The 113,383-nt window shown below is 45.6% G+C and overlaps 4 protein-coding genes and 1 non-coding gene across 5 annotated transcripts; 4 read left to right on the top strand and 1 right to left on the bottom strand.

The window, feature by feature from the left end:
- The first annotated feature begins 8,184 nt into the window (after positions 1–8,184).
- LOC132583181 (vomeronasal type-2 receptor 26-like) lies at positions 8,185–20,710 on the top strand. The gene is made up of 6 exons (XM_060254850.1): positions 8,185–8,330; positions 9,138–9,315; positions 9,532–10,395; positions 11,100–11,327; positions 13,383–13,509; positions 19,803–20,710. The coding sequence occupies exons 1-6, from the start codon at positions 8,188–8,190 to the stop codon at positions 20,708–20,710; spliced, it is 2,448 nt and encodes an 815-aa protein (XP_060110833.1). The 5' UTR covers positions 8,185–8,187.
- An 8,074-nt stretch (positions 20,711–28,784) lies between these two features.
- On the top strand, positions 28,785–44,745 carry LOC132583179 (vomeronasal type-2 receptor 26-like). Its single transcript, XM_060254848.1, has 5 exons — positions 28,785–28,943; positions 29,183–30,046; positions 34,013–34,240; positions 38,668–38,794; positions 43,838–44,745. The coding sequence occupies exons 1-5, from the start codon at positions 28,800–28,802 to the stop codon at positions 44,743–44,745; spliced, it is 2,271 nt and encodes a 756-aa protein (XP_060110831.1). The 5' UTR covers positions 28,785–28,799.
- Positions 44,746–54,708: 9,963 nt separating this feature from the next.
- LOC132583178 (vomeronasal type-2 receptor 26-like) lies at positions 54,709–68,610 on the top strand. Its single transcript, XM_060254847.1, has 8 exons — positions 54,709–55,199; positions 56,038–56,320; positions 57,793–57,956; positions 60,164–60,341; positions 61,542–62,405; positions 66,163–66,390; positions 67,336–67,462; positions 67,705–68,610. Exons 1-8 carry the CDS (start codon positions 54,709–54,711, stop codon positions 68,604–68,606), a joined length of 3,237 nt encoding a protein of 1,078 aa, XP_060110830.1. The 3' UTR covers positions 68,607–68,610.
- LOC132584910 (small nucleolar RNA SNORA64/SNORA10 family) lies at positions 65,096–65,219 on the top strand. The gene has a single exon (XR_009556285.1). It is a non-coding gene; the product is annotated as a small nucleolar RNA SNORA64/SNORA10 family (small nucleolar RNA).
- A 16,938-nt stretch (positions 68,611–85,548) lies between the features above and the next one.
- LOC132583177 (extracellular calcium-sensing receptor-like) lies at positions 85,549–107,940 on the bottom strand. Its single transcript, XM_060254846.1, is given in 6 exon segments — positions 85,549–85,698; positions 89,103–89,749; positions 90,179–90,250; positions 90,253–90,301; positions 91,905–92,387; positions 107,773–107,940. Coding segments are annotated over 6 exon segments (1,569 nt in total).
- Between the last annotated feature and the right edge of the window lie 5,443 nt (positions 107,941–113,383).

The following is a 113,383-nucleotide window of genomic DNA, read 5'->3' as shown; positions in this document are numbered from 1 at the left end:
GATAGCAAATGCCAAGCCCAAGAGGTGCTGGTAAAACTTGGTCACAAAGCTGGGGGGTGGGAAGACACCAGTTAAACTAGATTCTGCAATGGATGTAGAAGCATAAACAGCCATGGAAGAGGAGACTGAAGCAGCTTCTTTTACCTACCTGCATAGTCACAAGGAGTGAATTCCGCACTAGGCCTTTAATCCTGGTTCAGTCCTATCCACAAACTGATCTTCTACTCTGAAATCATAGAATCATAAACTAATAGAGTTGGTGTCTATGATTCCATGATTCAAGTGTAGAATGTCGGTTTGGGGACTGGGCTGAACCAGGATTAAAAGTCTAGTGCGGAATTCAAAATCCACTAACAAACCTGAGAACATGTGAAGTGGGCTGTTGCTAATAATGTCTCTGTGTAAATAACCACTCCCACATTCCATCTCAATAACTTTAAAAATGCATCAAGACCCTGACATTTTTTGTTCTGCACATTATTTGATATATGCAAAAGAAGGCTTTTGATTTTCTTTAGGGTGTTATTGCTGCTACTGTAGGAAAGCAAGTAACCTACCAAGGAGAAGGTTTTCTGATTCTCCCATTTTTGGTCATCAGCTGTTCCTTCCCCACTTTGAAACTGGGAAACTTTGATTCAGAATGACCCAAGCTCACAGCCAGGATACATTCTGTGTACATTATTACTAACCCATTGTGTTCCACAATATTAGGCTACAAGTCAGGGAACTATTGTCATTTCCCACTGCCCTTGAAAGTGCATATATTTCAAATCTTCTGCTAAGTATTAGGGTGTGTACATCCATAACTATATCTCATGTTGGATTGGAGATATGTTAAGAACAGTTATGTATACTAGGTAATGCAAGGTTTTCTTTAGAAAGCATTTTATGGCATTGATTAATCAATGCAATAAGATCACTTTTATGACTCTCTATGTAGAGACTAAAACACATATGTAGGGAGGTAATATGCACTTTTCAGTGAATTGAACAACTGTAAACACAGAATTATTCATAACGAGTTGGATCCTGACTAAATTATCTACTGGCAGAATTGCACTCTAACCACTGTACATCACTTGCATTAAAATTGGATCTCATGTAAAATTTCCAGTAATGGGAGAAAGGCCAATTTTAATAGATTCCATTCTCCTTCTGTGGACTGGTAACTCCCCCATTATATTATTGCTTGGAGTCCTGTGTCCTCCACAAAGAACCTTTCCAGCTTCAGGAATCCTTTGGGGTTGCAATGGGATTGAGGAAGTCCTGTTCTAAGGATCTCTTCCATCAGTTGAGATTTATTGTGAGATCCACGCCATGGTCTAATAACAATTATGCTTAGCATTTCTTTCTCTTTTCTCTCCCCAGCCTTGTCTCTAAAGCACTTACAAATGAAGTAAGCCTTGCTTATTATCCCCAAAAGGATATCCCCAATTAATTTTAAATGGAGGCTGAGACTGAATGGAAATAGTTTGTGCATAGTTGTCAGGTACATTCCTGTTAACGAGATTTGATCTTGCAACCCAATCTGAATGCATGCTTACTCTGATCAGAGATTTTTAAAAGGGCCTAATTTCGAGGGGGCGGGGGGGGAGACTCCTCTGTGTTAATGAGAGATCCTTGTAACATAGAAGCAACATGGTGTCATTTCATGGCTTGCCAACACAGATGATTCTCCAAGACATAGCAGATGGCTAAAAGGTGGTAGCCTGGGCGTGAAGGCAGAGGCTAGATGTATTTTCTTTGAGCATCCGATGAACACCTGCTGTGATCTGCGATTCAGTCAAGGTTACATAAAGCAGGGGGATTCACATCACATCGCACAAACTTTATTGGCACTGCTTGAGTCCTTCCCACCCTGAGTCCACCTCCAGAGGGGGCAGGATATAAATATAAGGTAAATAAAGGTAAATAAAAATGAATAAAAATAACAGCATAAATCCAGACGGATTGCAATAGAATCTATGGACAAAAAAAGGAAGAACTCCTCCTAGAAGCATGGTAAAGGAATTTTGGTACTGATTCAATGATTTTGCACTTATTTGACACCAAAAGTAAGAAGATCTTATGATCTTCAGATCGACCCTCTAAGGGTTGCAGAAAAGGCTTTAAAGAAACCACGAATATTGTCATAAAATTTATAATGCAGGAGAACATGATTGTTATCTTCAATCTCCCTCTTCCCACATGGACACAACTTGTCGGAATATGACATTTTCTTAAATCTCCCATACAGCACCATAGATGGGAGGACATTAAAACAGGCCAGTATAAACACCCTGCAAAGTTGAGGATCACACAGACAAGATAAATATTCAGGCAGGGTAACACCAGAGGAAAGCACCCAATGTACTGGGGAACAATGACCAGAGGCAAGCTGTTTCAATTCTTCTAACTCAATATCGATAAATTTTATAAAGCAGGGGATTTTTTAAAAAAACACCTCTTTACCTTGTAATATCAAACAGCTCATGAGAAGGGTGTTTATCAAAGGACTGTATCTGAAAATGATAAATGATATGAGACATGATGCCGCCTATCAGAAAGTCTCCTGACTGGTACCACTCATGTGGAACAGGGAGGGGATAGTTCTCAGAACACCTCATATGATGTCCTGGGGAAGGCATTGTAGGTAGAACCAGCTGCCACAACTCCAACCTCAGCATCCTGGCATCATCTGCCCTCTGTGACTGTCAACACTGTTTGCTAAAAGCAGGCTACGCTGGGCTGCTCCCAACAGTCCTTCCCAATACAATTATGTCTTTAGTGAATAATCAGCCTTATAGATAGCCTTAGCAGGACCGCAGATGCATGTTAGGATGGCCAGCTCTCCACTTTAACAGCCTTGCGTCCCAAAAGGAAAGAAGAAAATGTCAAAGACTGAACCGGTTCATTCTGCCAGCTCCGAACAGAATGAAGGTTTTATAACTCACTGTTGGGTTTGTCGATTGCTGCTTGTTTCTTCTGAAAAGCCACTAGAGTTGGAGCTGAATGGACAAATTATAGTGGTTTCAATAACTGCACCAGTGGATAATTACCTCTTCAGGCTTTGAGCTTTGAATGGATCTGCAAACACGCATTCTGCCAGACATGATCACAAGTCACAAGTGCTTTCTGGTTAGATAACTAAATCTAGATGACCAGCCTCCAGGTTGGGGATGCAGTTCTCCTGGCATTACAACTGTTCTCCAGAGATCAGTTCCCATGGAGGAATAGGAAACTTCAGCTAGCAGGCTCTATGGTGAGGTCCCCAATGTGGTGTCTGTGAGCACCATGGCAGCCACTGAAATCTTTCCTGGCACCCACTAAGTGTTTTTAGAAAGTGGATAGTGCCAAGTAGGGCTTTTTCTCAGCAGGGATTCTGATTGGTCATTGGAGATCTGATTCGCTGTGAAGATTTAAAACAAACAAACAAACCCATAGCTTTGCCAGCAGCTGCCACCACAGCACAAGGATTCTTCACCTTGTGCCTGAAGGCGAGTTGCAGCAGCCATTTTGTAGCAGCTGTTCTGTGTCAAAATCCATCATGCTCTAGAAAATTTCACCAGGACTTCAACAACTTCTACCCCACAATCAACCTCAGCCTGTACACAACAGGTACACTTCCTGGACACCATTGTACAACTACATGATGGACAGTTAAACACCACTTCATACTGGAAACCCACTGACCAATACTCATATCTACATGCCTCCAGCTATCACCCAAAATATATCACTCAGTCCATTGTCTACAGCAGAGCTTTACGTTACAATTTTATCTGTGCCAGTGTTCATGATTGGGACTCTCACTTAAGGGATTTACAACACGCATTCTTGGGACTACAGTATTACAGATGAGGTGAGGAAACAAATTGACAGCTCCAGACTAGTACCCAGAAACAGCCTACTCCAGGATAAACCAAACAGAACCAACAACAGAACACCACTGGCTGTCACTATAGTTCCCAGCTCAAACCAATCTAACGTATCAGCAGTGATCTACAGCCCATCCTAGAAAATGCCCTGAGTCTGCTTGCGGAGAGGGCGGGATAGAAATTTAAAGTAATAAATAAATAAATAAGAAAATGGTTCCTCTCTCTCACAAGCCCCTTGCCTACAGAGAGCCCCCTAGTCTTAAATAACTTCTCGCTAACAACCATGGCCCATCTAACAGAATCACCAACACAGGCACCAGACCCTGCAACAGACCCAGATTCCAACTCTGCCCACGTATCTACACAGAAAATGTGATTACAGGACCCAATGGCATCAATTACACAATTTCTAGCTCTTACAGCTGCTCATCCTCCAATATGATATATATATTCTCATGTGCCACCAATTCTATGCAAAAGAATACACAAATCTGACATAAAAAATGGCAATATCCTGAAACCAGTAGGAGAACACTTCAATCTACTAGGAAATTCCATAGAGAACTTAAGGGTCACCATAGTTCAATAGAAACATTCAAGAAGAAGAAGAAGATAAGACAATATTGGATTTACACACCGCCCTACAATCTGAATATCAGAGTCTCAGAGCAGTTTATAATCTCCTTTACCTTCCCACCCCACAGCAGACACCCTACAAGGTCGGTGGGGCTGAGAGAGCTCTCACAGAAGCTGCCCATTCAAGGCTGACCCAAGGCTATTCCAGCAGGTGCAAGTGGAGGAGTGGGGAATCAAACTTGGTTCTTCCAGATAAGAGTCAGCACACTTAACCATTACACCAAACTGGCTTTCAAAAACATATCTAATGAGAAACAGTTTTTAAAATCAATGAACACTAGCTAATGCCACCCCCCCCCTCGAAATGAAGATTGTTAATAGAGAGAGAGAGTTAGTTTGAACAGGACAGAAGGCTCTCTTAAAGTACAGGAAAGCTTGTGGTATTCACCAGAAAGTGCCAAAACCATAATGGGACTTTGCTTTTGGCTTTCAATATGAAAATGAATCTTCCAAGAAAGCATATAGATTTTCATGAAACTTTTATTAAATTAAGAAGTAATTCTCAAACATTTTCTAGGCCTGTTACTTTTCAATATTTTTATCAATGATCTGGATGAGGGTGTGGATAGAGATAGAATTCAATGAGATCAGAACACACTGGAAAAGCGGGTGGATCTGAACAAGATGCAATTTAATAAAGATAAGTGATGAGTTCTACATCTGTGTAACAAACGTTAGGAACACTTATACACCCTTCTGAGTAGCAGTATGTTTGAAAGATATCTAGGAGTAGGGATGGACCTTAATTATGAGCAGCCAATGTGATGCAGCAACAAAACGGCTAATGTGATATTGGGGTGTGTCAACAGAGGCATAACATCCAAATTGCTAGTTGTCATTGTCCTGCTGTACACTGCATTGATCAGGCCACACCTGGAGTATTGTGTGCCTCTCTGGATGTGGACAGAATGGAGCAGGTATAGAGGAGGGCAACAAGGATGATCAGGAACCCAGAGACCAAGCCCTAGAAGAAAAGTCTGAGGGACTTGGAAAAATGTAGTCTGGAGAAGACTGAGGGGGCACATGATTGCTATCTTGAAGTATATGGAGGGCTCTCACTGAGAGGAGGGCAGGGAGCTGTTGCTGTTGGCAGCAGAGAATAGGACTCACAATAATGGATTTAAATTAAGGGTGAGAAGGTACCTGGAATCAACTGTAGATGTAGGTGGTGAGCTCCCTCTCACTGGCAGTCTTTAAGGAATGGCTAGAGAAACACCCCCCATGGTGCAGAGCGGTAAAGCTGCAGTACTGCAGTCCTAAGCTCTGTTCATGACCTGAGTTCGATCCCAGCGAAAGCTGGGTTTTCAGGGAGCCGGCTCCAGGTTGACTCAGCCTTCCATCCTTCCGAGGTCGGTAAAATGCTGACCAAGGGGTCAAAGGATTACTGAAGGAGAATAGGGAAATGGCTGAGAAGCTAAATGAATTTTTTGTCTCCATCTTCACTGTGGAAGATGATAAGTGTTTGCCTGCTCCAGAACCACTTCTATTGGAAGGAATTGAAAACAAATCAGCCAGTATCATAATGCCCCTGTATAAATCAATGGTGCGGTCTCATTTGGAATACTGTGTGCAATTCTGGTCACCGTACCTCAAAAAGGATATTGTAGCATTGGAAAAAGTGCAGAAAAGGGCAACTAGAATGATTACAGGTTTGGAACACTTTCCCTATGAAGAAAGGTTAAAACGCTTGAGGCTCTTTAGCTTGGAGAAACGTCGACTGCGGGGTGACATGATAGAGGTTTACAAGATTATGCATGGGATGGAGAAGGTAGAGAAAGAAGTACTTTTCTCCCTTTCTCACAATACAAGAACTCGTGGGCATTCAATGAAATTGCTGAGCAGTTGGGTTAGAACGGATAAAAGGAGGTACTTCTTCACCAAAAGGGTGATTAACATGTGGAATTCACTCCCACAGGAGGTGGTGGTGGCTACAAGCATAGCCAGCTTCAAGACGGGGTTAGATAAAAATATGGAGCAGAGGTCCATCAGTGGCTATTAGCCACAGTGTGTATATATATATGTACATATATATATATATTTGGCTACTGTGTGATACAGAGTGTTGGACTGGATGGGCCATTGGCCTGATCCAACATGGCTTCTCTTATGTTAATAATAATAATAATAATAATAATAATAATAATAATAATAATAATAATACTTTTTATTTATATCCCGCCCTCCCCACTGAAGCAGGCTCAGGGCAGCTCACAGCACATAAATACAATGTACAATATGCAATAAAATCATACACAATAATTACAATTACAATTATATAAAATCATCCTTAAATCGTTAAAACAACTTGTATTAAAATTAACATTATGGTGCTATAACTAAGGTCTTCTATAAATTCAGTGGCTAAAACATATCCAGCGAGACTTCCTTGGCTCGGTATTAAGTGAAGGCTATTTTAAAGAGGTAGGTCTTGCAGGCCCTGCGGAATTGGTCTAAACATCGCAGGGCCCGCACCTCCTCCGGGAGTTGGTTCCACAGAAGAGGAGCTGCTATGGAGAAGGCCCGATCCCAGGTGGTCTGGCCTCCCTTGGCCCAGGGATAGTCAGCTGGTTCTTTCCAGCTGACTTCAGCGCTCTCTGGGGTTCATATGGGGAGAGACGGTCCCTCAAGTAGGCAGGTCCTCGGCCATATGTTCTTATGTAGATGACTGGGGAAGGCAATGGCAAACCACCCCATAAAAAGTCTTCTGTGAAAACCTGAAAGCAATGTCACCCCAGAGTCAGAAATGACTGGTGCTTGCACAGGGGACTACCTTTTTTTTTTTTTTTTAGAGAAACACCTGTCAGGGATACAGGGGGTTGGACTAGACAACCTGTATGACACCCTTCCAACTCTATGATTTTATTACTCTCCTTGGACCATATGCTGACCACCATAGGACCTGTATGGACAGAAATTATGTGGGAAGGGGCCGCAATAAGGAGGGGAACTGGGTAAGACTTAGTGAAAAAACTTCTTAGGATCCAACCCTGTGTGCTAGTGCTATGAAACTATGGCTTTCGGTCTCCTGTTTTCTTCTTGAAAATCTTTGAATCTCTGTGTCCTTCAAGAAACCTGTTAAGGTATTTACTCTCAATAGCCAAGGGAGAAATCATAATGAAACAAAGTAGGCTGCTATTTGTAGCCCTAATGTTTTGGAAGGCCTTTTTCTAACTGTGGGTCAGTAAACAAACTAAAAAAGTCTCTGCCCTTTTCATCAAGGAGGATTAAGAAACACTCCTGCTGGGATCTGATGAATAATCTTATGCAATTTTGAAAAGGATGTATTTCTCTGGGTAATAATTATGTCCCTTCTAATTATAGGATTAACCGAGATGGCTTTTGTTTCTTCCCCCAAAGTCCAAAGGGATTTCCAGTGGGCACTAGCAAAGTTACAAACCAAAATGGACAGATACTATTCATTTCCCCTTCATCATTGAGAGATAGTGCTATAGAGGTAGATACAAGAACCATGAAGTCAAATTAGCGATGCTGCCCTTGCGACGCCCCAATTTCAATAAACCAAGAGATCGCCACACCATTAATGCTATGCAGCTCAGATATACTGATATGAGATTATGGGATGAGTTGAACCAGCAACCCAGAAAGATTTTAAAGAATGATGGTGTTATTGGCTATGACAGTACTGGTGTTCTTGCCTCAACTGGCATGCAAGGTTTCTGCTGACAAATGTTCCATGGGTGATCCTGTTCCCATTTTTCACAAGTCCTTTCAGTCAGGGGATCTTATCATTGCTGGCATTATTTCTCAGTTTTACATCTTTTCTGAGCACATAACATTTAGAAGACACCCCTCTCAGGAGCTCTTCAATGAGATTGAGTAAGAAGTTTGTGGTTTTAACCTTTTCATTGAGCTTTCATATATGTTGTGAACCGCCCTGAGCCTGCTACGGCGGGGAGGGCGGGATATAAATAAAATGTATTATTATAGGTAATATTCACAAACATATCTCTTTCCACTTACATCCAGATTTGATTATGTGAAAGGGCAGATAACTCCCGGGAACCCAACCATAGCATATGTAATTGTGCCTGTCTAGTGATTCAGAAGTGCTCCTTACACGAAGAAAATAATGTTTTGAATTGTGAGTGTCAGTATAGTTATCAAAATCAAGGAGCCTTAGGCTATGTAAGCAGCCAACTTCACTTTTCTAATCCATAGAAATGCCCTCTTCATGTCGATGTTGTAATGAGTGGATGAAATCAGGTACCTTTTCATATAATATTCTTATTCATCTTTCAAATACACTGAAATAGAAAGTTCCAAATTCATCATATAAAACAATCTGATTTCTGCATTCATGAGTGCAGGTGCTAAAAATTCCCACAATTCAGGGTTTATATTCAGAGATGTCAAAAAGACATTTTTCGGTTCACATGATAGTTGACTCTTCTGTGGGCTGGGACAAAAACTTCTGTTACAGTTATATGAAAGATAAATGAAGTTAAAATGTAATTAACATCATGTTTGGAAGCAGAATGGTTGAAACCTCACATGTGAATTTCTTTGCAGACTCATGACTCACAACTACCAGCATATCCTGGCCTTGGAATTTGCTGTAAAAGAGATCAATGACAATCCACAGATCTTGCCCAACATCTCACTGGGTTTTCATATCTATAACAGCTATTTCAGTCCAAGCAGGATCTATCAAGCAGTAATAGATGTTCTATCTACAAGGAACAGGATCACCCCTAACTACAAGTGTGATGGAAAGAGAAAACTGGCAGCAGTCATAGGAGGCCCAACTTCTGACATAGATCTCCACATGGCCAATGTTTTGAACATCTACAAGATTTCACAGGTAAGATGTATTCATAGAGCAATGGAGATCAACAGAACATCCTTATTCCTCTTTTGTTTTATGTTTTGTTTGATGCCATTTTTCGTTTGGTATTAAATTTCCTCATTGTCACTGATATTCTTTAGATACATGTCCTGATACATTCCCAGTATTGTCAGAATTGAATATATATTGACACATGGACAAAACAACAATTAATTTACTTGTTTCCTTCAGCTGACATATGGAACTGCTTCAGTGGTGACTGAGAAAAGGCTCTCTCCTTTCTCTCACTGGATGTTCCCAAATGTGGCCCATCAGTATAAGGGAATTCTTCGTTTACTTCTGTATTTTAGTTGGATGTGGATTGGGTTATTTTATCTGGCTGTTGAAAGTGTAGAACAATACATACAGAACGTCATTCTTTCTTTTACCCAAAGTGGTGTCTGCTTTGATTTCATACAGATATTACAAGCAATAAGTTTTTCTGATGGGTTCAATGAATTTGTAGAAAAGGGACTAGAAATGTACAAAAGTGCTATGGTAAGCTCTGCTACAGTATTGGTTATACATGGTGAAATTCAGACAATTATAAGCTTGAGGACAGCGCACCAGTTTGCAGAATGTGAGGATCAACCAATTAAAACCAAAGGCAAAGTCTGGATTATGACAGCTCAGATGGATTTCACATCACTTCCCTTCCAAAGAAACTGGGACATAGACATCATCATTCATGGGGCTTTATCCGTTGCTGTTCACTCAGAGGAGGTGTTTGGATTCTATAGATTTCTTCAGATGAGGAATCCTACTTTGGCAATAGAAGATGGTTTTATTAAACCCTTTTGGCAAAAGGCATTCCAGTGTTCATTCCCCAGTTCCAGATCTGTAAGCAAAAATGGGGAAATTTGCACTGGAGAGGAGAAGTTGGAGACTCTGCCTGCATCTGTCTTTGAAATGAGGATGACTGGGCACAGCTACAGTATCTACAATGCTGTCTCTTCTGTGGCACAGGCCTTGCATGACATGCACACATCCCAATTGAGACACAAATGGATGTCTTTTGGAAGACCAAGTCAGGTCCTGAACCAACACTTGTGGCAGGTAATATAATCAGTGTAGACAACACTGTATCAATGGTGCAATAACCTGTTGTAGACCAAGGAGAGTGTGGATCTTCTGTGGACCAACTAGAATGCTGTCTCCCCTCAAAGAATGGAGTTTTCCTTCTGCATGTGTATGTGTGTGTACAGTGCCTTTGTGTCACACCTGACATATGGCAATCCCAGCAAGGTGCTCTCAAGGCAAATGAGATGCGGAAGTGGTCTGCCATTGCCTTCTTCTGCATAGTCTTCCTCAGTCTTCCATACAAATACCAACCCTGCTTAGCTTCCAAGGTCTGATGAGATCAAGCTATACTGTGCCACTTACCCTCCCAGTTTTCATTATATCTCATAGTAAAGTCTCCCATCAGCATGCCCTTCCATTGCATTTTCATTGACAAAGATATGCAATTGCCTTCCATTGCTATGTATTAGGCTTTATTAGGATTTTTTTTCTGTTTTTATCTTGAACTTTTAATCTTACTTGAACTTTTAATCTTACTTGAATTTTTAATCTTACTTTGTATGGACTCTCCTAATCTGTATCTTGGTTTACGTTCTATTATATATATATATCTATACATGCCAAGAAAGGCTTGGCTGATGATAAAATAAAAAACTAATATCAAATATTTTCATTTCCAATACAAGCAGTGCATATTTGCCTCATTGGAATAATCTTATGCACTTTGTTTTGTCCTGTAGCTTAATAAATTTCTGAGAGATGTCTCCTTCAACAACAGTGCTTGGGAGCACATTGCCTTTGATCAAAATGAGGAAATAATGGGTGGATTTGATGTTCTGAACTGGGTGACATTCTCCAATCAGTCCTTCATTAGAGTGAAAGTTGGAAAGATAGACGCAAACATTCACTCAGAGAACCTGCTCACCATTCATGAGGATGTAATTGTATGGCCCCGCCAGTTCAACCAGGTAGAGTCCATGCGTGTTAGTGTCATTCATGTACTCATTTCTGGAGTAAATAAAGAATGGATCTGAATATGGATGCTGTAATACCTCTATATTCTATGAACTAGGTGAGGGCCAAAATCTCATGTTCCAGATTTTTTATCTGACATGTATAAGACTTTCCAGCATTCTTCTGGTGTTTCCATATAGAACCGTTTGTGTATGTGTGTGGGCAATTCTTTCATAATCCTCTTTTAGTTCTTTTTGATATTCCTAGGTGGGATTGGAGGATAATCATTAGTAGAAAATGGTATTGGATAGTTGTCTTTCATCTTTCCAAATGTAGTCTGATGTGTCCACAATGACAACTGCTTCTCCTTTTTCAGCTTATTTAAGAATTAGGGTTTGTAGAATCTTTTGGGATCAAGTGCCGTGTTCTACTGGAGAAAGTTTTCCTTCCAAACGTTTCGTTCTCAGCTGCGGAGAACATCCTCAGTGGCGTTGCAGCCGGAGCAGGCACTCAGACCTTCTTGGCTGCTGTGCATTGAGTGGGGCCAGGGCTGCTGGAGAGCTGCTATTTCTAGGCTGGAGGGGGTGTGATGAAAGGGCAATTGGTTTGTGGATGTGCCCATTGTTTGGTGGGGCTTCCTGGAAGGGTAGTGATAAGGAAACTGGCTGTTGAATGTGACCATTGTTCTGTGTCCATGTGGAAGATCCGCCACATGTTGCGCTCGGCACTTGATCCCAAAAGATTCTACAAACCCTAATGATGTTACCAGCCGTGAAAACCTGAAATCTTTGATATTTAAGAATTGTTTCTCAAGCAATTTATTGTATTTCTTTTTGGTATAAGTAAGGTTTTGTTGTGAGGCATTATGGTTTTTTATCATGTCAGTTTGGATTCAGTGGCAAAAACACTGTAGACATTTACCATGCCATTGTTACTACCATCAGAAGGGTCAAGATACAGTCCTTTTTGTGTGGGTGGCAATTGGTGGTATTGGCAAGTTGGACAGATGGCAGCCATTCAGCGGTAGATTGTAAACTGTTATGTTGTGAAGACGCTGCCTGTCCACCTTTCTTCTGTTCTTTTTCTTTTTAAGCTTCAATACTTTTATTAATAGAAAAATCAAATGAACAATCAACTAAAACATAATGATGAACAAAATATATATCAGACAGAGGAAAAACAATGTCTCAAATGATAGATTAAATTTTTAGAATCCCATGTTCTGTTCTGAGGCTTGATTAAAGTCCTCCTTGCAGTGCAGATGGTGAAAAGGGCCACCATTTCACCACAGAACAGTATCATCTGTATGGATTTAGTGAGCTAGTAGTATAGTCCTCATGAAAAGAATAAATTCCTCTGCCAGGCTGAGAGTGTGATTTTTGGGGTTGACAAAACTGCTGGAGGAGAAGTTAATTTTGAGTGGATTGCCATGTTAGCCTCCAGCAGAAAAACAAGATCATTGTCTAGTAGCGCATTATAGACCCACAAGATTTCCATCACATAAGCTTTTTGAGAATCAGAGCTTTCTTCATCAGAGAACCTGATGAAGAATAAGAAACATAAGAATGATTAGCACCGACAGTTGTATCAAACAACAGAAAATTGTTGGGACATCATGCTTTGCAGACTATGGTGCCATCCTATTTATTATCATCATCATTTCGTTTTGGGCTGAAAGCTGCTGTATCCTGTGAAATGCGCCCTTCCGCCTGACGATGCACCTAGTTTGTTTTATTGTTTTGATTGCTAATTTTATTGTATTGTTTTGAAATTTTAATGGTAGGGTTTATATTGTTGTTCATTTCATGTTGTGATCCGCCCCGAGCCCGTTATGAGAAAGGGTGGAATATAAGCCTACTAAATAAATAAATGATGTGCAAACCTTCCTTGAATATGTTGCAGTAGAGGAATATAAGGCATTGGATTCAATCTTGACACAATATGTTTACCTGCCTGAAAACCCTGTTGTATGGGGAAAGGATTTCAGGAGTGGTCAAAGTTCCCAGGAATTCCCCAGAACATTTTTAAGCCGCTATCATACAACATTCTCGTCTTTCTTTCCTGGATAGACAAGACCACGTTCTCAGTGTAATGAAAACTGTCAGGCCGGTTATAGTAGGAGAATGAAGGAAGGGAAGCCATTTTGCTGTTATGATTGCCTTCCATGTCCAAAAAGGAAGATTTCAAATAAGAAGGGTAAGATATGTGGTGAAAGAATTTCTCAAGAATACTTTTTGTGATCCAGGACTTCATGGTTGGACATCAATGGATAGAGGCACTAATTTTGTCACTGTCTGAAGAGTAATTTATGGGGTGGCAGCTGATTTAGAATGCTTGGAAGCTTGCCAGTAATTTGTAACAAATCCTGCTTTTCATTTCTGCCATGCACCAGAGCAAAACAAACAGGTTGCACCAGTATTTTTGCAGGACTTTCAGGTGTTTTTTTTTTATTCGAAACACGTGTAATACAAAGGTAAGGAGAGCAGGGATGAGAGAGGAGAAATTAGCACTGATATGGTGGGAGATTTTTTTAGAATTGTTTTTTAATAAAAAAAATGGCAAGGAAAGTTGTCCTGAGAGCTTGGGAAAATTGGAACTGAGCTAGGATCTATTTTATGGAGTCGTATATTTATTTTCAATAAAGAAAATAAATGATTTTTAACTTCCTCTCTAGGAAGTAATCTCCTGTGCAAATAGATCATCATGGCTAACTTCCTTAGATTTAAACCAAGAAAAATATCCTCCTTAGCAAATGAGGAAAGAAAATTGCACCCCCATACGGAATAAAAAGGCAGACAACGTACTTGGGAAAAACGGGCCACTTTATTAACTTTAACACAACCTGGCAAGGTAAACTGAAATAGGATGAGCCCCGGGGTCACGCCTGACCCCGACAAGTTCTACAAGGGTGCGGCACCCTACCCCCGGTCACAGCCATCCGAATGTGGCTAGAACCGGGCCGGCAGACCAAACATGCCCTCCCTTTACTCCTGCCCCGATGCCCAGAAGGGAGGCATGAAACCTGATCCATATTTCAGGATATTGAGCCATGAAGCCCATCTGCCATTCCTACGGATCGCATGCACAACACAGGTGCCTAGGCCTGGGTGCTCACCGGCAAGGTCTAAACCCCTTGCAAATTCCACCACTGCAAATGCCAAGCCTCTGCTTAGGCGTTCACGACCCCCGGGAGGCCTAGAGCCTCCTGAAGACCTTGCCACAACTCCAACAAAAAGGCCCGATTCCCCGCATCGGACAGATGCACACCATCTGGCCGATATAACTCAGCCCGGTCAACCCTAATATGAAGGTGTGGAAGGAATGTGCCCAGACCTTCCTCCAGGGCCAACCGCAGGGTCAGATTAGCCTTCCTCCTGGCCCGCTCGATCCTGGCTGGGTTCCAAGCAGTGCGCCAGACTCGGCGAGGCAGAATAGCAGACGAAATGATCCGGACCCCGGGCCACCTCCTCACGATGACCCGCAGGTCCGCGATCGCCTGCAAAGACACCCTGTTAAAAACCTCCAAAAACTTTCTCCAAACTTTGAGGTCCTTGCGCATGCTTTCAGTTATGCGCGCCCTATGGTGTGGCAAACGGAGGTTCACCATGGCATCGCAAAGGCGCCGTATAAATGGCCTGCCTGGAGCAACAGCTCTACAGGCGAAGTTTAGATACCCCACCAGCTGCTGCAGCTCCAGGAGTGAAACATTCCGTTTCGCCTTCAACGCCGCTAGCCGTGCCCTGAGCTGTTGGACCTTTTCATTCGGCAACCGAGAGGTCTGCTGCACCGTGTCCAGTTCAATACCTAAAAACGTGATGCAGGTTGCAGGACCCTCCGTCTTCTCATGAGCCAGAGGTACCCCCAGCTCGCCGGCTAGCCATGTAAACAGCTCCAGCAGCCGCGCACAGCGCCCTGAACCCGGCGCACCAGCAAACAAGAAGTCGTCCAAATAATGCATGACCTCGCTGCATCCCGACCTGTCCGTCACCAGCCACTCTAAAAATGAACTAAAGCGCTCAAAAGCGGCGCACGACACCGAGCATCCCATTGGCAAAGCTCAATCCAAGTAATAATAGCCCTCAAACTGAAAACCTAACAACTCGAAGTCAGTGGGATGGACCGGCAACTGCCGAAATGCAGACTTGATATCGCATTTCGCCATTTCCGCACCCCGCCCGCAACCCCGTATAACTCTGACCGCCTGGTCGAACGATGTGTAATGAACAGAACAGAGGTGATCGGGAATGCTATCGTTCACCGACCCCCTGGAGGGATAAGACAAATGATGGATCAACCTAAACTCCCCCATGGCCTTTTTGGGAACGACACCCAATGGGGAGACCTTCAAATTGGGCACTGGCGGGGCTCTGAAAAGACCAAGGACCCGCCCTTCTGTGCATTTCTTAGGCCACGGAGGGGGCCCGAGGCCCCCCGAATGGGATCCGAAAACCACATGTGAATCTCTCCAACAAATAAATCCTGTCCGCAACCCTAGGATAATTCTCCAGGAACTGCTCAAGAACCCTCAGCCGAATGTGGCTGGGACCCTTTTCCCAGAGGTTGTGAACCGCCGCCGCCCCCGGGCCGCCTGGACCCGCCTTTCGGCTTTGACTTATTGCATGCTGAGAAAGCGTGAGAGCCCCCGCAGAGCGGGCACTCGTGCTTAAATTTACATGCCTTCCTGGAACAGACCCCCTGCAAGGTATACTCCCAACATAACAGCCGGGGTTGAACCGACTGACCCTCCGTGGAGCGGGCTGCTGGGGTACTTGCCTGTGGACCAAATGCCCACTATCCGCCCTATCCCCGAGGTTGGGCTTAGCCGGGGCCATCAGTTGTAACCACAACTCTTGGTTAATTTGGTCCCATGGCAACAATGGGTTAATGGCCGCCCTCATACGAAATGTTTCATCATACTGTAACCAGGCCGGCCCTGCAAAATCGGTGTAGGCCCGGTGTATGATGTCACAGTATTGAAACAAGGGGGCGGCCCTGCTCGGCTGAGCCCTAGCGATAACCCCCCGCATAAATGAGAAAACCTGGAAGCCAATTGGCCCAGTTTCTCTCAACCTTACGACGCCTCAGCTTTTCCTTCTCCTTCTCGTCTAGTTCATCTTTACTTTTCTTTTCCAGCTCTCTGTACAAGAGACTAAAGACGTCCACGTATTCCCCTCTCAATATCTTTTCTCTTGTAGCTGGAGTGAGGTGGTCTCCCAACGGCATTGCTGGGTCTCCAAACGGGATGGATAACAAGGGGACAAACCCATAAGGGTTATGAGTATAACCCCAAGGGGTGCAAGCCGCCGCGGGCCATGCCAATGGAGGAGTAACTGGCATTTGGCGCCCCCCCATGGCAAAACTCCTGCTAACGCCGCCGGTGGTGTATGCCCATGAGCAGCCACCACCCCTCCCACGGCTAAAGGCACCTGGCCCCAACCCACTTGCATACCCTGTGTATGCCCCATCAGGAAACTGACCGACGCCCAAGATGGTCCTGGCTGTGCCGGGGGCAACCACTGCGCGCCTTCCAACGACAAGGGAGCTTGATCAACCCCTCTGGTATGCTGTAATGTGTTTGGGCCCCAAACCCCCCAAGGCCAGTTCCCTTGTTGAGGGGTCAGCGCTGCCCTACCTTCCTCAACTGCTGGTGCCACTGCAACCGCCACAGGTTGCGCTGACTGCTGTTGGTCCTCTGCCTCTTCTTGGTCACCGCCGTCATTCCCAGGTGCCGCTTCCCTGGCCGGATCGACCTCCTGACTGCGCTCAGCCCTTGACTTGGAAACCATGTTGTCCTGTAAGACAGAAAGCCTGGCCAGCAACTTGAGCTTAAAGGTAAGTGTCCCCGACCGCCCAGAAGCGCTATGGTGTCCAGGCCAAACCGCCTGCAACCCTGACGCTCCTTGGTTATCCTCCATCACTCGCACCTATCCAATATAGCCTGTCTCATGACAGTGCTATCTAGGTCGTCGCCGGGGGGCTCCACATTTTTCCTTTTCGAAGCCGCCTTGGCAGGCTGCTTGCCCTTAGAAGGGCCCTGTCCCTTCTTGGGGCCCATAGCAACCTAGGCTACCCACCAGCTGCACACTATTAATAATCACTCTATGCAGGGGGGGGGGCTGCTGCAGACCACTCCAAAGAAACTGGGGGGGGTGTTTGAGTGCAGGGGGGGGTGTAGGCGAACCCCCTGATGAAGGTTTGCCCCACCTGTTGCTCCCACCTCGTAACCTGCACTACAAGCCCGCTTCTTTACTGAGGCCTCCACTTTTCCCAAAGCCCCCACCCACTCTGCTGCTCACGGCAGTGAAGAGCGTTGCCTCCGGTCCCCAGGCCACGATAATAGTAATATAATGGGGGGGGGGGAATGCCGCTCTGCAAACAATGGCCCGCAAACCCACACCCACTGGCCGTCCTGGCCTGGAAGAGACGCGCTGCCGAAGATCCCCCGACGCCCAGCTCGGGACACGGCCGACAGCCTCGCAGTCCCAGCCGAGAAGAGACGTGCTGCCGCAAGCACCCCGACGCCCGCCTCAGGACGTGGCCAACCGCCTCGCCATCCCTGCATGCCGGCTGGAGAAGCCTCCTCGACGCTGGGGCTAGCACGATCCACGCCGCCTGGCAGGCCACCTCCTGGCCTGTAGCCAATGACGCAGCTTCGATCGGACAGCCGACATGCTGCCGATCACACCCAATGACTCCACAAAACTGTGTTGAGAGGGGTGGGGCTGAGGCTACTTATAGCCCCAGTCCGAGCCCGCACAACATCTCCGGATGCCCGGGAAGGCAGCCCTTTGATCCTGCCGGGGCTGCAAAAGGCGGCCGCATTGCGGCGCGGCCGGAGCGGGGCCGAATAAGTTAAATATACCCCAGTTGTCTTAAATTGTTTAAACTTTTCCAAATATCTCACCAGAAAATGAATGGATAAGATGTTTAAATAGAGTGATGGAGTTGTATTTGGATGAAATGTTAATAGTTATAAATTTATGGAATATTATAATGTATCTATGGCCTGGGACTCTCACAGGGGTGGAGTGGTGTTGGAATATATAACAATAAAATTTTTAAAAAATTTAAAAAAATAAAGAAAAAAATATACCCCAGTTTACAAAGGCGGCAGACTTCTGAACACCAGTTCCAGGAGCCATTATTAGGGGAAGGTCCTGGCCTATATGTCCTGTTTGTTGACCTCCAGAGCAACCATTTGTTGTTTCTGCTGAAAAATGCACTGTACAAGATGGACCACTGGACTGATCCATCAGGCTCTGCTTATATTCCTATGTTCTTGTGAGCATCATCTCAGCTATTGGGATGCACAGCTTGGATTCGGGCAGGCCTTCATATCTGCATCTGTGTGCAGCTGGTAACATGCATCAGGCTCTGGGAATTTTTACAATGAAAACATGATGCTTTTGTAATCGTGATATTTAATGTTAAACTGATGGACCTGCGTGGATGAGAAAAGCCACCAAAATGAGCCGCCTGCAGATAAGGCAGAGTTGTCTTTCTACACTGCATATTTACCAAGTCTACAAGAGAGTATGGCTTTGTATATTTATCAACTAACAGCCTGATGAAGACTGAATATGCTGTAAATGTATAGAATGGTGACAGCAGGGCAAAAGAAAAAGCAGCCAAATAGAGATATTCACCTGCCCAGGAAGTCCTTCATTTTTGTAGAGGGGAAGATTTGGGGAGGATAAGATTTCAAAATGCGCACACAAACACTGATTCCTCACGGCATAATACTTAAGTTGGCTGGCTGCAATTTTAATGAAAACAGAAAAAGAAAGAAAGAAAGAAAGAAAGAAAGAAAGAAAGAAAGAAAGAAAGAAAGAAAGAAAGAAAGAAAGAAAGAAAGAAAGAAAGAAAGAAAGAAAGAAAGAAAGAAAGAAAGAAAGAAAGAAAGAAAGAAAGAAAGAAAGAAAGAAAGAAAGAAAGAAAGAAAGATGATAGGTAGGTAGGTAGGTAGATAGATAGATGATAGATAGATGATAGATAGATAGATAGATAGATAGATAGATAGATAGATAGATAGATAGATAGATAGATAGATAGATAGATAGATAGATAGATAGATAGATAGATAGATAGATAGATAGATAGATAGATCAAGGGCATACAGAGAAATGCGATTTTTCTACCATCACCAGAAGAGAAAATAAGTTGGAGTTCCATAAACACAGACTAGTCTGAGTAGGACTGAATGTGTTCCACAAGGAACAGAATGCTGAGACCAAATGGGAGTTGTTTGAATGGGAAACTGGGGGAAAGAACTACTAGCTGACCTAGACAAAAGGCTGACTATGCCTTCAGTTATTACCTTCCTTTAGCCATTAAGGCTTTGTTAGCTCTTGGCAAATATAATTGCAAGACAAAGTAATACGCATGTCTTTGTTCTAGCCTCATTGAGGGTTTTGCAAAATTTGTGGTTACCAGCTGATGCACACCGTACATAGAGTTGAAATGGATGAAAAGTGTGTTTTCTTTTTCAGATGTGGATGACTGTTTTCCATGTGCAGAAGATCATTATCCAAACAATGAGAAGAATCAATGCCTTCCAAAAGATATAAGCTACTTATCTTATGGAGAACCTTTGGGGATCAGTTTAGCCACTTTTGCCCTTGCCTTCTCGTTCATCACAGCTGTGGTGCTCAGGGTCTTCATTAAGCATCAGGATACTCCCATAGTCAGAGCCAACAACCGGAATCTGACCTACTCTCTCCTCATCTCTCTCCTGCTCTCCTTCCTTTGTACTTTGCTATTCATTGATCACCCTGGGAAGGTGACCTGTCTCCTTCGACAAATAACTTTTGGTATCATCTTCTCAGTGGCTGTTTCTTGTGTGTTGGCCAAAACTATCATTGTGGTTCTGGCTTTCATGACCACCAAGCCAGGGTCCAGAATGAGAAAATGGATGGGGAATCAGCTGGCTATCTTCATTGTTCTGTTCAGCTCTCTTATACAAGCCACGATATGCACTGTCTGGCTGGCAACATGTCCACCATTCCCAGATCTTGATATGCACTCAATGACTGAAACAATTGTATTGGAATGCAATGAGGGGTCAGTCACCATGTTTTACTGTGTTTTGGGGTTTCTGGGCTTCCTGGCCTTTGGAAGCTTTGTTGTGGCTTTCCTAGCTCGGAAGTTACCTGACAGTTTTAATGAGGCCAAATTCATAACTTTCAGCATGTTTGTCTTTTGCAGTGTTTGGTTGTCCTTTGTCCCAACCTATTTGAGCACCAAGGGAAAGTACATGGTGACGGTGGAGATCTTCTCTATTTTGGCCTCCAGTGCTGGGTTACTAGGCTGCATCTTTTTTCCTAAATGCTATATAATTTTGCTGAGGCCAGATTTAAATAGCAGGGAAAAGATTATACGCAATAAGCATTGCAAATAAACCCTTAAAGAACAAGGTATGCCAACTGGGACAGTGGACTGGATACAACCAATTATTCTACTGATGCTAAGGAAAGGAGAGGTCCACTTTGATCATTCAGAAAGGCTGTACCGGAGATCCTGGGACTGCAGTGGAGAAAGTCCACTGTAGTGTGTCCTATCTTAAAGCACATTAGATAACTGGCATTAATAAATGAAGTAACTTGAAATACATTTTAAGCAAGAATAAATGTATCAAAATTTTGAATGCAATAGATACGTGAGATAAATATATAATGAAAGGAAGGCAAAACAAACCTGATCTTATCATACATTCAATTTATTATATCCCCAGTCTTACAGGAACAAAATCATGGTTGATTCCTTGAGACTGGTATCCCTTAAAGACAAGATTATAAGGCTAGTGTACTGTCTACTCAAACAGGTGGCAGTTCTCTGGGATATCAGATTGAGGTCTTTCACATCACCTACTGCCAGGTCCTTTTAAGTGAAGATGTCATCGATTGAGCTTGGAACCATTTGCATGCAGAGCAGAGGTTCTTCCATTGTGTGGGTGTTTTTGTGAAGGTTGACCTGTGTAAAGTGCATTACAGGAGTCTAGTCTTGATATTTCTGTGACATGGATGAAAGGGGTCTGATCAGCCAAGGTACAAGGTCATCTTCCAGCTAAGATAAGCAGGTAACTTTTTCCTAGCTGCACTAATTTGCTTCTCTAGCACTAATGTTGGTTTCAATGCATTCCTTAGGATGTTCATCGAGTCAGTGAAGGTCAGTTGAATCCCATAGAATGTAGAAAGCCCAGTCAAGATCTCTGTCTTCCCTACCAATATTACCTCTGTCTTGTTGGGAATCCATTTCAGAGTGTTCATTCTTAGCAATATAACTACAGTGGGCAGACAGGACATCTACTGTACCGCTGAGAGATTTTCACAAGAAGATATACAGCTGGATGTCATCAGCATATTGCTGACAGCCAGCCACAAAAACTATGAATAATTTGTCCTCAGTGCTTGAACAGAGATTGAATAGAATGGATGATAGTGCTATGCCCTTTGAGTCTGGTCTGTGAGGAATGAATTGAATGAGTCAAGAGCTGTCTCCAAATGACTCAATGAGATGGCATGGTACAATGTATAAAATGCTGCTATGTCCAGTAAGAACAAGAATGAAACTAGATCTTGGTCTACATTTATATGGCGGTCATCAATCAAACCCCTAAGGTCTATTTGTGTCCCTTAGCATTTTCTGAATGCAGTTTGAAAATATTCACATATTCAGGCATTATCTGCATAATCTAGGTTGTCATGAACACATTGAACTTGCTATTTACCAGGCCTCATTTTGGGCAGGAGCTCACAGGAGCAGAGTTCCAGAATATCAAAATTTTATTGTGCTCTTTCTTTCATTTCCCCTCTCCCAAAAAGTATTTGAATTTGGGTTCCATTGTTGAACCCCGCCCCCCCCCGTGAGAATTTTGCTGAACTCTAAGATTTGACAAACTTTCTAATATTTCCCCCACACACAAAAAAATGGGGAAATAACCAAAACATATAAAGCAGACATTTGGAAATCTTCACCATGCCACATAGGAGAAAGTAATTTAAAAAGTATGATGGGAGCAGTGTTTCCTCTAAGCTGAGTTAGTGTGAGTTAGCTCACAGATTTTTAGCCTCCAGCTCACACATTTTTGTCTTAGCTCAGGAGCACAATAATTTATGCAGTAGCTCACAACTTTAATACTAGTAGCTCACAAAGTAGAATGTTTGCTCACAAGACTCTGCAGCTTAGACTGAGGGAACATTGGATGGGAGTAAGGTTTTATGATGACAATTATAACTGAAGAAGCATTTTAAGGTAGATGCTGAGCTGATATAATTTAGTACACCTTCCAGTGATGTCAGGGGTGTATGGCATGTGCAAATGAGTTATGTAAATGAGTTGCGCTAATGAGCTCTGGCACCTCTTTGTTAACGAAATGACCCGTTATTTACACTGCAATATGAAGAGAGTTGTAAGCCCTTTGTCTTCAAGGGACTTACAAGGGTGTAACCCCTCTTAGGATGGCACAGGCAGTTTGTGGCAGGCGTAAGAGAAAAGAGACAACATTTGCATGATGTTCACAGAACCCCGCACCCTGTGGCAAAATAAGAATTTTCTGTATCATTCACATGAAAAGACTGATGAGGCAGAACTTGCATATCCATTGAACCTCAGCAATTGAAGAAGATCTGCAATTGAAGAAGATCTGCCGTAGTTCTGAAGTTTTGCTACCTTCCAAAGCTCTTATGCCAGTCAGTCAATCAGTCAGAGGTTGGTCAGTCAGTTAGTCAATCAGTCAGTCAGTCAATACCTTTATAGGTATAAAAACTCTTTAGCAGTGTTAGGCCAGTAGATGGAAATATTGGAAACCCAATCATGCATCCGTGTTTATTCCCTGCTTTAGAGACATATGTTCCATTTTAGATCAACACATTTTTTAAAAAAAACACATTGTAAATTTAAACTGAGCAATGATTATGGATACTTCTGAATGTTTTCCCCCGCTTATAGAATTTCAATCAGAGATGTGTTGTTGGAAAAGTGAAACTGTGTGTGTCTTTCATTTCCCTCCTGTGCCCTCAGCGTGGGGGGGCAGGATATACATCTAAATATCAGTAATCTGTATGTAACTTCCATGGTTGTATAAACTGCTGTAAAATATGGCATACATATAAATATGTAATGAGATGCATGCCACATGCATATCAACATTAAAGTTCAGAGAAATTCATAGCAGATCACCACAAAGAATGAGACATTTGATGTACCTCAAGTGTGTGTGTGTGTGGGGGGGGTGCATTTAGAATTGGATAAGCATCATTCACGCAAACCTTGCAATGTGGTTACTACATATGAGCCACAGCTCATTATGATACAAGATCACCCTGTTGTTTGAGGTCTCTTTACCCATATTTTTTTCCTCCCATCTGATCAATCAAGTGGGACTTCCTTGCCTATAGTAGGTGGGGAGAAGAAGCAACATGAACTGGGAAATTTGGGACATGACCTGGGATGTTTGGGAAGTTGCAACGGTGAAAGCATTGCTTGTTACATTGGTACCCTAACAATTCAGAAAATGGTACCAGTTGCAAACAAGCAATTATATGTAGAAGCTATATGCAGAAACAGGTACAGTTGGACACAGGATGTAACTCTCAGTACAGGGTTCTCCATGTCCTGACGTCAGTTCTCCTTAAAAGAGCGCAATAAAACACCTTGATCTTTAATATCACTTGGAGGCTCTACATTTGTAATAGCCAGGGGTGGAATTCTAGCAGGAGCTCCTTTGCATATTAGGTCACATACCCCTGATGTAACCAGTCCTCCAAGAGCTTACAAAAAAAAAGCCTTGTAAGCTCTCGGAGGATTGGCTATATCAGAGGGTGTGGCCTAATATGCAAAGGAGCTCCTGCTAGAATTCCACCCCTGGTAATAGCTATTTAAATATTGCAATTATGAAGTAAAAAAAAAATCAGGTTCCAGTGCTAAGGTTGTATGGGTAATTTTGTTTATGTGTCTATTTACCTGTTAAATGCATAATTTCATCATGCTAACCTGGTGATGAATTGCAACCTGGTTGTAATATCTGAGACATGGTTCACTGATAAAGCAGGACAGAACGCACCTTTTCCAGCTCATCTCCCTCTTGTTTAGGGTCCCATTACTCATCTTCCCCCCCTTCCCATCTGCAAAATCAAGTAGGACTTCATTGCCTTATCCAGAAGGCAGTCCCAGTTGCAAAGAAGCAATCTTATGCATATGTTATATTCTGAAGAATATACATTTGGAGGAACATACAACAAGCCCTAAGTCATGGGCGAGACTGTGCCCCTGTCAGTAACTGTGTAGCTTAGAAGTTACTGCAGCTTAGATCATCTACTGTCATCTACTGTCAAAGTGATGAGGTCATGTGACTGTGATCACAGGACTGGCTGATGCAATGCCCGGTAATTGCCTGTAGTCACAGTGAGTCCGCATATTTGCTGATTGGTGGACTGAGCTATAAAAGTGCTAACTAGCAAGGTTACTTTCTCTCTCTGAATTGATGATTGTCTGGAGTAGCACTTTGGAACTCTGGATTGTATTTATACTGCACTTATTTGTAAATATTGTAAATACAATGATGGTTTTAGTAGAACCAGTGTGAAGTCTCTTCTTATCTGCGTTACCATTCTTATCAGCCTAATAGCACGCTACTCTGCTACCACGCACTGTCTGTCAGCCCCTCCATCCCCTCCACATACTCATGTGCAGGCCATGAGGAGCAAGGTTTGGAAGGATTCTGGACCTGGTTCTATGCCAAAGTGGTTTTCCCTGTTAGGAAGCATTAGCTTTGCAAGCTCTATACAACCCATGCTTTGATGTATTGACTAAATCATGCAGGTTAGCTTGTGTGTAAATAAAGTTCCCAGTTTAACCCGTAACTTGTATCATGTTTCATTTGAGCGGTCAGTGATTAAAAAAATAAAGTTCATCTGCACATTCCCTTGTATGTATTCAGAGTTCTCACTTTTCAAAGCTCCTTAGAGGCTGGAGGATAGACAAATCAAAAGCCCAGTTGCATATCCATATTTCTTCCCTGATTTAGAAATGTTCCTTTTATGCATTTCAGAAGAAAAGTATGTTTAAAGGAAATTGATCAGTACATATACTTTGAATTATGAATATACCTTTGAAATTTTCCTCTACTATGAATTCTCTGCATAATGTACCATCCCAATCTAGGGCTGCCAAGCCCCTGGTCTGGGCAGGGATTCCCCCACCCAGGAGGTTCCCAACCTGCCGGCCCACATTGGACCAGCAGGGGGCACCTCCCCTTATGTAACCGGCGTGATGACGTCACCCGGAAGTGATGTCATTGTGCCGGTGACATCGTGTGGTGACCACTCTAGATGGTTCAGGGGAAACTCTATGGTTTTCCCAGATGCTTTAGCCATTTGGGAGGGAAAACTCTATGGTACTCTATGGAATGCAGGGGACGTGGCAACCCTATCCCGATCTGAGCTGTCTTAGGGGCAAAGTGAAAATCTGTGCATCACTGCAAGGACATGGACCAGGATGTTTGATGCATCACAGCTAGGGGGATAGAACATCGTTGCAACTCCCGGAAGAAGTGGAAATGTATCCTCTTCTGCTGTATCACAATGAGTCACGTTGCATATAATGCAACTAGGGTGGCTACCTTGCACCCTAGTTGCATTATCTGCTGCATGACTCATTGTGATACAGCAGAAGAGGATACACTTCTTCCTCTTCCAGGGGTCGCAAAGATGCTATAGTCCAAAGCAGGTACATTTGGACACTGAACGTAACTCTCCTCGCAGGGTTCAGACACAACTTCTACCACTTCTTGACCTTCATTTTCCTTGAAGGAGTTCAGTAAAACTTTTCTTCTTCTTTAATGTCTTCTTGGAGGCTCTGCATGTATAACAGCTAGTTCAATACTGCCTAAATTTGCTGGAAATGTCAAGACATAGATGGAACCTTCTTCCATATGGGTTGGACATCTGAAAAACAAAGAGAAAAAAAGTATTAGAAGGAAATATATGAAGAAATGCAGAATATATTAAAGTTTGCACTCCCCACGGGGATCAAAAACATGCTGCTATGTATACTGCTTAACCAATATTCCCTCTAAGCTGCAGAGACTTGTGAGCAAAAATTCTACTTTGTGAGCTGCTGGCATTCAAGTTGTGAGCTACTGCATAAATTATTGTGCCTTGGGGCCATCCTTCCTGAGCTAAAACAAAAATATGTGAGCTGGAGGCTAAAAATTGGTGAGCTAGCTCATCCTAACTCAACTTAGAGGGAACACCGTGCCTAATGTATATGTAGTAATGATGCTGTGCAACTAATAATTTTGCTGCAAAACAGATTAGTTATGGAATTTGAAATATAAAGTGTTGACTATAAATGTACCCCAACAGAAATAAGTATCGTATTTTATAGACAGTTTCCCAAAAACTTTTCAATGTAATGAAGGGCATGTTGGGGATATATACAACTATGAGATGTAAACCTTTATTCCCCTTTTCTGTACTCCCTACACACACACACCAAACCTGCTTAAATCTGTTAAGTCATTAAAACTTCTCTCCAAATGGGCATGGTCTCTCCTTAACAATGTACTTCCCAAGAGAGGGTTTGTTGGTCCATGTGTATGAATGTGTGAAACTATGTTCACTGCCACATTTATAGTTGTGATCTATGGTACAGTTTTCAGTCTGATTCCTCCTATCCTGTTTGTCGGCTGAATCCCACTAAGATTTTCATTAGGAAAAAGATAAGAGGAAGGAATCTTGTTTCACCAGCAAAAGGGCTGTGCTGGGCATCATGTGACGTGCACGGGCAAAATATTATATGCAAAGGGGTTGGAGGAAGGAGAGAAACAGGATGAGACTGAGTATTAAAAAAGAGAAAGAGAAAAACAAACAAACTGATTTTCAGTCTCCAATTCTGATCTTGGGTGATCCATAAATTAATAAAATAAAAATAAATAAATGATCTGTTAAATTATTTACTTTTAACAAAATGTATTGATGGTCTCTATTTGCAGGCCTAATATTTGGGTGGTCTTCTCTAAGAGATGGTCATATTAAAAAAAAAAACATGAACTCATGTCTTGCTGTTGTGTTAAGGAGAAGGGGGGGGACTCATGCTGAGATGTGATAACATATTTTCTTGTGCGATCAAGTAGAGGTCTATTGCCCTCAGTAATGACTATCTCCCTTGTAATTATTACATTAAGCAGTATTACTTCTGGTTTCCACACACCCCCTTCCTCAAAGTCTATAGGGGTTTCCAGGGGACATTATCAAAACTGCAAATCAAGACTGACAGTATTAATTTCCTCTGTGCTGTTCACAAATCATGTGGAAGGTTAATATTACATAGGGAGTTAAATTACTGATGCTTGCCACTGTGCTGTCATTATTTCAGTGATCCAAGAGGTTTCTCTGCTACTTTGGGGGCTAAAACTCTGCTATTTAGGGGATATCAATGTGAAATTGTGAGTACAATTGAATTGGCACCCAGAAAGATTTTAAAGAATGATGGTGTTATTGGCTGTGACAGTACTGGTGTTCTTGCCTCAACTGGCATGCAAGGTTTCTGCTGACCAATGTTCCACGAGTGATCCTGTCCCCATTTTTCACAAGTCCTTTCAGTCAGGGGATCTCATCATTGCTGCCATTATTTCTCAGATTTATATCTTTTCTGAGCACATAACATTTAGAAGACACCCCTCTCGGGAGTTCTTTGATGAGATTGAGTAAGAATTTTGGGCTTTTAACCTTATCATTGAGCTGACTAGATAATATTCACAAATGTATCTCTTTCCACTCAGAACCTGACTTGATTATTTGAAAGGACAGATGACTCCTAAGAACTCAAACATAGCATACATAGCTGTGCATGTCCAGTGATTCAGAAGTGCCCCTTGCATGAATAAAATGATTATTTGAGGTTGGAATGCCAGTATATTTATAAAAAAGCAAGGAGTCTTGGGCCACATAAGTAGCCAACTTCATTTCTCTAATCCATAGAGAAACACCCTATTGATGTTGAAAGTGAATGAAATGGGGCACCTTTTCTTAGAATAATATTGTTATTTATCTTTTCCATACATAGGAAAGGGAAAGTTCCAAATTCATCATATAAAACAATCTGATTTACACAGATATGACTGCAGGTGCTAAGTAATAATTCCCATAATTTAAGGTTTATATTCAGAGAAGTCAAAAAGTGCAAATTTCAGTTCCCAAGTTAGTTGACTCTTCTGTAGACTGGAACAGAAATTTCTATTATAGTGCAACATATCTATGAAAGATAGATTAAACTAAAAATGAATTAAAATCGTTAATATGCAGGGCTGTTGAAATATCACATGTAAATGTTTTTGCAGATTAATAACTCACAACTACCAGCACAACCTGGCCTTGGAGTTTGCTGTAAAAGAGATCAATGATAATCCACAGATCTTGCCCAATGTCTCCTTGGGCTTCCATATATATAATAGCTATATCAGTCCAAGCAGGATCTATCAAGTAGCAATGGTTGTCCTATCTACAAGGGACAGGATCACCCCTAACTTCAAGTGTAATGGAACGAGAAATCTGGTAGCAGTCATCGGAGGCCCGACTTCTGACATAGATCTCCACATGGCCAAGGTCTTGAACATTTACAAGATTCCACAGGTAAGATGTATTCATAGAACAAGGGAGATCAGCAGGACATTCTTATTCCTTTTTTTCTTAAAAAAATAAAACATGCTTTGTTTAATGCAAAAAAAAAAAATTGTTTGGTAGTAAATATTCTCATTTTCACTGATATTCTTTAGATGTCCTGATACATTCCCCATCCAATCAGAATTATATATATATATATATTGATAAAGGGACAGAATGACCTTTTTTACTTTTCCTGTTTCCTTTAGCTAATATATGGATCTACTTCAGTGGTGACTGAAAAAAGCTACTCTCCTTTTTCCCACTGGATGTTCCCAAATGTGGCCCATCAGTATAAGGGAATTCTCCACTTACTGCTGTATTTCAGATGGATGTGGATCGGGTTGTTTTATCTGCCTGTTGAAAGTGTAGAACAATACATACAGAATGTCATCTATTCTTATTCCCAATGTGGTGTCTGCTTTGATTTCATACAAACATTACAGACAATAAATTTTTCTGATGGGTTCAATGAACTTTTGGAAAAGGGACTTCAAATGTACAAAACTGCTATGGTAAGCTCTGCTAAAGTATTGGTTGTACATGGTGAAATTCAGACAATTATGAGCTTGAGGACAATGCACCAGGTTGCAGAATGTGAAGACGAACCAATTAAAGCCAAAGGTAAAGTCTGGATTATGACAGCTCAGATGGATTTCACATCACTTCCCTTCCAAAGAAACTGGGACATAGGCACTGTCATTCATGGAGCTTTATCCGTTGCTGTTCACTCAGAGGAGGTGTTTGGATTCTACAGATTTCTGCAGATGAGAAATCCTACTTTGGCAATAGAAGATGGTTTTATTAAAACCTTCTGGCAAAAGGCATTCCAGTGTTCATTCCCCAGTTCCAGATCTGTAAGCAAATATGGGCAGATTTGCACTGGAGAGGAGAAGTTAGAGACTCTTCCGGCATCTGTCTTTGAAATGAAGATGACTGGCCACAGCTATAGTGTCTACAATGCTGTCTATTCTGTATCACATGCTTTGCATAAAATGCACATATCCCAGTTCAGACATAGATGGGTGCCTGATGGAGGAAGAAGGCAGGTTCTGAACCGACAATTGTGGCAGGTAATGTAATCAGTGAAGACCTCACCATATCTGGGGTGCAACAAGCTGCTGTATACCAAGCAGAGTGTAGACTCTATGGACCAACTAGAATGCTGTCTCCCTTCCAATAATGGAGTTTTTGTTTTCTCTCTTTTTCTTTCATTTCTGCAATACACTCAAGTTCACTGATTTTTATCTTGTATTTTTTTTTTTATTTCCATATTACTCTGAGTTTACTCCAGTTATTCTCGGGATATATGAATGTTGTTTTGACCATGGTTTTCCTGCAAGGTAAGTGAATACTAGTCAAATTCAGAGCAAATCTAGGTGGAGTTCCCAGTGTGGAAACAGTTTAAAGGTTTCCACACTTTACTGATAGAATATCTTGTCTCCTGATTCACTTTTTCAGGGTGCTGCTCTGCCTAGTTTCTCTTCTAAATAAGTTATAATAGCCATTAACCTTTGCAATTACTTCTACTTTATCGAACAAGATATTGTGGTTTTCTCCTATGGTGTGCTGGGCTACTGCTGATGTTTCTGGTTGTTTCAATCATTTATAGAGTTTCTGTTCAGTCTCCCTTATAGTTACTGAATGATCTGTCATCCCATTATAAACCTTGTCACACTCAGTGGACTTCCATTCAAGTACTAGCCCTTTTTAGACTCATGATCTGATGAGATCAGCCTATATCATGCCACCTTCATAGTAAAGTCTCCTACCAGTATGCCCATCCACTGACATGATTTGTGCACATTGCATTTCATTTCTATGAACAAATGAATCCGCCTTTGACAATTGAGAACACAAGCTGATGTGTATATCTGGAATTCTCTTAATGGCACTGACCACGATTGCTCCTTAATGAACAAATGGAAATAACATTTGGTCTGGATACCATTTGCGTGGGAAACCAATAAAACAGTAACATGTCAGAATGGGAGAATGATGGTGACAGTGTTAGAAGGCAATGATTGCTGTCTGTTAATTGCTCTATTGCTTGCAAGTCTGGGTTAAACTGAAAACATGTCTTTCCCAGAGGTGTTCCTGTCCACCTAATTTACTTTTTAACATGTAACATACATTATAAACATCATTCTAGTTTGCCAATAGGAAAAAAAAAAAAGAATACATTAAAATATAATGGAAGATGAGTTAGTATATGTAAAGAGATAAACAGCCAATATCCCTTATTTGGGTACGTCAATACAAGAAACATTGTTCTGATACACTATTCTAAAAGAGAAATACATTGGAATATTGTGGATATATAGCTATACTAGGTGAGAATCGGTTCAGTATATGTAATGAGATTAAAAACCCAATATCCCTATTCAGTCCTGGGGAGGTGTTTGTTCTAAGTTTCATAATAATTCCCCCCCCCCCCATGTCAGAATAAAGAGGCTGACACAGTATGTTGGGGTAAAACGGGCCACTTTATTAAACATAACTAAATAAATTATCATGGCAAGGGCAACCTACATTGGACAAGCCCTGGGGTTGTACCCCCGACCCCTCCTTGTCCAATAAGGGCGAGCCTCCCTGCCCCCTGCGAGAGCCATACATTAATATTGCTAACGTTGGGTCGCCTAGGGCAATACTACCCCTGATCCCCCCCCCCCAACTCAGGCCTTGATTACTAGAAGGAGGTGCTTTGGGGAGGGGCAGCTTACATACGATTCGCAATATGCGGCATTGAGCTGTACAGTCTATCTGTCACTCCTGCAGATCACTTGCACTCAACAGGTGCATAGCCCCGGGTGCTCACCAGAATTTGATTAAACAAATCAGCCAGTATCATAATGCCCCTGTATAAATCGATGGTGCGGTCTCATTTGGAATACTGTTTGCAATTCTGGTCACCGCACCTCAAAAAGGATATTATAGCATTGGAAAAAGTGCAGAAAAGGGCAACTAGAATGATTACAGGTTTGGAACACTTTCCCTATGAAGAAAGGTTAAAACTCTTGGGGCTCTATAGCTTGGAGAAACGTCGACTGTGGGGTGACATGGAAAAAGTGCAGAAAAGGGCAACTAGAATGATTACAGGTTTGGAACACTTTCCCTATGAAGAAAGGTTAAAACTCTTGGGGCTCTTTAGCTTGGAGAAACGTCGACTGTGGGGTGACATGATAGAGGTTTACAAGATTATGCATGGTCAACCAGGAAGGTAGAGAAAGAAGTATTTTTCTCCCTTTCTCACAATACAAGAACTTGTGGGCATTCAATGAAATTGCTGAGCAGTCGGGTTAGAACGGATAAAAGGAGGTACTTTTTCACCCAAAGGGTGATTAACATGTGGAATTCACTGCCACAGGAGGTGGTGGTGACTACAAGCATAGCCAGCTTCAAGAGGGGGTTAGATAAAAATATGGAGCAGAGGTCCATCAGTGGCTATTAGCCACAGTGTGTGTGTGATACAGAGTGTTGGACTGGATGGGCCATTGGCCTGATCCAACATGGCTTCTCTTATGTTCTTAACCCCTTAAACTTCCACCAACGCCAATGCCAAGCCTCTGCTCAGGTATTCGCGGCCACCAGGCTGCCCAGAGCGGCCCAAAGCCCTTGCCGCAGATCGTGCAAAAAGGCCCGATTACCCCAATCCAACAGATGGACCCCATCTGGTTGGTACAGCTCGCTAAACTCCACTCTAATGTCAGGATGAAGGAAGAAAAGTGCCCATGCCACCCTCCATGGCCTTCTGCAGAGCACAATTAGCTTTGCACCTGACCCACTTGATACCAGCTGGATCCAGGCCACATGCCAGACTCTGCATGGAAGAATGGCTGACCAGACTAAGCAGACCCCCGGCCACCTCCGCACGATGGTCCGGAGATCTGCCACAGCCTGCAAGGAAAGGGCTTTCCCCTTCATCAGCCCCAAGTCATTCCCAATGAGGTGGATGACCAATAAGAGGGGCGGAGGAGCGTTCCTCTCTTGAAACAGCAGTGTCAGGAGCCCAGGCCACCTCAGATCCCACTGACCCTCCCACTCAACTACAGTCCACTCGCTCAGTCCCAACTGAGAACCAAACACGGACCTCCTGGCATAGTTGGCAGCCCAGAACACCATACTGTGCCCACAGATAATCCTCAGCTTCTCCTGTCGAGCCACAGCACTTGAAACAGAGAAAATGGTCAACCAGGAATAAACTTGCCCAACAGGCTTAACTGCTTGTAACTCCCCCCAAACTCCCTCATGGCCCAACCAGGGGGTGAACATAAGACCAATAAGCTGCAGAACGCCAAGGGCCCATCCATTGAATAACTGGGCCTGGATAACTCTTTGCTGCTGCCATGGACACAGCCCCAATCCGAAAGGAGTGGGTCCCGAACTTAAGCCCCCCTAATCCCAGTTTAACAAGTGCCCGCAAGGTGACAGTCCAAAATTGATATTTTGTAAATGGGGCCCCATCCCTGTGACAAAATAATGGTCACTCTGCCTCCCCCCTAACCACCATGTAGCGGCGTAAGGCCTGTGCCGGGCATAGTCCAGTCTCCCCACAGGGACCCAGTGTGACTGTGGTACCCTTGTGACCCTGATCAGTCTTGGATCGACGAACCATCAACATGACAGCTAGTTGCTTGGGGACCTGATAGGAGCTCTCCAGCCTGATTCAGTCCCCGGGCTGCATGTTAGACACCCCTGTGTTAGCATATTGTGGGGCCATGCGGGTTTCCATGGCTGTACCATTGATCTGTAGGAACAGTTCATTGCCCAATCTGAAGTAGTTATGGGTGAGAACGAAATAGCATATTTGGTGGCTAAATCAGTTGTGTTTTTGTCAGAGATTATATTACTTATGGCTTGTAATCCATTTTGGTGTGGGATGCTGGAATACAGAGATTCCACATGCCAAGATAACAGATTTTCATGAAACTTTTATTGCATTAAGAAGCAACTCTCAAGCATTCTCAATTCTGATACAAGCAATGTGTATTTGCCTCTTTGGACTAATCTTATGGACTTTGTTTGGTTTTCTCATGTAGCTTCATACATTTCTGAGAGATGTCTCCTTCAACAACAGTTCTTGGGAACACATCGCCTTTGATCAAAATGGGGAATTAATGAGTGGGTTTGATATTCTGAACTGGATGACATTCTCCAATCAGTCCTTTGTTAGAGTCAAAATTGGAAAGATAGATCCAAACATTCACTCAGAAAATCTGTTCACCATTCGCGAGGATGCCATTGTATGGCCCCAGCAGTTCAACCAGGTAGAGTCCATGCATGTTAGTATCATTAATGTACTCATTTCTGGAGTAAATAAAGAATGGGTCTGAGTATGGATGCTGTAATACCTCTATATTCTATGAATTAGCTGAGGGCCAAGATCTCCAGATTTTTATCTGACATGTATAAGACTTCCCAGCATTCTTCTTGTGTGTCCATATAGATTTGTTTGTGTATGAGTGTGGGGAATTCTTTCATAATCCTATTTTAATTCCTTTTGGTATTCCTAGCTGGGGCTGGAGGATAATCATTTGTAGAAAATGGTATTGGAGAGTTGTCTTTCAGTTTCCCAAATGTAGCCTGATTTGTTCACAAGAAAAACTGCTCCTCCTTTGTTGGCTTATTTAAGAACAGAGCTTGGATTGTTTCTCAAGCAGTTTATTGTATGTCCTTTGGTATAAGTCAGGTTTAGTTATGAGGCATGATGTTTTTTGATCATGTCAGTTTGGACTCAGTGGCAAAAATATTGTAGAGATCAGGGGTCATTTTGTAGAAAAATAGGTGGTGGAGCTCATCCAGGGATTGTTATGCAGCTGCACCCACTATTCAAAGGACAAGGTGGCAAGGAGAAGGTGGAACTCTCAGAAAGGTTCAGGAGCTGCGCTCCTGTGAGCTCCCACTGAATTCAAGGCCTGGTAGAGATGTACCATGACATTGTTGTTATCACCAGAAGTTTCACGATACAGTCCTTTGTGTGGGTGGCAATTGGTGGTCATTGTGCCCTCTGTTGGTGAGTTGGACAGATGGCAGCCATTCAGCAGTAGATTGTAAATTGTTATGTTGTGAATGTAACGTACTCAAACAGGAGACGCAAGTCGGGCAACATTCTTTATTGAGAGCACGTTGCAAGAGAGAGAACATGCGGGCCGGGCCCCGCTTATATACATAACCCCGGTTCAGCCTACTGGACTGGTCAGGCCAATAGTGGCCTGTTGAACTTCCCGCCGCTGCTGGTGATGGGCGGGGCTCATCGTGCCTTGCGCTGGGCGTCCAGCCCCCTGGTCGCCGTCGCGCAAGGCCTGACGCGCTGCCGATACACTACAGTGAAGATGATGCCTGTCCATCCAAGTTCTGTTCTGAGGCTTGATTAAAGTACTCCTTGAGATGCAGATGGTGTAAAGGGCCACCGTTTCCACATAGAATAGTATCACCTGAGTGCATTTAGTGGGACAGTAGGATATTCCCATGAAAGGATAGATTTCTCTGCGAGGCTGAGAGTGTGATGTCAGAGGCTGACCAAACTGCTGGAGGAGAAGTTAATTTCAAGTGAATTGCTGGCAGTAGAAAAGCAAGATTTGAGTCTAGTAGCACTTAAAGACTGACAGGATTTCCAGCATATAAGCTTTTGAGAATCACAGCTTTCTTCATCGGATAACCTGATGGAGAATTAAAAACATAAGAACAATAACTAGCAACAATTATATCAAACAACAGAAAATGTTGTGCAGACTTTCCTTGAATATGTTAGAAGAAGAAGACGATATGAATATGTTACAGTAGATAAGGCATTGGATTGACACCAAATACGCTTATTTGCCTGAGAACCCCATTGCATGAAAACACAACTGAATCTTACTTCTACTGGAAATTGATGGCCAGAAGGCTGGAGAGGCAAGAAAGATGCAGCCACTCAAATGGCAGTGGGAGATGAGATGGATGAAGGATGGAGTTGGGGAGGAGAGGGCTCACCGATTTAGCTGTGAACGATAGGCTGGGGTGGGACCAGAGCTGGAGGAGAGGTCTTTTGATCTCTTCCCTTTCTGGACTCCGTCCTCTTTTGTCTCTGGCAGTGACTTGCCTACCTCTTCCCTTTGTATTTTGCTAGTAGTTAACATTGCCAGTATTAACGTTTAGTTATCACTACCATTTTGTTGCAAGTTCTGGTTCCGGGAGTGGTCGGGGCGGACGGCTTCTTTATCACCGCTCAGTGAGACTGTATATTTTATCTTGTTATTTTATTTATCCTTTCATTTAACTTCATACATTTGCTCTTAGTCTGATAAGGAAACCTCAAGGAGTTTGTGTTAGATTTTTAAGCTGTCGCCTTGATGCTTTGGTGTTGATAGTTACTATCTTCTCTAAACAGCTGCTATCTGTTACCGTATCCACTCCCTCAAGAGTGAAAAACTAGAGTGATTTATGGAACCAAGAACAGGAGCACTTAAAAGGAGGAGAGAAAGAGAGGATGAAGGAGAGGTGACAGAAAGAGGAGGGGATGATTTACAACTTCCTGCAAATAAACAGACAAAAATTTGCGACTTTTTTGAAAAAGAAAACACAGTTATTTATAACGTGCCAGTCGCAAATTATTTTGCTCCTCTGGCTGAATGTCATGAGGATTTGGGGTCTGAGCCTGAAATGCCTGATGCAGTTTGTTTTGAAACGCAGTGGGAAAAACTACTGGAACCGCAAATCGTTAGAGAAGAAAAGGCTAGAGAGTCAGACATAACAATTGATAAGCATGCAGACCTTACAGCGAAAACAGTGACTTTGATTTTGGAAAGAGTTTCTGAAATACAAAATAACATCAACAAACTCTCCTCGAAAATTGAACTGTTAATTAAAGACAGGAATCTCCCAGCTGCTGCATATTTTCATGAGAGACGGAGCTCCCCTGTAAAGGGAGCTAATGAAGTTAAAGGACAAATGCAGTCTCACTGGGTTGATAGACCCATAAAACAAATCCTTGGTACTTCAAAAGAATAAGATATGTTTAACATTTTGTTGCTTGGTGGTTTGCCACTATTGTCCCAACTTGGCTGTTTTGGGCATTGGGACAGGTTCCTTTGGGGGAGAGGTGGGCTTACGTGCATGCCTCCCCCATCTGGGAGGCCCCCATAAGGGGACTTGGGGCAGGGGGCCACCCAGCCACAGGCCAGGCAGGGTCTGTTGGCTGGCTCCCTCCCAGGTGGCAGAGGGACCAGGAAGAAGCCAGTGCCTCTGTGTCCTGGGACCCTGCCACTACTTGGACAAGCCCTCGGCAGGTATGCTGGGGGACGGCAGGCTCTGGGCAGCAGATGTTGCCTGATATGGAAACCGTCCCTATACTGAGCCACTGCTCCTTCATCTGTAAAACAGATTTATTTATTTGATTTGTATCCTGTCCTCCCCACCGAAGCAGGCTCAGGGCGGCTTACACTAGGAGGCCACAAGGCCAGCATTAAAACAAGATAAAACATAACTGCATCATATCAAAACAAATGAAACAGTTACATAAAATAGTAATAGGTGCTATTGATCTCAGATTAAAATATAATGGTGTGATAAAAATGGCGGATACTTCCAACTATGTTGATATTAAAATGTTGTTATTCAGTTACTTCTGCTGGATGTCCTGTGAAAAGAGTTCCCCAGTCACACTGTGATGTTTGAGGCGGGCCAGTGGATTTGTTCCGCTGTCCTGTTATAGATTTTGATTCGAAAATGCCTGGCGGAAAAGCGCCGTTTTACAGGCCCTCCGGAACTGTGTGAGCTCTCACAGGGCCCTAACCTCCTCCAGTCGCTCATTCCACCAGGCAGGAGCGGCAGCAGAAAAGGCCCTGGCTCTGGTCACCTTGAGTCTGGCCTCTTTGATGCTGGGGATCGAGAGTAGATTCTGCGACCCCAACTGAAGTGCTTTCTGGGGTATATGCGGGAAAATGCGGTCCCTAAGGTATGCAGGTCCCTGGCCATATAGGGCTTTAAAAGTAATAACCTTTAAATAAATAAACTGTGGCTATATTTCCTCCATATTAGAAGTGTGTATGTGATCTTTGGTGTAGCGGTTAAGTGTGCAAACTCTTATCTGGGAGAACCGGGTTTGATTCCCCACTCCTCCACTTGAACCTGCTGGAGTGGCCTTGGGTCAGCCATAGCTCTGGCAGAGGTTGTCCTTGAAAGGGCAGCTGCTGTGACAGTCCTCTCAGCCCCACCCACCTCACAGGGTGTCTGTTGTGGGGGGAGAAGATAGAGGAGATTGTGAGTCACTCTGAGACTCTGAGTGGAGGGCGGGATATAAATCCAATGTCTTCCTCTTCATCTTTACCCCTTACACCCTCCTTGAATCTGCAAACAAGAATTCTGCAGTAGTGAAAGTTCCCAAGAAATCCCATAAGTTAAACAGTTACATATACTTGGAGCAGCTATCCATTACTTGCCTATGCACATATTCGGGGTGTTGGGGTGTTGAGCAGGAACACTCAGGAACACAGTTCCAGCTGGCTTGGCCTCAGGGGTGTGTGGCCTAATATGCAAATGAGTTCCTGCTGGGCTTTTTCTGCAAAAAAGTCATTTGTGAAACAATGGTGACATCAGGGGGTGTGACCTAATATGCAAATGAGTTCTTGCTGGGCTTTTTCTACTAAAAAAAGCCCTTGCCATGCTAAACCTGAAAACATTTCTGAGAGCATTCTCTTCTTTCTTTTCTGGATAGATGAGACCACTTTCTCATTGTAATGAAAACTGTCATGCCGGTTATGTTAGGAGGATGAAGGAAGGGAAGCCATTTTGCTGTTATGATTGCCTTCCATGTCCAGAGGGGAAGATTTCCAACAAGAAGGGTAAGATGTGTGGTGAAATAATTTCGCAAAAATACTTTTTGTATTTCATACTTGGTCATCTGTGGATACAGGCACGGGCAGCCCAATCCTAACCTCCGTGGCGCCCAACCATGGGCATAACTGTAGCGGCACAAGTAGACTTCCTACAGACATTGGCACATTCAGGAATGGGGGCAGGGGGAGGGAAACAGCATAGCTCATCAAGAGGGAGACTGTCACCATGGCAACTCTGCTGGCGTGGGACTCCTGGTGCACAGGAGTGGGGCAGCACTCCGAAGGGGCCCCGCCCGCATAAGTTGCCTCTGCCACGGCACAACTGGGCTTCCACTGGCGCAAATGTGACTTGCACCAATTTATCGGCTAGCCTGATTCCAAAACACCTTTGCTTCCCACCACCCTTAGGACTGAGCTGTAATTCTGCTACTGTCTGAAGAATAATTTATGTGATGGGAGTTGATTTTAAATGCTTGGAAACTTGTAGGTGATCTGATAACAAATCCCTCTTTTCATTTCTGCCATGCACCAGAACAAAATGATCATTTTGGACTGGTATTTATGTAGGACTTCCAGTCCCTTTAATTAAAAAAAAAAAAAGTATGTTAAACTGATGAATCTTCAAAAGACATCACCAGAAATTGTGAGTAAAAGTAAGGTAAGGAGAGCAGGGATGGGAGAGAGAAAATTAAAGTTGGTATTGGGGGAGTGCAATTTAAAAAAAAAATGAAAAGAAAAATTGTCCTAAAAGCTCAGGGACATTTGAACAGAGGTAGGATTGATTTTATGTTTGTCCAATAGAGAAAATAAATGTTTTTAAACTCCCAGTCTAGGCAATTATCTCTGGGGGATAGATCATTATGGCCAGGACTTTTTTTTTTTTTGTAGCAGAAACTCCTTTGCATATTAGGCCACATGTCCCTGATGTTGCCAATCCTCTGAGAGCTTACAGTAGGCCCTGTACTAAGAGCCCTGTAAGCTCTTGGAGGATTGGCTACATCAGGGGTGTGTGGCCTAATATGCAAAGGAGTTCCTGCTACAAAAGAAGCCCTGATTATGGCTAACTTCCTTAGATTTAAATGAAGACAAATATGCCTCATAGCAAATAAGGGAAGAGAATAAGTAAAAGATACCTCCATTTACAGAGGCAGCAAACTTCTGAATGCTAGTAATTGTAGCAGAAACTCCTTTGCATATTAGGCCACATGTCCCTGATGTTGCCAATCCTCTGAGAGCTTACAGTAGGCCCTGTACTGAGAGCCCTGTAAGCTCTTGGAGGATTGGCTACATCAGGGGTGTGTGGCCTAATATGCAAAGGAGTTCCTGCTACAAAAGAAGACCTGATTATGGCTAACTTCCTTAGATTTAAATGAAGACAAATATGCCTCATAGCAAATAAGGGAAGAGAATAAGTAAAAGATACCTCCATTTACAGAGGCAGCAAACTTCTGAATGCTAGTGCCAGGAGGCATAATTAGGTCAAGGCCTTGGCCCATATGTTCTGTTTGTTGGCATCAAGAGCAACAACTTGGAGTTCATGTCAAAATATGCACCGGACTAGGTGGACCACTGGACTGATCCATAAAGCTCTACTTATATTCCTATGTTTTTGTGAGCATCATCTCAGCTAGTGGGATGTACAGCCTGGAAGGGGGCAGATCTTCATATCTGCATCCCTGTACCACCATTTGTAACAGTCAGCAGGCTCTGGGAATTTTTACAATAAGTCATTATTTAACGGTAAACATTATTTAATGGTGTTTTTTTTTACAATAAAAATATTATGTAACGATAAACTGGATGGACCTGTGTGGGTGAGGAACGCCACCCAAATGTCACCCACAGAGAAGATAGAGGTGTCTTTCTACACTGTACATTTATCAAGTCTAAGAGAGAGATTGGTTTTGTATATTTATTGAATTTATTTATTTATTTAATTTATATCCCACCCTCCTCACCAAAGGCAGGCTCAGGATGGCTCACAAATCAAGGGTCGACACTAACACATTAGTGCGACCGATCCAATAAACAACAAGAAAAACACAGAACATAAAAACAATTTAAAACAATTTAAAACATTTGCATGTGCTACTATCATAATTTCAGGCAGAAATTTAAATTCTGGTGATCAGCTATACTCAAAGGTCTCAGGATCGCCATAGTGTAGTACAGTAGGCCATTGGTGGTGTTCTTATAGGTCAGTCCCATTGCTGCAGATGTTACTATTCATATAAATACCTGGCGGAAGAGTGCTGTTTTGCAGGCCTCGTGGAACTGTAGAGGCTCTCTCAGGGCCCTAACCTCCTCTGGCAACTCATTCCACCAGCTAGGGGCAGCAACGGAAAAGGCCCTGGCTCTCATTGTTTTGAGCCTCGCTTCTCTGATGCTGGGGACTGTCAATAGGTTTTGAAACCCTGACTAAAGTTCTCGCTGGGGCATGTGCAGGGAAAGACGGTCCCTAAGGTATGCAGGACCCTGGCCATATAGGGCTTTAAAGGTAATGACCAGCACCTTGAAGCAAATCCGGTACACTATCGGTAGCCAGTGCAGCGCTTTCAGCACAAGCTGGATGTGTTCCCATAACGAAACTCCCATTAACAGCCTGGCTGCAGTGTTCTGCACTAGCTGAAGTTGCTGGATTTGGGAAAAGGGCAGCCCCATGTAGAAAGCATTACAGTAATTCCGTCTCGAGGTGACTGTTGCATGCCATCACGTTCAAGAAAGGGGACCAACTGCTTTGCCATCCACAGATGGTAAAAAGTTGACTTGGCAGTGGTTGTCACGGGCTGGGGCCAGGCCAGGCGAAGTCCAGGGGCAGTCCAAGGTCTGTAGCTGGGTAGCAAGGAGGGTCCAAAGCGCCAAAACCGAATCACCGTCCAGGTATCATAGGTCAGAGGTTCAGAAGCCGAAGTCAGGGGGTCCAGAAGTCAATGCCAGAGTCAGGGGGTCCAGAAGCCGAAGTCAGAAGCCGAAGTGGATGCTAGAACGTCAGGTAAGTGACTAGTTGCTTCCACAAAGCCTTCTCTCAAAGCCCACAGCTATATAGCCCTCTGCTGTCTGTTGCCCATTTGGACTAATTGCTGACTCAGAGGGCAGCCAGGATCCTGCTGAGACTCAAGCACCCTCACTCCTAGAAGGGCCAGAATCCTTTCAAAACTCAGGGCTCAGGGAGCATCTTGCTCGTGAGCGTGCCGCCCTCCTCCGATCCCTGAGGTCCTGACGAAGGCGGTCACGCACACGAGCCACCCGAGAGGGCAAGGCAGGGGGGCTTGGATCTTCTCCAGCAGGAGGCAGGGGCACTGGTGCAGGTGGCAGGGGCACAGTTTCTTCTGCAGGCTCGGCTTCTTCTGCAGGGCCCCCAGCACCCATGACAGTGGTAGCTACTTGGGCCTCCATTGTTAAAGAGGGATCCAAGAGCACCCCTAAGCTTTTAACCTTGGGTGCCTGCGTGAGCTGGGCTCCGCCGAAGGTTGGTAAATAGACCTCCAGTCCCGGACAGTGGTGACTCAGATACAGGACCTCTGTCTTCGTCAGATTTAATTTCAGTCTACTCAGTCTGAGCCACCCCGTCACAGCTTGCAATGCTGTGGACAGATCTTCCGGGGTGGAGTCAAACTGGCCGCCCCTCAACAGATAGAGCTGGGTGTCATCCAAATACTGGTGACAACCCAGCCCATACATCTGGGCAACCTGGGAGAGGGGGAGCATGTAGATGTTGAATGACATCAGAGAAAGAACTGCTCCCTGCGGCACATTACATATAAGTGGGTGTAGTCAAGATAGTTTGTCTCCTAGCGTCACCCTCTGTCTCCAACCCTGGAGGAAGGAGGAAAGCCAGTTCAAGGCCAACCCCTGAATCCCAGCATCGGTGAGGTGACAGGTCAGTAGCTGATGGTCGACCATGTCGAATGCCACTGACAGGTCTAGCAATATCAGCACTGCTGAGCCACCTCTGTCCAAGTGCCTCTGGAGGTCATCTGTGAGGGCAACCAGAACCGTCTCCATCCCTTAACCCGGACAAAAACCAGATTGATGTGGGTTAAGCACAGAAGCATCGTCCAGAAAACTCTGAAGCTGCACTGCCACAGCCCTTTCAATAATCTTGCCTAAGAATGGCAAGTTAGACACCAGCTGGTAATTAGCCAATTCAGCTGGGTCCAAAGATGTTTTTTTTTTCAAAGGGGACGAACTACTGCCTCTTTTAGAGGCTGGGGGAAGGTTCCTTCAAGAAGGGACCTGTTGACAATTTCCCTTAGCGGAACCCGTAGCTCCTCTCGGCCAGCTTCCCAGTTGGGAAATATTTACCCAACAGGGAAGGTCTTCATTTTTGTACAGATGAAGTTTTGGGGAGAATAAGATTTCAAAATCCACCCCACCCACCAGTGATTCCTCACAAAACCCATCCTGTCTATCTGCATAACACTTTAAGTGGCTGGCTGCAATTATACTAATGAAAACAGGACAAAAAACACCAAGCATTTTTTAATGAAGGGATATACATACACTTCAGTGTCTTCATGGGTATACAGAGAAATATAATTTTGTACCTTTATCAGAAGAGAATATGTGGGGGTTCCATAAACACAGACTAATCTGAGTAGGATTGAATGAATGTATTCCACAAGGAACAGAATGATGAGACCAAATGGGAGTAGGTCAGGGGTGGCCAACAGTAGCTCTCCAGGTGTTTTTTGTCTACAACTCCCATCACCCCCAGTTATCAACCATGCTGGCTGGGGCTGATGGGAATTATAGGCAAAAAACCTCTGGAGAGCTACCATTGGCCATCCCTGGAGTAGGTTGAATGGGAAAACGAGGGAAGGAATTACCAGCTGACCAAGCCTAAAGACTGAATATACCTTCAGTTATTACATACCTTTTGCCATTGAGGGTTTGTTAGCTCTTGGCAAATATAATGGCAAGAGAAAATAACATGTCTTTGTTGTTTTAGCCTGTCTCATTAAAGGTTTTGCAGAATTTTACTGGTTATCAGCTGATGCACTCCATGCGTAGAGTTGGCATGGATGAAAATTGTATTTTCTTTTTCAGATATGGATGACTGTTTTCCATGTCCAGAAGATCACTATCCAAACAATGAGCAAAATCAATGCCTTCCAAAAGATATAAGTTTCCTGTCTTATGGAGAACCTTTGGGGATCAGCTTAGCCATTTTTGCCCTTGCCTTCACGTTCATCACAGCTTTGGTGCTCAGGGTCTTCATTAAGTACTGGGACACTCCCATAGTCAAAGCCAACAACCGGAATCTGACCTACTCTCTCCTCATCTCACTTCTGCTCTCCTTCCTTTGTATTTTGCTATTCATTGATCACCCTGGGAAGGTGACATGTCTCCTTCGACAAATAACTTTTGGTATCATCTTCTCAGTGGCTGTTTCTTGTGTGTTGGCCAAAACTATCATTGTGGTTCTGGCTTTCATGGCCACCAAGCCAGGATCCAGAATGAGAAAATGGATGGGGAATCAACTGGCTATCTTCATTGTCCTGTTCAGCTCTCTTATACAAGCCACAATATGCACTGTCTGGCTGGCAACATGCCCACCATTCCCAGATCTTGATATGCACTCAATGACAGAAGCAATTGTACTGGAATGCAATGAGGGGTCAGTCACCATGTTTTACTGTGTCTTGGGCTTCTTGGGCTTCCTAGCCATTGTAAGCTTTGCTGTGGCTTTCATAGCCCGGAAGTTACCTGACACTTTTAATGAAGCCAAATTCATAACTTTCAGTATGTTCATCTTTTGCAGTGTTTGGTTGTCCTTTGTCCCAATGTATTTGAGCACCAAGGGAAAGTACATAGTGGCTGTGGAGATCTTCTCTATTTTGGCCTCCAGTGCTGGGTTACTAGGTTGTATCTTTTCCCCCAAATGCTATATAATTTTGCTGAGGCCAGATTTAAATAGCAGGGATAAAATTATACGAAATAAGTATTGCAAATAAACCCTTAAAGAACAATGTGTGCCAACTGGGGCAATGGACTGGATACAATGAATTATTCCACTGTTGCTAAGGAGAGGTCAACTTTGATAATCCAGAAAGGGTGTACCAGGGATCCCGGGACTACAATGGAGAAAGTCCACTGTAGTGTGTCCTATCTTAAAGCACATAAGATAACTGGCATTAATAAATGAAGTAACTTGAAATAAATTTTAAGTAAGAATAAATGTAACAAAACTCTGTGGGAAATTTTGAATGCAACAGATACTTGAGATAAATATATTATGAAAGGAAGGTGAAACAAATGTGATCTTATCATACATTCAATTTATTATATCCCCAAGCTTACAGGAACAAAATCAAGATTGATACCTTGAGGCTGATATAATTCCTTAAAGACAACATAACAGGATTATAAGGCAGCAGTTCTCTGGGGTAACAGGTTGAGGTCTTTCACATCACCTACTGCCAGGTCCTTTTAAGTGGCAATGTCAGGGTTTGAGCCTGGGACCTTCTTCATGCAGAGCAGAGGTTTTTCCCCTGGTTGGGTGGTTTTGAGGGCTGATTTGTGTAAAGTGGATTATAGGAGTCTAGTCTTGATATTTCTGTGACATGGATGAAAGGGGTCTGATCAGCCAAGTCAAGGTACAGGGTCATCTTCCAGGCTAAGCTAAATTGGTAATTTTCCCCCGCAGCTGAACTAATTCGCTTCTCCATCAGTAATGTTGGATTCAGTGCATTCCTTAGGCTGTTCATCAAATCAGTGAAAGTCTTTTGAAACTCATAGAATGTAGCAAGCCCAATCAAGATCTCCGCCTTCCCAACCAGTGTTACCTCTGTCTTGCTGGGATTCCATTTCAGGTCAGTTCCATACTAGACCTTTAATCCTGTTTCAGCCCTGCCCCAAAACTGATTTTCTACACTAAAATCATAAACTCATAGAGTTGGTTTCTATGATTCCATGATTCAAGTGTAGAATGTCAGTTTGGAGACAGGGCTAAACTAGGATTAAAGGTCTAGTGTGGAATTGGAATTAGCATGGAATTGGCAGAATTGGAAATGTGTTCACTCTTAGCAATTTAACTACAGTGGGCAGACAGGACATCTACTGTACCGCTGAGAGATTTTCACAAGAAGATATACAGCTGGATGTCATCAGCATAATGATGACAGCCAGTCACAAAAACTATGAATAATTTGTCCTCAGTACTTGAACAGAGATTGAATAGAATGGATGATAGGTCTATGCCCTGGGGAATCCTACAGGACAACTGGTCTCCGATGGCAGCCATTTGAGACTGGTCTGTGAGGAATGAGTCAATGCGGTGGCATGGTGCAATGTAGAAAATGCTGCCATGTTCAGTAAGAAAAAGAAAGAAACTAGGTCTTGGTTTACATTTATATGGTGGTCATCAACCAAAGCTCTAAGGTCTGTTTGTGTCCCATAGTGCGTCTTGAATGCAAACTGAAAATGCTCACATATCCAAGCATTATCTACATCAACTGGGCTGTCATGAAGACATTGAACTTGCTATTTACACTGCATTATAAAGAGAGTTGTAAGCTCTTTGTTTTCAGTAGATTTATAAAGGTATAACCCCTTTTAGGATGGCACGGGCAGTTTGTGGCAGGCATAAGAGAAAAGAGGCAACATGTGCATGGTGTTCACAGCACCCGAAACCCTGTGGCAAAATAAGAATGTTCTATATCACACACTTGAAAAAGACTGATGAGGCAGAACTATAGCAATTGAAGATAAATAAATAAATAAATAAAATGTGCAGATCTACTTTATGTATACAGACCTGTTACCTTCTGAAAAAGAAAACTGCAGATCTATACCCCGCCCTCCTCTCTGAATCAGAGACTCAGAGAAGCTTACAATCTCCTATATCTTCTCCCCTCACAACAGACACTCTGTGAGGTGGGTGGGGCTGAGAGGGCTCTCCCAGCAGCTGCCCTTTAAAGGACAACTCTTGCGAGAGCTATGGCTGACCCAAGGCCATTCCAGCAGCTGCAAGTGGAGGAGTGGGGAATCAAACCCGGTTCTCCCAGATAAGAGTCCACACACTTAACCACTACACCAAATTGGCTCCTTATCTTTACCAATGTTAGTCTTGTGGATGGAAATATCATGCATTGGTATTTGTTCCCTGCTTTAGAAATGTACTTTCCATTTTAGTTCAGTGCATTTCAAAAATGCATTGCAAATGTAAACTGATTATGGATGGTTCTGATTATTTCCCCTCTTATAGAATTTGTATCTGAGCTGCATTTGAGGAAAAGTGAAACCGTGTGCATCTTTCATTTTTCTAGTGTGCCCTCAGCGTGGGAGGCAGGATATGCATCTAAATATAAAGTATCATATTCTGTGGCTGTATGAATTGCTGTCAAATATGGTATACACATAAGTATGTAATGTGATGAATGCCAAAGGTTTATCCACATTAACGTTCAGAGAAATTCATAGTGGATCACCACAAGGAATGAAACACTTGATGCACCCCAGTCAGGAAGCAAACATTTAGAATAGGATAAGTAACATTCATGCAAACCTTGTGATGCATTGAGGGTGATCACCTAGCAATGTGGTTGCCACAGCTGAGCCACAGCTCATTTTGATACAGGAGGAAAGGAGACACTTCATTCATCACATCTCCCTTTGGTTTGGGGTCCCGTCACCTGCCTTCCCCCTCTCCATCTGATCAATCAAGTGGGAGTTCCTTGCCCATGGTTGAGGGGAAGCAAGAAAAACACCGCACACCAAGGCCCTGTTCAGATGCACAGTATAATCAGTTGTCGCTGCTGTTTCATACCGGATTAAAAGTGGCTGATCAGACAGCAACATCTGCCTCCCAATATTAACTCGTGGTAGCCCCCCCCCCACACACAATCCTTCTCAGAACCAGAGAATTTTGTTACCTGCTCCTTTGCTGTGTTTTTTGAGTTCTCCAGTTTCACCTTGTAGTTTCCCCATCTGGATAGTTCTCGACCAACTTCTGGATGTCTGAAGGCTGTCCCAGAGCAAAAGGAGCCTCAGACATCTGGTTTACGGTCACCATTTTTTTTTGTTTTTACTACTTAGCGATATGCGCATAACCACATAATGTTTTAACCTATGCACACAATATGCGCATAGTGCGTGCATGTGCATAATAGTGGAGAAAAAAAATAACTGCATGGTGCCATCATGTAGATGGCAGAAGACGGTTTCACCCCAGAGTGATTGGAATTGCAGTATGCCAGTCTGATTGATAATATCCGGAACAAAGAGATTTGGAACAGAACCGGGTCAATTTAACACGGACTCAACACATTGTGTGAACAGGTATGAAAGTCTGCTGTCTTTTCTTTTGAGAGACGCAGATAGCCCGGTTGTTCCTCTTTGAAGAGTAAATCAGCTGTGTTGACTTTCAGCACCCCTGTGAGAGATACAATGTACTGTGGTGTATGCCTTTAAGGGCCATCGTTACAATGTTGAAAACGTATCTGAAATTTTATTACAAAAAGAAGCTTTCTGTATTCACAAATTCCAAACCATGTCCCCGTGGGGTTTGAATGATTCCTTAGATTTTTCTATGTTTGTGTAATAACTAAGTTGTACCACATGAATCAGAATGTAATTGACATCAGCTGGGATAGCCTGTATAACACATGCTTGGATTGCTCTATGGCAAGAACCGTTCGTGCATACTGATAAGATATGACTGTGGACTGTTGCCTAAGCACGAGGTGAGTTAGATGCTGTGTGACTACATGCACTGAAAATGTTGAAGGTTAACTTCTGTAAAAAAAAACATATTCTACATATTTATTTTATTTATATTTTGCATGTTAAGTTCCGGAGTGTAAAAATAGCGGCCAGAGGAAGTGTAAAGGAAACACAAACTTGAACCTAGGACTTGTGTTGCTGCTGCTACACCTGTTGAATTACTCTTCAAAGAGGAACAGCTGGGCTATCTGCATCTCTCAACAGAAAGACAAGAAGACGGCAGACTTTCATACCTGGCAACGTTTAAAGTTTGAGTTTCTACTAAGGACTGTTGACTTGCTTTGAAGGACATTTAAGAACTACAGTGATAAAGTGGTTGAGTAAAAGAGTGTTTTGCACTTATAGTGCAACATTTGGTGTGCGGTGTTTTTCTTGCTTTGCCTAAATTCCACACCACAAGTTTCCTTATTTACCGCATGGCTGAGGGGAAGCAATATGAACTGGGAAGTTTGGGACAGGAGTTGCAACAGTGAAAGCTTTGCTTGTTGCATTGGTACCCTAACAGTTCAGAAAATAGTCCCAGTTGCAACCAACAAGCAATCCTCTGTGGATGCTGTATGTTTAAACAAGAACTTTCATTGTAGGGTTCACCGTGTCCTGACCAGTGTTCCCTCTAAGATGTGTTGGTGTGAGCTTGGCTCACAATTTTTTAGCCTCCAGCTCACACATTTTTGTCTCAGCTCAGGAAAAACGGCCCTAGAGCAGACTAATTTAAGCAGTAGCTCACAGCTTTAAAGCCAGTAGCTCACATAGTGGAATTTTTGCTCACAAGACTCCACAGCTTAGAGGGAACATTGGTCCTGACTTCAATTATCCTTAAAGAAGTTCAATAGAACACATTGATCTTTAATATCACTTGGAGGCTCTACATTCATAATAGCTATTTAAATATTGCCTGGATTTGCTAAGTCACAATTGGACTTTTCTCCACATGGACATGACAATTCTTTGATAACATACTTCTCAAGAGAGGTGTGTGTGTGGGGGAGTCTTTTGTGCTCTGTGGGTGTTTTCGCACTCACCTTCAGCTGGCGCGACCCCCCTCTTCACCGCGCAGGATCTGCGCGGATTTCGCACTAAACGCCACGGAGCAGCCGGAAGAGCCGGAAACTCCCGGCGCTTTTGCGGCACAAACGGAAACCGCCAAAAAGCAGTTTCCATTTGCGTGGCTTTTGCGCCGGGAGTTTCCGGCTCTTCCGGCTGCTCCGCGGCGTTTAGTGCGAAATCCGCGCAGATCCTGCGCGGTGAAGAGGGGGGTCGTGCCGGCTGAAGGTGAGTGCGAAAATGCCCTGTGTTTTTACATAGTTCTCTTCACTACCACTTTCAAACTTGTGGTCTGCGGTGCACTAATCCATGCATATCCTACTGTCCTGCTGGTCAGTTAGATCCGACCAGCTTTTCCACTGGGAAAAAACAGAAAAAGAAGGACTTTCCTTTGACCACTCAAAAGGATATGCTGACCATCAGCTCCATGAAAGTAACTCATACTGTTGCTCTTCGTATATGACATTTAAAGTTTTTCAGAAGCATTTCGTCTCTGCTAGAGAACCATCGTTGGAAATTGCTCCATGACTCTGAAGATGACTGTTATGTGCTGGCATTCATGGAACTTTAAAGGGAACCTTAGGTGATCAAGTTAAATTCCCAATCAAGAATAGCTAGCGTATGTGGAGCTTGACAGCCTTTATGAAACATTTGTTGCCAGTTGTGTAATTTGAACCAAGGCTGTATATTTTTTTTTTGTCTTAATGAATTGCATGGAGAAATAATTAACAAGCTGACTATAGTGTGTTGAATGGTTCTTTTGTATAGTATACACCAGGGGTGTCAAACTCATTTGCCCCCCCAGTCGGAATGAAGAGGCAGACACAAGTGTTGGGTTTTAAACCGGGCCGCTTTATTAACAATTAACAACTGTAACTGGCAGGGGGTGAAGAACAGAACCAGACAAGCCCTGGGGTCAACACCTGGACCCCGCCTTGTCCAAAGGGCGAACCACCCTGCCCCCAGCACAAGCCCGCCGTATTCGGGTTGTAGCTGAGCGGCCAGGCCTCCAGCCATCACCATCTGGGCTGGCATCAATCCCCATGGAAAGATCCACCCAGGTGAGGCTCCCTGTGATCTGCATTCCCCGCACTGAGCCGTGTAGCCCATCTACGGTTCCTGCAGACCACTGCACCAACGGTGCTAGGCCATAGGTGCTCCCCTGGAAAACCCTGTGGCCAAACCTCCTCCAGCCACCGCCAATGCCAAGCCTCTGCTTAGGCATTAGCGCCCCAACAGGTGGCCCAGAGCCAACCGCACCCCCTGCCAAATTTCGTCCAAGAAGGCCCGGTTACCCAAATCTGAAAGATGGACGCCATCCGGCCGATACAGGTCGGCTTGCTCGACCCGTATGGCCGGATGTGGGAGAAAAATTCCCAATCCCCCTTCCATGGCTTTCTGAATGGCCCTATTGGCCTTACGCCTGGCACGTTCAACGCCACCGGGTGAAATGGCATGCCTCCACACCCTCCGCGGCAAAATTGCCGACCACACCAAGGTAACACCAGGCCACCTCCGTTGAATCATGTGGAGGTCGGCCAGCGCCTGCTGGGAGAGGGCCTTCCCACGGATCAGGCCCAAGTCATTCCCGCCCAAATGGACGACAAGAATGTGTGGAGGTGGGGCCTTCCGCTCCCTGAACAAGAGGGGCAAGAGCCCAGGCCACCGCAGCCCCCGACGACCCAGCCATTATACAGTAGCCCACGCGCTGAGGCCAAGCTGGGTGCCCACTGGAGACCATCTGGCGAAATGGGCAGCCCAGAAAACCATGCTGTGCCCGCAGATGAGAACCCGCCGTCTCTCACCACGAGCCACAGCACCTGAAAAAACAAACAACTGTCAGCAACAATAACAATGCAACCCAACAAGCCCCCCACCAGCCCATTAGGTGACCAAGGGGCGAATGTAGGTTCTATAAGCCGCTGACCGCCATCGGCCAATGTGCTGGATGGCAGAGGGCGTATAGCCCAGAGAAGCGGCTGTGGAGGCCGCCCCAATCCGGAAGGAATGCGTCCCAAATTTGATGCCCTTCAGGCCTAATCTGTCTAGGGCCTTACTTGTGACCGACCAGAACTGATATTTGGTGAGATGGGAACCGTCATCATGCAGAAGGAAGGGGCCCTGAGCGTCACCCCTAAGCTGAACGTAGCGGCGAACAGCCCTGACTGGGCATAATTCCTGCAAGGAGCACATGCCAACCGTGATGACGGATCCCCTCTGCCTCTGATCAGTCTTGGAACAGTGAATCATCAGAACAAGCTGACTATTAGAAATTTTTACATCCCCCGACTGGAGTGGCCTCCCAGAAGTGTCTGTCTTCGACTGCACCACCAGCTCGCTTACCCGCAAGGCCCCAAAAAAGGCCAAGAGCGAGGCAGCGTGAAACAATGCTGCCTCAAAAGGGGAAGAGCAAACACTGGGCCAGCCCCCAAACAATCCACGAAGGACCGATGGGGAGATAGGTTGCCTGTCATCCCGACACAGGGCCCGCTCCCGGGCCCATCCCTCGAGCATTTTCTTTACTCTAAAATTACCCGTGTATTCCGGAAGACCATGGGCCTTGCTGTCGAAGGCCAGAGCCGCGAGTTGCCCCCTGATGGTTTTTAAACCCAAGCCTCTCTCCTTTTGGCGCACGCAAAATTGCATAATGTGCGCCGCAGGAATCGGCCAACAATCAGGAAGTGCGGAGGCCCTTCTAAACTCCCGAAATTGAGCGGAGGCTCTGACATACGCCCTCCTCGTGCTAGGAGCTAGTGCCAACTGGATGGCCCTACCGGCTTCCTGCTCCCAAGATTCCAAAGTTCCGCGGGCATTTCCGCCGGCCGTGGATCCGCCTCCGGGGCCAGTTGCCGGAAACGCTCCATCTGTTGGCGAGACAGAGCATCCGCCACACCGTTGCATACACCCGGTACGTGCCTTGCCAGGAATAAAATATTCAACCGGAGGCAGCGCAAGGTGAAAGCCCGGACCAAATTCATGACCAACACAGATTTGGAAGTCAAAGAGTTGATAACATGTACTACAGCCATGTTATCGCACCAAAAAAGGACCGAATGGTTGGCGAGCTGCTCTCCCCAAAGCCACACGGCCACCAAAATGGGGAAAAATTCAAGGAACGTCAGGTCTCTGCAGAGCCCGCTGACCAACCATTCCGTGGGCCATTGCTCAGCACACCAGTGGCCCCTAAAATATACCCCAAAACCGCTGGCGCTGGCCGCGTCTGAAGAAATCTGAAGCTCAGCTTCAATCTTCAGGTCCTCCCTCCAAAAGGAAACCCCGTTGAAAGATTCCAAAAAATACTCCCAAACCTCAAGGTCTGCCCGCATTCCAGCCGTGACACGAGCCCGGTGGTGAGGGAGGCGCAACCCGCCCATAGCGTCACACAAACGGCGTAAAAAGGCCCTGCCCGGGGCCACCACTTTGCAAGCAAAGTTAAGGTGGCCCACCACCTGCTGCAATTCCAGCAGCGAAACCTTCCGCTGTCCCTTCAAGGTGGCGAACCGGACCTTAAGGTAAGCGACCTTGCTCTCCGGCAAACGTGACGTCTGCTGCAGAGTGTCCAGCTCAATGCCTAAAAAGGTGAGGACCGTGCTGGGACCTTCAGTTTTCTCGTGCACCAACGGCACACCTAGCTCGAGGGCTAGCTCCTGGAAGGAGTTTAACAACCCGGCGCACTGCTCAGATCCCGCTGGACCGACGAAAAGGTAGTCATCCAGATAGTGCGCCGTGTCGCCAACCCCAGTCCTGTCCCTGAGCGCCCACTCCAAAAAGGAACTGAAGCGCTCAAAGGCAGCACAGGATATAGAGCAGCCCATCGGCAATGCCCGATCCATATAGAATTTCCCCTCGAAGGAAAAACCCAGCAGCTCAAAATCCTCGGGGTGAACAGGCAATAGGCAAAATGCTGACTTGATGTCGCATTTGGCCATCTCTGCCCCAACCCCGCAACCCCGGACAACTTTGACCGCCTGGTCAAAGGAAGTATACCGCACTGAGCACAGCTCCTCAGGGATGGCGTCGTTCACCGATGCTCTCCTAGGGTAAGACAGGTGGTGAATAATACGATATTCACCCGCAGCCTTCTTAGGTACAACCCCCAAAGGGGATACCCTCAACGTGGGAACCGGCGGTGCATCAAAAGGTCCAAGGACCCTACCTTCCAAACATTCCTTGGCAATTTTTGCCCGGACGACATGCTCGAGCCCAACTACCGACCGCAAATTGGGAGCTGAAAAGGGGGCCCTAGGCCCCCTGTATGGAATCCGAAACCCCAGTGTGAACCCATCCTGTAGGTATCTGGCGTCTGCCTTGGACGGGTAAGAGGACAACAACCTATTGAGAGCCGGCAGGCGGATGGGACTGGGCCCCTTTTCCAGGGGGCTGCTGACTGCCCCCGCCGCCCCCGGGGCGCTTACCACCCGCTCCGGGCTTCGATCGACTGCAAGCCGAGAACGCATGGGGGCCGCTGCAGAGTGGGCACTCATGCCGGAACTTACAGGGTTTCCTGGGACATACACCTTTCGATGCGAACACCCAACATACCAACCGGGTTTGAACCGGCTGGCCCACAGAAACGCGGGCCCCTGTAGTAGATTGGTGTTGCTGCAACCGCTGCACCAGATGGCCACTGTCAGACCTATCTCCAGCATTTGGTTTTGCCGGGGACATCAATTGCAACCACAGTTGCTGATTTATTTGGTTCCACGGCATCCCAGGATTGACAGCGGCCCTCATGCGGAAGGCTTCGTCGTATTGCAGCCACGCTGCACCGACAAAGTCCGTATAGGCCCTATAGACAATATCTATGTACTGAAAAAGGGCTGCCGCCCGTGCCGGCTGCGCTCTTGCAATGACTCCAGCGTAGATCAGGAAACCGGGCAACCAGTTTGCCCAGGACTGATCGACCTTCCTGCGTTTCAGTTTTTCCTTCTCCTTGTCATCAAGCTCGTCCTTATTTTTCTTTTTGAGCTCTCTGAAAAGAAGGCTGAACACGTCCACATACTCCCCGCGGAGAATTTTCTCACGCGTGGCAGCTGTCAAGTGATCACCCAGAGGCAAGGAGGTATCACCGTAGGGGAGGATGTGGAAAGGGATGTTAGCGTAAGGGTTGGGGGGGGGGTAAAACCACCCACTGCCCTGGACCGCTGGCCATGCCCCCTGAATTTGTCCAAACTGCTGACCCCCCCAAGGCAAAATGCCAGGGGTGGGCAGGGGGGCAGGGGCAGCAGGCGGCGCCACCGCGCCCACCTGCTGACCGACTGGGGAAAAAACTGAACTGGACAGCGGGCTTGGTGTATGAAAACCCCAAGCCCACGGCTGAACAGGGCCCGACTGCTCCCCAACTCCAATCTGTCCAGCCCCCCACGCTACTCCGCCCGCCGCCGGCGGTGGAGGAGGAAGTTGAATGGGACCCCAAGGCCACCCCTGAACTGGTGGAAAAGTTGGCTTACCACCATCGCCCGACAAGACACCCGCACCTCCAGGGGTCTGCTGCCCACCGTTGCCAGATGCGCCGCCGCCCGATGGCACGCCCAATGGGCCTTCCTCCGGGTCCTCCTCCTGATTGGGTTCCAACGGTGCTTCGGGCTCAGACGGCCCACCCTGCAATGCAGATAGCCGTGCGAGCAACTCTGATTCGAAAGTAAGCCGCGCCGACCGGCCGGTAGCACGGCGACGCCCCCCCCAAATGGGAGCGCCCCTGGCAACTCTGTCCTGTTCCAGGGCATCCAGCTGACTCATAATAGCCAGCCTAACCCGTTCACTTTGCCCCGCTTCGTCAGCTGGAGTTCCCTGCTGGCCCCGCCCACGGGGTGGGCGGGCTGCTTGCCTTTTGACTTGCCCTGCCCTTTTTTGGTGCCATCCTGTAAACTTCTATCAGCACAAGCTGCAAAACAACAGGGGATGGTACACCCAAGCACTCCAAGATTCCCTCTCTGCCCCTCCCACCAAGAAATAGTATGATGGTGGGGCTGTGTAGTTAATGGGGGCGTCCTAAACTCCCAGTCAGAAGGCCAGGAACCACAGCACAGCCCCAAAACAGCAGCCTGTGTCCACAGGCTCCCTGCCCCCAAGGGAAGAGAAGGGGTGGGGTGGGGGGGGAGTAACCAAAGAACGAACCCCAGCCCAAGCAACAACCAGCACTCCAAATAGGCGGGCCCAGGCTATCCAGCTGGAGGAAAAAGAAGTGGGGGAGAGGGGTACTGGCTCACCCCCCCACTAGGCAACCACAAGGCCAGATCCCTTGCGAAGAGGACGGCTACAAATGTAACGGGGCCCGGGATGGCAGGAAGCACCACAAACCCGCGAGACCCCCACACCCCAGAAAAGGCTACTGCCTTGAAAACAGCCGGCCGCACGCGCTCCCCCTAATGAGGGGCCGCTGCGCGTTGCCTCCCAAGGAAAAGGCTACTGCCCTGTAAAAGGCCGACCGCCCGCGCTCCCCCCCCCAACGAGGGGCCGCTGCGCGTTGTCCTCTCTAGGGGAAGAGTGAGCGACAATGGCCCCAGCCGACAAAATGCCGCCTCGAATCAGCCGCCCAAGGGCTGCGCAGTAATGAAGCTGCCGCGCTGGCCCTGCCCGACCCGGCCGCCCCGCCGATACCGCCCAAATACAAATCCGGAGCTTCGGCCTCGCCAGCGCCTCACAGCCGCCGCACGCGCCTTCGCACAGCGCCGAACCAACGCCGCGCTGCTCGACAGTTCCCGCCGCCAAGGTCCCTCGCCGCCCAGGCCTCGCCGCGCCGTGCTGCGCCGCACCGCAACAGCACGTGGCTCTCTAACAGAGAGCCAAAGGAACTGCGTGCTGAGGGGCGGGGAGCCGGGGCTTATAAAGCCCCGGCTCCGCGCCCACGACAAGCACACGTATGTCGGGTGATGTCGCCCCTCCCTCCTTCTGGGGAGGCAAAGACGGCCCCCAGCCTAAGTGCCGGCAAGCCGGCTTGGCTGGGAAAGGGCCGAACCTTGTTATGAGGGCCGAATCTGACATAAATGAGACTTTGTCAGGCCAGGCCGGCCTGTGTTGGGCCGGGCCTTATGTGTACCTATTTAAGATTAGGTAGCAGAGATATAAACTTTTAAAAGGGCACAGACAAACACAACTAAAGATTTTTTTTAAAAAAACCCCCTTAAAATAAAACATGCTTAAAAAATTAGCACTTGTTGGTCTGAAAGGTGCTTTCTTTGTATTTCTCCCAAGGGATCCAGGGAACTGGGCAAAAGAAGCTCTGGCTCTTTCCCTCCCTCCCTAGAGGATCAGGAGGGAGAGGAGCCTCAACCAATGGAGAAAATAAAGATTTTGCTCTGTAGCTCCTGTGCAATTGAGCAAGCCTTGCAAAGCAAGTTGAGATGCAGAAGGAAGCAAGAGAAAGGGAAAAGGAAGCAGACAAAAGCCAGTTGCTTGGGGGCTTGATAAGAGCCCTCCGGGGGCCTGATTTGGCCACCGGGCTGCATGTTTAACACCCCTGGTATAGACCATCATATGACCTTCATGGACAGAAATTAGGTGGGAAGTTGCTGCAATAGGAAAACCAACAAGGTGACAAATTAGTGAAAAGGTTCTCAGGATCCAACTATGGCTTTCAGTCTCCTGTTTTCATCTTGAAAATCTTCGAATCTCTCTGACCTTCAAAAAAAAAAAACAGTTAAGGTATTCACTCTTAATAGACAAGGGAGGAATCAAACCAAGTAGGCCTCTATTTGTAGCCCTAATATTTTTTTTTTGGGGGGGGGGGAAACGTTCCTAACTCTGAGTCAGTAAACAAAACAAAAAAAAAATCAAAATGTCTCTGGCTATTTTAGCAAAGAGAATAAGAAGCACTTCTGCTGGGATCTGATAAATAACCTCATGCCATTTTGAAGCAGATGTATTGCTCTGAGTAATAATCATCTCCCTTCTAATTATTGAATTAACCAAGATTACTTTTGTTTCTTTCCCCAAAGTCCATTGGGATTTCCAGTGGGCACTAGCAAAGTTACAATCCAGAACTGACAGATAGCATTAATATCCCCTTAATCATGAAGTGATGGGTAAGTAGATATCGGAGCCAGTGATGCTGCCCCTGTGCCGCCACAGTTTCACTAAACCAAGAGATTGGCACACCAGTAATGCCGTGTGACTCAGTTATATTGATGTGAAATTGTGGGAAGAGTTGAAGTGGTACCCAGAAGTTTCTTTCAGGAATAATGCTATCATTGGCTGTGATGGCACTGGTGTTGCTGCCTCAATTGGCATGCAAGGATCCTGTTGCCAGATGTTCCGTGGGTGATCCTGTTCCTATTTTTCACAAGTCCTTTCAGTCAGGGGACCTCATCATTGCTGGCATTATTTCTCAGATTTATATCTTTTCTGAGCGCATAACATTTGGAAGACATCCCTCTCAGGAACTCTTTGATGATACCATGTAAGAACTTGGGTTAAAACCCAAACCTTATCATCTAGCTTTCTAAATGATAGATCAAGGTGGGCAGCTGTGTTGTCAAACGGTTGATAACCAGATACCGAGCTTGTTATTCTTATCTGCTTTAAAAAAAGCTTCACAATTTTGCAGGCTAATTTACTACCTGGCCTCTACTGGCATGACTGCTGTTCCTAATTCCATTTAATTGTCCAAAGAAGTGTGCTTGCACATGAAAGCTCACGACTTGAATAAAAGGTTGTTGGTCTTAAAGGTGCCACTGGATTCTTTTTAAATAATATTTATCTATGGCCCCTCTTGCCCCACTTCTGTCCCAAGCCTCATTTGAGTATGTGAAAAGGGCAGATGAACTCCCGACATTCTACCCATGGCAGAGTTAAGTGTTCCTGCTTTGGGATCCAGAGGTGCTCCTTGCACAAAGAAAATTACCACTTCATTTCGACGTTCCAGAAAACTTATGAAAAATCCTGAAAAAAGTCAAGTAATTTATTCATTTAAACATGTACATCCTGTCTTTTCTTGTGGTTCAGGGTGGCTTACAACAATAGTTAGAAATATTTTTAGTTAAAACCCAAAGCAAAATAGGACATCCCAAATCTCTTTCTCCTTATATTTTATACTTAAAGAATTTTGTTAGGTTATCAAACACGGAAGTAGGGTCTAGGGAGGTAGGGGGAAGTAAGTAAGAAGGGGGGGAGTATACATACAGTGAGTCAATATTTCCGCCAATAAAATTGCTTACTCCTATTACAATTTATCTATTTATTTATTTAAATGGATTTATATTCCTCTCTTTCCCATAATGGATTCAGGGCAGATTACAGACATAACAAAAACAGTTAAAATCCAACAATAAAATAATAATATACAATCAAAAAGAAATACAGCTAAATAAAATGTAACATAGGTGAAGCAGGCACATTTTGCAGATTAAAACACAAATATTGGCCTGAATATAATAGTCCAGTTGGTGAATCATTGTAGGGGAGGACAAAAGATGGTATAGACAGTAGGGTATAATCTATACTATTGTCATGTAAAGTATAATTTGTATGCAACTCTAATATCACCTACAAATCTTCTTCCTCTTAACTTATGACTTAACTGTGGCTTTCCATCTACCAACAATGCTCATCATTACAATGAATTCCTTTCATAGGTATGTCTAGCTTCTCCAATATAATCATATTCAGCTTTCAATATCATCCCAGTTTAGCCATACCAGTGAACATGAGTGCCATCTCATCACCTATTGCTTGTATTTCCCACCTCCCTCTATAAAGCTGTTCTAATTCAACCATTTCTTAATCTATCCAAAATCTCTAAAGGTTACGTATATGTATCCTAATATATATTATGATATCTAATACATATCATTCCATCATGCTAACATTTGGAACCGTGTTATCTCTTCTAATATAAACAAGAATAACAGACAATTATTCATCTCTTATAACAACTGGATCATTCATTAGTTTCTAAAAATTAGTATTACAGATATTTTCCTCCATTCTTTAAACCCCTTCTCACCATCTTAACTTTTTGCTCTATTGACAATCAAAACCCAAAACTAGTCACTTATTAAATGGAATTACCAGATTAATTTAAATTTCCCATTATATTTCCATGACTCATAACATTTCAGTCTTGCTGGCCACAATTAGCAAAAAAAATTAACCACTCGTTTTAACTATTCCATCTTCATTTAGTATCCCCCCTTACATTTTAAATGAATTATTTAAGAGCAACTAAGTTTAAATTTCTTTAACCATTATTATTTATAATTCTCACATTAATTTAGTCTTCTAAATATAACAATAAATCATAAAGTTTCAAAGTCACAAAAACTAGCCACCAGCTGTTGCCATTCCATATTTATCTAATTTTATCTAATTTATCTAATTTTCCTCAGTGTTTTTATTTACTTGCATTACTTAAAATCACATGTTTTAATTCAATTGAGCCATGAGGTCCTATTAGATGGTCTTCTTCTATATATATTTCCAGCATAACCCATGTAGGTAATATCCATTTCTTTCTGTGCTTCTTCCAACTGCTGTGTTTTGGTTTCATTGCAGATTAATGACTCACTACTACCAGCACATCCTGGCTTTTGTTTTTGCTGTAAAGGAGATAAATGACAATCCAGAGATCTTGACCAACATCACCCTGGGATTCCACATCTATAACAGCTATTTCAGTCCAAGCAGGATCTACCAAGCATCAATGGATGCTCTATCTACAAGGGACATGTTCTTCCCTAACTACAAGTGTGATGGAAAGAGAAATCTGGTAGCAGTCATTGGAGGCCCAACTTCTCATGTAGATCTTCACATGGCCAATGTCTTGAACATTTACAAGATCCCACAGGTGAGATGCATTCAGCAAGGTATCTTTTTTTCCCTCCGGATGTTTTGTTTGGCACATTTGGAGGTAGTGGTTGGCAGTAAATCTCCTCATTTTTTCACTGATATTCTTTAGATGTCCTGTAGTTGGTGTAGTAGTTAAGAGCACAGATTCTAATCTGGGAAAATTGGGCTTGATTCTCCACTCCTCCACATGCAGCTGATGGTGTGACCTTGGGTCAGTCACAAGTTCTCTAAGAGCTATTCTCTCAAGAGCAGTTCTCTCAAGAGTAGGGTTGCCATATCTAGCTGGGACCTCGTTGGGACACCCCACCCCAACTCCGCGCCGCGTTGCCCAGAAAGTAACGGGAAGGCAGTTGGGGTGACCGTTAATTTGTCTACCTGAGGTGCACGCCGTGGCTGCTCCCCCGCGACATTCTAAAGGGGGTCTCGCGCCTCCTCTCAAACTGCCTGAAGAGCACGTGCCACTACTGCCACTGCAGCTGCAGCTCCCACCGCCGCCACTGCTGCTGCTGCTACCTCAAATGCCGGTTTCTAAGTGGGAGGGGCGGGGGGAGAAAATGAGCCGAACTCTCCTTAGTTGTCCTCATCCTCCCCCTCCTCCTTGCTTTGGCACATGCGTAGAAGAAGCAAGCTTTTCCCCGGCTGCTGTTGCCGGGCTTTCTGCTCCTCCAAAAAAGCCGCTGAACGGGGTGGAGGGGCGGGGCTGTGTCGAGAAGGCCAAGAGCGGTGCGAAAAGGCTGCTGGGGGCTGTAGTTTAGCATTTCAGTCAGTGTTCAAAGCGCTTTGCACGGTGAAAATCGGGACAAAATTGGGTCTTGTCGGGACAAGAAGGTCCATAACGGTGACCGTCCCGATATATCGGGATGGATGGCAACCCTGCTCAAGAGCCCTCTCAGCCTCACCTACCTCATAGGCAGTGTTCCCCTAAGCTGAGTTAGTGTGAGCAAGCTCACAGTTTTTTAGCCTCTGGCTCACACATTTTTGCCTTACCTCGGGAAAAATGGCCCCAAAGCAAACTAATTCATGCAGTAGCTCTCAGCTGTAATGCCAGTAGCTCATGAAGTAGACTTTTTGCTCACAAGACTCCACAGCTTAGAGGGAGTATTGCTCACAAGGGGGAGGGGGGAGAGATTGTAAAATGCTCTGAGATCCCAAATGAAGGGCAGGGTATAAATCCAATCTCTTCTCATTATTATTTTAGCTGACATATGGATCTGCATCACTGGTGACTGATAAAAAACAATCTCCATTCTCCTACTGGATGTTCCCAAATGCAGCCCATCAATTTAAGGGGATTCTCCATTTGCTGCTGTATTTCAGATGGGGGTGGATTGGGATGGTTTATCTAGCTGTTGAAGGTGTAGAACAGTTCATACAGAGCATCCTTCCCTCTTTCTTGCAAAGCGGAGTCTGCTTTGATTTCATATATATATTACCAGCAATAACTTTTGCTGAAGATATCACCGATGCTGTGGCCAAGGGATTAGAGATGTTCAAGACTGGTTTGAGAAGCTCAGCTACCGCATTGGTTGTACTTGGTGAAATTCAGACAATTATCACTTTGCGGACCATATACCGATTTGTAGAATGTGAGGAGGTGCCAATTAAAATCCAAGGCAAAATCTTGATTATGACAGCTCAGATGGATTTCACATCACTTCCCTTCCAAAGAAACTGGGACATTGGCATTGTCATCCATGGGGCCTTATCCATTGCAATTCATGCAGAAGAGGTGTTTGGGTTCTATACATTTCTTCAGATGAGAAATCACACTTCGGAGAGAAGAGATGGTTTCATTAAGGCCTTCTGGCAAAAGGCATTTGGCTGTACATTCCCCAGCTCCACAGCAGAAAGCAAGGATGAGCAACTCTGCACTGGAGAGGAGAAGTTGGAGACTCTTCCTGCATCGGTCTTTGAAATAAGGTGGACTGGCCACAGCTACAGCATCTACAATGCTGTCTATTGTGTTGCACATGCCTTGAATGACATGCACGCATCCCAGTTCAGACACAAAGCAGTGGGAGACAGAGGAAGAACACAGCTTCTGAATCAACATTTGTGGCAGGTAACGTAATCTGAGAAGAGCTTACCAGGACAGTGGCACAACGAGGACTTCTTTTTTGTAGCAGGAACTCCTTTGCATATTACGCCACACACACACCTGATGTAACCAATCCTCCTGGAGCTTACAGTAGGCCTTGTACTAAAAGCCCTGTAAGGTCTTGGAGGATTGGCTACATCAGGGGTGTGTGGCCTAAGATGCAAAGGAGTTCCTGCTACGAAAAAAAAAGTCCTGGGCAGAACAACCTGCTGTAGAAAAAGTAGAATGCTTTCTCCTTTCAAAATTGGTTTTCATTATAACTCACCATGCAGATTTTTTTTTTTTAAATGACAGACAGAAACCGTTTTCACACACAGCTTACCTCACAGTCACAATCCTGTTCCCTCCGCAGCGTCCGGTCTGATTTCCCACCATCTGCGCCAGAGTTACAGGAAGTGCTGCGGCTTCTGCGTAGCAGACGTAAACCAGTTTTTAACGGATCTTGCTTGCTGCATGAAAGAGGTGGAGCTAGTTGCAGCCATAGGGCAGATAGTATGAAATATGACAGAAGCCCCGCGGAGAAGAGGAGAGCGAGAGCAGCATAAGGATAGTGGGGAATCGCTCTGAGTCTAAAAAGCACACCTGGTCTGTCATGACCAAAGTAAATTCTAACAGGGAGGCAGGAATGCATATAGATTTACATTCTCCCAGCTCCAAGCCATGCCTTATACAGTCATATCCCTTGCTTTGAGAGATACTTAATTTGGCAATATGAGCCATTTCCAACTATTGGACAACCCTTAAGCATCACTAATCCCGCCCAACCATTGATAAAGGCAGCCTAACATCTGATTCAACCAGGATGAGCCATCAGACTCATTGAGGCATGGTGGCTCAGTGGTAGAGCATCTGCTCAGTAAGCAGAAGATCCCAGGTTCAATCCCCAGCATTGCCAACTAAAAAGGGTCCAGGCAAATAGGTGTGAAAAACCAGTTTGAGACCCTGGAGAGCCGCTGCCAGTCTGAGTAGAAAAGACTGACTTTGATGGACCGATTCATTACTGACTTTGATGGACCGAGGGTCTGATTCAGTATAAGGCAGCTTCTTATGTTCATATTGTTCATTCCCAGTCCTTTATCAATATGCTAAAACTGTCCAACAATTGCACTACCTTAGAATGTTAGATTAAAAAGGTAAAGAGAGTCCCCTGTGCAAGCACCAGTCATTTCTGACTCTGGGGTGGCAACATTTTCACAGCAGACTTTTTATGGGGTGGTTTGCCATTGCCTTCCCCAGTCATCTACACTTCCCCCCACAGCAAGCTGGGTACTCATTTTACCAACCTTCGAAGGATGGAAGGCTAAGTCAACCTGGAGCCGGCTACCTGAACCCAGCTTCCGCCGGGATCAAACTCAGGTCGTGAGCAGAGTTTGGACTGCAGTACTACAGCTTTACCACTCTGCACCACGAGGCTGTTGGAATGTTAGATACTTCCCTTGTAATCTTCCTACCAGATCTTAAAAAGCCAGCAAACAGGACCAGGATGTCATAGCTGTTGCTTACTCTGCTTTGCCTTCTCTGGGCCCCTAGTGGTTGCAGTGAAAAACAGCACAAAAATAAAAGAAATCTAAAAAAAAATATGCCGAAGGCAGGATGATCCCAGCTTCTCAAGTGCTCAAGCTGACTCGGCAACTCCCTATGAATTTTGTAACCCCAAGTATCCACCTTTTGACAGCCCTACAAAAAAAAATTGCCTTGTGGCACCCTGTCGTTCTCTCACCATGGCAACAAGCCAGGAACTTGTTCCTTGAGCTGCTTCTACCAAGGATCAAGCTCATGGTGAGCAAACAGGAGGGGGGCTGCCGGGAAAGCCTGGCCTGGCCTACAGTAGACAGAGAGAAGTGAAATAGGTGTTATGCGTTCTGGCAGCCTGTATAGGTTTAGTGCCCGTGCTCTTTAGATTTCAGCAGGCAAATAAAAGTTTGTGAAAAGAAAGCAAGTTTTACTTAGTACAAGGTGAAACTAATTCAACAGCAAAAATGTACTTCTCAAGAGGGACTTGTCCCTTTTGCTTGGGAGGTTCCTCTGGAGAGCCAGTCTGGTGTAGTGGTTTAGTGCGTGGACTCTTATCTGGGAGAGCCGGGTTTGATTCCCCCCTCCTCCACTTGCAGCTGCTGGAATGGCCTTGGGTCAGCCATAGCTTTCATAGGAGCTGTCCTTGAAAGGGCAGCTGCTGGGAGAGCCCTCTCCAGCCCCACCCACCTCACAGGGTGTCTGTTGTGGGGGAGGAAGGTAAAGGAGATTGTGAGCCGCTCTGAGACTCTTCGGAGTGGAGGGCGGGATATAAATCCAATATCTTCATCTACCTCACAGGGTGTCTGTTGTGGGGGAGGAAGGTAAAGGAGATTGTGAGCCGCTCTGAGACTCTTCGGAGTGGAGGGCGGGATATAAATCCAATATCTTCTTCTTCTTCTTCATTTTCTTTCTCTTAGCAACCATCCGTTCATCAAGCAGTCTGTCACTTGTCAGGCAGCGGTTCCCTCAGCTGCTCCACAGAAAGCGAAATTAGTTTGGTGTAATTGGTTAAGCGCACAGACTCTTGCCTTGGAGAACCAAGTTTGATTCCCCATTCCTTCACTTGCAGCTTCTGGAATGGCCCTGGGTCAGCCATAGCTCTTGTAGGCATTATCCTTGAAAGGGCAGCTACTGTAAGAGCTCTCTTAGCCCCACATACCTCACAAGGTGTCTGTTGTGTGTGTGTGTGTTGGGGGGAGAGGTAAAGGAGATTGTGACCACTCTGAGATTCACAGTATAGAGTGGGTTATAAATCCAATAGCAGCAGCTTCTAAAAACCTCCCTCAAAACCTAGCCCACTTAGAATCCATTTATCACAAACCTACCTCACTGAATAATCAGCTTCAGCTGGAACGGGTTTATCTGTGAGGTTTCACAGCATCATCAGCTAAAGCAAACACAACTCTAAGCAAGGGCAATTAACCCTTTACAGCTCGGTGCTGTCACATGGAGATACTCAGGTCAGAATGAGGGAATCACCACTCCTATCTCCTCAATATACAGAGGTCTTCTGCATTTCCCACTACAGTAGGAGAGTGATCTTGGAGACCTGCAGAGGCAAAGGTGGGGGAAGACTTGCTGCCATATTCATTTAGGTGAGCCAGGGGTTGGTAATCCTCCATGCACAGAAATGGGTTGATGGATGGGAATGGCGGAGTAAGGGGGAGGACATCTTGAATCCTGACCGCTGGCTCAGAAGGAGAGCTGTGCTTACAACTAAAAGGGAACATGGCTAGGGAGAGCTCATTGCAGGCTGGCAGAAGTACTGGGGCTTTTGCAGCTTTTCCTACTTACCTGAGAGTACCAAACCCTGAAAATGACTGCTCCTGGCTTTCAATATAAAAGCGCACTTCCCAACCTACTATGATGAATTTCCTGGATCTTCTACTAAAATAAGATGCAGACATATGAACATATGAAGCTGCCTTATACTGAATCAGACCCTTGGTCCATCAAAGTCAGTATTGTCTTCTCAGACTGGCAGCGGCTCTCCACGGTCTCAAGCTGAGGTTTTTCACACCTATTTGCCTGGACCCTTTTTTGGAGATGCCAGAGATTGAACCTGGGACCTTCTGCTTCCCAAGCAGATGCTCTACCACTGAGCCACCGTCCCTCAAGCATTTTGGGTTCAAATAAAAGCAACACGTATGTGCCTCTCTGTAATAATCTTATGGACTTTTGGTTTGTTTGTTTATTTTGAATGCAGATACATAAATTTCTGAGAGCTGTCTCCTTTAACAACAGTGCTGAGGAACATATTTCCTTTAATCAAAATGGGGAATTAATTGGTGGATTTGATATTCTAAACTGGGTGACATTCCCAAATCAGTCCTTCATTAGAGCGAAAGTTGGAAGGATAGACCCAAATTTTCACTCCGAGAAACTGTTCACCATTCATGAGGATGTCATCGTATGGCCCAATGAGTTCAACCAGGTAGAGTCCACGTGCATTAATGTGGTCTATGTTGTTATTTCTCCAATGTACAAGCAACAGGTTTGAGTTCAGATGCTGTAATACATATGTGTTCTGTTAGTCAGTTAACAGCCATGATTTCAATATCTAGATCTTTATCTGGTATCTATAACACCTTCCAAAGTTAGATTCTAAAGCTATATTGTTCTGTGGACCTGGTTTAGAAGGATTTTGTGTCATTGGGAAAGGGAGTGAACATGTATAGTATATGTTGATCACTCAGATTTTCTGGGAATTCTCACAATATCATATAAATACAACTGAGAAGATCCTAGACAGAAAAAAAAAAATCCAGCCTTGTGAAACATAATACGACAAAGACTAAGGGTGTTTTCGCACTGACCTTAATCGGCAGCGACGTCCCTCTTCACCGCGCAGGATCTGCGCGGATTTCGCACCAATTGCCGTGGAGCACCCGGAAGAGCTGCAAAGTCCCTGGCGTTTGCGGCGCAAATGTAAACTGCCAAAAACCAGTTTACATTTGCGCCGCAAAAGCCGCGGGACTTTGCGGCTCTTCCGGGTGCTCCGCAGCAATTGGTGCGAAATCCGTGCAGATCCTGCACGGTGAAGAGGGACGTCGCTGCTGATTAAGGTCAGTGCGAAAACGCCCTAAGAAATGTAAGAAGACTTAATACATCAAACAACTGCATCCAATTGCATCAAACAACTGACAATTTTGTACAAACTGTCCTTGAATATGTTGCGGTAGGACAACTTTAGATAAAACCTCATTATATGAAAAATAGATTTCAGCAGCAGTGAAAGTTCAATCACATCACTGCATCTCAAGTATTCCCAAATGTCAAAATGTACTTTTTAAGAAGCTACATACATGTTGCTTGCCTGCTGCCCTAATTATTCCCAAGACAAAGTTTCTGAACATTATCTCCTTTTATTTGCCCGCAGACAAGACCACTTTCTCAGTGCAATGACAACTGCCATTCTGGTTACAGCAGGAAAAAGAAGGAAGGGAAGCCATTTTGCTGCTATGATTGCCTTCCATGTCCAGAAGGGAAGATTTCAAATAAGAAGGGTAAGATGTGTGGTGAAAAGTATTTCTCAAAAATAATTTCTGTGATCCAGACCAGCATAGCTGGATATCAGTGGATTTGCTACTGTCTGATTTGCTACTGTCTGAAAAGCCCTTAGGTGGCAGCAACTGATTTAGAAAGTTAGAAGCACTTCTTCATTCTCCCTGAACTTCTATTGAGGGCTAGTTCTGAAATACGCTATACATAGAAGTTTCACATAATATAATCACATTTTCTCTTTCAGATATGGATGACTGTTTTCCATGTGCAGAAGATCATTATCCAAACAATGAGCAGAATCAATGCCTTCCAAAAGGTATAAGTTTCTTGTCTTATGAAGAACCTTTGGGGATCAGTTTAGCCATTTTTGCCCTTGCCTTCATGTTCATCACAGCTTTGGTGCTCAGGGTCTTCATTAAGCATCAGGGTACTCCCATAGTCAAAGCCAACAACCGGAATCTGACCTACTCTCTCCTCATCTCTCTCCTGCTCTCCTTCCTTTGTGTTTTACTTTTCATTGGCCACCCTGGGAAGGTGACCTGTCTCCTTCGACAAATAACTTTTGGTATCATCTTTTCAGTGGCAGTCTCTTGTGTGTTGGGCAAAACTATCATTGTGGTTCTGGCTTTCATGACCACCAAGCCAGGGTCCAGAATGAGAAAATGGATGGGGAATCAACTGGCTATCTTCATTGTCCTCTTCAGCTCTCTTATACAAGCCGTTATATGCACTGTTTGGCTGGCAACAGGTCCCCCATTCCCAGATCTTGATATGCACTCAATGACAGATGCAATTGTACTGGAATGCAATGAGGGGTCAGTCACCATGTTTTACTGTGTCTTTGGCTTCTTGGGCTTCCTAGCCTTTGTAAGTTTTGCTGTGGCTTTCATAGCCCGGAAGTTACCTGACACTTTTAATGAAGCCAAATTCATAACTTTCAGCATGTTTGTCTTTTGCAGTGTTTGGTTGTCCTTTGTCCCAACATATTTGAGCACCAAGGGAAAATACATGGTGGCTTTGGAAATCTTCTCTATTTTGGCCTCCAGTGCTGGGTTACTAAGTTGTATCTTTTCCCCAAAATGTTATATCATTTTGCTGAGGCCAGATTTGAATAACAGGGCACAGATGACATGGAGAAAGCACTGAAAAATGCCTTAAAGGCTAACCTGCACCAAATGGAAGGGGAAAGTAAGAGGTTACTATAATCCATCATGAGGTTCTCAGCAGGGCTATTTTTTATATATAAAAAACTCCTTTGCGTATTAGGCCACACACCCCTGATGTAGCCAGTCCTCCTGGAGCTTACAGTAGGCCCTGTGTTAAGAGCCCTGTAAACACTTTGAGGATTGGCTACATCACAGGGTGTGGCCTAATATGCAAAGGAGTTTCTGCTACAAAAAAAGCCCTGGTTCTCAATAAGAATGGCACAGAAGTAACATCATGCCATTGCCTGAGGGCCTTTTAACAGTTTCCCCCCACCACCACCTGCTAGCCACATCACTAGTGGTGGGATATGAGAACCAGGGCCCTCTAGTGGAGATCAGGGGTATGCAAAAAAATCAGAATTAATCGGATTTGGAAATATACGGGGCCAAAATATTCGGAATACCATATATTTCCAAATACTGGTATTTGGAATAGCCATATATACGGGAGATACATGGCTATTTCCGAATATATGGCCCAATTATACCCTATGGGCCATTGCAATCAATGGCAAAATAGGGTATATTGGAAGCTGCCTGGAGGGAAGGGGCTTTGAGGGGGAGCCCCCAAATTTGCAGGGGACCTGCAGGGGACTCTCCTTTACGAACCCTCCAAGTCCCAAAAAGATTGGGCCAGGGGTTCTCATTCCAGGGGAATCCAAAGAAGGTGCCCTATCTCACCATTGTAACCTATGGGCCATTGAACTCAATGGCAACATAGAGCATAATAAGAGGCTACTGGGGGGCAGGGGGTTTGAGGGAGAGACTGAAAACTGCAGGGAACCCTCAGACTCCAGAAACAGCTCTATAAAAACATGAAAGAGACTCACCCCCCACAGTCCACACATCAACCCCCTCACAACAACCAGAGGTAATAAAAAACCCCAAAATGTGACAGAAAGAAACTTAACTTTTAACCCCCCCCCCAAAAAAAAAAACAGAACCAGGAAAAGGGACAACAGGACAGGATGCAAAACCAACAGCAACAGATCCAAACAAATCTGAGAAAAGGCCAACAAGCTCAACTATTAACTGAACTTTTTAACAATAAAAAACCTCAGGCCAAATCAGTCAGCATCCCCCCCCCCCCACACACACACATGCAAAAATCAGAACCAGGAAAAGGGACAACAGGACAGGATGCAAAACCAACAACAACAGATCCAAACAAATCCAATAGAGAAAAGGCCAACAAACTCAATTGTTAAAAACTGAACTTTTTAACAATAAAAATTAGGCCAAACAGCCCTGCCCCCCCCAAGAACCAAAATTAGAAGAGAAAAGGAACAACAGCAGCACAACACATCAGCAACAAATCAAACGCAGAATCCTTTTAAAACGGTAAAAAAACCCTTGACTTTTAACAATACAGGAACTTAACCAACCCCTCCCCCCAAAAAAACCTTCACCCTAACCCTAAGAAATCCAAGCCACCCAAATCAGGAAAAGCAAAAGGACACTGCACTTTTAAAAGTCCTCTCACTAAAGTTAGAAATAGGCAAATTGGCAACACCCCCACCCAAGGCACCCACCCCCAACAGAACCCCCTAACCCTATCCCCAAATAAGCTACCCACCCATTCAAATCTGGATAAGTAAAGGGACTCTGAGTCTTAAAAAGTCATTTTATCCTAACTAAAATAAAAACTAGAACCCCAAGACTGTCTTACCTTAGATGTCTTCTCTTCTCCAGGCAGGTCAGGCAAGGCTGAGAGAGAGCAGCAGCAGCTGAAGCCAAGGGCCAGCGCAGCACCATCTCTCTCTCACACCAACACAGCAGCAATGGAATGGAGTCCAGCCAGGCAGACTCCTTAAAAAGGTTCTCTGACCCTACACAGAGCAGTTTAAAAAAATACCACTGCTCTGTGAACAGTGTTTACTTAGATACCCTAGTAAACAAAAGAAAAACAATGTTGCTGATGGCTGGGGAATTATCCCAGCCATTAGCTAGACAACAGCCCTGCAAAGCATGCATTTGCAATGCATTTTGCAAATGCATGCTTTGGATTGGCTGCTGGGGCTCCTCTTCCCCTCCCTCCCTGAAAGGTGGGAAAGGAGGCAAGCAGCTTCCCTGAGGCTGCAGAAGCTCATTTCCCACCTTTTACACTGATTTCCGTATACTTCCAAATATTGATTCGAAAGTATATAGGGAGCCGTATATGGCTCCCGTGTAATGCCTTCTAATTGGATTCGGAAGTATACGACGGCATATACTTTCGAATCAGGGGGTATTCGGTGGTCTATTTGGTTTGGCCGAACCGAATGCACATCCCTTGTGGAGATCTGGCATCCTTATTTCCTGAGGTCCCTTGCTTTTTTAGCCTACACTCTCTCATGCTCCACCATGAAATCCAGGAATTTCACAGTTGGCAACCCTATATTTTACCTTGCTCCATTTCTGTAGATTTGGGTTTAAAAAGTGGAAGTAGGGGGAAGTATTTACAAAATGTAAGAAGTATGACATCTCTTATTTTTGTATTTTTGAAAACAGTTTTGGATTGACCGTAGAAGAAGTGGTTCCCTATGTTCTACTACTCTGGTCTTTGACTTTGAAACAATGCAGGGTGGATACTGTGACTGTGAGGAGGTGTGATCTTTCACAACACTCTCTGTTCGATAATGCAGTGTGTTTTATTGAATGTACATTTATGTTTCACTTAGCAAATGCTTGTATCGAATCTGCTTAATCTGTTACATCTACTAATTATTCTTACCACGTAGATACGTTGCATCACAAACTTAGCATTGGGCGAGTCTTTCTGAGATATATGATTAATAGCAAACATCTTGTACTTCCTTTCTTTTGTTTGGGCCTTAAAGACAATAAACACTGAGAATGAATGCAATCTTTCATACACCCCTCTCCCTCATCCTCCCCAGTTGTCTCTGTTAGCACAAACACATGAAAGTGGGATGTAGTCCGCAAATCCTTCAAGACAGTCTGCAGGACTTTCAAATACTACCTAAACCCAGAAAACCAGCTTGTTAACAGAGAGCAAACAATTTCCCTAAATTACGCTGAGCACACACCCAAGCTTTTCCCATCTTTCTTCAAGTGTCAACTATTTCTCAACTTTGACATTTATTCAGCGTTAACATTATTTTATCACCGATGGCGTAATAAAGAAATGTAATGTGTAAATATCATAAAAGAAACAACAAATTGGAAACATCTAAAGTGAGAACCCAATGCTTAGGCATGAAAACAAAATGAAAGAAAAAGGGCATTTCATATTGTAATAATTATAAAACACTTTCCCCAAAAATATGAAAATAGATCATCATGGTTGTAGAACTGTGAAAAGGAAACTTTGTTTGCCATGTACATTTTGTTTTTAGTGGGACATGTGAAGTGACTTCAGTAGAGATAAAACACCTTAATGTAGAATCACTCCAAAAGTCTATCTACAGTTTTCACATTTATTTATCTGTTTATGTCTACCTCAGAAAAAGATCATTCCAAAATGGCTGAGCACCATACAGCAGTGACCCCACTGTTATGTACTGGAACTGGAACTGGAACTTGCCTTTAGGGTCCATCAGAAACTTTGCTGTGCTTGAGACTCCAAAACAATAGCCACCTGGATTTGTGGAGGAGGCCAATCAGGAGTCATCGGGGCAGGCCGTGCACCTATAGTTATGTGTGCTGGGGTTTGGATTGGGGTTATTTTTATGTATATAAGCAGGGCCCTTGGCCCTGCAAGCCAATTCAGTTTCTACCTTGCTATGGTGTAATCATGAAATTAAGAGTTGAATTCACCCTCTCATGAGTGTCCTCATGCATCAAACCTAGTACTTTTCACTGGTGATGAAGAAGAAGATATTGGATTTATATCCCGCCCTCCACTTCAAAGAGTCTCAGAGCGGCTCACAATCTCCTTTACCTTCCTCCCCCACAACAGACACCCTGTGAGGTGGGTGGGGCTGGAGAGGGCTCTCACAGCAGCTGCCCTTTCAAGGACAACCTCTGCCAGAGCTATGGCTGACCTAAGGCCATGCTAGCAGGTGCAAGTGGAGGAGTGGGGAATCAAACCCGGTTCTCCCAGATAAGAGTCCGCACACTTAACCACTACACCAAACTGGCTTTCCGTGGGATCCTGGTGAGTAGAGCCGAGTGTCCATCTGCTAGGGTTGCCATAATATCTGTAGGCCAGCCAGGGACACCTTGAGGGGGGGGATGAATGTGTGTGTGCGCGCGCGAAGCGCGTGTCCGCCGGAAACAGGAAGTGACGTCACTTCCAGTGACGTCATGCCACTGCCGGAAACAGGAAGTGACATCACTTCCCGTGACATCGTTTTCCCTGTGCCACCTGCCGGAAGCAGGAAGTGACATCACTTCCTGTGACATCATTTCCCCCAAATGCCACTGCCGGAAACAGGAAGTAAAATGAGTACCCAGCTTGCTGGGGGGAAAGTGTAGATGACCGGGGAAGGCAATGACAAACCACCACCTAAAAAGGTCTGCCGTGAAAACGTGAAAGCAGCGTCACCCCAGGGTCAAAAACGACTGGTGCTTGCACAGGGGACCTTTCCTTTCCATTGGTAATAACGGCTAGGAGCACCTTCATTGGAGGCTCATAGAATAAGACCCCCTGGTCCAATCTTTTTGAAACTTGAAGGGTGTTTTGAGGAGAGACACCAGATGGTATGCTGAAAATGTGGTGCCTCTATCTCAAAAAACAGCCCCCCAGAGCCCCAGACACCCGACAATTCTCCATTATACCCTATATCAATTCTCCATTACACCCTATGGGAATCAATCTCCATAGGGAATCATGGAGAGCCCAGCAGACATTTCCCTCTTCCCCTCTGCTTTCTGATGACCCTGAAGTGGGGAGAGGGCCTCCAAACTGGGGGATCCCTTGCCCCCAACCTGGGGATTGGCAACCCTATCCCCTCAGGCTGCTTTCACGGCCAGCGGCTGGCCAATCTCGACTCTCGTCCGGCTTTCCTCCCTGCCGCGCTCCCCCCACAGGCGCTCCTCCGATCCTGAGGAAAGAGCAAAAGCAGCCCTCCCTCCCAGCAGAGAGACATGCTTTGCAATCCATTAAGAGAATACTGGCACATTCAGAGTTTCTGTAGTAATTCATTCTGCCCGCATTCTATTACATCCTATGAATGCAACAACTCCTAGTCATTGATCCCAGTACTAATATTATTGGTCATTTCAGGAACGTTATTTGTGGGCAGTGTAAAACTTTTACTCACTTTATCTTCCACCCTCAAATAACTATTACAAAAACAACCTAGATTCTCCTTTCCTAAAACTAAGAAGTATTTCCTGATGCCACCCTGCCACCCCAGATCTGAGGACTCTCACATGCCTCTATTAAAAGATGCTCAGAAGTACTTTCCACAACTTCCAATGGCAAACAGAAAAGGATTTCACACACACACACACAAAAAAAGATTGCCTTTAAAACACTATAACTCTTTTTTGGGTTTTGCTGTAAGTTCTATGGAACTAGACCCTCTTTTTTGTAAGCTCTTGGAGGATTGGCTACATCAGGGGGTGAGGCCTAATATGCAAAGGAGCTCCGACTAGAATTCCACCTCTGAATAATACCCATCTTGATAGACCAAAGGTCAGTATAAGACAGCTAGAAAGCAGTATAAGCAGCTAGAAAGCGGCTTTGGCTTGGCATGCAGAAGGTCCCAGGTTCAACCCTGGCATCTCTAGTTAAAAGGATCATGTCATGTGAAGACCTCCACTTGAAACCCTGGAGAGCCAATGCTAGCTTGAGCAGACAATACCCATCTCGCTAGACAAAAGGTCAGTCTACAGCAGACTGGAAGGGTCTGTGGCTCAGTGGCAGAGCACCTGCTTAGCATCAAAGAATCACAGAGTTGGAAGGGACCTCCAGGGATCCCTACAAAAGAAAGAAAGAGAGAAAGAGAGAAAGAAGAGAGAGAAGGAGGGGGGAAAAAGACAACAGGGGGTTGGTCTTTTCCACAACAAGCCTCTTGTCGGAGACAGATATTATTTCTCTTAAAAAAAAAAAAATACACCACCACAACAACATCCAGAGAGCAAACAAGCAATCTTTACACCAAGCAGCCTAAGCACCCTGTGATAGACAATTTTACACGGCAAAGTGGGAGAGGAAACCCCAATTTTAAAAAGCAAGCTGGCCTAAGGATAGGGTTGCCAAGTCCAATTCAAGAAATATCTGGGGACTTTGGGGGTGAAGTCAGGAGACATTGGGGCGGAGCCAGGAACAAGGGTGTGACAAGCATAATTGAACTCCAAGAGAGTTCTGGCCATCACATTTAAAGGGACAGCACACCTTTTTAAAATGTCTTCCTTTCATAGGAAATGAAGATGTTTCCCTCTCTCCGCCCCCACCCTTTCTGGCTAGTCGGCTCTGAAGAGGGGATTGGCCTCCCTACTCACGAGTTGCTGCTACAGGAGGTGCAAAAGCACATGGTCCTGGGGCTTCCCTCCTCTCCGTTCCTGGCTAGTTGCCTCTGAAGGGGGGATTAGCCTCTCTACTCACGAGTTGCTGCTACAGGAGGTGCAAAAGCACATGGTCCTGGGGCTTCCCTCCTCTCAGTTCCTGGCTAGTTGCCTCTGAAGGGGGGATTGGCCTGTCTACTCACGAGTTGCTGCTACAGGAGGTGCAAAAGCACATGGTCCTGGGGCTTCCCTCCTCTCCGTTCCTGGCTAGTTGCCTCTGAAGGGGGGATTAGCCTCTCTACTCACGAGTTGCTGCTACAGGAGGTGCAAAAGCACATGGTCCTGGGGCTTCCCTCCTCTCAGTTCCTGGCTAGTTGCCTCTGAAGGGGGGATTGGCCTGTCTACTCACGAGTTGCTGCTACAGGAGGTGCAAAAGCACATGGTCCTGGAGCTTCCCTCCTCTCCGTTCCTGGCTAGTTGCCTCTGAAGGGGGGATTAGCCTCTCTACTCACGAGTTGCTGCTACAGGAGGTGCAAAAGCACATGGTCCTCGAGCTTCCCTCCTCTCCGTTCCTGGCTAGTTGCCTCTGAAGGGGGGATTAGCCTCTCTACTCATGAGTTGCTGCTACAGGAGGTGCAAAAGCACATGGTCCTGGAGCTTCCCTCCTCTCCGTTCCTGGCTAGTTGCCTCTGAAGGGGGGATTAGCCTCTCTACTCACGAGTTGCTGCTACAGGAGGTGCAAAAGCACATGGTCCTGGAGCTTCCCTCCTCTCCGTTCCTGGCTAGTTGCCTCTGAAGGGGGGATTGGCCTGTCTACTCACGAGTTGCTGCTACAGGAGGTGCAAAAGCACATGGTCCTGGAGCTTCCCTCCTCTCCGTTCCTGGCTAGTTGCCTCTGAAGGGGGGATTAGCCTCTCTACTCACGAGTTGCTGCTACAGGAGGTGCAAAAGCACATGGTCCTGGAGCTTCCCTCCTCTCCGTTCCTGGCTAGTTGCCTCTGAAGGGGGGATTAGCCTCTCTACTCACGAGTTGCTGCTACAGGAGGTGCAAAAGCACATGGTCCTGGAGCTTCCCTCCTCTCCGTTCCTGGCTAGTTGCCTCTGAAGGGGGGATTAGCCTCTCTACTCACGAGTTGCTGCTACAGGAGGTGCAAAAGCACATGGTCCTGGAGCTTCCCTCCTCTCCGTTCCTGGCTAGTTGCCTCTGAAGGGGGGATTGGCCTGTCTACTCACGAGTTGCTGCTACAGGAGGTGCAAAAGCACATGGTCCTGGAGCTTCCCTCCTCTCCGTTCCTGGCTAGTTGCCTCTGAAGGGGGGATTGGCCTCTCTACTCACGAGTTGCTGCTACAGGAGGTGCAAAAGCACATGGTCCTGGAGCTTCCCTCCTCTCCGTTCCTGGCTAGTTGCCTCTGAAGGGGGGATTAGCCTCTCTACTCACGAGTTGCTGCTACAGGAGGTGCAAAAGCACATGGTCCTGGAGCTTCCCTCCTCTCCGTTCCTGGCTAGTTGCCTCTGAAGGGGGGATTAGCCTCTCTACTCACGAGTTGCTGCTACAGGAGGTGCAAAAGCACATGGTCCTGGAGCTTCCCTCCTCTCCGTTCCTGGCTAGTTGCCTCTGAAGGGGGGATTGGCCTGTCTACTCACGAGTTGCTGCTACAGGAGGTGCAAAAGCACATGGTCCGGAGCTTCCCTCCTCTCCGTTCCTGGCTAGTTGCCTCTGAAGGGGGGATTAGCCTCTCTACTCACGAGTTGCTGCTACAGGAGGTGCAAAAGCACATGGTCCTGGAGCTTCCCTCCTCTCCGTTCCTGGCTAGTTGCCTCTGAAGGGGGGATTGGCCTGTCTACTCACGAGTTGCTGCTACAGGAGGTGCAAAAGCACATGGTCCTGGAGCTTCCCTCCTCTCCGTTCCTGGCTAGTTGCCTCTGAAGGGGGGATTAGCCTCTCTACTCACGAGTTGCTGCTACAGGAGGTGCAAAAGCACATGGTCCTGGAGCTTCCCTCCTCTCCGTTCCTGGCTAGTTGCCTCTGAAGGGGGGATTGGCCTCTCTACTCACGAGTTGCTGCTACAGGAGGTGCAAAAGCACATGGTCCTGGAGCTTCCCTCCTCTCCGTTCCTGGCTAGTTGCCTCTGAAGGGGGGATTAGCCTCTCTACTCACGAGTTGCTGCTACAGGAGGTGCAAAAGCACATGGTCCTGGAGCTTCCCTCCTCTCCGTTCCTGGCTAGTTGCCTCTGAAGGGGGGATTGGCCTGTCTACTCACGAGTTGCTCCTACAGGAGGTGCAAAAGCACATGGTCCTGGGGCTTCCCTCCTCCCCCAAACACCCCAGTTTTCCCTCCCCTCCCCATCGTACCTTCTTCTCTCTCCGCTCTTCCTTCTCTGGTTAACTGCAGTCGGGCGGGAAGCCTGGAGGCGGAGCCTCCAGGGCAGGCAGCAGGGCCCAATCTGGTGAGAGCCCTGGTGCCTGGCATGCCCCCCTCGCCTTTCAGGTGCCCCTGTGAGTGGCTGGGGGAGGCAGGCTGCCTTGTAATTGGCTTCATCATTAAAAAAAATAATGGAGAAAAAATGACGGACAGGGGCACTGGCCAATCCGGGACTCTGAATGGTCCCGAGCTTGGCCAATTGGGACGCGGGATTCAGGAGGCGGAGGCGGGACTTTCCCGGGAGGGCGGGACGTTCTGGCCACCCTACCATCTGCATCACACCACACATTGGGCTCCAGTGCCACTGTGCATCACATTGCATCCCAACTGGACCTGACCATGGCTGCCGCTCCAGGACACTTCAACTAATTTGACCCCACAGCTGAGGACTGGGAGTCCTATACCGCCCACTTTGCCTTCTTTTTGGAGTCCTCTGACATAATGGACAAGGTGAAGAAGCGGGCCACCTTCGTCCGTGTCTGAGGCCATTCAACATTTGAAATTGCCTGCTCCCTGCTGGCTCCAGCCAACCTCAAAGACATGCTGTACTGGAACATCATGAGTTGGCTACAAGAGCACTTCGCTCCCAAACCCTCTGTCATAGTGGCCCACCACACTTTCAATGGAAGGAACCAGGTAGCCAGAGAGTTGATCACAGTTTTTGTTACAGCTCTCCAGAGGGCGGTCCGCCACTGCAATTTTAGCAACCTGGAGGAAGCCCTCTGGGATTGGCTGATGTGTGGCGTCAAGGATGAGCAAATCCAATGGAGGCTGATGTTCCAGGTTATGATAGAAGAAGCCCTTGCCTCTGAGGCAGCTGACCAGTTTGCCACCGAGATCCAGATGCAGAGCCTGCCAGCTTTCCAGAGGCCTGCTGCAGCAGCCCACCATGTGGAGTCAGCTGATGAGGCCAAAGAGGTGAACCAGATGCCTTGACCTGCTCACCATGCCACATGCCTGACCATCATTCCTCAGACTACCATCCCCGCCAACTCGACGCCAACTCTGCGCCAGTTGCAGAGCGCTCCATGAGTGGAGGTCCTGCCATTTCCAAGATGCATTAGTTCTACTTATGCTCAAATGGACCTCATTCCTCTTACAATTTCAGCAACTAAAAAACTATGGTGAACATTGGCATCACAATGTTAATTGGATCCATTTTCACATTCAAAACTAACTTAATGGGCAAATCCAGATACAGAAATTTGGAAGAAATCTTTTGTGTGAAAGGCTTGAATTGATAAAGGGATTTTTAACATTGGATCAGTTGATAGATTACAACAATGAGTTTTCATAATTTTCTCAGCTGAAGTCTAACTATGATTTGTCACCTTCTGCAGAATTATAACAAAACAGAATAAACTATGTAATAGATGAACAAACCAGTAAAGAGTCAACTTAAATCAAGAACTATGTTGTGTGTTTAATCTATTCTTAATGAAGTGTATATATAAACTTAATAAAGATTAGATACTAAACCCACAAATCCAAATGAAAACATTCAAATCCAAATTAAGGAACTTTTGCATGTTTCCCTTAATTTCAGTACAAACAAAATGGGAGTTGATTGCACTTTTAAGACCAGCTTAGTTTTATTCAGAACGTAAGCTTTCATGTGCATGCACACTTCTTCAGATGAGGAATGAGGTACAGTAAGCAGAGCCACATATAGCTGGTGGGGTTTGGAATGCAAAGTGGTACAAAGTTAAAATCCAATAGCAGGATAGTAAAATTAACAAATTCAGAAAACCTTTGATCTGGGTTGCATTAGCGTGGGAAACCATAAAACAGTAACATGTCAAAATGTGAGAATGCCTGTTAATTATTTTATTGCTCATAAACCTGGGTCAAAAAGAGGGCATTTCTTTCCCAGAAGTTTTTCCTGTCCAACTAATTTACCTTTTAACATGTAACATAAATATATACAGCATTCGAGTTTGCCATTAGGAAAAAAAATACATTAAAATATAGTGGAAGATGGGTTTAGTATATGTAATGAGATAAACAGCCAATATCCCTCGTTTGAGTATGTCAATACAAAAGCATTATTCTGATACGCTATCCTAAAAGAGAAATACATTGGAATACTGTATTTGAATTCAGTACAAACAGTTCAGGAGGACCTTGAATTGGATGTTGGTCAAAGTACAACTAATCTTCAAAATCTCTCTTCAATCCAAGTAACTCAAAATCCTCATTAGCAGAACTTGCTAGTATGTAGTTAACAGTTTTCAACACCCCAGCCTTAATAGGCAAGCTAGCTACACAAGCAATGTTTCCTGATAGCTTCTTCAAAAGGCAGAACTGCTTCTCAAAACAGCAGCCAATTTCTCAAGATATAGCTTATAATGTCACAATAACAGCACTGTTTGCAATTTTCAAAACATTCTCAGAATGAAATCCATATGTAATTTCATACATGTATGTTTTTCTCTACCCCACAAAAAGAGGTTTCCAAAATGGTTGGGCATCATACAGCAGCTGCTCCACAGACTCCTAGTGTTTGCTAGAAGAACAGACTGGCGATGTTTCTTGCTCAGTCCTCCAAGACTACAAACACTATAGAGCAAGCTAGATAGGTAGGACAATATCAGTCTCCTTCCTGTCTGCTCTGCTTTCACTCAACTTCTCTAACCCGTAGAATGTAACTCAGGAAACTTCCTTCCTGTTTGTTCTCCTCCTTGTCCTTCTTCTTCCCTGCATGAATCAGAAGGAACCGCATAGTGTCTCTCCTCCTGATCTGAACTAAGCAGATGGCCTACTGCAATCCAAAGCCATCCATAGTTAGATAGAATAGTCACTCTTTCTCTCCACAGCACTTATATGTTATATTTCCTTAAATAAATCCACTTGTATTAATTTCTAAACTTAAAGTAAAGGCTGTGCAATTTGTGAGATAATGTGGTAACCATTAGACTAGGCCATACAGCTGTGCCGAAGCTCAGAAAGAACACTCTGCTAAGTGAAGGTAAGGACCAGTCCAGCTGTCTTAAACCAGACCCAACAGTACTGCGAGAAGAAATTGTGAAATATGAGTTGCTCAGTGTAGGGGGGAAGGTAAAGAGGAGAAACCAGTGCCTCCAGTCCCTCAGTGCAAGGGACAAATAACCAAGAGGCAAAATACAGGGAAACAACATTTCAAAACAAATGCACAGGCCCTCGGATAATTTCTTACTCAGGACAAGTTAAAATATAAACAGGGTTTTTCAAGAGATGTTAGTCATCTCCTTCTTATGGGGGGGGAGGGGAGGCCCTTCCACCAGAAGGCCAGTTATAGAGTGTCCCAAGCATATCAAGTGGGGTGGTCCCAAATGATTCAAGATGGAAGACTGTCTAGCTCCTATCTCATTGGGCTCACAAGTGGCAAATAGTAACAGAGAAGAATTCGGCCCCTTCCCTGCCGAGCGGTCGATCGACTGCTAAGGCAGGGGGCCATCCATTGCCTCCCTGGATGGATTGGAGGTAGTGAGCTCATCCTACCTTGGGTGGGGGTGAGGCGTAGGCTTAAAAGGCCGGCTCCGCCCTCAAGTGTGCAGATGGAATTAGCTCTCGGATGGCAGAGCGGCGTCTGCTGTGTCCAGAGCTTTTAGAGGGCCTCAGCATCGGGTGTTGGCTGCGGTAGTGGGCGATGGTGCCCAGGACGAGCAGGCGGCGGCTTGTTGAGCCACACAGTTGAGTTTTGCAGGAGCCTCAGGGGAGTCCAGCACCTGATCGAGCCGATGCGAAGGCCCAGGCGGTGAAGGCGCAGGGCCCTTCGGAGGCTTCAAGGGCATTGGGTTGTGCCTTATAGATGTCCGTTGCCCCTATTGGGGGGAGAGTGGGGTTTCTTGTGGCTTAAGGGGAGTAGGAGAGTCCCTCCTAGATAGTTGTGGCATTTTCTAGTCTGGGTAGGTAGCAGGCCACTGCAGTATGGGGCCTAAGAAGGGCCAAGGAAATTCTAAAGGCAAACAGCCTGCAAAGAGGCCTACTAAGAGCCCCCCCCCCAAAAAAAACAGTCCCCGCTGGATGAAGGCGAGGAGGCACGTACCAGGCAGGCCATAATGGAGCAGCTGGCTGCCTTGGAAGAAGCAAGAGGGGTGGGTGGCCCTTCTCGAAGAGCCACTGGGCTCTTGGGTTCTGGGAGAGCTGCCACCATATCCCTCCAAAAGGAGGTGCTTGCTAGGCTTTCTGGTTTGCAGGGTGCCAAGGGAAGCAGTGGCGGCACAAAGGAGGTAGTGCTGATGGAGGATGAGCAGAGGGACGGCCTGATGCAGTGTGGTAGTGCCGCCCAAGGTTGAAGTTAAGTTACCTGCATGGCAGCAGGGGGTGGTATGGCCATGGGGTCCCTGGGGTCCCAGTATGGCATCGTGTGCTAGGTCGGTTCCAGGGCTCCAGGCATTAGGGGCTACCTATTTTGGGGCGAGGCCGCCTGTGTCGCGGCAAGCACTTTTAGGTACTGCGTCTCCGCAAGCATGCAGTTCTTCCATGAACCCTGCTTTGGAGAGTGCTTGGGCGCCGTGGGGTTCGGCTTCTGTGGGAGGAGGTAAAGCTAGCGGCCTCGGGTCAAGTGGACATACAACAACAGGGGGCGCTTTTCCATGGGGGTTGGCAGCAGGCCCCCTCTATGACGTCATCTTGGTCCCCACAACAGAGCGGGTTTTGGGGGTTTCCATCTCACCCACCAGTCCCTTACAGCATGGTGGATTTTCACGCATTGCCGTTTGGCGACCCGGCCATGCCCTTGGGTGATCATCTTACCGTTGCCACCAGGGACAAGATTTTAAAAGGCAAATAAGTGGATGCTTTTAGCCTTTTATATAGGGAATTAGAAAGAAAGTCAAAGGATGAGCTCGATGAGAAAGTTAAGGAGAAGCTGAAGCGGAGGAAAGTGGATAGGATGTGGTCGAATTGGCTACCAGGTTTTCTTATTTATGCGGGAGTCATAGCCAGGGCCCAGCCATGGTGAGCTGCCCCCCCCCTTCCACTACTGTGACATTATATATAGGGCATATAATGACTTTGCTGGTGGGGCATGGCTTCAGTATGATGAGCAATTCCGCATGCGGGCGGCGGTTAATCCTGGCCTCCCCTGGGACCAGATTAACCAGCAGCTGTGACTGCAGCTCATGGCGCCTGCAAAGCCAAACGCGGGGGAGAGATATGATAGCGGCCACCTGGTTCAGAAGACAGCAACTCCTACTGGTTCCCACGTGACCGCTGGGCAGTCGGTTCAGCCATGGCTGCTTTGCTGGGAGTTTACCTCCTAAGGCGAGTGTGCTAAGAAGGCTTGTAAGTACAAACAAGAGCGCCTGCTTTGTGGAGGGCCGCATGCATTCACAGCCTGTAACAGGTCCAAACCAAGGGGACCTAATAAGTGGCTGAGAGGAGAGCTGGGGCAGCATACTGCAAAAGGGGCCCAGCTGAGGGTTCTTAGGGAATTGTTGCGGGATTATCCTCGTTTGGATGAAGCACGTTACCTTTTGGAGGGGTTTTCCCACGGTTTCAGAATCCCTTATCAGGGTCCATGGACCCCATTTTCTTGTTCAAATTTGCATTCGGTTAAGGGTTTAGAGCACATTGTGAGGGCAAAGATTAAGAAGCAGTGTGTTGAGGGCAGAGTGTTAGGCCCGTTTACGTCTCCTCCGCTGCCAAATTTGCGGGTGTCCCTTTGGGGGTGGTGCCTAAGAAAGCGGCTGGTGAATTTCGGTTAATTCATCACCTTTCTTATCCTAGGGGGCGGTCAGTGAATGATGCTATCCCAGCGGAGCTTTGCTCGGTAAAGTACACCTCTTTGACCGGGCAGTGCAGATCGTTCGACGGTGTGGAGTGGGTGCGGAATTGGCAAAGTGTGATATTAAGTCAGCATTCTGCCTTCTTCCTGTGCACCTGAGGAATTTTGAATTGTTAGGTTTTGCGCTTGAAGGGAGTTTTTATGTTGACAGAGCATTGCCGATGGGGTGTTCAGTTTCATGCGCTGCTTTTGAGCGGTTTAGCACCTTTTTGGAATGGGCGTTACGTGTTAGAGCTGGGGTGTGGGACACGGCACATTATCTTGATGATTTTCTCTTTGTGGGCCCTGCGGGCTCGTGGCAGTGCCTTGCTCTGTTAATGGCTTTTGAGGGGTTAACTAAAGAGTTGGGGGTGCCACTGGCTTTGGAAAAAACGGAGGGCCCAACTACAGTTTTGACCTTTTTGGGTATCGAGCTCGATATTGTGCACCAGTTTTCCAGGCTGCCCGAGGACAAGTGTGAGAGCCTGTTGGCCTGGGTTAGGTCTGTACATAGTAAGCATAAGGTCACCCTCCTTGAATTGCAGTAGTTGGTGGGCCATTTGAACTTTGCATGCAAAGTTGTGGCCCCAGGCAGGACTTTTTAAAGGCAATTTTGTGATGGAATGGCCACCCTGCATCTACTGCATCATTTTACCCGGGTTACTAGAGAGATGTGCAGTGACCTTGGGGTTTGGGAGACATTTTTGAAGGAGTTCAATGGCATTTCCTTTTGGCGTGGTGATATGCTGTTAGAAGCAGAGCTCCAGATAGTATCGGTTTCTGCTGGTACCACTGGTTTTGGAGTTTATTTCAGGGGGCACTGGTGTGCTGAACAATGGCCACAGGAATGGTTGGGTTCCGAGTTATGTCAGAACTTAACGTTTTTGGAATTTTTTCCAATTGTTGTGGTGGTTTTCCTTTGGGGTGATGTTCTCGTTAATCACACGGTGCACTTCTGGTGCGACAACATGGCTGTTGTGCATGTGGTTAACAGTTTGACATCTAAGTCCCCTCCGGTGATGAGGTTGGTTAGGGCTTTTACTTTGCACTGTTTGAAGTTAAATACCTTGTTTTTGGCAAAGCACGTTCCTGGCATCTATAATGGTGTGGCGGATGCCCTGTCTTGCCAACAGATGGAGCGCTTTCATCAGTTAGCTCTGGAGGCCGACCTGTTTCCTGTGTGCATCCCAGCAGAATTGTGGCAGATTGGAGGGATGAAGTTAGCCGGGCAATCCACCTCACCATAGTGCCCAGCACTAAAAGGTTGTGTGACCGGGTGGTTAGCCAGTTTTTAACCTTCAGGGAAGGGGCCAGGTTACCAGATGTATGGCCCATGCCTGTCGAACAGCTGTTGCGATTTTGTGTTCGGCAAAGGGAACAGGGCCTTGCAGTAAAATCTATCCGGGATCAGACGGCGGCGTTGGCTTTTGTTAGTAGGGCACGCGGGCATCAGGATGCGACTAAGGATTTTCTCATACAAAAAATGCTAGAGGGGTGGTCTCGAGAGTCAGGTCATCGTGCCAATAGTAGGCAGCCTATTTCACCATCTATCCTCATTGGGCTTCATGCCACATGGGCTCTTGTTTGTGGCTCCGTTTACGAGGAGGAGCTTTTCCATGCTGCAGCATTGACGGCCTTTTTCGGGGCTTTCAGAGTGTCTGAGTTGGTAGCACTCTCTCGTGGTGATGCTTCTGCAAGGGCCCTGCAGTTCGGGGATTTTAGAATTTCCGGTGACCAGAAGGCGTTACGTGTCCATCACGGATCAGAAGTGGCATGGTTGCACGGTCACTATTGGGCCTTGCTCGGAGAGGGAGTTATGCCCTGTCGCCGCACTTAAGCATTACGTGAAATTGCGCGGAGGATCGGATGGTCCTCTTTTCCGCCATGTGGATATGTCACCTTTGACTAAGTTTCGATTTTGGACCGTCACGTGCCGGGCTTTGGCCCGGCTAAATTTCGGTGTGTGGGGGGTAAAATTTGGTACCCATTCCTTTAGGATTGGAGCTGCTTCCATGGCTGCAGTGCTTGGTTACGGGGCAAGGACATTCGAAGGGTGGGACATTGTAAGTCCGGGGCCTATTGTTCTTACATTCAGCCATTACGACCATGAGGCCGGGACCTCTCCACGTTAGCTGCCCCACCCCCTTTTTTTCCTGTTTAGCTGTTAATGTGTTATTGTTATGTTTTGTCATTCAGTTTTAATGGCTTTTTTCTCCTAGGTGCTGTGGCTGGCATTGAAAGGAAAAGGATCCTTATATGCGGCCACAGTATTGTGTTTTGGGCGGCACATCAGGCACGACGGACTCCAGTTGGTTCACAGCTGGGCCTGAGCGACAGAGCCATAATTGAGTGGCAGGGCCGCCATGGCATGAGGTGGTCCAGGCTCCTGCCTCTTCTGTTCAGGGGCATTAGGGACCCTCCTCTGCAGATTTTGGTGATACATCTTGGAGAAAACAACTTGGGCCTGATGAAGGGGAAGGCTCTTTTGATTCAGGCCCAAGCTGATATCGCCTTGATTGGCAAAAGTTGGCCTGGCATCCATATACTGTGGTCGGCCATGTTGCCACACCAGGTTTGGCGGGCAGCTTGGGACCCAGTGGGTTTGGAGCGGGCTCGGATTAAGGCCAATAGGGCCTTGCGGAAAGCCCTAGGCAGGGGACTAGGCATTTATGTGCCTCACCCTTTCATCCAGTCTAGCCTTCTGGACTTGTACAGGGAGGATGGTGTCCATCTTTCGGTAAGGGGCAACAAGGCCTTTTTGGCCGACTTGCGGCAAGGGCTGGTTCAGGTTTTAGGGGTTGGTTTTGGTACAGTGGCCTAAGCAGAGGCTTGGCACTGTTAGTGGCTGTTTGTTGTTGGGAATATGTTTTAGGGGATTGGTGAGCTCCCGTAGCACTGCACTATTTTTGGTGGATGGCCTCCCTGGGGGACCGTTAAGCTGTATGGCCCAAGGTTGGCTCCAGGGAGCCTGGGGTGTCCCGTCACATGGAGAGTGTCCACATTCCAGGCTGTACGGCTTTGGGAATGGTGGAGCTTTTGTGAGCAGTGATCATGTTGCTGGGCTGGCTGGGTCTGAGCCGTTTGGTTGGCTCATACCCGGGGCTCTGGGGGCTCGCCCATTTTTCAGGTCAATGAGGTGGTCTGGCTTGACCCCTGGCTTGTTCTGTCACCATGTTCTGCCCTTGCCATTAAGTTAATAAAGTGGCCCTTTAATCCATTCCTGTGTCTGTCTCATTATTCCGACTGGGGGGGCAATTCGGCCCCTTCCCTGCCGAGCGGTTGATCGACCGCTAAGGCAGGGGGCCATCCATTGCCTCCCCGGATGGATCGGAGGCAGTGGACTCATCCTACCTTGGGTGGGGGCGAGGCATGGCCTTAAAAGGCCGGCCCTGCCCTCAAGTGCGCAGATGGAATTAACTCTCGGCCCACCCACCCACCCATCATGCAGTACAGGGAGAGGCTGGTCACCTATTTTATGGGGCCGGTTAGGAATTTTTCGCCCCCTGACAAATTGGCTGGTCGGGGGACGTTTTTGCCTACCCTGCACTGTGGTATTGTGTGCTGGCAATTGGACTGGCAGTGTCATTATATAGGTTGGTCACTGGCTGTTTGTTGTTGGGAATATGTTTTTGGGGACTGGTGAGCTCCCGTAGCACTGCACCATATTTGGTGGATGGCTTCCCTGAGGGACCGTTAAGCTGTACGGCCCAAGGTTGGCTCCAGGAAACCTGGGGGATCCTGTCACATGGAGAGCGTCCACATTCCAGGCTGTACGGCTTTGGGGATGGTGGAGCTTTTGTGAGCGGCGATCATGTTGCTGGGCCGGCCGAGTCTGAGCCGTTTGGTTGGCTCATACCCGGGGCTTTGGGGGCTCACCCATTTTTCAGGTCAAGGAGGTGGTCTGGCTTGACCCCTGGCTTGTTCTGTCCCCATGTTCTGCCCTTGCCGTTAAGTTAATAAAGTGGCCCTTTAATCCATTCCTGTGTCTGTCTCATTATTCCAACTGGGGGGGGGGGGGCAATAGGCTTTCACCTACAGCAGAATCTCAGGATGGTGGAATTATGTATTTCTGTTGCCCTTTCTCCATTGGGAATTATGGTTGTCAGTGTTCAGGACATTCTGTGTTATTTATGTCCTCACCCCAGTTTAGCTTGACATAGATATTATTTCACTCCACTGAAAGCAAAGGGGTAAGTTAGTCCATGAAATTAAGACTTTTGCTCCTTGAGAGGACAGCTATGGCAAACCTGGGCAGTATAATAAAAAGTAGAGACATCACTCTGCCAACAAAAGTCCATATAGTCAAAGCAATGGTATTCCCAGTAGTAATGTATGGTTGTGAGAGCTGGACCGTAAGGAAGGTGGAGCGCAGAAGAATAGATGCTTTTCAGCTGTGGTGTTGGAGAAGAATCTTGAGAATCCCTTGGACTGCTAGAAAATCAAATCAGTCAGTCCTAAGGGAAATCAACCCCGACTGTTCCCTGGAAGGTCAGATGCTGAAGCTGAAGCTCAAATACTTTGGCCACCAAATGAGAAGGGAGCACTCACTGGAGAAGACCCTGATGCTGGGAAAGACAGAAGGCAAAAAAAGAAAGGGATGGCGAAAGATGAGATGGCTGGACAGCATTACTGATGTAACAAACACAAATTTGAGCAGACTTTGGAGGATGGTGGAAGACAGGAGGGCCTGGCGTGACTTTGTCCATGGGGTCGCAAAGAGTCGGACTCGACTGTGCGACTGAACAACAACAGTCCAGTCAAAGTTAAGTCATTTTCTTTCTGTGAGACTAAGTATTAATGACTTTTATATTCTTTTATTTCGTCTTCTCATAATTTGAACCTTGTTGTTTAATTCAAGCCTCAAAACTATAATATAGCATTTAGGGCAAAAAATACAACCCAGCAACCCAGCACCAGAGGCTAAGATAGAGAAGACCTCCACAGCTACCATGTATTTTCCTTTCCTGCTCAAATAGGTTGGGACAAAGGTCAGCCAAACACTGCAAAAGACCAGCATGCTGAAGGTGATGAACTTCACTTCATTAAAACTATTAGGTAACTTCCTGCCTAAGAAATAGGGTTGCCAAGTCCAATTCAAGAAATATCTGGGGACTTTGGGGGTGGAGCCAGGAGACTTTGGGGGTGGAGCCAAGAGACATTAGGGGTAGAGCCAAGATCAAGGCTGTGATGACCCTGAAGGGGGGGAGGGCCTCCAAACCGGGGGATCCCCTGCCCCCACCTGGGGATTGGCAACCCTACCGGCCAGCAGGGAAGGCAAGGAGGGCCTCTCCCTCTGGCTACCAGTGCAGCGCAGCTCCCCTCCCGCCTTCCGCCAGCCTTCTGCATCACCCCCAGCCTTACCCAGTCCTTGGCACAGAAGGCCAGCGCGCCTCTGCCGCAGCCATGCCCAGTTCAGCGCGCCTCCGCCACAGCCATGCTCAGTTCAGCGCCACCGCCTCCTTCTCCTCCGAGGCCGGCCCAGCATGCCCCTTGCCACCCGCGCAGCCATAGGCCCAGCAGAGGGGCCGGGCGGAGAAGCGAAGCAGGCCAGGCGGAGAAGTGAAGCAGGCCCACACAGGCCGCCTTTGCCACCGCAGGGAGTGGAGGGGCAGTGCACAAGTCCGGCCTGCTCCTGCTCCTCCAGCGTTGCTGCTCAGGGTCCTAGAAGGACCCAGATTCGGGGCTCGCCACGCTTCTCCGTAGCTGCTCCTCCGAGATGGGCTCAGGCTGAGCTCATCTCGGAGGAGAAGCTACGGAGAAGAGGCAGCAGCAGCGCAGCCTCCCCCCGCTTCTGTTTTTGGGGGGAGCGGGGGAAGAGGCTGGAAAAACTGGGGTCCCCCGCCAGGGCGGGAGGGTTGGGAAGCCTACTAAGAAAGCTACCATGAAACTGACAGTGGCCAGGAAGCCCATGTAGCCCAAGATACAGTAAAACATGGTGACTGATCCTTCATTACATTTCAGAATTATTTCTTCTGTCATTGAGTGCATATCAAATTCTGGGAAAGGAGGAGAAGTTATTAACCAAACTGTACAAATAATGGTTTGAATCAAAGAGCAAGAAAGAACAATCGAGTTGGCCAGTCGTTTCCCCACCCAGTTTCTCATCCTGAACCCTGGCTTGGTGGCTATGAAAGCTAGAACCACAATGACAGTCTTGGCCAGCACACAAGAAACAGCCACTGAGAAGATGATGCCAAAAGTAGTTTGTTGAAGGAGACACGAGAGCTTCTCAGGTCTGCCGATGAAAAGCAAGGCACAAAGGAAGGAGAGCAGGAGGGAGATGAGGAGAATGTAGGAGAGATTCCGGGTGTTGGCTCTGACTATGGGAGTATCCTTGTTCTTAAGGAAGATACTGAGCACCAAAGCTGCCATAAAAGAGAAGAAAAATGCAGAACTGGCCAAACTGATCCCCAAAGGTTCTTCATGAGACATGAAGCTTATATATTTTTGCAGGCATGAGTCCTGATTGATATTTGGATATTGACCTTCCATGCACTGAAAACAGTCATTGGAATCTGAAAAAGAAACGTGCATATAGGGTACATATAAGCCCGTTGTATAGCGTACTACATTACTCTGTATTACTATGGAGTACTTAGAGGGGCTACATGGGAATCTCAGCATACTATGATATAACAGGATGATATCACATCCTATAATATAGCTGCAACCCCGCCCCCCCCCACTGGAAACAAAACGGAAATCAGAGTTCATAGCTAATGTAGCTGATTTCTTTAATAAAAACAAAAATTTATCTCGCACCTTCACCCTTCCAAAACATCACACCTTGTAGCTTTTTTAAAAAATAAATAAATAAACTGAAATTAAAAAAAACTAAAAGCTTTCACAATCGGAAACATCCAGCCTTAAATTTATCCATATTGGAGCTGATGTTAGGAGGAGAAAAAGGAATATTTTATAAACTCAGTGTATTCACTCCTTACCCTCTAGTTTTGAAACTTTCCCTTCTGGACAGTGAAGGCAATCATAGCGACAAAATGGTTTCCCTTCTTTTTCTTACCGTAGCCTGAATGGCATTGGTCATTGCACAGAGAAAGGGGCTGAACCTGTCCAGAAATGAAAGAGAGGAAGGGTTTTCTGTTTGTTTGTTTTAACATTCAGGAAATATATTCAAAGAATTTGCACTGCACTGGTCAATATTCTATGTGACCAGAGAGTTGACCCTGGAGGGGCATACCAACATTTCTTTTGGAGACCACTTGATATGTAACGGGATATTTGAATGTTTTCCACTAGAGGGAAACAAAGTATTTGAATACATATTTCTAGAATACATATTTCCATATACTATAGAGATCTCAAGAAAACATGACTGCCACCACAAGGCGGAAAGTACCATCAAGTCAAAGCCAAATTATACAGATCCTAGAGAGTTTTCAAGATAATAGATGTTTGGGGTAGTTTGCCATTCGCTGCCTCTGTGTAGCAACCCTGGACTTCTTTGGTGGTCCCCCAGCTATGGATTAACCAGGGATGACCTTGATTAGTTTCCCAGATCTGATGCGATTGGGCTAGCCTGAGTCACCCAAGATCAGGGCACCATATGGACTATAAACCCTGTTCGATTTAGTTGAATTAAGCCCAACTGTTTTTAGTATGACTGACTCCTGAGTAAATTACCAAAGATGCAGAATAGACAGCAAATGAGTTAATGCAATATATCAGGGGTGGCCAACGGTAGCTCTCCAGATTTTTTTTGCCTACAGCTCCCATCAACCCCAGCCAGCATGGCCAATGGCTGGGGCTGATGGGAGTTGTAGGCAAAAAACATCTGGAGAGCTACCGTTGGCCACTCCTGCAATATATGTTCAAAATTTTGCAATATTATAAGTTCAAAATGAAAAAATTGATTGGATGGGATTAATCAGATTGGCCGACCGCAGAGGCAGAACTGTTCCAGAATTTGAACTAGGAATCACTAATGGAATTTCAAGAAACTCCAAGAAATGATATGCTTTGAGAAGCATATAAACCCCACCTGGTTAAACATGTGGGGCCAAATGATTCCATCTTCATGAATGGTGAACACTGTATCTTCTGGAGCTTTTGGGTCCATCCTTCCAGCTTGGGTTCTGAGAAAAGACTTGTTGGGAAATGTGACCCAGTTGATGATATCAAGTTCAGCCACTATCTCCACATTTTGAGCAAAGGCAACCAGGTCCCCAGCACTGTTATTTAATGAGACCCTTTCAAAAATTCATGGAACTAGATGCATATGTAAGAATGTTAGTACTTGATTATAGCAGTTAAACCCTGTGAAAATATTATCCCCTTAATAATGGAACCCACATGAAGCTGCCTTATACTGAATCAGAACTTTGGCCCTGGTCAATACTGTCTACTCAGATGGCAGCAAATCTCCAGGGTTTCAGGCAGAGGACTATCTCAGCACCTACTGTGAGATTCTTTAACTGGAGATGCTTAGGATTAAACCTGCAACATTCTGTATGCCAAGCCCTTACTATCCCACTGAGTCACAGATCCACCCTTTAAATGTGAGCACTGAATGGTCATGACTTAGTTAATTGCTAAAATGATTTTTGTTGAGTCAAGGGTGCATTTTGCAGTCTGGCGTCTCTTGTTCACCACTTCTGTCTGATCTCCAGTCTTGGTGAGCTACCCAGTATTTAAGTGTCTTCCAAGCATTACCTGCCATGGCTGTTGATTCAGAATATTTTTTCTCCCTCCACCTTCCAGTGTTCTGTGTTTGAGCACAAATGAATACATGGAATGCAATGCATGTGCCACCACGTAGACAGCAGTGTAGATGCTGTAGCTGTGGCTGCTCATGGTCATTTCAAAGACAGACCCAGGAAGACTCTCAAGCTGCTCCTCCCCAGTGCAGATATCTTCATTATTCATGGCTTCTGTGGTACCAGAGAGTGAACAGCCAAAGGCCTCTTTCCAAAAATCCCAAATAAAGCCGTCTTCTTTTTCAGAAGCAGGATCCCTTGCCTGAAGAAACTTAACAAATCCTAACACCTTCCTTGAGTGAACAGCAAAGGCTAAAGCACCATGAATGAAGTCTAAATCCCAACTTCGTTGAATTTCAATTGATGTGAAATCCATCTGGGCTGGCAGGATCCAGACTTTGGCTTTTGTCCTCTTGGGTATCTCTTTAAATTCTGCTGCCTTCACCAAGGGCGTTTTCGCACTCACCTTCAGCCGGCGCGACCCCCCTCTTCACCGCGCAGGATCTGCGCGGATTTCGCACTAAATGCCGCGGAGCAGCCGGAAGAGCCGGAAGCTCCCGGCGCAAAAGCCGCTCAAACGTAAACCGCCAAAAAGCAGTTTCCGTTTGCGCGGCTTTTGCGACGGGAGTTTCCGGCTCTTCTGGCTGCTCCGTGGCATTTAGTGCAAAATCCGCACAGATCCTGCGCGGTGAAGAGGGGGGTCGTGCCGGCTGAAGGTGAGTGCGAAAACGCCCCAAGAGTTGCAAAGCTATTATGGTTTGAATTTCACCATGTACTACCACTGCTTGGGCTGTGCTTCCCATGACAAGTGTTGCTGTTTCTTCATTTCCCACCATCATTTCTGACAAAGAACTAAAAAAATCCATTGTTGGAAACTTTACTATGAAATCAAAGCAGACTCCATGCTTAGAAAAGTTAGGAAGCACTTCCTGTACAAATTGCTGACCATATTCATCATCCACATAGATCAGCCCAACCCATATCCATCTGAAATAAAGCAATAACTCTATAATCCCCATGTACTGACTGGCCCAACTGGGGAACATCTTGTAGAGGAAAGCTGCTTCATTTTTGTTGGTCATCACTGGAGCAGAGCTATAAAGAAGCTAAAGGAAATAAAGGAGACTGCAGAGAATGATTTTATAATCTAGTAATCCTTCGGACTAATGAATATGTCAGGAACAAATGATATACATGCCACTACTGGTTTCTGCTGGAAACAGGAAAACCTGGCATCTCATTAGAATAATTCTCAATAGGAGGTTTTGTATCTGGCCAAAAAGCACTATCGTCTCAGTTCTACAGCAATATCTAGGAATACTCTTAGATGAGACCTAGTGTTCTGTTCAAATTCAATTGAATCTGGGATCTCCCTCTCTAAAATGTGGACACATTATCAAAGAGAATTTGCAACTTGAGAACAATACTGCTGGAAGACCGCTTCTAGGCACTGTTTTACCCACATTTCACTCTTTTTTTGAAAACACAGGAAAGCAATGGCAAGCTTCCTTTGCTCATCTCTTCCCCTGGAAACTCCATTGTCATGTGGTCACCATGAAATGGTGGTGACTTCATGGCACACAGCTATTAAAAAATATACAAGTGCATTAAAAGCAAACTAAGTTGTAAAGAAAGGGCAGGTTATTGGTTGAGTGAGTCTTCATATTTTGCCTGTATTGATCCACCTCCCCCCCCCCCCTGTGTAAGCAGCTTTCCAATGACCACAGGTATAATCAGCAGGGCTTCTTGTTGGCTAAATGTTGTATCAAGTATGATTTGTTAATCTTAAATGGCTCCTGGCCGGAGGATCACCCTGCTGTCTGCTCCTACTGGAAGGGAACCAAGCCCTCTTTACTAGACTATGTTGCTACCTCCAGAGCTATGCTTACAGAAGTGCTAGATTTTAGGGTTATTAGTAGATCTGAGAGTGACCACCTCCCACTGTCACTCAAAGTCTCAATTGCCTTGATGTTTAAGTCTAGAGAGATCCATCACCCTTCTGACCACTTAAGCCCTGTGACTGGCTGTGTAAAATGGTCCAGCAGAGTCAGTGCTAAGATCAGGAGTCTCTTGGGGTGTGAACAGATGATGGGCCTCAGGAAAATGATAATGGAGAAGGAGGGTAACATTGTCTCGCATTACAATGACATAACTGCTGCCCTAAAACTTACTCTCTCCTATTATATGCATAATAACACAGTTCTGAAAAGACGATCTTACGAGTGGTACGATTCAGAATGCAGGTCCTTAAAGAGGCAGGTTACAGCTGGCCTGATTCTGGCAAGGGAATCTCAATTGACGGCTCACTATATGCAGTTAAAAGTCCTAAAAAAACAATTCCAGGAACTTACCCAACATAAGAAAGAAACTTTTATTAAGAAAAACTGGGAGGCCCTGATTAATGCAGCTAAATCAAACAATTCATCGCTTTTTTGGCATACAATTAATCCACTATTGAAAGTTTTCCCCTCAGAAGCTTCAAATCATATTACTGCTGCAGAGTGGGTGGAACACTTTCAGAGGATATATGCCTCTGAAGAGCCCTCTTGCCCCACCCTACGAGCGAAGTTGCTAACAGAGGACATTCCGTCCTGGGATCCTGTCACCTGCGAGGAGGTGAACTCCCTTTTAGGGAGGGTGAAAAGCGGGAAAGCCCCTGGGGGGGATTACATTAGGTCTGACCTACTTAAAGAGCAGCGGGATTGGTGGGCTCCAACGTTGGCTTCCCTTTTCTCATATATAGATGAGACAGCAAACATGCCAGCCGATTGGGGCTGGGTGATTATTGTGCCCATTTACAAAAGAGGGGGTCATGAACTCCCCTCGAACTATAGGCCAATTAGTTTGCTAAGTGCTATTAGCAAACTGTATGCCTTACATCTGAGGGACAAACTTACGGCCTGGATGGATTCTCAAGGCATTATTGCCGATGTTCAGGCTGCCTTCTGCCCTGGAAGATCCCACCTTGATCAGACTTTGGTGCTGCAATTTCTGGTTGATAAATATTTGGCCACAAAGGGCTCCAGACTCTTTGCAGCCTTTGTCGACTTTAAGGCCGCCTTTGATCTGATACCCAGATCCAGGTTATGGGACAAGCTTGCAGCTTCGTCTATTGACAGACGGCTGTTGTTGCTAATGGTTAGCCTTTATAGTAACTCGGGCATCAGGATAAGATGCTCATCTCAAGGCCATCTAACCCAACCAATTTTAGTGAACAAGGGTGTCAGACAGGGTTGTGTGCTCGCCCCCTTGCTTTTCAATTTCTACATAAATTCACATCTAACCTCCTTTAATGATTTGGCTTTACATCCTCCCAAGCTCGCCGATCGGCATATTCCAGTTCTAGCGTATGCTGACGACGTGCTTATACTATCCAGGACGCAGATTGGTATGTGAAGGGCCCTTCGCCATCTAACCCAGACCAGTTTGCAGGAAAAGCTGGAAATTAATCTAGATAAAACCAAGGTTTTAGTTTTCACCAAACGTTTCAAGGCTCATTGCTGGTTTCTAAATGGCAAACCCATTGAGCAAGTAAAAATTATTAAATACCTGGGGGTGATTTTTCATTATCAGGGAAAGCGTTTGGCACATAAGAACTATGTTGCACAATCTGCGCAAAGAACAGCTGATGCCATCTACCGTTTTTACATCTCCAAAGGGGCCAAATTCTTGCCTGCAGCACTAAGGCTGCATACTGCAAAGACCAGGGTCCAGTTGCTCTATGGCACTGAAATTGCCCCTTATTCAACCACCAAGCCGTTGGAGATAGTACAAACTAAACTCTTGCGCAAGCTTCTGTCTGTTCCCAGTTGTGTGCCAAACACTGCCATCAGGTTGGAATCTGGCGTCCCAAGCATCGAGACGTCTATGTGGTTAAACACCCTTTGTTACTTTTTGAGGGTTCTCTCAAAGCCAGGTGGCCTTCCCCATCTGATTTTTTTCGACTCTTTTGTGGGAACTTGGGAGAAAAGGTGTCTAGACCATTTTAGACTCTGTGATCTCTCCCCTGAGTCCCTAGCAATGATGGAACTGAGGGATGCAAAAGAACTTTTGCACCTGAGGTTGGTTGAGCTGGAACTGAGATCTGCTAGAGCTAGTCTTTCTGCGCACATTTTCTTAGGGAAGCAAGCCGAAGTATTGTCCCCAGCCAGGTATCTTTTCAACATCACTATCCCAAAATATCGGATAGCTTTCTCAAAAGCACGACTCAACGCACTTTTCTCTTCGGTGTTTTTGGGACGTTACGCTGGGTACCCATATCTGGAAAGATTGTGCCCCTGTAATTGCAATGAGGTCGAAACAACTCTCCACATCGTTTTGCGGTGCCCTAATTATAATGACTTGAGGGCAAGATTAATCTCTCCAATTCTCGGGTCCTTGGCGGGCAGGCCGGAGGATGAGCAGATTGCCTTCCTCCTGTCTGACGCTCATTCTGATGTTTCATCTAAGATTGCCCATTTCTGTTATGCTGCTCAGTTGGAAAGGAGGGAAATTGAGAGTGTAAATCTTGGTTATGAGTTTTAACAATATGTGCAATAGTTGGCGTCAGGAATTTTGTGTAAGAGGTGATGGGTTTGTTTTTATGATTTTGTTTTTGTTTGTATTAAGCTGGTCGGATGACCGTGAATAAAGTACTACACACTTGATCCACCTCCAACTTTAATAGGAAGAAGGACAGTGGTAGCATGGACATGATGGAATTTTAGAAAGCTATGCCATATGAAAAATTCACTGCACAAATAATAAACAACACGTTAAAGCTACGTTGTCCTTTGTGGTGTAGTACTAAAACATGCAAACACAATTTTGCACTCTAAAAACCAAGAAATGCTTCCAGTAATTTTGAGTCACTCTTCACAATATCATGCCACAATAGAGGGTGGACATTTTCCCATCATTGTATGGATAACTGTTTGCATAGTTAAACACATACTCATTAATTGTTTTGTCTCTTGGTTCAAAATAAATTTATTGCTATCATATTGCTTGGTCAGCATGCAGGATACATCTCTGCTATTCTAAATATGCCTCTTTATGAATTCAGACCCTGAAACCTTTTCTAAAAACAAGGGAAATGATATTGTTATGTTTCCATTACCCATGAGTTTATTCTACCTGTGGAATCTTGTAAATGTTCAGAACATTTGCCATGTAGAAACAGAAATTAGAGTTTGGTCCCCCCACAACTGCTACTAAGTTGTTCTGGTGGTCACACCTGTAGTTAGGTGTGAATCTTGCCTTAGTTGAGAGAAGTTCCATTGCAGCGTGATAGGTCAAGCTTGCGCTAAAATAGTTATTATAGATGTGAATACCCAAAGTGATGTTTGGTAAGAGTTGGGGATTTTCATTGACCTCCTTTACAGCAAACACCAAAGCCAGGATGTTCTGGTAAAGCTGAGTCATTACTCTGCAATGAGAGTGAGATGCTGTATCACAGAAAGGTCTCTTCAGAAGTTGACACTGAATGCAATTTAGCAAAATATTGTTTTACCTATTAAACAAACTCATTCTATAGCCCTGAGGCCTGTAAGCCCCCACAGCTGGAATGTCTGAATTCTCAAAATAAGAACATAGGAACATAAGAACATAGTAGAAGCCATGCTGGATCAAGCCAATGGCCCATCCAATCCAACATTCTGTATCACACAGTGGCCAGAAAACCAGGTGCCATCAGGAGATCCATCAGTGGGACCAGGAAGCCCTCTCACTGTGGCCCCCTCAAGCACCAAGAATACAGAGCATCACTGCCCCAGAAAGAGTTCCAAAAATACACTTTGGCTAATAGCCACAGATGAACCTCTGCTCCATATGTTTATTCAAACACCTCTTGAAGCTGTCTATGCTGGCTGCTGTCACCACCTCCTGTGGCAGTGCATTCCATGTGTTAATCTGATAGGTTTCGAAACCATTTCATGGCTGCAACTGCTATTTTTCAGAAAGCTTTTGATAAAGTTCCTCATCAAAGGCTCCTTAATAAGCTTGAGAGTCATGGGGTAAAGTTCCCACCACTCTGAACAATTCAGTGTCATCCACAAACTTAGCTACTTTACTGCTTACTCCAAATCATTAATGAACAAGTTAAAAAGCATCAGACCCAGTACTGAGCCCTGCAGTACCTCACTGCTTTCCACCCTCCACTCCGAAAATTGCTCATTTATACTCACTCTCTGTTTCCTATTAATTAGCCAGTTTTTGATCCGCAAGAGGACTTGTCCTTTTACCCCATAACTCTCGAGCTTACTAAGGACCCTTTCTGGAAAATAGCAGTTGGAGCCATGAGATGGTTTTGAAACCTATCAGCAAATGTACCCATAGCTAATAAATGTATAAATAGTTTCAAATGTTTATCACAGGGCTGCAATTGCTCTTGTGTGCTATATCCTACAAAAATGTCCATGGGGGTATCAAAATTGAGTGACTGCTTCTATACAAATTAGGAAGCTTACATTTGATACAGAAGTACAGAGGAAGCTGCACTATGCTGAATCAGACCTTAGGTCCATCAGAATTAGTCTTGCCTTCTTAGATTGGAAGTGGCTCTCCAGGGTCTCAGGCAGAGGTCTTTGGCATTACCTGCTGTCAAATCCATTAACTGGAGATACTGGGTATGAAACCTGGGACCTTTCACATGCCAGACAATGTTCTAGCACTGAACCATGGGGTCTACTCGAGGTCTAAATGTCTGATTGTGATCTCAGTTCTGTTAAAGTAACCATGGACCCTCATCAAGTGAAATTGTGTTCTACCTTGGAAGGCTTCTTGATTTGGGGAGGGCGTTTTGCCTTTAAACCAACAGCAACATTTTCTGATTTACCTCCCAATTCTACAAAAAGTTAGTGGTTGTTGTGTTTCATGTAAGGATCAATACTCAGGAGATGCTGTTTGTTTTCTAATGAAATCCATGCAATATAAAAGAAAGATTCATTGGGGGGGGGGGGGGGACCATGAATATAAAACCATACCTTGAGGCTTTCATTTCAATAAAGTAATACAACCAGGGCTTTTTTTGAGCAGGAATGCACAGGAACACAGTTCTGGCTGGCTTGGTGTCAGGGGGTGTGGCTTGATATGCAAATTAGTACTTGCTGGGCTTTTTCTACAAAAAAGCCACTTGTGAAACAGTGATGATGTCAGGGGGTGTGGCCTAATATGCAAATGAATTCCTGCTGGGCTTTTTCTACCAAAAAAGCCCTGAATACATCAAAACAATACTACGCGAGGGGAAAAAATCCTTCTTACATGACTTCATCAGAGAAACTGGGAGAGGGACGTACTTCAAATTTGACAGTATCTGATAACTGAAATGCTTGAGAAACAATGCCAGCAATGAGAAGGTCTTCTGATTGGTAATACTTGTGAACAAGAGGAAGTGGCTATCTTGTTGAGCATTGAACAGGCTGAGATTTGCACACCACTTGCACCAGCAACACTAACACAGAAGCAACAAATAGCACCATCTTCCATGAAAATCTTTCTCATAGACACCAATTCGTCTGTTCTCATGCCGATAGTCAAACCTTAGTAGCAGTCATGAGATGGAAGGCACACTCACTAGCCTGATTCAAAGCCAGAATGGCACAGTGTAAAATATCAGTGAACAGACAGCCCCTCTCTGTCTCTCTTTCCAGGAACAATAATAGTAATATCATCTTTGTGTGTTTTCCCCCCTTTCCTAGTGGTCACTGGACTCCCAAGGGATGGAGAGAAAATTATGATGAATTTGCTGATTATAGGGAAAGTAATTTACCTACTCAGATGAACAGATTTTCTGCACCTTTGAAGAAGACAACATGTTGACTACTGACTACATCTTAGCAGTTTTGTATTCTGGGCTTCCTTAGTGGTAATAACTGAATCCATGGGGAGAGGGAATGAAAAATAAGGCCTTGATTGTGTAACAAAAAATTCTCACCATAGGGTCCCTGATGATTCCTTGAGCCACCTGGAAGTGACAAGGGTGGCTGGATTACACAGGACTGAATCAACATGCTTTTTGAGGGGGGCAAAATTAAAAAAAAATGGTGCCCCCTTATGGACCATTCTATCTTATGGTCCCATAGAATGCAATGGACTCCATGCCCAATTTGGCACCCCCACCCACTGTCAGTGCCCGGGGCAAGCACCCCCTTCTCCTCCCCCCCCCCCCCCAGATCCGGCCTTGGGTTTACAAGTTTCCATTGATTCCTAGAGATAGCTGAAAGTGACAAGGATAGCTCTAGCAATGCTGACAATAGACATTGATTCCTGTAGCTACCTGGAAGTGACAAGTGTAGCTCTACTAATCACCAGAAACTCTATTTTCATTTTTTCTCCTCAGCACCAGTGCTCCACTTTGGCCTCAGTTTCCATCCATTGATCAGTTGAGCCACCAGGAAGAAAGGGTTAAAATTTGCCCAAATGGGAGCTCTACCTGTTTTGAGCAAATGGGATCCCTACCTGTTTTTCAAAATGGAAATTCTTCCAGATCCAAATGGCACTTGAGTTATCATGAAGTACCATCCAATTATATTCCAATTTGTGATGCCCTGATTTGGAAGACAGCGCCAGCTTGTTCAAGTTCAGTGAAGTAACGTAATGAGTTAGAGTCTTGCAAGATGGCTGGCCAGGAAGAGAGAATACAAAAACAGGTGAATGGACTATGAAGTTGGAACAAACTGAGCTGAGGTTCAGGTCATATATATGCTTATACTGGGTAACTGTGTCCACTGGGAAGTTCTCAGCCTGACTAGTTTTAACCTGGGGCTTCTTTGAAATCTAGTTGGAGATCTCCCAACATTAAAATTCATTCCCACACTATAGAAATCCGTTTCCCTGGAGAGAAAGGCAGCTCTCAAACATGGAGTCCGTGGCAGTATACCCTGCTGAGGTCCATCCTTTCACCAAATTCCATCCTTCCAAGGTTCCAGCCCCCCACTCCCAAAATCTCCAGGAATCTCTCAACCCAGAGCTGGCAACCCTACTTAGACTACATATACTATTTGTCCACTTAGCAGAACATATACTCATTCGTGGTTCTGTTATTGGCTTGGAAAGCAGAAACTTGGATCCCTTTTCACAGCTCTTGTTTCCTTTTTTAAGGCAAATAGACCTCACAATACAATGCTGAATAAACAAGTGCTATAGTATATGATATCAAATTACTGCCATAAGAAGATACAAGTGCCATCCTTATTCTTCCAGTGTGATTGCAGCAATTGGTGATTGCAACAATATCGGGGTGAACTTTTTAGGAGAGGCCCTTTTTCCATAGGGGCAATATGCTGCTGTCCCTTACTTATCTGGGATATATATATCTTTAGCAAAGAACTGAGTAAAATGTCTTCTTGTTGCCATTGTAACCTAGAGGACACATTCCGCAGACAAACATTTTGGTGTGTTCAGTCATATCAATCCATGATATCCTTGTGTGACTCAAAACTGCCAGACTTTATCTTTGTAACCTTACAACTGATTCTCTCCTTTTACATTCATTCTGTGTTAATATTATTTGATCCCAAATGGCTTATTATAGGACCATAATGTATAAATGTCATAAAAGAAATAAACGTATTGGGAGTATCAACAGTGGAAATGTGTAAAATGAAAACTCAGCAATAGAGCAGGAAAACAATATGTAAGAAAAAGAGCATCTCTCAACACAATAATTAGGAAATACATTTCTCAAAAGGGTGGAGGTAGACCACCATGTTGGTTGATCTAGGAAAAGGAAACTTTAAGATTCCCATGCGTATTTTATTTTCAGTTGAAAATGTGATGTGAATTCAGTAGAGACAAAACACCTTAACATAGATTCACCCAAAAAGTCCATCCATAGTTTTCACATATATTTGTTTACATCTACCTCACAAAAAGAGGCTTACAAAATTGCTGAGCATCATACAACAGTAACCCCACAGACTTCTACTGACACCATGATGAAGGAAGCAACTGTGGAACCTGGGTTGCTCACTGGAGAGGAACAGGTAAAGAGAAGAAAGAAGCAGTGCAACTAACTTTGGAGGAATAACCAAGGGGCAAAATGCAAGGGAACATTATTTCAAAATGAATGCACAGGCCCTCTAATAATTTCTTATTGCTTACAAGGAGAAGTGAAAATACAAATAGGGTTATTCAAGAAAAATGAGATATCTCCTCCTTAGGAGGGAGGAAAACAGTTTCCCTCACAAAATTCTACCAGAAAATTCTACAGTATCTGAAGCATATCAAGTGGGAAATCATTTTGGGTGGTCCTAAATGAGGCAAGTCAAGTCAAGTTAGCCTTTATTGGCATAAAATACATAGATATATACATCAGAGCAAATTGGTTAAAAAAAAAAGATAAAATGTACCGATTGCATACATATGCATCAGGCAAAGCATAAACATAAACTATTTCTATGAGATCCTCTGGCGTGCCTTTAAAACAGAATAAAGAAACTTAGCCACTTTCTCAGTGACACTAGATGAAGTATCGTTCAAAAGACGATAGACCTTAAGTGCATCAGAACAATCAACCATGCTGACTAAAAGAGGATATAAATACTTGTGATGAAGATCTGTATGCAAACTGACTCCACACATTTCTGCTTACAGAGACAGTATCTGACTTAGTAGGCTGTCTTGTTGAATCTGCCATAAAGAATGGCAGAGGGCATGGCGTTGCATCTGGCAAGGGAAAAAGCTCTACGCTGCTGTGGCATCTGCAAGATGGATAGATATGAGGCCATTTTCCCAGTACTAAGAGAGATCTCAAAACTCAGTGGGGAACAAGTTTTCTTAGCCAGACTGTATAGGTCGTGGCGCTCAATATCTACCAACCTTTTTTTTAATTTGTTGGACTGCGGCGGTGAAGGACAGCAAGGACAATAGTTCTAGGGATAAACCCATTGCTTTGATTTCTCTCTCAATATGTGCCGACCAATTTGACAAATTAAATTCAGAGACCATTTGAGAGATATAGCTCCCCGGTTCAGAGTTGCAGTGCAAGCGTAGCCAGAATGGAAGAATCTCTAGCTGTTAGGGAAACTGCTCTCAAAATGAGATTGGGGAATTAGATTGAGAGACAGCTGGCCCAATAGGAATCTTTGTTATCTGTGTATACCAGGCTCAACCATTCAGATAGTCAATGCTCAATAAAGGACTCTAATTTACTAAAATCAATTGTAGTTTATTTGAAACAATAGTTCTTTCACACAAGGTACAAAATCAATCACACATTCACACAGGTCTAAGAAATATAGAGAGATCGATAGGGGAACATAAAAGGATGGACATACAGGGTAATACTACCTCTCGCAGACTCCAAGGAAGGCTCAGATGGCGACGAATGAGGGAATGGGGGAATGGACCCGAAACTGATCAGGAATCGGGGATGGATCTATACAGCGGGTTAAGGGGGTTGCTGAATAGAGAGCACACCTGTGGGTAGCTAGTCCACAGGTTATATAGTATCACCTCAGTCCTGAGGGGATGGGAGGTAACTGGGAGTGTTAATGGGAGGGTCTGCTGATGACCAAGAAGGCTGGACATCGGCTAGACCAATGGCGAGTCCATGGCGACACCTGATTGGGTGTATGCTTCGACCAATGAACATCACCTTCATCCTGGGCATCCTGGAAACTTCCAAGTTGCGACAGGGCCTGGGGCGGCTCCAATGATATCAGTATGGGAATGGTTGGGTGATTGGGGAGAGATGGGATTAACTGGGAAAGGGACAATAGAGAATCAGATATGAACCTAGGTATTCCGGTGTAGACAAAAGGGCTTGGATGTATCAGGAGAGATCCTTCCTCTTTCCCATCATCTCTTGGGTGAAGCCTGTTTGTTCAGGATATTACTTAGTAATCAGGATCAACTGTTGAACCATTAATCCATTCATAAACTAGATAGGTTGCTTGCGGGCTAGGAATGACTCAAGGTGTGTACGTGAGGTTCCCACTAAGAAGGAATGAAGCCCCACCAGGCAGGAAGATGGCTACATGTGGTGTTAGCGAAACACAGTGGTTTCCATGCTTAGCGCTTCAACACCGTTCGCCTGGACAGCTCCGTGGCGGCGTAGCCTCCTCCTCGCCATGGCGGACTCCACGCGGTAGCGGGGAAACGTTGTGTGCGTCTGCAGACACTCTGTGCCTGTCTCAAGCACTTGTATAATGAGTAGATGGTACACATGAGTCCTACGTAGTCCCTGGATAGCTTTACTCGCATTCACTGGCCAGGCGGATGCAAGCTCACTTCTCCAGGCGCCCTGGCAACCGTATGTGTGTGACAGAGGGGTCATTTTCTCACAGTTCCCCCCCTCGAGACTGACGTCACCGTCTAGTGGCAAAGTCTCGTGTACATAAAAAAAATAGCAAAAGAAAAACGGGGGCTTCGGTATGCGGGCGGTGAGCCCTTGAAGCGTGAGGTGTCAACTAGGGAATACCGGCTACCTGCAAAAAGGTTGGAGCCACTATCTTAAGACTACTCAAAACACAATTTTAAAAATGCCAATGGGCCATCAGATCCTTCCTTGGCGTTCATGCTTACAGGGAGGCCTGTTGGGATACATTGTGCATACTCAGCATTTCATGTAGCATTATAAAATCCATAAAAAACACATGGTAAAATCACATAATACAAAGTATTTGAATCAAAGATTACTTAAAAGCAAAATCATACGCGCAGTCTAGGCCGGCTAGGCTGCAATAGTTGATTGGATAGGAAATAAACATTACATATTATCAACGGATTCACAAGGCAAATCATTCGAGATCTCCGTGTTACATTTCATACTTATAAAATCCTAACACTATGCTAATACATAATTCATCTAGCTCTTTTCTGACCTTTGGTCTTCAGGCTTCTTCTTCTCCCCCCCTCGATAACCTTCCGCGCTGGGGACAGAAGAGGCTCCCCTTCTCATTCGGCTTGTCTGTAGTCTTTTCCTGGAGGGGAGGAGGTTGGCGGCGCCGAGCAGTCTGCGTCGCTTATCCCACCCCCCCCCCCCCCTTGAATCCAGGCTGCCCACAGTGAAGCCAAGTTTCTATCGGAGCATGCTCCAAACGGAAATATCCGACGTTGCTCGGACCTCGTCGGGGGTCCGTTCACATGACCTGGGGGAACCCTATCTGGAGGGGTCTCCCATGCACTCATGCAAATGAAGAGGAAAAAGGATTCTGGGAGAAATCTTCACACACTTTGCTTATGTTCATACATGTTTTAGACAACATTTAGCAAATTCTGTCGAAGCATTTCTACAACACCAGACTTCCTAATAATTTTACTGTCTTCTATAGTTTGGCTCTAGATTGCTTCCTTCAACCTTAAAGCGTGTCGCTCCTCATGCCTTCCCGGCTTTGCGGAGGGGGAAAGCATGCGTCTGGAAGTGCGGGCCCATGGATCAGCACTCCGAACCGGGGAGCACGGCCGCGGAAAGGCCTCTCTTATGCTGTAGGTTCGGGGAAGTCGATCCACGGGCCGCTTTCCCTTTTTTAATCGGGAGCCCGTGTGGGCTCCGGAGAGCCAGCTATAAGCGTGGCTCTCTTTTAGGGCCTATTGGAGTCCCTCCCTGACTGGGAGGGGGGGACTCCCCCTTTACTTGGTAAAAGATAGATAAAAATACATAAATAAGAAAACATACACACAAGAAAGCTTTAGTCCAAGTTGGCATTTGGCCTAAGGTTCCCTGCCCGTCAATCAAGGCTCTGACCGGCAGGGGTGGGATCTAGGTTGCATGGCAGTTCCCACTTCCTGTGAGGTCTTGCCCATATCATGATGCCAACAACCCGTCGGTGGGTGTGGGAGATGCAAATGATCCCTTGCAAAGCAGCTTGGGAGATTTTTCATTTCCCACACTAACCTGGCCGCACAGTGGAAATCATGGAGAGGAGTGTGTCGAGTTGGGCCAGTTACTCCATTGGGTAGGCTTCTCCGAACCTACACCATAAGGAGAGGCCTGTGCCTCGGCAACTCCCAACCTGGAGATGATCCTTGGGAAACCGAGAAAGAGCCCCTGCAAAAAGGGATAACTTGGTTCTCACACCCTCCAACTCCCTACTCCTTGGTTCGGCCTTGCAATTTTTCCAAAAGCCTGCTTCAATTTTTTTTCAAAAGCCTGCCCACCCAAGGGCGGGCACCCTTTCTTTGTATAAAAACAGATCCTTAAACATACACACATGGGTACACCCAATCGAGACCCCATTTTGTGTTACCCCTCCCGCCCGGGAGATGGCAACTGATATACTGCCACGTCACTTCTTCCGCATCGCACCGCCGTCTATCGGCAGACAGGGCGGTTTACAGAGGCGCCAGGCAAGGATGACATACGGTTCATTACGCAGACCAAGTGGGAGGCACATATGCAAATATCCTCTTGCTCTGAAATGGGTCTCTTGGACCATTGTGGGGCACCCCTTTTCAAAAACACCCCAGAAAGGCTTATAGTCACCCTAAAGCGGCTTTCCTATTATGGGGTGCATCTTCCTTTTAGGGGATACCAGAGTCACTGTGACTTGGGGATGCCTTTGTGCGTTTGGCTCTCCCGGTGGGGGCCGGGTTCAAGCATTCCGCCTGGGCTCGCGTGCGCCTTTACAAACTCAGGGTGCCCCTGCAAGTATGGCACCTGGTGCAGAGTCTGTTCTGGCCCCCTGAGACCCTTAGGTGGGCGGAACTTTTAGCTGGAGCTCCGCGCTCCGGAGAGCAAGTGTCACTGCCTGCCCTCTTTTAACCCTCAGGGTCGCCTCGGCGGCCCAACATCTCTGGTAAAAGATAGATAAAACTTAAAATCAACAGTACATTGCCAACATGTGGCGTTGGAACTCCAAGTCCCAGACGTCCCTAGCCTTGCGCTTCGGGTTAGTGCATGCGCAACGTGCGTCTATGCAGATGAACTAAGCCCAAGGCAGGTTGGGAGCAAGATATTGTAAAATATTTTCAAATAAGTGGACCTGGGTTTGGTCTGTGCCTGTGGGAATAGTGGCTCGTGGAGGGTTCCTGTTCCGGTGTAACCGTGGCCCCCAAAATCGCTTTCCACCTGGGTGGCCTCTAATCTAGGAGATAGTCGACTGATGCAGGGTGCCCGCGGGAGGTGGTCTCCCTAAGCTCCTCGGTTCGGGTGCTCATGCACAGCCTGAGTCCCTCCCACAGTTATGTGGGTAGGGCTGCACGCTCGGGCGTCCCAATGGGTCAGAACAGAGGCTGCACCAGGTTCCTGATGCTTTGAGTGTCTGCAACTTCTTCCCCTCTCCGTTCCCTGTGTTCCTTCAGGATCACGGAGCGCCGGAAGAGTCACAGAGCTCAAACACTGGACTGCTGGGAGTCTCTCTGGGTCAGAACAGGTTCTGTCTCAGAGTCACTTTGGGCCTTGTAGTGATGGATCACTTGGTGGGACTGCAGTGTTTGAGAACTGCTATCTAGACTACGAAGAAGTGATTCAACACTTGCAAGAATGCCCTGAGTTTGTTCCGCTCAATTTGGGCTTCCCTCACCCCACCCCTTTGGGCCAACCAGCCCACCCTTTACATAGTAAAAGATAGAACTTTTCTTAGGAGCAAAGTGAGGGGCTAAGAGATACTGACATTCAGAGTTTTAAACCGGCTGTGGGGACTACATTTCCCATCGTCCTTCGCTTCCCAGCCCAAAAGTTGGGGCATGTGCAGAAGAAGTTTATGCAAATGCCTCAAGTCCAGGGTGACCTGGGAGCGATGGGGCAGTGGGGTTTTCAATCACTAAAACTTTTTCCATGGGTGGATAATGAGGGAGAAGTTTCCCAAACCCATAAACATGAGGCAGGGATTTAGAACATAGTGTAGGCCAAGCTAACATTTGATTTATTGTGACCTTTTAGCTAGTTGGTGGGATCGAGTCACCAGAGGGGGAAGATCGGGCGGCTTTAGCCCGTGACCAGACCGGTCCCCGCTGTTGTAAAACATGTGGGGCTGTAGAACCGGGGGTCTCAGTGGGCCAGTTGAACTGAAGCGCCTGGCGCAATCCAGTTCAGATGGGAGCCTGAAGTCGCACGGCTGACCCCGCGACATGTGGGAGTCTTCCAATGCAGACTTCTGAACCCTCGGGAGGCATCCCTTGCAAGTTCTACCTTGCCACTGCTGGTCCGCAGTCCACAGTTCGGTTTTGTCGCCTTTTCCTCTCTCCCCTTCCCCTGGGCTACACAGCCCTCCCTTACAAGTAAAAGAAAGACTTTGGGAAAGGGAATAACCTAATAAATAAAAATAAAAAAGGAACCCCCCCCCTCGCACGAGTGGGGAGGGGATTCAAGGGGGGCTCTTAGGGCTTCTCAATGACGAGGGGACGATATCTCCACATGGTTTGGAGCTCGTCCACTTTCTTTAACTGCTTTCTCAGCCAGCATCCCAGAACAATTATTGCAATACAGAGTATAATTTGGAAAACTAAGATGACCACAATGGGGTGTAGGACTACGTTCAGTACGGCTGACCCAGTCGGACTCCAGCCCAGAAGCGTGTCAAGGAACGAATGCTTTCCTGTATCCTTGATCTGTGTTAAGAGGCTAGAGATTTCATGCCCGTCGTGTTTAATCACCATGGCTGCTGTGTCTCCGCTCCTCTTAATATCTTGCAAGGTTCGTTTTAAAAGGGGATGAGACAACAAGGATCTAATCGCTCGCAGCCCCATGCCCAGAAAGACTGGTTGAATAAATTTAAATAGGCTAGGGGCCAACAGGATCTCTTCCCTAGTCCATATGGGGACTGTGAATTCTATATCACATCCTACAATGGAAGATAGGTTGCAGAAACATCTGTTGACACCTGGCAACATGGGTTGGATGTGGAAGGTATTTATGATGAGATACTCGCAGTGTGTCCTCACGCAAGCACACCCTCTTCCTAAATACACAAAAGCGGAGGCATTCTCTTGCCTAAGCGCATATTTGCATTCTTGAGGAGAGTCCCTTAGGGGGTTCACACAGGGATGGTGAGTTTGTAGAGTCTGCTCATCACAAATAAATCCCAAGTTGTCTTTATGCACACATGCCTGTAAATCTACTGCTTCCCAACTTCCGTTGTCATTCCTAGCCCATTTATCTGAATCTGAGGAATACAAAACTTCGGTTGGCCCTACTTGCAGCCCTAGCGGCACAACGGGGTGTACATAAAAGAACCTTTTTGCAGTGGGCATAAGGATGAGAAGTCTCAGTTCCTGCTTGTCCACAGAAAAAGATGTATTGACCAGGGTCCACCAGGCTTCCAATTCTAGTTGCGGGGCGGGAATTTCTGGTCTAATTAACTGCTTGATTTCTAATGGAATATTTCCCTCCGTGGCCTGCCTGATCATGCCCATGGTCACTGCCAAATTCATAGCTTGTGCCTGGGTGCACGCCAGTGCCAAAGAAATATTTACCTGTAGGGATTGAGTACCTCTCAACAGCAAGGCAAAATCTCTTTCAATTTGGTTTTCCCAATTTACTAAGATGGAGCTGATAGAATGCTGGACTTCAGAGATGGTGTGGAAAGAGTCGTTAATGGGTTTTCCCAGCTGAGAAATATAGGAGGTAGCATAGGCAAATTTATTTGCTAGCGTTTCTATATTTATAGAGTCTAAGACCGCTACTCCTCCAGCAACTGGTGCTACCCAGTCTCCTACAGATCGTTTCGATCTGCGAGGTGTGTTCCCCACCCATAACTGCAGCCAAGCTTCCCAGCCCTTTTTACTGGGTTCCAAGTAGGGAGCACATTGTGGCAATTTTTCGATGGTATTTAATCCCGTCAGGCTGACCCTGATTTCCTTTAGTACCATCTGTGGGCGGATTAAAACTTGCTCCCTTATATCTCGCTTAATCACATGGGAGCCAATTATGTGAGAATCAGCGTTTAGGGTGGTCTCAGCGTCTACGATGAGCGGATTAAAATAGAGCTGAGTGAGATTAGCTATCGTGAGGGAATAGTTCCCTTCCTCAACCGGAAGTTCCGTGTTGAAAGTGCCCAATCTGGTAAATTTCATAACATTCACAGGCCCCTGCTGGCATAGCGGGTCTATCACCATAAACCAGTCTGGAGGTCCCTGTGTCTTTAATTCTGAATCAGTAACCACCCAGTTTCTTTCAGTCCATGCTGTTAGCTGGTAATGGTGCGTCTCTCCACTAGGGGTCTGTATCGAGAACGCAAGTGGTTTTTCTACTCGTGAGCCAATTGATAATATAAATTTGAAGGGATCCTTTGCCCTCCATACTGCGGTCGACACGATTGCAATTTCGCAGTATGGTCCCATGTCCTCATTAAACCCTTTAGAGGCTGGGGCGGCATTAGGGGTTGTATTGGGAGTTGTTGTTAATTTTCGCGGACCTTTTGGAACATAAACACAATGCATTGGCACCAAGGGTCTCATGGTATCCTCATGTGAAAAGCAGTACAATTCCTGTGTTAACATTCTGGTCCCAGCACATAATAAAATCATATTTGGTGGTCTAACCCATTCTTCATCACAGCTGCGAAAGTCATAACTGCTTCTAGGAAGTCTGCTGTCATTTTCTCCGTAGTTAGATTTTATGAATTTACATAGCATGACTTCCTTGGGGTATAGACTGGTTTTACATCTCCAATGAGAGAATGGGACTATGGTGGGCAATACTGCTCTATCAGCTGTACATTCCTCCTGCATTAACATCAACACTAAATACATTGCATACATTACTTTCCATATAAATCTCACCTTTGTTTTCTGGTAATCCATATTGTGTACCTAGAACAAAAATAAAGTTGTGCTGTAGACCCTTGTTGCTGCTTCTACACGCAGTGAAGGGGGTTAAAGTATAGGGTATGGGGGGAGGGTAGGAGAGAGGAGAGGAAAAAAACTTGCTGCAGTTCCTAAAATTATATAGCTGTGTTTGTATTTCCTCCACCCCCCCTAGATTTCTGTGTACAGGTCTCTGTCTCAGAAATCTCCATATGTTTTAACTTGCTCAGGTTACTCCTATAGTGAGGAATGTGTCGCTTAGGGAGAAATCTACCGGTTCGGGGCATGGCATAACAGAGATTTGTCGGATTTCAGCTCTTTTCTGCAGCGGCGCCACCTCAGGTTGCTCAATCGGGTTAGTGTTGGCGGGAGCAGTCCCCTTCCATTCCTTGAGTTGGGAACAGTGGAAGTACTTTCGCCAAGTTTCTCCGTTCTTTTTCTGGATCTCCACTTGGTAAACTGCTGGGCTGATCCTTAGTGTTATTGGGACCGGGCCTAACCATTTGGCTTCCAGGGAGTGCTCGTTTTGCAAGAATTTCCTATATAGCACTAGCTGTCCTGGATCCCATACCCGAGGGTTTTTAACCCAGCCTAGTCTCTGATCCATTGCCTGTTGTGTTTTTCCTAGTTGTTTAGCTACCTCCAGGTGGATGTTGTGGACCTCCGTGACTAGCGATTGCACCCACGCGTCATTCACAACCACCGGCATCCAGTCAGATGGAAGTTGTGTTTTGAGCCAGAAAGCTTCTGGTAACACCATTTTCCTTCCTGTCATGACCATATGCGGTGTGTGACCATGGACGGCGGTAGTTCCCCTCAGCGCCATCAGGATAATGGGCAGCTTCTCGTCCCAATCCCTGCCTGTGGATTTTACTACTTTCCGTAAGGCTTCCTTGATAGTCCGGTTTGTCCTCTCAATCGCTCCTGAGGCTTGGGGGTGCCCGGCAATGTGAAACCGCTGTTCCACCCCAAGGCTTTGCACAATTCCTTTGTGACCTCTCCGATGAAGTGTGACCCCAAATCCGAGTCCATGACCCTCGGGATCCCCCATCTCGTCCATAGGTGGTTGAATAAAATTTTAGCAGTTGTAGCAGCAGTGTTATACTTACAAGGGAAAGCCTCCACCCGCTTGCTGAAAGGATCGATCACCGTGAGGCAGTATCGATTTCCTCTTGCTGTGCGGGGAAGGGGGCCGATAAAATCAATTTGTATACGAGCCCAGGGTCCCTCTATTCTTTGGTGTTGGATGGGAGCTTTGGGTCCTGATGTGTCGGCATTAACCATAGCACACGCAAGGCAATTAGTAACCCACTGCGCGACTTCCTGGCGCATGCCCGGCCACCAGCCCGTCTCCCTCACCCGTTCCAAAGTTAGGTTTGCACCGCGGTGTCCCTGCTCGTGCACAAACTTGATTAAATCCCCTCTGACCTGCAGGGGCACAATCCAGTGTTGCTCGCCCTGGCTATCTACTGCCCAGTAAATACCATCTTGCTGAATAATGTTGTATTTCCCCGTTTCATCCTTCTGGGCTTTGGCGAGCTCCAGGATCTCTGGGTCGTCTTTCTGGAGTTCGCCCAAATCCATGAGAATTTCTCTCCCTTTGCTCCGGTTCCGAGTGGTGACCGGGTGTAGAGGAAAGGTGGGGGGTGAACGGAAAGGATTGGTGTCCGCGAATGCAGCTTCTTTGGCAATAGCATCTACCCTGTTGTTCCACATCCCTTCCTCTGTATAGTTTCTCTGATGTCCCTTGACGTGCGTCACATAGGTAGAGTCAGTTCGCGCCTCTATCCTTTCAGCTATTTGCAGCCATTTCTGAGAGTGCGTGACCGGCTTTCCCTCGCTATTCAGCCAAATCTGTTTCTTCCAAATGGGCAGCCAGGCTGTGATCGCCTGCACCGTCCAATGGGAATCTGTAAAAATGGCTAAGGGCACATCCAGGGGCTCAAAGCAGAGGATGGTCAGTACCGCCTCCACCTCGGCGGCTTGGCTGGAGTGGGGGCGGACTGTTCCTTTAAGAACTAGGGAGTCCTGTACCCTGATGGCTCCGTAGCCAGTTCGAGCTGAGCCATTTACATGGAAGGAGGACCCGTCACAAAACCAACAAACAAGTTCTTGTTGTCGGGCTTCTGCTAAGGTTATCCCTCCATTAACCGGCCAGGGTATATGTTGTACCACTGGCAGCGGGCACTCATGCTCTTCCCCTTCAACTACGAGGCCATAGGGCGAGGGCGGTTCCTTTTGCTCCTTCTGGAAATCTACCCCTCTGTTAGTTAACGCCAGTGTCCACTGGGCAATCCTCTGGTTCGAAACTTGCCCATCTTTAACTTTCCCTGAGAGGATATACTTAAGAGGGGAATGAGTGGTTTGAACTATCACCCTTGCTCCTCCTATTATAAACTCCCAATGGGTTAAACTCCAAACCAGAGCGAGGCAGACCTTCTCACAGGGGGAGAATTTTTCCTCCACGGAAGAAAGGTTCCTGGAGGCATAAGCCACCACCCGCTGAGATCCCGCTCTTCTCTGGATCAGAGTAGCCCCCAGACTGTGCTCCGAGATAGCCAACTGAATGAAAAACGGCTGGGTAACATCGGGGTGGGCGAGCGCCAGAGCCTTTGCGAGGTCACTTTTAAGCTCTGCAAAAGCCCGCTGCTGTTCCGGTCCCCAGTACCACTGCACGTCCTTCTTCAGGAGCTCATAAAGAGGTCGGAATTTCTCGGAGAACATCTCTATGAAATCCCGGGAAAAGTTAAAGGTGCCTAACAGGGCTCT

The sequence above is a fragment of the Heteronotia binoei genome, chromosome 15 (genome assembly GCF_032191835.1).
Source record: "Heteronotia binoei isolate CCM8104 ecotype False Entrance Well chromosome 15, APGP_CSIRO_Hbin_v1, whole genome shotgun sequence".
NCBI classification, from domain to species: domain Eukaryota; kingdom Metazoa; phylum Chordata; class Lepidosauria; order Squamata; family Gekkonidae; genus Heteronotia; species Heteronotia binoei.
Note: the sequence above shows the minus strand (reverse complement) of the source record. Positions and strands in the feature narration are given on the sequence as shown.

Bases quoted from the DNA above. Each gene is read 5' to 3' on its own strand.
- LOC132583179 (XM_060254848.1), top strand. From the start codon at position 28,800: ATGGTTGTCCTATCTACAAGGGACAGGATCACCCCTAACTTCAAGTGT. The intron at 28,944-29,182 runs GTAAGATGTATT...TGTTTCCTTTAG, and splicing joins ACATTTACAAGATTCCACAG to CTAATATATGGATCTACTTC. The intron at 38,795-43,837 runs GTAAGATGTGTG...TTTCTTTTTCAG, and splicing joins GAAGATTTCCAACAAGAAGG to ATATGGATGACTGTTTTCCA.
- LOC132583181 (XM_060254850.1), top strand. From the start codon at position 8,188: ATGGGTGATCCTGTTCCCATTTTTCACAAGTCCTTTCAGTCAGGGGAT. The intron at 9,316-9,531 runs GTAAGATGTATT...TGTTTCCTTCAG, and splicing joins ACATCTACAAGATTTCACAG to CTGACATATGGAACTGCTTC. The intron at 10,396-11,099 runs GTAATATAATCA...TTTGTCCTGTAG, and splicing joins TGAACCAACACTTGTGGCAG to CTTAATAAATTTCTGAGAGA.
- LOC132583178 (XM_060254847.1), top strand. From the start codon at position 54,709: ATGCCCCCTGAATTTGTCCAAACTGCTGACCCCCCCAAGGCAAAATGC. The intron at 60,342-61,541 runs GTGAGATGCATT...TTATTATTTTAG, and splicing joins ACATTTACAAGATCCCACAG to CTGACATATGGATCTGCATC. The intron at 67,463-67,704 runs GTAAGATGTGTG...TTTCTCTTTCAG, and splicing joins GAAGATTTCAAATAAGAAGG to ATATGGATGACTGTTTTCCA.